The 144,179-nt window shown below is 38.7% G+C and overlaps 1 long non-coding RNA gene across 1 annotated transcript; it reads left to right on the top strand.

Annotated features, from left to right (window-relative positions):
• The first annotated feature begins 64,742 nt into the window (after positions 1–64,742).
• Positions 64,743–113,387, top strand: LOC133558821 (uncharacterized). Its single transcript, XR_009808018.1, has 2 exons — positions 64,743–65,014; positions 113,240–113,387. It is a non-coding gene; the product is annotated as an uncharacterized LOC133558821 (long non-coding RNA).
• Positions 113,388–144,179: the final 30,792 nt, after the last annotated feature.

Genomic DNA, 144,179 nt, shown 5'->3' with positions numbered 1-144,179 from the left:
TAACAGTGTGAAATTTGTTTGTACGGCCAGCGTCAGTGTGACCTGTGTGGCTGTTGGCTGTTGATCAAGTATGTCTTGCACTCACCAGCGTGTGCCATACTACAGAGAAAAATGTTAAATTGTTAGTAAAAGCATAAACCTTTATATACCAGGCTTCAAATATGTTTAGCCTGACGGTACCTGTCCGCTGCCTCCGGAGGATTGTCATACTAAATGTGGAAGGTTTATAATAATAACTCCAAAACCAAACATGAAATTTGTCTTAAAAAGCCTTAATGTTGAATGTATGTGAGTTTTACCTGAATCAGGTATTTTGGAAAGAATCACAAATAGAAAACTTAGGTTTTACTAGCCTCATATTGGTCACACTCAAAATGACAGTTTTTAAAACATAACTCCAAAAATACACATGCAAAATGTCTAATAATAACTGTAGAAATGCATCTTTGAGAGTTTTCCTGAAAAATAATAATTTGGTAAGGTTTGCAAAAACAAAATTTAATTTTTTACTCAATTTGACATTTGTATTGCGAAAAAAGCAATACAAATGTATTCCAACATAATCCCTAATCCAAACGTGCAAAATGTCTAAAAATGCCTGTGATATTGAATACATGTGAGTTTTACTAGATACAGTTGTTTTTCTATGGTTTGTAAATACAAAAATGAGGTTTTACTCAATATGACTGTATACTGTAACACTCAATATGACAGTTATTTAAACATAACTCCTACACCACACATGAAAAATGGCTAATAATGCCTGAAATAATGCATCTTTAGGAGTTTTACTCGAAACATATGCTTTTTTAAATCTTGCAAATGCAAAAAGTAGTTTTTTATTCAATATGACTATAATAGTCTTAGAATCCTGAGATAATGCAAAAAAAGCAAAAAAAATGTATTCAAACATAACTTCTAAACAACACATGAAAAATGGCTAATAATGCCTAGGGATGTGTATTTTTGTTAGTTGTACTAGAAAAATAATCTTTTGTAAGGTTTGCAAAGACACAAGTTAGTTTTTTTGTATTCAATATAACAGTGTAACTGTCATATTAAATATGAAAGGTTTATAATCATAACTCCAAAACCAAACTTGAAATGTGTCTAAAAAAGCCTGTAATGTTGGATTTATGTGGGTTTTAGCAGAATCAGGTATTTTGTAAATGTTCACAAATACAACAATTAGGTTTTGCTGGCCTCATATTGGTCACACTCAAAATGACAGTTTTTGAAACATAACTCAAAAAGTAGAAATGCAAAATGTCTAATAATGCCTGAAGAAATGTATCTTAGACAGTTTTACTGGAAAAAAAAACATTTGGTAAGGTTTGCGAAAACAAAAAGTATTTTTTTACTAAATTTGACAGTAATGTACTTAGAATCCTGAGATAATGCGAAAAAAGCAATAAAAATGTATTCCAACATAATTCCTAATCCAAACGTGCAAAATGTCTAAAAATGCCTGTGATATTAAATACATATGAGTTTTACTAGATACAGTTGTTTTTCTATTGTTTGCAAATACAAAAATGAGGTTTTACTCAATATAACTGTATACTAACACTCAATATGACAGTTATTTAAACATAACTCCTACACCACACATGAAAAATGGCTAATAATGCCTGACATAATGCATCTTTTGGATTTTCACTCGAAATATATGCTTTTTTAAATCTTGCAAATGCAAAAAGTTGTTTTTTTACTCAATATGACTATAATGTTCTTAGAATCCTGAGATAATAAGAAAAAAGCAATAAAAATGTATTCCAATATGACTCCTAATCCAAACGTGCAAAATGTCTAAAAATGCCTGTGATATTGAAATAATGTTAGTTTTACTAGATACAGTTGTTTTTCTATGGTTTGCAAATACAAAATTTAGGTTTTACTCAATATGTAACACTGTAACACTTAATATGACAGTTATTTAAACATAACTCCTACACCACACATGAAAAATGGCTAATAATGGCTGAAATAATGCATCTTTGGGAGTTTTACTCGAAACATATGCTTTTTTAAATCTTTCAAATGAGTAAAGGCGTTTTTAACTAAATATGACAATAATGTTCTTATAATCATGAGATAATGCGAAAAAAGGAATAAAAATGTATTCAAACATAACTTCTAAACAGCACATGAAAAATTGCTAATAATGCCTAGAGATATGTATTTTTGTTAGTTGTACCAGAAAAATGATATTGTGTAATGTTTGCAAAGACACAAGTTAGTTTTTTTTTTATTCAATATAACAGTGTAACTGTCATACTAAATATGAGAGGTTTATAATCATTACTCCAAAACCAAACTTGAAATTTGTCTAAAAAAAACCTGTAATATTGAATTTATGTGAGTTTTAGCAGAATCAGGTATTTTGGAAAGGTTCACAAATACAAAAATTAGGTTTTACTGGCCTCATATTGGTCACACTCAAAATGACAGTTTTTGAAATATAACTCCAAAAGTAGAAATGCTAAATGTCTAATAATGCCTGAAGAAATGTATCTTTGAGAGTTTTAATGGAAAAAAATAAACATTTGGTAATGTTTGCAAAAACAGAAAGTATTTTTTTTACTAAATTTGACTGTAATGTACTTATAATCCTGAGATAATGCGAAAAAAGCAATAAAAATGTATTCCAACATAATTCCTAATCCAAACGTGCAAAATGTCTAAAAATGCCTGTGATATTAAATACATATGAGTTTTACTAGATACAGTTGTTTTTCTATTGTTTGCAAATACAAAAATGAGGTTTTACTCAATATAACTGTATACTAACACTCAATATGACAGTTATTTAAACATAACTCCTACACCACACATGAAAAATGGCTAATAATGCCTGACATAATGCATCTTTTGGATTTATACTCGAAATATATGCTTTTTTAAATCTTGCAAATGCAAAAAGTATTTTTTTACTCAGTATGACTATAACGTTTTTGGAGTCCTGAGATAATGCGAAAAAAACAATAAAAATGTATTCAAACATAATTTCTAAACAACACATGAAAAATGGCTAATAATGCATAGAGATGTGTAATTTTGTTAGTTGTACTAGAAAAATGATCTTTTGTAATGTTAGCAAAGACAAAAGTTGCTTTTTTATGCAATATAACAGTGTAACTGTCATATTAAATATGAAAGGTTTATAATCATAACTCTAAAACCAAACTTGAAATTTGTCTAAAAAGCCTATAATATTGAATTTATGTGAGTTTTAACAGAATCAGGTATTTTGGAGAGGTTCACAAATACAAAAATTTGGTTTTCCTGGCCTCATATTGGTCACACTCAAAATGACAGTTTTTGAAACATAACTCCAAAAGTAGAAATGCAACGTGTCTAAAAATGCCTGAAGAAATGTATCTTTGACAGTATTTCTGGAAAAAATACATTTGGTAAGGTTGGCGAAAACAAAGAGTATTTTTCTACTGATTTGACAGTAATGTACTTAGAATCCTGAGATAATGCGACAAAAGCAATTAAAAGGTATTCCAACATAATTCCTAATTCAAACGTTCAAAATGTTTTACTAGATGCAGTATTTTTTTATGGTTTGCAAATACAAAAATGAGGTTTTACTCAATATGACTGTATAATGTAACACTCAATATGACAGTTATTTAAACATAATTCCTACACCACACATGAAAAATGGCCAATAATGCCTGAAATAATGCATCTTTGGGAGTTTTCCTGAAAAAAAAAAAAAAACATTTGGCAAGGTTTGCAAAAACTAAATAAAAAATTTTACTCAATTTGACAGTAATGTACTTAGAATCCGGAGATAAAGCGAAAAAAACTATAAAAATGTATTCAAACATAATTCCTAATCCAAACGTGCAAAATGTCTAAAAATGCCTATGACATTGAATACGTGTGAGTTTTACTAGATGCAGTTGTTTTTCTATGGTTTGCAAATAGAAAAATTAGGTTTTAGTCAATATGACTGTATACTGTAACACTCATTATGACAATTATTTAAACATAGTTCCTACACCACACATGAAAAATGGCTAATAATGCCTGATATAATGCATCTTTTGGAGTTTTACTCGAAGCTGAAGCTTTTTTAAATTTTGCAAATGCGAAAAGTAGTTTTTTACTCAACATGATTATAATGTTCTTAGATTCCTGAGATAATGCGAAAAAAGCAATAAAAACATAACTCCTAATCCAAACGTGCAAAATGTCTAAAAATGCCTATGATATTGAATACGTGTGAGTTTTACTAGATACAGTTGTTTTTCTATGGTTTGCAAATACAAAATTTAGGTTTTACTCAATTTGACTGTATATTGTAACACTCAATATGACAGTTATTTAAACATAACTCCAACACCACACATGCACAATGTCTAATAATGCCTGAAGAAATGCATCTTTGAGAGTTTTCCTGAAAAAAAAAAACATTTGGCAAGGTTTGCAAAAACTAGATATAATTTTTTACTTTGACAGTAATGTACTTAGAATCCTGAGATAATGCAAAAAAAGCAATAAAAATGTATTCAAAAATAAATTCCAAACGACGCAAGAAAAACGGCTGATAATGCGTAGGGATGTGTAATTTTGTTAGTTGTACTAGAAATTTGATCTTTTGTAAGGTTAGCAAAGACACAAGTTAGTTTTTTTATTCAATATAACAGTGTAACTGTCATATTAATTATGAAAGGTTTATAATCCATCCATCCATCCATTTTCTACCGCTTATTCCCTTTCGGGGTCGCGGGGGGCGCTGGCGCCTATCTCAGCTAAAACCAAACTTTAAATTTGTCTAAAAAATCCTGCAATATTGAATTCATGTGAGTTTTAACAGAATCAGGTATTTTGGAGAGGTTCACAAATACAAAAATTATGTTTTCCTGGCCTCATATTGGTCACACTCAAAATGACAGTTTTTGAAACATAACTCCAAAAGTAGAAATGCAACATGTCTAATAATGGCTGAAGAAATGTATCTTTGAGAGTTTTTCTGAAAAAAAAAAAAAAAACATTTGGTAAGGTTGGCGAAAACAAAAAGTATTTTTCTACTAATTTGACAGTAATGTACTTGGAATCCTGAGATAATGCGAGAAAAGCAATACAAATGTATTCCAACATAACTCCTAATCCAAACGTGCAAAATGTCTAAAAATGCCTGTGATATTGAATACATGTGAGTTTTCAAGACACAGTTGTTTTTTTTATAGTTTGCAAAAACAAAAATGAGGTTTTACTCAATATGACTTTACACTGTAACACTCAATATGACAGTTATTTAAACATAACTCCTACACCACACATGAAAAACGGCTAATAATGCCTGAAATAATGCATCTTTGGGAGTTTTACTCGAAACATATGCTTTTTTAAATATTGCAAATGCAAAAAGTCGTTTTTTACTCAATATGACTACAAATGCTTACAATCCTGACATAATGCAAAAAAAGTAAAAAAAAAATGTATTCAAACATAACTTCTAAAAAACACATGCAAAATGGCTAATAATGCCTAGAGATATGTATTTTTGTTAGTTGTACTAGAAAAATGATCTTTTGTAAGGTTTGCAAAGACACAAGTTAGTTTTTTTATTCAATATAACTGTGTAACAGTCATACTAAATATGAAAGGTTTATAATCATAACTCCAAAACCAAACGTGAAATTTGTCTAAAAAGCCTATAATATTGAATTTATGTGAGTTTTAACAGAATCAGGTATTTTGGAGAGGTTCACAAATACAAAAATTAGGTTTTCCTGGCCTCATATTGGTCACACTCAAAATGACAGTTTTTGAAACAAAACTCCAAAAGTAGAAATGCAACATGTCTAAAAATGCCTGAAGAAATGTATCTTTGAGAGTTTTTCTGGAAAAAAAAACATTTGGTAAGGTTGGCGAAAACAAAAAGTATTTTTCTACTAATTTGACAGTAATGTACTTAGAATCCTGAGGTAATGCAAAAAAAGCAATTAAAAGGAATTCCAACATAATTCCTAATTCAAACGTTCAAAATGTCTAAAAATGCCTGTGATATTGAATAAATGTGAGTTTTACTAGATATAGGTTTATTTTATGGTTTGCAAATACAAAAATGAGGTTTTACTCAATATGACTGTATAATGTAACACTCAATATGACAGTTGTTTAAACATAACTCCTACACCACACATGAAAAATGTCTAATAATGCCTGAAATAATGCATCTTTGGGAGTTTTACTCAAAGCATAAGCTTTTTTAAATTTTGAAAATGCAAAAAGTAGTTTTTTACTCAACATGACCATAAAGTTCTTTGATTCCTAAGATAATGCGAAAAAAGCAATAAAATAATAATTCCTAATCCAAACGTGCAAAATGTCTAAAAATGCCTTTGATATTGAATACGTTTGAGTTTTACTAGATACAGTTGTTTTTCTATGGTTTGCAAATACAACATTTAGATTTTACTCAATGTGACTGTATACTGTAACACTCAATATGACAGTTATTTAAACATAACTCCTACAACACACATGGAAAATGTCTAATAATGCCTGAAGAAATGCATCTTTGAGAGTTTTCCTGAAAAAAAAAACATTTGGCAAGGTTTGCAAAAACAAAATATATTTTTTTACTCAATTTGACAGTAATGTACTTAGAATCCTGAGATAATGCAAAAAAAAGCAATAAAAATGTATTCAAACATAACTTTAAAACAACGCATGAAAAATGGCTGATAATGCCTAGAGATTTGTATTTTTGTTAGTTGTACTAGAAAATTGATCTTTTGTAAGGTTAGCAAAGACACAAGTTAGATTTTTTATTCAATATAACAGTGTAACTATCATACTAAATATGAAAGGTTTATAATCATAACCCCAAAACCAAACTTGAAATTTGTCTAAAAAAGCCTGTAATATTGAATTTATGTGAGTTTTACCAGAAACTGGTATTTTGGAAAGAATCGCAAATACAAACATTGGGTTTTACTGGCCTCATATTGGTCACACTCAAAATGACAGTTTTTGAAACAAAAATCCAAAAATATGCATTCAAAATGTCTAATAATGCCTGACAAAAGGCATCTTTGAGAGTTTTCCTGAAAAAAAAAAACATTTGGCAAGGTTTGCAAAAACAAAATATAATTTTTTACTCAATTTGACAGTAATGTACTTAGAATCCTGAGATAAAACGAAAAAAACAATAAAAATGTATTCCAACATAATTCCTAATCCAAATGTGCAAAATGTCTAAAAATGCCTATGATATTGAATACATGTGAGTTTTACTAGATACAGTTGTTTTTCTATGGTTTGGGATATCCTGAGATAATGCGAAGAAAGCAATAAAAATGTATTCCAACATGACAGTTTTTGAAACAAAAATCTAAAAAACACATGCAAAATGGCTAATAATGCCTAGAGATATGTATTTTTGTTAGTTGTACTACAAAAATGATCTTTTGTAAGGTTTGCAAAGACACAAGTTAGTTTTTTTATTCTATATAACAGTGTAACTGTCATACTAAATATGAAAGGTTTATAATCATAACTCCAAAACCAAACGTGAAATTTGTCTAAAAAAGCCTGTATTATTGAATTTATGTGAGTTTTAACAGAATCAGGTATTTTGGAGAGGTTCACAAATACAACAATTATGTTTTCCTGGCCTCATATTAGTCACACTCAAAATGACAGTTTTTGAAACATAACTCCAAAAGTAGAAATGCAATATGTCTAATAATGCCTGAAGAAATGTATCTTTGAGAGTTTTTCTGGAAAAAAAAACATTTGGTAAGGTTGGCGAAAACAAAAAGTATTTTTCTACTAATTTGACAGTAATTTTCTTAGAATCCTGAGATAATGCGAAAAAAGCAATACAAACGTATTCAAACATAACTTCTAAACACTACATGAAAAATGGCTGATAATGCCTAGAGATGTGTATTTTTGTCAGTTGTACTAGAAAAATGATCTTTTGTAAGGTTAGCAAAGACACAATTTATTTTTTTCATTCAATATAACAGTGTAACAGTCATACTAAATATGAAAGGTTTATAATCATAACTCCAAAACCAAACTTGAAATTCGTCTAAAAATGCCTGTGATATTGAATACATGTGAGTTTTACTAGATACAGTTTTTTTTGATGGTTTGCAAATACAAAAACGAGGTTTTACTCAATATGACTGTATAATTTAACACTCAATATGACAGTTATTTAAACATAACTTCTATACCACACATGCAAAATGTCTAGTACTGCCTGAAGAAATGCATCTTTGAGTATTTTGCTGAAAAAAAAACATTTGGCAAGGTTTGCAAAAACAAAATATAATTTTTTACTCAATTTGAAGGTAATGTACTTAGAATCCTGAGATAATGCGAAAAAAGCAATAAAAATGTATTCAAACATAACTTTTAAACAACACATGAAAAATGGCTAATAATGCCTAGAGATGTGTATCTTTGTTAGTTGTACTAGAAAAATGATCTTTTGTAAGGTTTGCAAAGACACAAGTTAGTTTTTTTATTCAATATAACAGTGTAACTGTCATATTAAATATGAAAGGTTTATAATCATAACTCCAAAACTAAAGGTGAAATTTGTCTAAAAAAGCCTGTAATATTGAATTTATGTCAGTTTTACCAGAATCGGGTATTTTGGAAAGAATCACAAATACAAAAACTAGGTTTTACTCAATATGACTGTATACTGTAACACCCAATATGACAGTTATTTAAACATAACTCCTCCACCACACATGAAAAATGGCCAATAATGCCTGAAATAATGCATCTTTTGGAGTTTTACTCGAAACATATGCTTTTTAAAATCTTGCAAATGCAAAAAGTAGTTTTTTACTCAAGATGACTATAATGTCCTTAGAATCCTGAGATAATAAGAAAAAAGCAATAACAATGTATTCCAACATAACTTCTAAACAACACATGCAAATAGGCTAATAATGCCTAGAGATATGTACTTTTGTTAGTTGTACTAGAACAATGATCTTTTGTAAGGTTTGCAAATACACAAGTTAGTTTTTTTATTCCATATAACAGTGTAACTGTCATACTAAGTACGAAAGGTTTATAATCATAACTCCAAAACCAAACTTGAAATTTGTCTAAAAAAGCCTGTAATATTGAATTTACGTGAGTTTTACCAGAATCGGGTATTTTGGAAAGAATCACAAATACAAACATTGGGTTTTACTGCCCTCATATTGGTCACATTATTATGACAGTTTTTGAAACAAAAATCCAAAAATATGCATGCAAAATGTCTAATAATGCCTGAAGAAATGCATCTTTGAGAGTTTTCCTGAAAAAAAACAAACATTTGGCAATATTTGCAAAAACAAAATATAATTTTTTACTCAATTTGACAGTAATGTACTTAGAATCCTGAGATAAAACGAAAAAAACAATACAAATGTATTCCAACATAATTCCTAATCCAGACGTGCAAAATGTCTAAAAATGCCTATGATATTGAATACATGTGAGTTTTACTAGATACAGTTGTTTTTCTATGGTTTGCACATACAACAATGAAGTTTTAGTCAATATGACTGTAGACTGTAACACTCAATATAACAGTTATTTAAACATAAATCCTACACAAAACATGAAAAATGGCTAATAATGCCTGAAATAATGCATCTTTGGGAGTTTTACTGGAAGCATATGCTTTTTTAAATTTTGCAAATACAAAAAGTAGTGTTTTAATCAATATGACTATAATGTTTTTAGAATCGTGAGATAATGCGAAAAAAGCAATAAATATGTATTCCAACATAGTTCCTAATCCAATCGTGCAAAATGTCTAGAAATGCATGTGATATTGAATAAATGTTAGTTTTACTAGATACAGTTGTTTTTCTATGGTCTGCAAATACAAAATTTAGGTTTTACTCAATATGACTGTATACTGTAACACTCAAAATGACATTACTCCTACACCACACATGCAACATGGCTATTAATGCCTGAAATAATGCATCTTTGGGAGTTTTACTCGAAACATATGCTTATTTTAAATCTTGCAAATGCAAAAAGTTTTTTTTTATTCAATATGACTATAATAGTCTTAGAATCCTGAGATAATGCGAAAAAAGCAATACAAATGTATTCAAACATAACTTCTAAACAACACATGAAAAATGGCTAATAATGCCTAGAGATGTGTATCTTTGTTAGTTGTACTAGAAAAATTATCTTTTGTAAGGTTAGCAAGGACACAAGTTTTTTTTTTATTCAATATAACAGTGTAACTGTCATACTAAAAATGAAAGGTTTATAATCATAACTCCAAAACTACACGTGAACTTTGTCTAAAAAAGCCTGTAATATTGAATTTATGTGTGTTTTACCAGAATCGGGTATTTTGGAAAGAATCACAAATTAAAAAAAATAGGTTTTACTCAATATGACTGTATACTGTAACTCCCAATATGACAGTTATTTAAACATAACTCCTACAGCACACATGAAAAATGGCTAATAATGCCTGAAATAATGCATCTTTGGGAGTTTTACTCAAAGCATATGCTTTTTTAAATCTTGCAAATGCATAAAGTAGTTTTTTACTCAATATGACTATAATGTTATTGGAATCCTGAGATAATGCGAAAAAAGCAATACAAATGTATTCCAACATAACTCCAAAACCAAACGTGAAATTTGTCTAAAAAAGCCTGTATTATTGAATTTGTGTGAGTTTTAACAGAATCAGGTATTTTGGAGAGGTTCACAAATACAAAAATTTGGTTTTCCTGGCCTCATATTGGTCACACTCAAAATGACAGTTTTTGAAACATAACTCCAAAAGTAGAAATGTAATATGTCTAATAATGCCTGAAGAAATGTATCTTTGAGAGTTTTTCTGAAAAAAAAAACATTTGGTAAGGTTGGCGAAAACAATTTCTACTAATTTGACAGAAATGTACTTAGAATCCTGAGATAATGCGAAAAAAGTAATACAAATGTATTCCAACATAATTCCTAATTCAAACGTTCAAAATGTCTAAAAATGCCTGTGATATTGAATACATGTGAGTATTACTAGATACAGTTTTTTTTTTGATGGTTTGCATATACAAAAACGAGGTTTTACTCAATATGACTGTATAATTTAACACTCAATATGACAGTTATTTAAACACAACTCCCACACCACACATGCAAAATGTATAGTACTGCCTGAAAAAATTTATCTTTGAGTATTTTGCTGAAAAAAAAACATTTGGCAAGGTTTGCAAAAACAAAGTATAATTTTTTACTCAATTTGAAAGTAATGTACTTAGAATCCTGAGATAATGCGAAAAAAGCAATACAAACGTATTCAAACATAACTTCTAAACAACACAACAAAATGGCTGATAATGCCTAGAGATGTGTATTTTTGTCAGTTGTTCTAGAAAAATGATCTTTTGTAAGGTTAGCAAGGACACAAGTTATTTTTTTCATTCAATATAACAGTGTAACTGTCATACTAAATATGAAAGGTTTATAATTATAACTCCAAAACCAAACTTGAAAATTGTCTAAAAAAGCCTGTAATATTGAATTTATGTGAGTTTTACCAGAATTGGGTATTTTGGAAAGAATCACAAATACAAAAACTAAGTTTTACTCAATATGACTGTATACTGTAAAACTCAATATGAAAGTTATTTTTAAATAACTGAGATGTTTATGTTTACATAACTCCTAAACCACACATGAAAAATGGCTAATAATGCCTGAAATAATGCATCTTTGGGAGTTTTACTCGAAGCATATGCTTTTTTAAATCTTGTAAATGCAAAAAGTTGTTCTTTACTCATTATGACTATAATGTTCTTCAAATCCTGAGATAATAAGAAAAAAGCAATAAAAATGTATTCCAATATAACTCCTAATCCAAACGTGCAAAATGTCTAAAAATGCAGTGATATTAAATAAATGTTAGTTTTACTAGATACAGTTGTTTTTCTATGGTTTGCAAATACAAAATTTAGGTTTCACTCAATATGACTGTATATTGTAACACTCAATATTACAGCTATTTAAACATAACTCCTAAACCACACATGCAAAATGTCTAATAATGCCTAAAAAATAATGCATCTTTGGGAGTTTTACTCAAAACATATGCTTTTTAAAATTTGGCAAATGCAAAAAGTAGTTTTTTACTCAATATGACTATAATGTTCTTCAATTCCTGAGATAATAAGAAAAAAGCAATAAAAATGTATTCCAATATAACTCCTAATCCAAACGTGCAAAATGTCTAAAAATGCAGTGATATTAAATAAATGTTAGTTTTACTAGATACAGTTGTTTTTCTATGGTTTGCAAATACAAAATTTAGGTTTCACTCAATATGACTGTATATTGTAACACTCAATATTACAGCTATTTAAACATAACTCCTAAACCACACATGCAAAATGTCTAATAATGCCTAAAAAATAATGCATCTTTGGGAGTTTTACTCAAAACATATGCTTTTTAAAATTTGGCAAATGCAAAAAGTAGTTTTTTACTCAATATGACTATAATGTTCTTCAATTCCTGAGATAATAAGAAAAAAGCAATAAAAATGTATTCCAATATAACTCCTAATCCAAAAGTGCAAAATGTCTAAAAATGCAGTGATATTGAATAATTGTTAGTTTTACTAGATACAGTTGTTTTTCTATGGTTTGCAAATACAAAATTTAGGTTTTACTCAATATGACTGCATACTGTAACACTCAATATGACAGTTATTTAAACATAACTCCTAAACCACACATGCAAAATGTCTAATAATGCCTAAAAAATAATGCATCTTTGGGAGTTTTACTCGAAACATATGCTTTTTAAAATCTTGCAAATGCAAAAAGTAGTTTTTTACTCAATATGACTATAATGTTCTTAGAATCCTGAGATAATGCAAAAAAAGCAATACAAATGTATTCCAACCTAACTCCTAATGCAAACGTGCAAAATGTCTAAAAATGCCTGTGATAAGGAATACATGTTTGTTTTACTAGATACAGTGGTTTTTCTATGGTTTGCAAATACAAAATTTAGGTTTTACTCAATATGACTGTATACTGTAACACTCAATATGACAGTTATTTAAACATGAGTCCTACACCACACATGGAAAATGGCTAATAATGCCTGAAATAATGCATCTTTGGGGGTTTCACTCGAAGCATATGCTTTTTTAAATCTTGCAAATGCAAAAAGTAGTTTTTTTCTCAATATTACTATAATGTTCTTAAAATCCTGAGATAATGCGAAAAAAGCAATAAAAATGTATTCCAACATAATTCCTTATCCAAACGTGCAAAATTTCTAAAAATGCCTGTGATAAGGAATACATGTTAGTTTTACTAGATACAGTTGTTTTTCTATGGTTTGCAAATACAAAATTTAGGTTTTACTCAATATGACTGTATACTGTAACACTCAATATGACCGTTATTTAAACATAAGTCCTACACCACACATGAAAAATGGCTAATAATGCCTGAAATAATGCATCTTTGGGAGTTTTACTTGAAAAATATGCTTTTTTAAATCTTGCAAATGCAAAAAGTTGTTTTTTATTCAATACGACTATAATAGTCTTAGAATCCTGAGATAATGCGAAAGAAGCAATAAAAATGTATTCAAACATAACTTTTAAACAACACATGCAAAATGGCTAATAATGCCTAGAGATATGTATTTTTGTTCGTTGTACTAGAAAAATGATCTTTTGTAAGGTTTGCAAAGACATAAGTTAGTTTTTTTATTCAATATAACAGTCTAACTGTCATATTAAATATGAAAGGTTTGTAATCATAACTCCAAAACTAAACGTGAAATTTGTCTAAAAAAGCCTGTAATATTGAATTTATGTTAGTTTGACCAGAATCGGGTATTTTGGAAAGAATCACAAATACAAAAACTAGGTTTTACTCAATATGACTGTATACTGTAACACCCAATATGACAGTTATTTAAACATAACTCCTACACCACACATGAAAAATTGCTAATAATGCCTGAAATAATGCATCTTTTGGCGTTTTACTCGAAACATATGCTTTTTAAAATCTTGCAAATGCAAAAAGTAGTTTTTTACTCAATATGACTATAATGTCCTTAGAATCCTGAGATAATGCAAAAAAGCAATAAAAATGTATTCCAACATAATTCCTAATCCAAACGTGCAAAATGTCTAAAAATGCCTGTGATATTGAATAAATGTTAGTTTTACTAGATACAGTGGTTTTTCTATGGTTTGCAAATACAAAATTTAGGTTTTACTCAATATGAGTCTATACTGTAACACTCAATATGACAGTTATTTAAACATAACTCCTAAACCACACATGAAAAATGGCTAATAATGCCTGAAATAATGCATCTTTTGGCGTTTTACTCGAAACATATGCTTTTTAAAATCTTGAAAATGCAAAAAGTAGTTTTTTACTCAATATGACTATAATGTCCTTAGAATCCTGAGATAATGCGAAAAAAGCAATAAAAATATATTCCAACATAATTCCTAATCCAAACGTGCAAGATGTCTAAAAATGCCTGTGATATTGAATAAATGTTAGTTTTACTAGATACAGTGGTTTTTCTATGGTTTGCAAATACAAAATTTAGGTTTTACACAATATGACTGTATACTGTAACACTCAATATGAAAGTTATTTAAACATAACTCCTACACCACACATGAAAAATGGCTAATAATGCCTGAAATAATGCATCTTTTGGAGTTTTACTCGAAGCATATGCTTTTTTAAATCTTGCAAATGCAAAAAGTTGTTTTTTATTCAATATGACTATAATAGTCTTAGAATCCTGAGATAATGCGAAAAAAGCAATAAAAATGTATTCCAACATAACTTCTAAACAACACATGCAAATAGGCTGATAATGTCTAGAGATATGTATTTTTGTTAGTTGTACTAGAAAAATAATCTTTTGTAAGGTTTGCAAATACACAAGTTAGTTTTTTTATTCCATATAACAGTGTAACTGTCATACTAAATATGAAAGGTTTATAATCATAACTCCAAAACCAAACTTGAAATTTGTCTAAAAAAGCCTGTAATATTGAATTTACGTGAGTTTTACCAGAATCGGGTATTTTGGAAAGAATCACAAATACAAACATTGGGTTTTACTGGCCTCATATTGGTCACACTCAAAATGACAGTTTTTGAAACAAAAATCCAAAAATATGCATGCAAAATGTCTAATAATGCCTGAAAAAAGGCATCTTTGAGAGTTTTCCTGAAAAAAAAACAACATTTGGCAAGGTTTGCAAAAACAAAATATAATTTTTTAATCAATATGACTATAATGTTTTTAGAATCCTGAGATAATGCGAAAAAAGCATTAAATATGTATTCCAACATAGTTCCTAATCCAATCGTGCAAAATGTCTAGAAATGCCTGTGATATTGAATAAATGTTAGTTTTACTAGATACAGTTATTTTTCTATGGTTTGCAAATACAAAATTTAGGTTTTACTCAATATGACTGTATACTGTAACACTCAATATGACAGTTATTTAAACATTACTCCTACACCACACATGCAAAATGGCTAATAATGCCAGAAATAATGCATCTTTGGGAGATTTACTCGAAACATATGCTTTTTTTAAATCTTGCAAATTCAAAAAGTAGTTTTTTATTCAATATGACTATAATAGTCTTAGAATCCTGAGATAATGCGAAAAAAGCAATACAAATGTATTCAAACATAACTTCTAAACAACACGTGAAAATGGCTAATAATGCCTAGAGATGTGTATTTTTGTTAGTTGTGCTAAAAAAATAATCTTTTGTAAGGTTAGCAAAGACAAAAGTTGGTTTTTGTATTCAATATAACAGTGTAAGTGTCATACTAAATATGAAAGGTTTATAAACATAACTCAAAAACCAAACATGACATTTGTCTAAAAAAGCCTGCAATATTGAATTTATGTGAGTTTTACAAGAATCAGGTATTTTGGAAGGAATCACAAATACAAAAACTAGGTTTTACTCAATATGACTGTATACTGTAACACTCAATATGACAGTTATTTAAACATAACTCCTACACCACACATGAAAAATGGCTAATAATGCCTGAAATAATACACCTTTGGGAGTTTTACTCGAAATATATGCTTTTTTAAATCTTGCAAATGCAAAAAGTAGTTTTTTATTCAATAAGACTACAATAGTCTTAGAATCCTGAGATAATGCGAAAAAAGCAATAAAAATGTATTCCAACATAACTTCTAAACAACACATGCAAAATGGCTAGTAATGCCTAGAGATATGTATTTTTGTTAGTTGTACTAGAAAAACTATCTTTTGTAAGGTTTGCAAAGACACAAGTTAGTTTTTTTATTCCATATAACAGTGTAACTGTCATACTAAATATGAAAAGTTTATAATCATAACTCCAAAACCAAACATGAAATTTGTCCAAAATAGCCTGTAATATTGAATTTATGTGAGTTTTACCAGAATCGGGTATTTTGGAAAGAATCACAAATACAAACATTGGGTTTTACTGGCCTCATATTGGTCACACTCAAAATGACAGTTTTTGAAACAAAACTCTAAAAATATAATTGTAAAAGTCTAATAATGCCTGAAGAAATGTATCTTTGAGAGTTTTCCTGAAAAAAAACAAAACATTTGGCAATATTTGCAAAAACAAAATATAATTTTTTACTCAATTTGACAGTAATGTACTTAGAATCCTGAGATAAAGCGAAACAAACAATAAAAATGTATTCCAACATAATTCTTAATCCAATCGTGCAAAATGTCTAGATATGCCTGTGATATTGAATAAATGTTAGTTTTACTAGATACAGTTGTTTTTCTATGGTTTGCAAATACAAAAATGAGGGTTTAGTCAATATGACTGTATACTGTAACACTCAATATAACAGTTATTTAGACATAAATCCCACACAACACATGAAAAATGGCTAATAATGCCTGAAATAATGCATCTTTTGGAGTTTTACTGGAAGCATATGCTTTTTTAAATTTTGCAAATGCAAAAAGGAGTGTTTTACTCAAAATGACTATAATATTCTTTGAATCCTGAGATAATGCAAAAAAGCAATAAAAATGTATTCCAACATAATTCCTAATCCAATCGTGCAAAATGTCTAGAAATGCCTGTGATATTGAATAATTGTTAGTTTGACTAGATACAGTTGTTTTTCTATGGTTTGCAAATACAAAATGTAGATCTTACTCAATATGACTGTATACTGTAACACTGAATATGACAGTTATTTAAACATTACTCCTACATGAAAATGGCTAATAATGCCTGAAATAATGCATCTTTGGGAGTTTTACTCGAAACATATGCTTTTTCAAATCTTGCAAATGCAAAAAGTAGTTTTTTACTCAATATGACTATAATGTTCTTAGAATCCTTTGATAATGCAAAAAAAGCAATACAAATGTATTCCAACATAACTCCTAATCCAAACGTGCAAAATGTCTAAAAATGCCTGTGATTTTGAATTAATGTTAGTTTTACTAGCTACAGTTGTTTTTCTATGGTTTGCAAATACAAAATTTAGGTTTTACTCAACATGATTGTATACTGTAACACTCAATATGACAGTTATTTAAACATAACTCCTACACCACACATGAAAAATGGCTAATAATGCCTGAAATAATGCACCTTTGGGAGTTTTACTCGAAAAATATGCTTATTTAAATCTTGCAAATAATAAAAGTTGTTTTTTATTCAATATGACTACAATAGTCTTAGAATCCTGAGATAATGCAAAAAAAGCAATAAAAATGTATTCCAACATGACTTCTAAACAACAAATGCAAAATGGCTAATAATGCCTAGAGAAATGTATTTTTGTTAGCTGTACTAGAAAACTGATCTTTTGTAAGGTTTGCAAAGATACAAGTTAGTTTTTTTTATTCCATATAACAGTGTAACCGTCATACTAAATATGAAAGCTTTATAATCATAACTCCAAAACCAAACATGAAATTTGTCTAAAAAAGCCTGTAATATTGAATTTATGTGAGTTTTACCAGAATTGGGTATTTTGGAAAGAATCACAAATACAAACATTGGGTTTTACTGGCCTCATATTGGTCAAACTCAAAATGACAGTTTTTGAAACAAAACTCTAAAAATATGAATGCAAAATGTCTAATAATGCCTGAAGAAATGCATCTTTGTATTCAATATCACAGGCATTTTTAGACATTTTGCACGTTTGGATTAGGAATTATGATGGAATACATTTTCATTTCTTTTTTCGCTTTATCTCAGGATTCTAAGTACATTACTGTCAAATTGAGTAAAAAATTTCATTTTGTTTTTGCAAACCTTACCAAATGTTTTTTTTTTTTTCTGGAAAACTCTCAAAGATGCATTTTTTCAGGCATTATTAGAAATTTTGCATGCGTATTTTTGGAGTTCTGTTTCAAAAGTGGTCATTTTGAGTGTGACCAATATGAGGCCAGTACAACTCAATGTTTGTATTTGTGATTCTTTCCAAAATACCCGATTCTGGCAAAACTCACATAAATTCAATATTACAGGCTTTTTTAAACAAATTTCACGTTTAGTTTTGGAGTTATGATTATAAACCTTTCATATTTAATATGACAGTTACACTATTTTATTGAATAAAAAAAAACTAACTTGTGTCTTTGCAAACCTTACAAAAGATCATTTTTCTAGGACAACTAACAAAAATACATATCTCTAGGCATTATTAGCCATTTTGCATGTGTTGTTTAAACGTTATGTTTGAATACATTTTTATTGCTTTTTTCGCATTATCTCAGGATTATAAGACTATTATAGTCATATTGAATAAAAACTACTTTTTGCCTTTGCAAGATTTAAAAAAGCATATGTTTTGAGTAAAACTCCCAATGATGCATTATTTCAGGCATTATTAGCCATTTTTCATGTGTGGTGTAGGAGTTATGTTTAAATAACTGTCATATTGAGTGTTACAGTATACAGTCATATTGAGTAAAACCTACATTTTGTATTTGCAAACCATAGAAAAACAACTGTATCTAGTAAAACTAACATGTATTCCTTATCACAGGCATTTTTAGACATTTTGCACGTTTGGATTAGGAGTTATGTTGGAATACATTTTTATTGCTTTTTTCGCATTATCTCAGGATTCTAAGAACATTATAGTCATATTGAGTAAAAAACTGCTTTTTGCATTTGCAGAATTTAAAAAAAGCATATGCTTCCAGTAAAACTCCCAAAGATGCATTATTTCAGGCATTAATAGACATTTTCATGTGTGGTTTAGGAGTTATGTTTAAATAACTGTCATATTGAGTGTTACAGTATACAGTCATATTGAGTAAAACCTAAATTTTGTATTTGCAAACCATAGAAAAACAACTGTATCTAGTAAAACTAACATTTATTCAATATCACTGCATTTTTAGACATTTCGCACGTTTGGATTAGGAGTTATATTGAAATACATTTTTATTGCTTTTTTCTTATTATCTCAGGATTCGAAGAACATCATATTCATAATGAGTAAAAAATAACTTTTTGCATTTGCAAGATTTAAAAAAGCATATGCCTCGAGTAAAACTCCCAAAGTTGCATTATTTCAGGCATTATTAGCCATTTTTCATGTATGGTGTAGGAGTTATGTTTAAATAACTGTCATATTGAGTTTTACAGTATACAGTCATATTGAGTAAAACTTAGTTTTTGTATTTGTGATTCCTTCCAAAATACCCGATTCTGGTACAACTCACATAACTTCAATATTACAGGCTTTTTTAGACAAATTTCAAGTTTGGTTTTGGAGTTATTATTATAAACCTTTCATATTTCGTATGACAGTTACACTGTTATATTGAATGAAAAAAATAACTTGTGTCTTTGCTAACCTTACAAAAGATCATTTTTCTAGTACAACTGACAAAAATACACATCTCTAGGCATTATCAGCCATTTTTCTTGTGTTGTTTAGAAGTTAATTTTGAATACGTTTGTATTGCTTTTTTCGCATTATCTCAGGATTCTAAGTACATTACCTTCAAATTGAGTAAAAAATTATATTTTGTTTTTGCAAACCTTACCAAATGTTTTTTTTTACAGGAAAATACTCAAAGATGCATTTCTTCAGGCAGTACTAGACATTTTGCATGTGTGGTGTAGGAGTAATGTTTAAATAACTGTCATATTGAGTGTTAAATTATACAGTCATATTGAGTAAAACCTTGTTTTTGTATTTTCAAACCATCCAAAAAAAACAGTATCTAGTAAAACTCACATGTATTCAATATCACAGGCATTTTTAGACATTTTGAACGTTTGAATTAGGAATTATGTTGGAATACATTTGTATTGCTTTTTTCACATTATCTCAGGATTCTAAGTACATTTCTGTCAAATTAGTAGAAAAATACTTTTTGTTTTCGCCAACCTTACCAAATGTTTTTTTTTTCCAGAAAAACTCTCAAAGATACATTTGTTCAAGCATTTTTAGACACGTTGCATTTCTACTTTTGGAGTTATGTTTCAAAAACTGTCATTTTGAGTGTGACCAATATGAGGCCAGGAAAACATAATTGTTGTATTTGTGAACCTCTCCAAAATACCTGATTCTGTTAAAACTCACATAAATTCAATAATACAGGCTTTTTTAGACAAATTTCATGTTTGGTTTTGGAGTTATGATTATAAACCTTTCATATTTAGTATGGCAGTTACACTGTTATATTGAATACAAAAAACAACTTGTGTCTTTGCTAACCTTACAAAAGATCATTTTTCTAGTACAACTAACAAAAATACACATCTCTAGGCATTATTAGCCATTTTTCATGTGTGGTGTAGGAGTTATGTTTAAATAACTGTCATATTGAGTGTTACAGTATACAATCATATTGAGTAAAACCTAAATTTTGTATTTGCAAACCATAGAAAAACAACTGTATCTAGTAAAACTAACAATTATTCAATACCACAGGCATTTTTAGACATTTTGCACGTTTGGATTAGGAGTTATGTTGGAATACATTTTTATTGCTTTTTTCGCATTATCTCAGGATTCTAAGACTATTATAGTCATATTGAATAAAAAACAACTTTTTGCATTTGCAAGATTTAAAAAAGCATATGTTTCGAGTAAAACTCCCAAACTGCATTATTTCAGGCATTATTAGCCATTTTTCAAGTTTTGTGTAGGATTTATGTTTAAATAACTGTTATATTGAGTGTTACAGTATGGAGTCATAATGACTAAAACTTAATTTTTGTATCAGCAAACCATAGAAAAACAACTGTATCTAGTAAAACTCACATTTATTCAATATCACAGGCATTTTTAGACATTTTTCCCGTTTGGATTAGGAATTATGTTGGCATACATTTTTATTGTTTTTTTCGCTTTATCTCAGGATTCTAAGTACATTACTGTCAAATTGAGTAAAAAATTATATTTTGTTTTTGCAAACCTTGCCATATGTTTTTTTTTTTCAGGAAAACTCTCAAAGATGCCTTTTTTCAGGCATTATTAGTCATTTTGCATGCATATTTTTGGATTTTTGTTTCAAAAACTGTCATTTTGAGTGTGACCAATATGAGGCCAGTAAAACCCAATGTTTGTATTTGTGATTCTTTCCAAAATACCCGATTCTGGTAAAACTCACGTAAATTCAATATTACAGGCTTTTTTAGACAAATTTCAAGTTTGGTTTTGGAGTTATGATTATAAACCTTTCATATTTAGTATGACAGTTACACTGTTACATGGAATAAAAAAAACTAACTTGTGTATTTGCAAACCTTACAAAAGATCATTTTTCTAGTACAACTAACCAAAATACATATCTCTAGGCATTATTAGCCTATTTGCATGTGTTGTTTAGAAGTTATGTTGGAATACATTTTTATTGCTTTTTTCGCATTATCTCAGGATTCTAAGACTATTATAGTCATATTGAATAAAAAACAACTTTTTGCATTTGCAAGATTTAAAAAAGCATATGCTTCGAGTAAAACTCCAAAATATGCATTATTTCAGGCATTAATAGCCATTTTTCATGTGTGGCGTAGGAGTTATGTTTAAATAACTGTCATATTGAGTGTTACAGTGTCACAGTCCTTTTGAGTAAAACCTAAATTTTGTATTTGCAAACCATAGAAAAACAACTGTATCTGGTAAAACTAACATTAATTCAATATAACAGGCATTTTTAGACATTTTGCACGTTTGGATTAGGAGTTATGTTGAAATACATTTTTATTGCTTTTTTGCATCATCTCAGGATTCTAAGAACATTCAATCAATCAATCAATGTTTACTTATATAGCCCTAAATCACTACTGTCTCAAAGGGCTGCACAAACCACCACGACATCCTCGGTAGGCCCACATAAGGCAAGGAAAACTCACACCCAGTGGGACATCGGTGACAATAATGACCCAGTGGGACGTCGGTGACAATAATGACTATGAAACCTTAGAGAGGAGGAAAGCAATGGATGTCGAGCGGGTCTAACATGATACTGTGAAAGTTCAATCCACAATGGATCCAACACAGTCGCGAGAGTCCAGTCCAAAGCGGATCCAACACAGCAGCGAGAGTCCCGTTCACAGCGGAGCCAGCAGGAAACCATCCCAAGCGGAGGCGGATCAGCAGCGCAGAGATGTCCCCAGCCGATACACAGGCAAGCAGTACATGGCCACCGGATCGGACCGGACCCCCTCCACAAGGGAGAGTGGGACATAGAAGAAAAAGAAAAGAAACAGCAGATCAACTGGTCTAAAAAAGGAGTCTATTTAAAGGCTAGAGTATACAAATGAGTTTTAAGGTGAGACTTAAATGCTTCTACTGAGGTGGCATCTCGAACTGTAACCGGGAGGGCATTCCAGAGTACTGGAGCCCGAACGGAAAACGCTCTATAGCCCGCAGACTTTTTCTGGGCTTTGGGAATCACTAACAAGCCGGAGTCCTTTGAACGCGGATTTCTTGCCGGGACATATGGTACAATACAATCGGCAAGATAGGATGGAGCTAGACCGTGTAGTATTTTATACGTAAGTAGTAAAACCTTAAAGTCACATCTTAAGTGCACAGGAAGCCAGTGCAGGTGAGCCAGTACAGGCGTAATGTGATCAAACTTTCTTGTTCTTGTCAAAAGTCTAGCAGCCGCATTTTGTACCAACTGTAATCTTTTAATGCTAGACATGGGGAGACCCGAAAATAATACGTTACAGTAATCGAGACGAGACGTAACAAACGCATGGATAATGATCTCAGCGTCTTTAGTGGACAGAATGCAGCGAATTTTAGCAATATTACGGAGATGAAAGAAGGCCGTTTTAGTAACGCTTTTAATGTGTGCCTCAAAGGAGAGAGTTGGGTCGAAGATAATACCCAGATTCTTTACCGTGTCGCCTTGTTTAATTGTTTGGTTGTCAAATGTTAGAGTTGTATTATTAAATAGAGTTCGGTGTCTAGCAGGACCGATAATCAGCATTTCCGTTTTTTTGGCGTTGAGTTGCAAAAAGTTAGCGGACATCCATTGTTTAATTTCATTAAGACACGCCTCCAGCTGACTACAATCCGGCGTGTTGGTCAGCTTTAGGGGCATGTAGAGTTGGGTGTCATCAGCATAACAGTGAAAGCTAACACCGTATTTGCGTATGATGTCACCTAGCGGCAGCATGTAGATGCTGAAGAGTGCAGGGCCAAGGACCGAACCCTGGGGAACTCCACACGTTACCTTAACGTAGTCCGAGGTCACATTGTTATGGGAGACACACTGCATCCTATCAGTAAGATAAGAGTTAAACCAAGACAGGGCTAAGTCTGACATACCAATTCGTGTTTTGATACGTTCTAATAAAATATTATGATCGACGGTATCGAAAGCAGCGCTAAGATCGAGGAGCAGCAACATAGATGACGCATCAGAATCCATCGTTAGCAATAGATCATTAGTCATTTTTGCGAGGGCTGTCTCCGTGGAGTGATTTGCCCTGAAACCGGATTGAAAGGTTTCACATAGATTGTTAGACGCTAAGTGTTCATTTAACTGCTCCGCAACAATTTTTTCAAGGATTTTTGAAATAAAAGGAAGGTGAGACACCGGTCGGGAGTTTACCATGAGGTCAGGATCGAGGTTAGGTCTTTTAAGAAGAGGATGAATAACCGCTTTTTTGAATGCTAGGGGAACAGTGCCCGAGGAGAGTGATAAGTTTATAATATTTAGCACTGATGGACCTAATAATACAAAGAGCTCCTTGATCAGTTTCCCAGGAAGAGGGTCAAGTAAGCATGTTGTCTGTTTTATTCCATTTACACGTTGTAACAATTCCTCTAATGTTATTTCCTCAAAACGAGAGAAACTATTTTGGAGGGCAGTATCCGCCGTATATACAATCGTATCAGTGTTAATAGAACCCCGTTGTAGCTGGGACGCATTGTCTTTAATCTCCTTTCTAATGACTTCAATTTTCTTACTAAAAAATTGCATAAAGTCATCAGCTGAGTGGGTTGAGCTACTGGAAGGGGTTCCTTGTTGGGTTAGCGATGCTACCGTACTAAACAAAAATTTAGGATCGTTTTTATTGAATAAAAAACTATTTTTTGCATTTGCAAGATTTAAAAAAGCATATGCTTCGAGTAAAACTCCAAAAGATGCATTATTTCAAGCATTATTAGCCATTTTTCATGTGTGGTGTAGGATTTATGTTTATATAACTGTCATATTGAGTGTTACAGTATACAGTCGTATTGAGTAAAACCTAGTTTTTGTATTTGTGATTCTTTCCAAAATACCAGTTTCTGGTAAAACTCACATAAATTCAATATTACAGGCTTTTTAAGACGAATTTCAAGTTTGGTTTTGGGGTTATGATTATAAACCTTTCATATTTAGTATGATAGTTACACTGTTATATAGAATAAAAAAACTAACTTGTGTCTTTGCTAACCTTACAAAAGATCAATTTTCTAGTACAACTAACAAAAATACACATCTCTAGGCATTATCAGCCATTTTTCATGCGTTGTTTGGAAGTTATGTTTGAATACATTTTTATTGCTTTTTTTTGCATTATCTCAGGATTCTAAGTACATTACTGTCTAATTGAGTAAAAAATTATATTTTGTTTTTGCAAACCTTGCCAAATGTTTTTTTTTTCAGGAAAACTCTCAAAGATGCATTTCTTCAGGCATTATTAGACATTTTGCATCTGTGTTGTAGGAGTTATGTTTAAATAACTGTCATATTGAGTGTTACAGTATACAGTCACATTGAGTAAAATCTAAATTTTGTATTTGCAAACCATAGAAAAACAACTGTATCTAGTAAAACTCACACGTATTCAATATCAAAGGCATTTTTAGACATTTTGCACTTTTGGATTAGGAGTTATGATTTTATTGCTTTTTTCGCATTATCTTAGGAATCTAAGAACTTTATAGTCATGTTGAGTAAAAAACTACTTTTTGCATTTGCAAAATTTAAAAAAGCTTATGCTTCGAGTAAAACTCCAAAAGATGCATTATTTCAGGCATTATTAGCCATTTTTCATGTTTGGTGTAGGATTTATGTTTAAATAACTGTTATATTGAGTGTTACAGTATACAGTCATATTGACTAAAATCTCATTTTCGTATTTGCAAACCATAGAAAAACAACTGCATCTAGTAAAACTCACACGTATTCAATATAATAGGCATTTTTAGACATTTTGCACGTTTGGATTAGAAATTATGTTTGAATACATTTTTATTGTTTTTTTTGGCTTTATCTCCGGATTCTAAGTACATTACTGTCAAATTGAGTAAAAAAAAAATATTTTGTTTTTGCAAACCTTGCCAAATGTTTTTTTTTTCAGGAAAACTCTCAAAGATGCATTTCTTCAGGCATTATTAGACATTTTGCATGTGTGGTGTAGGAGTTATGTTTAAATAACTGTCAAATTGAGTGTTACATTATACAGTCATATTGAGTAAAACCTCATTTTTGTATTTGCAAACCATAAAAAAAAAACTGTATCTAGTAAAACGAACATTAATTCAATATCACAGGCATTTTTAGACATTTTGAACGTTTGAATTAGGAATTATGTTGGAATACCTTTTAATTGCTTTTTTCGCATTATCTCAGGATTCTAAGTACATTACTCTCAAATTAGTAGAAAAATGCTTTTTGTTTTCGCCAACCTTACCAAATGTTTTTTTTCCAGAAAAACTCTCAAAGATACATTTCTTCAAGCATTTTTAGACACGTTGCATTTCTACTTTTGGAGTTATGTTTCAAAAACTGTCGTTTTGAGTGAGACCAATATGAGGCCAGGAAAACAACATTTTTGTATTTGTGAACCTCTCCAAAATACCTGATTCTGTCAAAACTCACATAAATTCAATATTATAGGCTTTTTAGACAAATTTCAAGTTTGGTTTTGGAGTTATGATTATAAAACTTTTATATTTAGTATGACTTTTACACTGTTATATTGAATCAAAAAACTAACTTGTGTCTTTGCAAACCTTACAAACGATCATTTTTCCAGTACAACTAACAAAAATACATATCTCTAGGCATTATTATCCATTTTGCATGTGCTTTTTAGAAGTTATGTTTGAATACATTTTTTTTACTTATGTCAGGATTGTAAGCCTTTGTAGTCATATTGAGTAAAAAAATACTTTTTGCATTTGCAATATTTAAAAAAGCATATGTTTCGAGTAAAACTCCCAAAGATGCATTATTTCAGGCATTATTAGCCGTTTTTCATGTGTGGTGTTGGAGTTATGTTTAAATAACTGTCATATTGAGTGTTACAGTATACAGTCATATTGAGTAAAACCTCATTTTTGTTTTTGAAAACAATAAAAAACAACAACTGTGTCTAGTAAAACTCACATGTATTCAATATCACAGGCATTTGTAGACATTTTGCACGTTTGGATTAGGAGTTATGTTTTTATTGCTTTTTTCGCATTATCTCAGGAATCTAAGAACATTATAGTCATGTTGAGTAAAAAACTACTTTTTGCTTTTGCAAAATTTAAAAAAGCTAATGCTTCGAGTAAAACTCCAAAAAATGCATTATTTCAGGCATTATTAGCCATTTTTTATGTGTGGTGTAGGAACTATGTTTAAATAACTGTCATATTGAGTGTTACAGTATACAGTCATATTGACTAAAACCTCATTTTTGTATTTGCAAACCATAGAAAAACAACTGCATCTAGTAAAACTCACACGTATTCAATATCATAGGCATTTTTAGACATTTTGCACGTTTGGATTAGGAATTATGTTTGAATACATTTTTATTGTTTTTTTCCCTTTATCTCCGGATTCTAAGTACATTACTGTCAAATTGGGTAAAAAATCATATTTTGTTTTTGCAAACCTTGCCAAAGGTATTTTTTTTTCAGGAAAACTCTCAAAGATGCATTTCTTCAGGCATTATTAGACATTTTGCATGTGTGGTGTAGGAGTTATGTTTAAATAACTGTCAAATTGAGTGTTAAAGTATACAGTCATATTGAGTAAAACCTAAATTTTGTATTTGCAAGCCATAGAACTGTATCTAGTAAAACGAACATTAATTCAATATCACAGGCATTTTTAGACATTTTGCACGTTTGGATTAGGAATTATGATGGAATACATTTTCATTTTTTGTTTTCGCTTTATCTCAGGATTCTAAGTACATTACTGTCAAATTGAGTAAAAAACTACTTTTTGCATTTGCAATATTTAAATAAGCATATGTTTCGAGTAAAACTCCCAAAGATGCATTATTTCAGGCATTATTAGCCATTTTGCATGTGTGGTGTAGGAGTAAAGTTTAAATAACTGTCATATTTAGTGTTACAGTATACAGTCATATTGAGTAAAACCTAAATTTTGTATTTGCAAACCATAAAAAAACAACTGTATCTAGTAAAACTAACAATTATTCAATATCACAGGCATTTCTAGACATTTTGCACTATTGGATTAGGAATTATGTTGGAATACATTTTTATTGCTTTTTTCGCATTATCTCAGGATTCTAAGAACATTATAATCATGTTGAGTAAAAAACTACTTTTTGCATTTGCAAAATTTAAAAAGCATTTGCTTCCAGTAAAACTCCCAAAGATGCATTATTTCAGGCATTATTAGCCATTTTTCATGTGTTGTGTAGGATTTATTTTTAAATAACTGTTATATTGAGTGTTACAGTATACAGTCATATTGACTAAAACCTCATTTTTGTATTTGCAAACCATAGAAAAACAACTGTATCTAGTAAAACTCACATGTATTCAATATAACAGGCATTTTTAGACATTTTGCACGTTTGGATTAGGAATTATGTTGGAATACATTTTTTTTTTTTTTTTCGCTTTATCTCAGGATTTTAAGAACATTGTCAAATTGAGTAAAAAATTATATATTTTTTTTTCAGGAAAACTCTCAAAGATGCATTTCTTCAGGCATTATTAGACATTTTGCATGCATATTTTTGGAGTTTTGTTTCAAAAACCGTCATTTTGAGTGTGAACAATCTGAGGCCCGTACAATTGATCACTAAATGGTAACACCCCAATAAGTTTTTCAACTTGTTTAAGTCGGGGTCCACGCTAACAATTCATGGTTAAAAAAAAAGTTATTTCCTTGACCGAGCATCAAACCCGGATCGCGACGGTGAGTGCATTGAATCCTAACCACTAGACTGTACCATCAAGTACAGCCAGGAACAACACTTTACGTTACTAACCAATATAAATAAACCATTTATATATACACGTCAGTAGGCTAAATGAAACTCTTCAACATAACATTTCACTATGTATATATATTTCCCAATGGTTCAACCGCCACCTGCCCGAATCTATTTAAAATCTATTTTTTCGTCAAGTCACCCGCCCGACCTGCTGTTTATCCGCGGACTCCACGGTTGTGACCGTAAACCGCGCATCTCTACTAGATACAGTTGTTTTTTTATTGTTTGCAAATACAAAAATTTGGTTTTACTCAATATGACTGTATACAATATGACCGTTATTTTTACATAACTCCTATACCACACATGAAAAATGGCTAATAATGCCTGAAAAAATGCACCTTTGGGAGTTCTACTCGAAACATATGCTTTTTTAAATCTTGCAAATGCAAAAAGTAGTTTTTTACTCAATATGACAATAATGTTCTTAGAATCTTGAGATAATGTGACAAAAGCAATAAAAATGTTTTCAAACATCCCTTCTAAACAACAAATGCAAAATGACTAATAATGCCTGGAGATATGTATCTTTGTTAGCGGTACTAGAAAAATGATATTTTGTAAAAAGTATGTTTTTACTCAATTTGACAAGAATGTACATACAATTCTGAGATATTGCAAAAAAAAAGCAATACAAATGTATTCCATCATAATTCCTAATCCAAACGTGCAAAATGTCTAAAAATGCCTGTGATATTGAATGCATTTGAGTTTTACTAGACACAGTTGTTTTTTTATGATTCGCAAATACAAAAATTTGGTTTTACTCAATACACGGGCAAAATGTCTAATAATGCCTGAAGAAATGTATCATTTTGAGTTTTACTGGAAAAAAAAAACATATGGTAAGGTTTGCAAAAACAAAAAGTAATTTTTTACCCAATTTCACAGTAATGTACTGAGAATCCTGAGCTAATGCGAAAAAAGCAATGAAATGTCCTCCAACATAATTGCTAATCCGAACGTGCAAAATGTCTAAAAATGCCTGCGATATTGAATCCACGTGAGTTTTACTAGATGCAGTTGTTTTTTTTATGGTTTGCAAATACAAAAATTTGGTTTTACTCAATATGACTGTATACTGTAACACTCAATATGACAGTTATTTAAACATAATTCCTACACCACACATGAACAATGGCTAATAATGCCTGAAAGAATGCATCTTTGGGAGTTTTGCTGGAAACATATGCTTTTGTAAATCTTGCAAATGCAAAAACTAGTTTTTTACTCAATATGACAATCATTTTTTTAGAATCCTGAGATAAAGCTAAAAAAACAATACAAATGTATTCAAACATAACTTCTAAACAACACATGCAAAATGGCTAATAATGCCTACACTGTAAAAAAAAATTCATATTTTTATGGTTAATTAACTCTAAATTTTTACTGTAATTTTTCTTTTTTTTTTTAAATAGTTTATAAAACTGAAGAATTGAAGACATTATCTGTAAATAAACAAACTGTCTGTTATTTTAAGTAATATGCCAGTATTGACAAACTATGTATATCACTATTTTTTATTACAGAAAAATACCAAATCAATAATACATATCATTTTCTGTTTTCTCAAATTACTTTCAAATTCATGTAAAATTACAGTAATTAACTTCCATTTAACATGTACTTATTATATAAAAGTCCATGTCCATATTAACAATCTACCAGTTTTATATATAATTTAAAGGAAAATCTTTTTTTTTTTTAATATGTATGTGTATTTTTGTATTTACGTTGAAAAATATTTGTAGCCTGTTATATAAAGGTTTATACTTGTACAAACAATTTTAAGATTTTTCTCTGTAATATGACATACGTTGGTGATTGCAAGACATACTTGATCTACAGCCAACAGCCACACAGGTCACACTGACGGTGGCCATACAAATATATTTAACACTGTTACAAATATGCGCCACACTGTGAACCCACATCAAACAAGAATGACAAACACATTTCACGAGAACATCTTCACCGTAACACAAAATAAACACAAAAGAACAAATACCCAGAATGCCAAGCAGCGCTACTCTTCCGGGCTACACCCCCGCAACCACCAAACCCCGTCCACCTCAACCGACACATGGAAAGGGCGGTGATGTGGGGTGGTGGCGGGGGTGTAGCCCGGAAGAGTAGCGCTGCATGGAATTCTGGGTATTTGTTCTTTTGTGTTTATTTTGTGTTACGGTGAAGATGTTCTCCCAAAATGTGTTTGTCATTCATTGTGTGATGTGGGTTCACATTGTGTCGCATATTTGTAACAATGTTAAATTTTTTTGTACAGCCACCGTCAGTGTGATCTTTATGGCTGTTGATCAAGTATGTCTTGTGGTCAAAATTGTATGACCAGTGAACCCTTGTACAACATGTGTGCATCTACTTTAGGCAAGCTGTTAGTTTGCTGAATTAGTGAGCATAAAGCAAGATTGTCAAGGAAGTTGAAGGGAATGTTGTCACGGCATCACCTTAAAATGATTGTCACACTGATAAGTAAACAATACTTTGCGAGAGACACAAGAAGTCTCTTTATATTTTGGGAGGATTGGCAAGCATGTTGCTAAGTCTAGATTGCCATTCAAAGAAGGTGAATCCACTTTTCATGTAGTTTCAGCATCCGGTGGACCCTAGTTAAATTGAGTTAGAAACCCCTGATCTTAACAACTCAGAAAAAGTCTGTGAAATAATAGCCTTTTTCTGTGGTACTGCCAGCATTGTGACATCATTAAAGTTGGTTGATCGTATTAATTTGGAAAAACCCTGTGGAATAAAAGTATTTTTCTGCAAAACTATTTGCATCGTTAATTTATTAAAGGTGGTTGAATTTAATAATTTGGTAAAAGTCTGTAAAATTACGATATTTTTCCGCAAAACGTTTCATGAAAATTTCTGTAAGTATGTTTTTGATTATTATTGGGTTTACAATGTTTTACTTAAATGTTATAGTTTTCGTTTGGCAGCCGTATCTGCCAGTAGATGACAGTTTTTTTTACAGAATTTTTTTTACAGTGTAGAGACATTTATCTTTTTCAGTTTTACTAGAAAAAATATATTTTTTAAGGTTCTCAAACACACAAGGTACACTGTAAAAAAAAATTCTGTAAAAAAAACTGTAATCTACTGGCAGCTACGTCTACCAAATGAAAACCATAAAATTAAAGTAAAACACTGTATACCAAATAATGAACTAAAACATATTTACAGAAATGTTCATTAAACGTTTTGCGGAAAAGTATAAACAAATTTCAGATTTTTACTAAATTGTTAAGATCAACCACCTTTAATAAAGTGACGATGCAAACAGCTCTGCAGAAAAATACCTTTTTTCTACAGAGTTTTTCCAATTAGTTACGATCAACCAACTTTAATGGAGTGACAATGCTGGCAGTTCCACAGAAAAATACCATTGTTTTACAGATTTTTTCTGAATTATTAAGTTCAGGGGTCTCAACCTCAGTGTACAGGGGGGCTACAGTGTGTAGAAACTACGTGAAGAGTGGATTCACCTTCTTTGAATGGCTATACCGACCTGGCAACATACTTGCCAATCTTCACAGGAGACACCCTGTGTTTTTCTATGGTTTGCAAATACAAAATTTAGGTTTTACTCAATATGACTGTATACTGTAACACTCAATATGACAATTATTTAAACATAACTCTTACACCACAATGCAAAATGTTTAATAATGCCTGAAGAAATGCATCTTTGAGTTTTCCTGAAAAAAAAAAAACATTTGGCAAGGTTTGCAAAAACAAAATATAATTTTTTACTCAATTTGACAGTAATGTGCTTAGATTCCTGAGATAAAAGGAAAAAAAACAATAAAAATGTATTCCAACATAATTCCTAATCAAAACTTGCAAAATGTCTAAAAATGCCTATGATATTGAATACATGTGAGTTTTACTAGATACAGTTGTTTTTCTATGGTTTGCAAATACAAAATTGAGGTTTTACTCAATATGACTGTATACTGTAACACTCAATATGACAGTTATTTAAACATAACTCCTACACCACACATGAAAAATGGCTAATAATGCCTGAAATAATGGGAGTTTTACTCGAAACATATGCTTTTTTAAATCTTGCAAATGCGAAAAGTAGTTTTTTATTCAATATAACTATAATAGTCTTAGAATCCTGAGATAATGTGAAAAAAGCAATAAAAATGTATTCCAACATAACTTTAAACTTTAAACAACACATGCAAAATGGCTAATAATGCCTGGAGATATGTATTTTTGTTAGTTGTACTAGAAAAATGATCTTTTGTAAGGTTTGCAAAGACACAAGTTAGTTTTTTTATTCAATATAACAGTGTAACTGTCATACTAAATATGAAAGGTTTATAATCATAACTCCAAAACTAAACGTGAAATTTGTTTAAAAAAGCATGTAATATTGAATTTATGTGAGTTTTACCAGAATCGAGTATTTTGGAAAGAATCACAAATACAAAAACTACGTTTTACTCAATATGACTGTATACTGTAACGCCCAATATGACAGTATACAGTCATATTGAGTAAAACCTCATTTTTGTTTTTGCAAACTATAAAAAAAACAACTGTATTTAGTAGTAAAACTAATATTTATTCAATATTACAGGCATTTTCAGACATTCTACACGTTTGGATTAGGAGTTATGTTTGAATACCTTTTTTTTTCGCATTATCTCAGGATTCTAAGAACATTATAGTCATATTGAGTAAAAAACTACTTTTTGCATTTGCAAGATTTAAAAAAGCATATGCTTCGAGTAAAACTCCCAAAGATGCATTATTTCAGGCATTATTAGCCATTTTGCATGTGTGGTGTAGGAGTTATGTTTAAATAACTGTCATATTGAGTGTTACAGTATACAGTCATATTGAGTAAAACCTAGTTTTTGTATTTCTGATTCTTTCCAAATTACCCTATTCTGTTAAAACTCACATAAATTCAATATTACAGGCTTTTTTAGACACATTTCAAGTTTGGTTTTGGAGTTATGATTATAAACCTTTCATATTTAGTATGATAGTTACACTGTTATATTGAATAAAAAAACTAACTTGTGTCTTTGCTAACCTTACAAAAGATCAATTTTCTAGTACAACTAACAAAAATACACATCTCTAGGCATTATCAGCCATTTTTAATGCGTTGTTTGGAAGTTATGTTTGAATACATTTTTATTGCTTTTTTCGCATTATCTCAGGATTCTAAGTACATTACTGTCAAATTGAGTAAAACATTATATTTTGTTTTTGCAAACCTTGCCAAATGTTTTTTTTTTTTTCAGGGAAACTCTCAAAGATGCATTTCTTCAGGCATTATTTGACATTTTGCATGTGTGGTGTAGGAGTTATGTTTAAATAACTGTCATATTGAGTGTTACAGTATACAGTCACATTGAGTAAAACCTAAATTTTGTATTTGCAAACCATAGAAAAACAACTGTATCTAGTAAAACTAACATTAATTCAATATCACAGGCATTTTTAGACATTTTGCAAATTTGGATTAGGAGTTATGTTGGAATATATTTTTATTGCTTTTTTCGCATTATCTCAGGAATCTAAGAACATTAATGTCATGTTGAGCAAAAAACAACTTTTTGCATTTGCAAAATTTAAAAAAGCTTATGCTTTGAGTAAAACTCCCAAAGATGCATTATTTCAGGCATTATTAGACATTTTTCATGTGTTGTGTAGGAGTTATGTTTAAATAACTGTCATATTGAGTGTTACATTATACAGTCATATTGCGTAAAACCTCGTTTTTGTATTTGCAAACCATAAAAAAACCTGTATCTAGTAAAACTCACATTTATTCAATATCACAGGCATTTTTAGACATTTTGAACGTTTGAATTAGGAATTATGTTGGAATACCTTTTAATTGCTTTTTTCGCATTATCTCAGGATTGTAAGACTATTATAGTTATATTGAATAAAAAACTACTTTTCGCATTTGCAAGATTTAAAAAAGCATATGTTTCGAGTAAAACTCCCATTATTTCAGGCATTATTAGCCATTTTTCATGTGAGTTTTAACGGAATCAGGTATTTTGGAGAGGTTCACAAATACAAACATTTTGTTTTCCTGGCCTCATATTGGTCACACTCAAAATGACAGTTTTTGAAACATAACTTCAAAAGTAGAAATGCAACATGTCTAATAATGCCTGAAGAAATGTATCTTTGAGAGTTTTTCTGGAAAAAACATTTGGTAAGGTTGGCGAAAACAAAAAGTATTTTTCTACTAATTTGACAGTAATATATTTAGAATCCTGAGATGATGCGAAAAAAGCAATACAAATGTATTCCAAAATAATTCCTAAATCAAACGTTCAAAATGTCTAAAAATGCCTGTGATATTGAATACATGTGAGTTTTACTAGATACACTTTTTTTTGATGGTTTACAAATACAAAAACGAGGTTTTACTCAATATGACTGTATAATTTAACACTCAATATGACAGTTATTTAAACATAACTCCTACATCACACATGCCAAATGTCTAGTACTGCCTGAAGAAATGCATCTTTGAGTATTTACCTGAAAAAAAAAAACATTTGGCAAGGTTTGCAAAAACAAAATATAATTTTTTACTCAATTTGAAGGTAATGTACTTAGAATCCTGAGATAATGCGAAAGAAGCAATACAAATGTATTCAAACATAACTTCTAAACAACACATGAAAATGGCTGATAATGCCTAGAGATGTGTATTTTTGTTAGTTGTACTAGAAAAATGATCTTTTGTAAGGTTAGCAAAGACACAAGTTAAGTTTTTCATTCAATATAACAGTGTAACTGTCATACTAAATATGAAAGGTTTATAATCATAACTCCAAATCCAAACTTGAAATTTGTCTAAAAAAGCCTGTAATATTGAATTTATGTGAGTTTTAACAGAATCAGGTGTTTTGGAAAGAATCAGAAATACAAAAACTAGGTTTTACTCAAAATGACTGTATACTGTAACACTCAATATGACAGTTATTTAAACATAACTCCTACACCACACATGAAAAATGGCTAATAATGCCTGAAATAATGCATCTTTGGGAGTTTTACTCGAAGCATATGCTTTTTTAAATCTTGCAAATGCAAAAAGTAGTTTGTTTACTCAATATGACTATAATGTTCTTAGAATCCTGAGATAATGCGAAGAAAAAAAAAAGGTATTCAAACATAACTCCTAATCCAAACGTGTAAAATGTCTAAAAATGCCTGTAATATTGAATAAATGTTAGTTTTACTAGACACAGTTGTTTTTCTAATAGTTTGCAAAAACAAAAATGAGGTTTTACTCAATATGACTGTAGACTGTAAAACTCAATATGACAGTTATTTAAACATAACTCCAACACCACACATGAAAAACGGCTAATAATGCCTGAAATAATGCATCTTTGGGAGTTTTACTCGAAACATATGCTTTTTTAAATATTGCAAATGCCAAAAGTATTTTTTTACTCAATATGACTACAAAGTCTTACAATCCTGACATATTGCGAAAAAAGTAATAAAAATGTATTCAAACATAACTTCTAAAAAACACATGCAAAATGGCTGATAATGCCTAGAGATATGTATTTTTGTTAGTTGTACTAGAAAAATGGTCATTTGTAAGGTTTGCAAAGACACAAGTTTTTTTTTTTATTCAAGATAAAAGTGTAACTGTCATACTAAAAATGAAAGGTTTATAATCATAACTCCAAAACCAAACATGAAATTTGTCTAAAAAAGCCTGTAATATTGAATTTATGTGAGTTTTACCAGAATCGGGTACTTTGGAAAGAATCATAAATACAAACATTGGGTTTTACTGGCCTCATATTGGTCACACTCAAAATGACAGTTTTTTAAACAAAACTCCAAAAATATGCATGCAAATTGTCTAATAATACCTGAAGAAATGCATCTTTGAGAGTTTTCCTGAAAAAAAATAAAAAAATTCCAAGGTTTGCAAAAACAAAATATGATTTTTTACTCAATTTGACATTAATGTACTTAGAATCCTGAGATAAAGCGAAAGAAAAAAAACAATAAAAATGTATTCCAACATAATTTCTAATCCAAACGTGCAATATGTCTAAAAATGCCTATTATATTGAATACATGTGAGTTTTACTAGATACAGTTGTTTTTCTATGGTTTGCAAATACAAAAATGAGGTTTTAGTCAATATGACTGTATACTGTAACACTCAATATAACAGTTATTTAAACATAAATCCTACACAACACATGAAACATTGCTAATAATGCCTGAAATAATGCATCTTTGGGAGTTTTACTGGAAGCATATGCTTTTTTTAAATCTTGCAAATGCAAAAAGCAGTGTTTTACTCAATATGACTATAATGTTCTTAGAATCCTGGGATAATGCAAAAAAAGCAATAAAAATGTATTCAAACATAACTTCTAAACAACACATGAAAATGGCTAATAATGCCTAGAGATGTGTATTTTTGTTAGTTGTACTAGAAAAATGATCTTTTGTAAGGTTAGCAAAGACACAAGTTAGTTTCTTTATTCAATATAACAGTGTAACTGTCATACTAAATATGAAAGGTTTATAATCATAACTCCAAAAGCAAACTTGAAATTTGTCTAAAAAAGCCTGTAATATTGAATAAATGTGAGTTTTAACAGAATCGGGTATTTTGGAAAGAATCACAAATACAAAAACTCGGTTTTACTCAATATGACTGTATACTGTAACACCCAATATGACGTTTATTTAAACAAAACTCCAACACCACATATGAAAAACGGCTAATAATGCCTGAAATAATGCATCTTTGGGAGTTTTACTCGAAACATATGCTTTTTTAAATATTGCAAATGCAAAAAGTAGTTTTTTACTCAATATGACTACAAAGGCTTACAATCCTGACATAAGTAAAACAAATGTATTCAAACATAACTTCTAAAAAACACATGCAAAATGGCTAATAATGCCTAGAGATATGTATTTTTGTTAGTTGTACTGGAACAATGATCTTTTGTAAGGTTTGCAAAGACACAAGTTAGTTTTTTGATTTAATATAACAGTAGAGAGTATTAAGACCATACCTTCTGTCAAAAATGATTTATGGGGGGTCATAAATCAATGATTTATGAGGGGTCAAGGTCAAAGGTCAATGATTTATGAGGGGTCATAAATCAATGATTTATGAGGGGTCAAGGTCAAAGGTTAATGATTTATGAGGGGTCAAGGTCAAAGGTCAAAGTCAAAGGCCAGGGTCAAATGTCAAGGTCAAGTGGGTGTGGCTTACCCCGGAAGAGGGTGGAGTTAAGACCTGCGGTGGGAGTGGTTAAACCAGGAAGAGGGTGGAGTTTTAACCAGAAAGAGGGCAGAGTTAAGACCTGCGGTGGGAGTGGTTAAACCAGGAAGAGGGTGGAGTTAAGACCTGACGAGGGAACAAAGGAGGGTTCAGTTTTTTAAGAAAGCTTGAGAATGTCATCCGAGCAGCATGTGACCATCCATTTAACAGTTTAAATGTTTACGATCGTTTGAAACAACAGGTCAGTTTGGGGACAAAGGTTAAGGTTAACCATATGTTTGACCCTGCTTCGATGTATTGATGGCTGGGAATGTTACTTGTGGAGATGTGGACACGCACGCACACACACAAACACACACACACACACACACACACACACACACACACACACACACACACACACACACACACACACACACACGCAGAGGAGGGGTACAAAAGGGCGGTGTAAGGCTTAGTCATTATTTGGAGCTTTATACGTTAGCGTAAAGACTTTGTTCGATTCGGTCATGATTAGTGAAACGCCTGTGTCGATTTATAAAAATAATAAAACTTACATTGACGCTCCGCACAAAAGTCGAGTGTTTCTAAATCGTATTCAGATGCCACCGACCAAGTCTTTGCGTGAGAAATGGGACTTGGAAGCGTACGGGATGGAGGGATCTTTTGGATTTGTATTCAGATACGAAATGGGTGATATCTGCTTATTTCAGCTAAAAGAAAGAAGAGACGGAAGCCCTTTCTCGATATTTTCATCGTTATCTACCGTGGATTGGGAAGTTTTAAGACTGGCAATGCCCGATTTCCTGTGGCGTGATCCTTCACCGGTGGATAAACGCGTAAAAGGAAGCTTGTTTACTTACCCGACGATGGATGAGTTGAATGAGAGAAGAATTCTGTTCAGCGCTACCTGGGAGACGAAATCTTCAGCCTCGGGTCGTTGGTTTTTACGTGCCAGTCCCCGTGCTCCAAAAATCACCGGTACCTATCCGGCTCAGTGGACCGAGCCCGATGTCTTTTCCCTGGAGTCTTTCAACGATGAATGCGGGGTGTTTACACCGTTGGTGGTCGTACCCATCGTGGCATGGCGAGAGCGAATGGCGTCGATGAAGGAGAAAATAAACGACTTGTTCCGAAGCAGTCGACAATGGAAAAGCATGCTGACGACGAGAAGAAAGTTGTCCTTTGAGACCACACCCCGACGGAGGACGAAAGGACCTCCCCCGCTTCAGTTTCAACCAATACCCTTCAAGGAAACACCCCCTCCTCCGACTCGTCCAATACCCTTTGAAAATCATAGCGTTAGTTTGATTGGTCGAGACTTTTTTTTCGACCCTCCCTATAAAAACAACCCCACCCTGCAATTTTTTTTTTTTCGACCAGACCATATTGGCTCCCTTTTTTTGAACGCACGGATCTCAAACAAGAAAATGGCAAACAAGACCATCAGACGCGTAAAGACCCGTCTTATACCACAGGACGATTTCAAACCATCCGTAAACACGACTGATGAAGCAAACATGGCCGAGATCTTTAACCCTCCTGAAACCACGGCTGGATCGGAGGTGGTGAGCGACGATGAGACGTGTCGCTTCGGCAGATGTTTCTGCAGATGGGGGATGAAAACCGAAAACGCTACGCAGTCTTTGCCAGATGACGATAGGAAGGAGGAGGAAAAGGAGAATGACCTGATCATCATAACACCTCCGCCGTCCCCGCCACCACCCCCGTCACCATCCCCGTCACTCTTGGACCCCCCGTTGCACATCGATGATGAAACCGATGGGGGGAAGTGGTTGCTTTTCACCAGCACGGTGAAAACGGCCGTGTTTCATCTCCTCAACGAGGCCATCCGCCAGTTCAGGCAGAGCGAATGTTACGGTTGTCGGGTGAACCATCCGAGCCAGAGAAACCACCCGTGCCTGGAACCCTATGAAGAGGACTTTCTCCTGTACAACTACGACGGACTCATCAAGACTCTGCGTACGTCTAAATTCATTCAAGCCATTCAACGCTTGCTGATGCTTCGTCGCATCGAGGCTGAGGATTCAAGGGTCGAATCCTACGCCGACTCTCTGCTGTCTCAACTGAAATCTGAGAGAAATGTCTGGTGGGCCATAGATGACGTGTACAACGAGTTGGTACGGGGTGATGAAACGATTTTGAGACATCTGGATATGGTGACAGAGTTTTGGAATAATTACAAAAAGGATGGGTAATTATTGGAGAAAACTTGTAAACTCTATCGAGAACCACGCTGTTATTTACCCGTTGATTGACGCGATGGAAGCGTATGTTCTAAAACGAGACAAACCTCAAAAACTACAAATTATTCTTGATTATGCCCGCTCTAAGCCTACCTGGGAAGCTACCTGGAAATCCGTTGTCTCTCATGCTTTTGACTTTGACATTTTTGAAACAATTTTGAAGGAATGGTCTAAAGAAAAGTCTTTTCAACCTTCTCCTTATCACGTGTTCATTTTATATGCTCTGTTTGTTGATATGTCGATGTATCGTCTACGATGCGACATCCCCGTCAATGTTTTGTTTGAACTACAAAAACTGCACGAAGCGATTAAATTCACCTACGGTATACCTGTTTTACATCAAACCTTGATTATAGTTTATAGTTTATAGAAAAATTGTTTTAGATTCGCTGTGTGGTGTCCATGAATGAATAAAAACAAACTGTTTTAGATTCATTGTGTTGTTTCCATGAATGAATAAAAGAAATGTGTACCAAGCAACACGAGTTCATTTCTCTTTGTCTTTCCACAATGGAGAAAGCTATGGAAAAAGCATACTATACACCCGCACACCCGGGTAGTTTTGGAGGGGTAGATCGACTCCGTCGAGCTGTGCAGGATGAAACGGAGCAACGTGTCACAAAAGAAAAAGTTCAAGAATATTTAACAGGACAGGACGCCTATACACTCCATAAACCGGTTCGCATTCATTTTCCAAGAAACAGAGTCTTTGTCCCGCGACCTTTAACCCAGTTTCAAGCCGACCTCTGTGACATGCAAGCCTTGGCTGAATATAACGATGGTTATAATTATTTATTAACGGTCATAGATGTATTTTCCAAGAAGGCCTATGTGAGGGTTTTGAGGAGAAAGACGTCCGTGGAGGTGGTTGAATCGTTTCAATCGGTGTTGGGGGAAAGTCAGATTCCTCGCAAACTCCAAACCGACGCGGGAAAATAATTTTTTAACAAGCGTTTTCAAGCTCTGATGAAGAAACACAATATTGTACATTTTTCTACGGCCAGCGATCTCAAAGCTTCGGTGATTGAAAGATTTAATCGTACTCTGAAAGGGAGAATGTGGAGATATTTTACAGCCAACAACACCAGGCGCTACCTAGACGTCTTACAAGACTTGGTAAAAAGCTACAATCACGAATATCACAGCAGTATTAAAATGAAACCGGTGGATGTGACTTTGGAAAATACCCCTCAAGTGTTTGAGAATCTCTACGGCTCATTCACAGCATTCAAACGCAAATACAAATTTGCCACGGGAGATATGGTGAGAATATCCAAAGTGAGAGGAGTGTTTGATAAAAAATATGAACAGAGTTTTACGGACGAGGTGTTTACAATAACACGACGTCTCCCTCGATCTCCCCCGGCATACAGACTGAAAGATTTTGACGGTGAAATAATAGAGGGTTCTTTTTACGAAGCCGAGTTGCAAAAAAGTAAAAGAGAGCGAGGACAAGCGCTATCATGTGGAGGAAATTCTAAAACGACGTACGGTCGGTGGCAAAAAACAAGTTCTAGTGCACTGGAAAAACTGGCCCGAAAAATTCAACAGTTGGGTGGACGCTGACCTCCTTACAAATGTGTAAAACAATCTGATGCCTTTGATGAGCCTCACAGTCTAAAGATCATCGAGCATTATGGATCATTCCTGCAACGAGGGTTTTTACCTCACCTTACCCTCCAACGCCAGCCTCAACGTATTTAAAGAAAACAAAAGTTCCCATTACCAGATAGATTTAAGTCAACATATAGATTTAGCAGGCTCATGGGAGGTGGCCTTAACAGAGATTTCATACCCTCGCTCATGGTATAATGTTTGTAACGGAGCATTTTATGAATGGCTAAAGAGACCTCCACCTGTGGGATCTGAAAGCAATCCTGGAATGGGGATAGTTTACCGTCAAGAATTCAGAGGGGGATGTTATGAGAACGTTACACGATTCATAAATGAACTGAATGAATCTTTACAAAAAATTGACAACTATGTGAGAATAGCCTTTGACGATGTTAAAAAGCGAATCTCCTATCAATCAGGGGGTCAAACTCATTTTCGTTTTTCCCCTTCCCTGGCTTACATCATGGGAGTGAAACCTGGAAAGTGGATCAACTTTGACCGTGGGTCGGCCCCCTATCCCGCGGATATAAACGCCGGTTTCTACCATCTCTACTGTTACAGTGACGTGGTGCGACCTCAGATAGTAGGCGACGCTTATGCTCCTCTTTTGAGAGTCGTGAGTGTAGAGGGAGCTTACGGTGAGATTGTCACCAAGTGTTTTAACCCCGCCTACTATTTACCCGTCTCGAAAAATCACATTGAAAACATCAGGGTGGAGATTAAATCTGATCAGAACAAACACGTCGACTTCACCTTTGGAAAGACCATCGCGAAGCTCCACTTTAGACCCGTTAGAAAGTAAAACCAACAACAATGAGAATGAGTCAACCCATGCACGACCCTCTACGTTTAGTGGGTTATTACGAAAGCCAAGTGGGGGGTTCCCTCCCCGGTTTCACAGGTTCACCTGTGATGTACGGGCGTGGGATAGGCTCCGTGTTTTCCAGGTTGTTTCGTTTTGTATCACCTCTTGTGAAAAGAGGTTTTGCCCTGGTCAAACCTCATCTTAAAACAGCGGCCAAAAATATGGCTTCCGACGTATTCAGTCATGCCGTTGGAAAAATGGGTAGTGGGGTATAAGACGGATCAGGAGGAATAATGGTCCTGGCTAGACAACCCCGAAAGAGACCCCCGGGACGGCGTCTCTCAACGAGTGGTAAAAAACGCCGTCATCTGGGGAGAAGAAAATCAGTCGGTAAAAGGTTTTCAAAGAGAAAGACCGTCGTTCCCTCACACGATATATTTTTTGAAAAAAAAGAAAAAAGATGGCTCTTTTACATCAAAATTCGGCCGAATGCACGATGGCCGAGCTGGATTTATTTTCAGCTCCTATGACTCAGATGTCTATCGATGATAAATCCTACACAGAAGTCCTGCCGCTATCCGCCATCACTGACGGGGGTCCTATTGAATTTTTCATCCCGGGAGAAGGTGAAAAGTACTTGGATCTGAACGACACATTACTTTACCTGCGGGTTAAAATTACCCGCGCCGATGGATCAAATATCCCAAACGACGCCAATGTGGGTCTCATCAATTATCCTCTAAACACCATCTTCAGCCAATGCGACATTATGCTCGGGGAAAGACTGATTTCTCAATCCAGCGCCACACACCCATACAGGGCGATAATTGAAACGCTACTAAACTATTCTGAAGCCACACTCAGAAGTCAATTCTCAGCCGGGTTATTTCACAAAGACACCGGCGGCTCAATAGACTCTATAGAAACAGCGAACGGACCAAACAAAGGACTCAACATCAGAGCCGGTTACACGGCTGAATCTAAAGAGGTTCAGCTACTAGGACCCCTCCACGCAGACATTCTTTTCAGCGAGAGACTCCTTCTCAACTCGGTGGATCTGAGGATCAAACTCACGCGTGCCAGCGACGCCTTTTATCTCACAGGGGCTGCGGACGGTACTTTCCGTCTGAAAGTGCTGGGTGCCTCTCTCTTCACAAAAAAGGTCACCGTTTCGCCGGCCGTGCGATTGGGGCACGCCTCGGCCTTACTCAAAGGAAACGCACTCTACCCTTTGTCACGGGTCAGCGTGAAAACCTACTCTATCCCTGAAAATTCCAGAGTATGCACCCAAGAAAATTTGTTTTTGGGCACGATGCCTAAATACATTGTTTTGGGCATGGTAAATCACGAAGCTTTCACAGGAAGAAGAGATCTCTCACCCCTTAATTTCCAGCATTTTAACGCAGAATACATCACTCTCTGTCACGCGGGAAAACAAATTCCCTCCAAAGCTTTCCAACCACAATTTAACCAGGGGGCTTCGGTCAGAGAGTTTTACAACATGTTTACCGCTACAGGGAGGCATATGAAAGATTTACCTCTGTGCATCAACAGACAAGATTTTGAACGGGGTTATTCGCTGTTTGTGTTCAATCTCAATCCGGGAGAGGACAGCGACGCATTGTCTCGGGTTTCTAATGGCACTTTGAGGTTGGAAATGAGATTCAGAGTACCCTTACCCAACACGGTCACTCTTGTGGTTTACGCATGTTACGATTCTATTTTGGAAATTGATTCCAAACGACAAGTGCTGGTGGATTATTATTGACGACGGAGATGAATAACCATCAACTGGAGAAGCTTCTGCGACGAGTGTTGGGGAATGTTTTCTGTGGTGTATGGGCCTCCGACCAACTCCCCTCACTGACTCGCTCCTTTACCCCACCCTCCTACTTTATCGTCAACACCCACGAAGGACATCGACCGGGGGAGCACTGGTTATCGATGACTCTGGAGGAAGATGGGACCGCCACTTTTTTTGATTCTTATGGATTTTCTCCCGATTTTGATTACTACCCTCGGAGCATCTTGAACTTTTTGGAAAATCGTTCTGACCGTATATTGTACCACAACCTACAGCTTCAACACCCTTTGTCCACAGTGTGCGGTCAACACTGCGTTTATTATCTGCACCATCGATTTTGCGGACTGTCTTTTGAACAAGTTTTGTCTTTATACACAGATGATGTAGTAAAAAATTATCTTGAAGCATATACCCTGGTTAAAAAAATTCAACGTTGTACTAGCACGAATAAGAATAATAGTAGTCGTTGTGGCGTACAAGACGTCTGTTGTTTAGAAACTTTTTTGAACCGTTGAAATGAAAATGCTGTACACACTGCGTTTGATGAATAAAAAAACATTTTATTGAAACAAGAGTTTTGTCATCATTCATTCAAGGTTTAACCAATGTGGGGACAATGTCACTTTTCTACCTCTTCTTTTCCTCTCGTGGGATAGAAATGTTTCTTTTTCCACCCATTCTGATTCAAACCCTCCATCCGCTTTCAGACGTCTGTATTGATCTCGTGCTCTGGGGTTATGAATGGTCGATGTGGGGACATTTAGCTCCGTCAACGCTGTTAAAAATTTTCTCCAACCCTCAGGCGTGCGGGTCTGTGGATTTTTGGACCGTTGCATCAGGTGTTTCAGTAAATCGATCATATGAGATCCCTGCACCGGTGTACCGTTTTGAACAAACTCTCCTTTAGAGGTCCACCCCTTATCATTCTCGGATAATTTTTTCATAATGTACTCGGCGTTGTTACGGTCGCGTCGGGGGAGGATTTTCAGAACTTCGAACATCGTGACATCCTTTGACCCCCCGCCAGTATTCCGAGGTTTATCCTCCGGTTTATCCATCAGTTTATCCTCTGGTTTATCCTCCGGTTTATCCTCAGAGTCATTCCATGGTTCACCCCGCAAATCCTTGTGTAAAGTCAGAGTCATCCTTTTCTCCTCCCGTTGCCCCTGCTTCAACAGGCCGAGATATCTCTGCAGCAGGGTATCGTATATTTTTATTCTTTCATGAGGATTCATTCCGGGTTCGTTTAAGACGGCTCTTATTTTAACATCTAGATCATCCTCCGCCGAGTCTCTGATGGTCGGCTCCGGGCGAGTCAGACGATTTAATTGTTGGGGGGACAGGAGAAACATTTTTTGAGCCTTTTTCATCTTCAACCTTTTCCGGTCAATCCACCGATAAGATTCCCTATAAACGGTACGACGGTGGCCAGTAAGGGTAGAAGAAAACCGCCCGACTGTTTCATCAGAGTCTGGCGTTTGCGTTTCAGTCCAGTCCTTTTATCAGCCAGCAGTCGGATGATTTTCTTTTGTTTTTTAAGCTGAGCAAATTGAGACGGTGATAAGGGCACATTACCCTTCAGAATGTTTAAAACAATTTCACACAGCGTCTGGATAAAGTCTGGTGAGCCGTGACTCAGAATATCTCGACGTTTTTGTGGTGTGGCATGGTAAAGAGCTTTTAACATGGGACCGTTCCTCTTTACACGCTTTGACATTATGTTTTTGGCACGTAGACAACGGGCCACTGGTGCGGAAGCACGCCCGACCTCAGTCTGTATTGTTCTGGACAGAAAGGTGTCAGGTCGACCAATAAATAGCCATGAGCATCCAAAGTAGCATCCGCAAAACTTTCCAAGAAAAAACTTTTTTGTGCGGGGAACATTTGCTGTGCCAACACGTTAATCTGCAATCTGTCCCGCGGGTTCTTAAACAGTATCATATAATTACAGTTTAAGCTAATGGTGCGTGAAAATTTTCCCTGATGAAAAACATTCTGGGTAGGCATCATAACGCTCATATTTCTATGATGTCAATACTGCGTGAAAATTTTAACCACTTCGGGGTGATTTGAGGCTTGAAAAATAACATCGTCCAAAATCACCAAATGGGTCTGATCGTCCGGAAACAAGTTTTCATCTTCAAAGGAATCAGGCAGTCCTTCAACAAATTTTATTTTTTTATTCATCTTTTTTAATTCAGCATACATGAGTTGGAAAGATGTATAAATCCACACAATGTTGTCGGGTACAGAATTCATGACGTGTTCACAATTTTCCAATACACATTTTACAAAAAAAGTCTTTCCGCAACCACTAGGTCCTACAACCAGGCATGAAAAAGGTGTATGAAATCTGGGATCAAAGTCTACTCGTTCCATTTTTTCCATTTCCTCTCTAATACCCGAAAGGTAAAGTTTTCCCGTCGGGAAAGAGACGTCTTTTGTCATACACCACTCGAAACTTTTTTTCGAAAGACGAGTTATTTAAAAGGAACCCCCTTTTATCACGAACAATTTGGTGATGAGGGGTGTAGATCGCACCTGTTTTGTCTTCCTCCAGATAGCCCTCCACCAAATCTTTAACGCTGTCAAAGTTGACCCTCTCACAACACTCGCAGGTTTGAGTGATTCCTTTGGCACGCAGCACAGTTTTTTTACCCTGCAGGGTTTGGTAGGCATAACTCTTTGGACCGGCGGAGGCGAATTTGTGAATGCTGTCTCCTCCCAACTCATCCGTCAAATCGCCTAGATAGGACCCCGTCTCCAGAGAAACTTCCCCCTCGTTTACCGTGTAGATTAAACTATTGGTGTCTGTGTAAAGAACTCTCTCTTGCAACCCCTCTAGGTAACCGTACATTTTCAAACGTGCGTAAGCGGTGGTAAAAGCAGCAACAAATACATTATTTGTGTTACCGGGAAGCACCACGCTGTTTTTACTGTATTGCCATTGCACTATAGCAATTTGCTCGTTGAGAAAGGAAAAATATTCAACCTGATATTTTCCTGAAAATACAAAGTCGAAAAATACTTCACTTTTTCTCACCAAGGTGGTCTGAGTTCTATTGCGCCTCTCCGCAAACTTTCCCCAAAGGCTGTTTAAACAGAGTTTTGACATTTGTCTCTTGGCAGGGTTGGGTTCGATTTTTTTAGCATCCAGCTGTATTCCCTGATTTTCACGATATTCACGAAGGTACTTTTCCCTGCTTTCTGCATCGACGGCTTCTTTGGGATACCCTGAAGCTTCTTGCTTACCCTTTAGGAAAGTTTGAACATAACCCGTAAAAACGGTTTCGCTCCGTTCTTCAAAGTGCCACACCTCCGTAATCTTACCGACTCTGTATCCCAACTGTAAAGCTTTGTTGAATTCGAGCGTGACCCAGACTCCCGTCAATGCCCTTACTTCCTCATCATGTTCGCAGGGTTCCTGCTGGTTATTGTTTTCTGCGCATGTGCGGCAAAGTGTAAACACTAGTTTACCCTTGACCGTTCTGTAGGGTAGCACAGGGAAATAGAGACCTCGAGGAGGGTGAACAACGGCTCTGACCAGACCGAAATAGTTTCCAAAATCGTCAAAATCCGTGTGGATGATGACAGGATGACCCAGGGGGTAAGGAAATGCGCTGTTGACGTACGGGAAGAGAGAGGTGACATCCTCATACAATACACGCTGGTTCTCACCCCCCGTGTGCCTCAAGCAAAAGGCGCTTGTCCTACCTCCATAAAGAGCGTCTCGAGGCATGAGAGGTGCGGGTTAATTGCGTGTTTTGAGAAAGTCTATTACCCTAGGGTTTGATTTTTTCATTTCATTCCACTCGTGCTCTCTGATGACGATGATGTTGACCTTGTGGTCACGCTTTAACGCTTTCATTTTTTTCTCGGTAGCCTTGTGCAACTCCTCGAACGGTGTGTTTGTCAAAGGGCATACAGCACCGGGTTCGAAACACGTCGGGCATCCGTGATAAAAACACCCCTGAAATTCCCAGACGAATGGTTTGCCACCGATTATAGCAAACCCATCCACAAAGTATGCCCCCATCTGTTTTTCGCCTTTGTTTAAAGCATGCTGAATGAAAATACCACGACGATGCGACTCCCATTCTAACCATTGGATGCTGGTGTGTGAGTATTTTTTACACAACCCTCGGTAGTTATCCGGGGAAGGTATGGCTAGAGAACGCGGCTCGAGGAAATTAGTCACAAACACCTTCATGCAGGCCGAGGCTATGGTGATACGGGAGAAGGGGTCAACACCCGTCTCGCTCGTAAACTCGGCTCTAAATTTGATGCATGAGCCTGCTAAATCTATATGTTGACTTAAATCTATCTGGTAATGGGAACTTTTGTTTTCTTTAAATACGTTGAGGCTGGCGTTGGAGGGTAAGGTGAGGTAAAAACCCTCGTTGCAGGAATGATCCATAATGCTCGATGATCTTTAGACTGTGAGGCTCATCAAAGGCATCAGATTGTTTTATACATTTGTAAGGAGGTCAGCGTCCACCCAACTGTTGAATTTTTCGGGCCAGTTTTTCCAGTGCACTAGAACTTGTTTTTTGCCACCGACCGTACGTCGTTTTAGAATTTCCTCCACATGATAGCGCTTGTCCTCGCTCTCTTTTACTTTCTGCAACTCGGCTTCGTAAAAAGAACCCTCTATTATTTCACCGTCAAAATCTTTCAGTCTGTATGCCGGGGGAGATCGAGGGAGACGTCGTGTTATTGTAAACACCTCGTCTGTAAAACTCTGTTCATATTTTTTATCAAACACTCCTCTCACTTTGGATATTCTCACCATATCTCCCGTGGCAAATTTGTATTTGCGTTTGAATGCTGTGAATGAGCCGTAGAGATTCTCAAACACTTGAGGGGTATTTTCCAAAGTCACATCCACCGGTTTCATTTTAATACTGCTGTGATATCCGTGATTGTAGCTTTTTACCAAGTCTTGTAAGACGTCTAGGTAGCGCCTGGTGTTGTTGGCTGTAAAATATCTCCATATTCTCCCTTTCAGAGTACGATTAAATCTTTCAATCACCGAAGCTTTGAGATCGCTGGCCGTAGAAAAATGTACAATATTGTCTTTCTTCATCAGAGCTTGAAAACTCTTGTTAAAAAATTCTTTTCCCGCGTCGGTTTGGAGTTTGCGAGGAATCTGACTTTCCCCCAACACCGATTGAAACGATTCAACCACCTCCACGGACGTCTTTCTCCTCAAAACCCTCACATAGGCCTTCTTGGAAAATACATCTATGACCGTTAATAAATAATTATAACCGTCGTTATATTCAGCCAAGGCTTGCATGTCACAGAGGTCGGCTTGAAACTGGGTTAAAGGTCGCGGGACAAAGACTCTGTTTCTTGGAAAATGAATGCGAACCGGTTTATGGAGTGTATAGGCATCCTGTCCCGTTAAATATTCTTGAACTTTTTCTTTTGTGACACGTTGCCCCGTTTCATCCTGCACAGCTCGACGGAGTCGATCTACCCCTCCAAAACTACCCGGGTGTGCGGGTGTATAGTATGCTTTTTCCATAGCTTTCTCCATTGTGGAAAGACAAAGAGAAATGAACTCGTGTTGCTTGGTACACATTTCTTTTATTCATTCATGGAAATAACACAATGAATCTAAAACAGTTTGTTTTTATTCATTCATGGACACCACACAGCGAATCTAAAACAATTTTTCTATAAACTATAAACTATAATCAAGGTTTGATGTAAAACAGGTATACCGTAGGTGAATTTAATCGCTTCGTGCAGTTTTTGTAGTTCAAACAAAACGTTGACGGGGATGTCGCATCGTAGACGATACATCGACATATCAACAAACAGAGCATATAAAATGAACACGTGATAAGGAGAAGGTTGAAAAGACTTTTCTTTAGACCATTCCTTCAAAATTCTTTAAAAAATGTCAAAGTCAAAAGCATGAGAGACAACGGATTTCCAGGTATCTTCCCAGGTAGGCTTAGAGCGGGCATAATCAAGAATAATTTGTAGTTTTTGAGGTTTGTCTCGTTTTAGAACATACGCTTCCATCGCGTCAATCAACGGGTAAATAACAGCGTGGTTCTCGATAGAGTTTACAAGTTTTCTCCAATAATTACCCATCTTTTTTGTAATTATTCCAACACTCTGTCACCATATCCAGATGTCTCAAAATCGTTTCATCACCCCGTACCAACTCGTTGTACACGTCATCTATGGCCCACCAGACATTTCTCTCAGATTTCAGTTGAGACAGCAGAGAGTCGGCGTAGGATTCGACCCTTGAATCCTCAGCCTCGATGCGACAAAGCATCAGCAAGCGTTGAATGGCTTGAATGAATTTAGACGTACGCAGAGTCTTGATGAGTCCGTCGTAGTTGTACAGGAGAAAGTCCTCTTCATAGGGTTCCAGGTACGGGTGGTTTCTCTGGCTCGGATGGTTCACCCGACAACCGTAACATTCGCTCTGCCTGAACTGGCGGATGGCCTCGTTGGGGAGATGAAACACGGCCGTTTTCACCGTGCTGGTGAAAAGCAACCACTTCCCCCCATCGGTTTCATCATCGATGTGCAACGGGGGGTCCAAGAGTGACGGGAATGGTGACGGGAATGGTGACGGGGGTGGTGGCGGGGACGGCGGAGGTGTTATGATGATCAGGTCATTCTCCTTTTCCTCCTCCTTCCTATCGTCATCTGGCAAAGACTGCGTAGCGTTGTCGGTTTTCATCCCCCATCTGCAGAAACATCTGCCGAAGCGACACGTCTCATCATCGCTCACCACCTCCGATCCAGCCGTCGTTTCAGGAGGGTAAAAGATCTCGGCCATGTTTGCTTCATCAGTCGTGTTTACGGATGGTTTGAAATCGTCCTGTGGTATAAGACGGGTCTTTACGCGTCTGATGGTCTTGTTTGCCATTTTCTTGTTTGAGATCCGTGCGTTCAAAAAAGGGAGCCAATATGGTCTGGTCGAAAAAAAAATTGCAGGGTGGGGTTGTTTTTATAGGGAGGGTCGAAAAAAAAAGTCTCGACCAATCAAACTAACGCTATGATTTTCAAAGGGTATTGGACGAGTCGGAGGAGGGGGTGTTTCCTTGAAGGTTATTGGTTGAAACTGAAGCGGGGGAGGTCCTTTCGTCCTCCGTCGGGGGTGTGGTCTCAAAGGACAACTTTCTTCTCGTCGTCAGCATGCTTTTCCATTGTCGACTGCTTCGGAACAAGTCGTTTATTTTCTCCTTCATCGACGCCATTCGCTCTCGCCATGCCACGATGGGTACGACCACCAACGGTGTAAACACCCCGCATTCATCGTTGAAATACTCCAGGGAAAAGACATCGGGCTCGGTCCACTGAGCCGGATAGGTACCGGTGATTTTTGGAGCACGGAGACTGGCACGTAAAAACCAACGACCCGAGGCTGAAGATTTCGTCTCCCAGGTAGCGCTGAACAGAATTCTTCTCTCATTCAACTCATCCATCGTCGGGTAAGTAAACAAGCTTCCTTTTACGCGTTTATCCACCGGTGAAGGATCACGCCACAGGAAATCGGGCATTGCCAGTCTTAAAACTTCCCAATCCACGGTAGATAACGATGAAAATATCGAGAAAGGGCTTCCGTCTCTTCTTTCTTTTAGCTGAAATAAGCAGATATCCCCCATTTCGTATCTGAATACAAATCCAAAAGATCTCTCCATCCCGTACGCTTCCAAGTCCCATTTCTCACGCAAAGACTCGGTCGGTGGCATCTGAATACGATTTAGAAACACTTGACTTTTTTGCGGAGCGTCAATGTAAGTTTTATTATTTTTATAAATCGACACAGGCGTTTCACTAATCATGACCGAATCGAACAAAGTCTTTACGCTAACGTATAAAGCTCCAAATAACGACTAAGCCTTACACCGCCCTTTTGTACCCCCTCTCTGCGTGTGTGTGTGTGTGTGTGTGTGTGTGTGTGTGTGTGTGTGTGTGTGTGTGTGTGTGTGTGTGTGTGTGAAGTGTGTGTGTGTGTGTGCGTGCGTGCGTGCGTGCGTGTCCACATCTCCCCACGTAACATTCCCAGCCATCAATACATCGAAATCTGGAAGTTGTTTCAAACGATCGTAAACATTTAAACTGTCAAATGGCTGGTCAGTAAAAACTGAACCCTCCTTTGTCCCCTCTTCTGGTCTTAACGATGTGTGCGTACGAATGTGTGTGTGTGTGTGTGTGTGTGTGTGTGTGTGTGTGTGTGTGTGTGTCTGCGTGTGTGTGTGTGTGTGTGTGTGTGTGTGCGTGTGTGCGTGTCCACATCTCCCCACGTAACATTCCCAGCCATCAATACATCGAAATCTGGAAGTTGTTTCAAACGATCGTAAACATTTAAACTGTCAAATGGATGGTCACATGCTGCTCAGATGACATTCTCAAGCTTTCTTAAAAAACTGAACCCTCCTTTGTTCCCTCGTCAGGTCTTGAATCCACCCCTCTTCCTGGTTTAACCACTCCCACCGCAGGTCTTAACTCTGCCCTCTTTCTGGTTAAAACTCCACCCTCTTCCTGGTTTAACCACTCCCACCGCAGGTCTTAACTCCACCCTCTTCCAGGGTAAGCCACAGCCACTTGACCTTGACATTTGACCCTGACCTTTGACTTTGAACTTTGACTTTGACCCTTGACCTTGACCCGTCATAAATCATTAACCTTTGACCTTGACCCCTCATAAATCATTGATTTATGACCCCTCATAAATCATTGACCTTTGACCTTGACCCCTCATAAATTATTGATGTATGACCCCCCATAAATAATTTTTGACAGAAGGTATGGTCTTAATACTCTCTAACAGTGTAACAGTCATACTAAATATAAAAGGTTTATAATCATAACTCCAAAACCAAACTTGAAATTTGTCTAAAAAGCCTATAATATTGAATTTTTGTGAGTTTTAACGGAATCAGGTATTTTGGAGAGGTTCACAAATACAAAAATTTGGTTTTCCTGGCCTCATATTGGTCACACTCAAAATGACAGTTTTTGAAACATAACTCCAAAAGTAGAAATGCAACATGTCTAGTAATGCCTGAAGAAATGTATCTTTGAGAGTTTTTCTGGAAAAAAACATCTGGTAAGGTTGGCGAAAACAAAAAGTATTTGTCTACTAATTTGACAGTAATGTACTTAGAATCCTGAGATGATGCGAAAAAAGCAACACAAATGTATTCCAAAATAATTCCTAAATCAAACATTCAAAATGTCTAAAAATGCCTGTGATATTGAATACATGTGAGTTTTACTAGATACAGTTTTTTTTTGATGGTTTGCAAATACAAAAACGAGGTTTTACTCAATATGACTGTAAAATTTAACAATCAATATGACAGTTATTTAAACATAACTCCTACATCACACATGCCAAATGTCTAGTACTGCCTGAAGAAATGCATCTTTGAGTATTTACCTGAAAAAAAAAACATTTGGCAAGGTTTGCAAAAACAAAATATAATTTTTTACTCAATTTGAAGGTAATGTACTTAGAATCCTGAGATAATGCGAAAGAAGCAATACAAATGTATTCAAACATAACTTCTAAACAACACATGAAAAATGGCTGATAATGCCTAGAGATGTGTATTTTTGTTAGTTGTACTAGAACAATGATCTTTTGTAAGGTTAGTAAAGACACAAGTTATTTTTTACATTCAATATAACAGTGTAACTGTCATACTAAAGATGAAAGGTTTATAATCATAACTCCAAAACCAAACTAGAAGTTTTTCTAAAAAAGCCTGTAATATTGAATGTATGTGAGTTTTACCAGAATCAGGTATTTTGGAAAGAATCACAAATACAAAAACTAGGTTTTACTCAATATGACTGTATACTGTAACACTCAATATGACAGTTATTTAAACATAACTCCTACACCACACATAAAAAATGGCTGATAATGCCTGAAATAATGCATCTTTGGGAGTTTTACTCGAAGCATATGCTTTTTTTAAATCTCGCAAATGCAAAAAGTAGTTTTTTATTCAATATGACTACAATAGTCTTAGAATCCTGAGATAATGCGAAAAAAGCAATAAATATGTATTCCAACATAACTCCTAATCCAAACGTGCAAAATGTCTAAAAATGCCTGTTATATTGAATTAATGTTAGTTTTACTAGATACAGTTGTTTTTCTATGGTTTGCAAATACAAAATTTAGGTTTTACTCAAAAGGACTGTATACTGTAACACTCAATATGACAGTTATTTAAACATAACTCCGACACCACACATGAAAAATGGCTAATAATGCCTGAGATAATGCATCTTTTGGAGTTTTACTCAAAACATATGCTTTTTTAAATCTTGCAAATGCAAAAAGTAGTTTTTTATTCAATATGACTATAATAGTCTTAGAATCCTGAGATAATGCGAAAAAAGCAATAAAAATGTATTCCAACATAACTTCTAAACAAACATGCAAAATGGTTAAGATATGTATTTTTGTTAGTTGTACTAGAAAAAATATCTTTTGTAAGGTTTACAAAGACACAAGTTAGTTTTTTGATTCAATATAACAGTGTAACTGTTAAATATGAAAGGTTTATAATCATAACTCCAAAACCAAACTTGAAATGTGTCTAAAAAGCCTATAATATTGAATTTATGTGAGTTTTAGCAGAATCAGGTATGTTGGAGAGGTTCACAAATACAAAAACTAGGTTTTACTCAATATGACTGTATACTGTAACACTCAATATGACAGTTATTTAAACATAACTCCTGCACCACACATGAAAAATGGCTAATAATGCCTGAAATAATGCATCGTTGGGAGTTTTACTCGAAACATATGCTTTTTTAAATATTGCAAATGCAAAAAGTAGTTTTTTACTCAATATGACTACAAAGTCTTACAATCCTGACATAATGCGAAAAAAGTATTAAAAATGTATTCAAACATAACTTCTAAAAAACACATGCAAAATGGCTGATAATGCCTAGAGATATGTATTTTTGTTAGTTGTACTAGAAAAATGGTCATTTGTAAGGTTTGCAAGGACACAAGTTTTTTTTTTTTTATTCAAGATAAAAGTGTAACGGTCATACTAAGAATGAAAGGTTTATAATCATAACTCCAAAACCAAACATCAAATTTGTCTAAAAAAGCCTGTAATATTGAATTGATGTGAGTTTTACCAGAATCGGATACTTTGGAAAGAATCACAAATACAAACATTGGGTTTTACTGGTCTCATATTGGTCACACTCAAAATGACAGTTTTTGAAACAGAACTCCAAAAATATGCATGAAAAATGTCTAATAATGCCTGAAGAAATGCATCTTTGAGAGTTTTCCTGAAAAAAAAAACATTTGGCAAAGTTTGCAAAAAAAAATATGTTTTCCTGGCCTCATATTGGTCACACTCAAAATGACAGTTTTTGAAACATAACTCCAAAAGTAGAAATGCAACATGTCTAATAATGCCTGAAGAAATGTATCTTTGAGAGTTTTTCTGGAAAAAAAACTTTTGGTAAGGTTGGCGAAAACAAAAAGTATTTTTCTACTAATTTGACAGTAATGTACTTAGAATCCTGAGATAAAGCGAAAAAAAAAACAATAAAAATGTATTCCAACATAATTCCTAATCCAAACGTGCAAAGTGTCTAAAAATGCCTATGATATTGAATACATGTGAGTTTTACTAGATACAGTTGTTTTTCTATGGTTTGCAAATACAAAAATGAGGTTTTAGTCAATATGACTGTATACTGTAACACTCAATATAACAGTTATTTAAACATAAATCCTACACAACACATGAAACATTGCTAATAATGCCTGAAATAATGCATCTTTGGGAGTTTTACTGGAAGCATATACTTTTTTAAATCTTGCAAATGCAAAAAGCAGTTTTTTACTCAATATGACTATAATATTCTTAGAATCCTGGGATAATGCGAAAAAAGCAATAAAAATGTATTCAAACATAACTTTAAAACAACACATGAAAAATGGCTAATAATGCCTAGAGATGTGTATTTTTGTTAGTTGTACTAGAAAAATGATCTTTTGTAAGGTTAGCAAAGACACAAGTTAGTTTCTTTATTCAATATAACAGTGTAACTGTCATACTAAATATGAAAGGTTTATAATCATAACTCCAAAACCAAACTTGAAATTTGTCTAAAAAAGCCTGTAATATTGAATAAATGTGACTTTTAATAGAATCGGGTATTTTGGAAAGAATCACAAATACAAAAACTAGGTTTTACTCAATATAACTGTGTACTGTAACACCCAATATGACAGTCTTTTAAACAAAACTCCAACACCACACATGAAAAACAGCTAATAATGCCTGAAATAATGCATCTTTGGGAGTTTTACTCGAAACATATGCTTTTTTAAATATTGCAAATGCAAAAAGTATTTTTTTACTCAATATGACTACAAAGGCTTACAATCCTGACATAAGTAAAAAAAATGTATTCAAACATAAAATCTAAAAAACACATGCAAAATGGCTAATAATGCCTAGAGATATGTATTTTTGTTAGTTGTACTAGAAAAATGATATTTTGTAAGGTTTGCAAAGACACAAGTTCGTTTTTTGATTCAATTTAACAGTGTAACAGTCATACTAAATATAAAAGGTTTATAATCATAACCCCAAAACCAAACTTGAAATTTGTCTAAAAATCCTATAATATTGAATTTATGTGAGTTTTAACGGAAGCAGGTATTTTGGAGAGGTTCACAAATACAAAAATTGGGTTTTCCTGGCCTCATATTGGTCACACTCAAAATGACAGTTTTTGAAACATAACTCCAAAAGTTGAAATGCAACATGTCTAATAATGCATGAAGAAATGTATCTTTGAGAGTTTTTCTGGAAAAAAACATTTGGTAAGGTTGGCGAAAACAAAAAGTATTTTTCTACTAATTTGACAGTAATGTACTTAGAATCCTGGAATGATGCGAAAAAAGCAATACAAATGTATTCCAAAATAATTCTCAATTCAAACGTTCAAAATGTGTAAAAATGCCTGTGATATTGAATACATGTGATTTTTACTAGATACAGTTTTTTTTGATGGTTTGCAAATACAAAAACGAGGTTTTACTCAATATGACCGTATAATTTAACACTCAATATGACAGTTATTTAAACATAACTCCTACATCACACATGCAAAATGTCTAGTACTGCCTGAAGAAATGCATCTTTGAGTATTTACCTGAAAAAAAAAATATTTGGCAAGGTTTGCAAAAACAAAATATAATGTTTTACTCAATTTGAAGGTAATGTACTTAGAATCCTGAGATAATGCGAAAGAAGCAATACAAATGTATTCAAACATAACTTCTAAACAACACATGAAAAATGGCTGATAATGCCTAGAGATGTGTATTTTTGTTAGTTGTACTAGAAAAATGATCTTTTGTAAGGTTAGCAAAGACACAAGTTATTTTTTTCATTCAATATAACAGTGTAACTGTCATACTAAATATGAAAGGTTTATAATCATAACTCCAAAACCAAACTTGAAATTTGTCTAAAAAAGCCTGTAATATTGAATTTATGTGAGTTTTACCAGAATCGGGTATTTTGGAAAGAATCACACATACAAAAACCAAGTTTTACTCAATATGACTGTATACTGTAAAACTCAATATGACAGTTATTTAAACGTAAATCCTACACCACACATGAAAAATGGCTAATAATGCCTGAAATAATGCATCTTTTGGAGTTTTACTCGAAGCATATGCTTTTTTAAATCTTGCAAATGCAAAAAGTTGTTTTTTATTCAATATGACTATAATAGTCTTAGAATCCTGAGATAATGCGAAAAAAGCAATAAAAATGTATTCCAACATAACTTCTAAACGACACATGCAAATAGGCTAATAATGCCTAGAGATATGTATTGTTGTTAGTTGTACTAGAAAAATGATCTTTTGTAAGGTTTGCAAAGACACAAGTTAGTTTTTTTATTCAATATAACAGTGTAACTGTCATACTAAATATGAAAGGTTTATAATCATAACTCCAAAACCAAACTTGAAATTTGTCTAAAAAAGCCTGTAATATTGAATTTACGTGAGTTTTACCAGAATCGGGTATTTTGGAAAGAATCACAAATACAAACATTAGGTTTTACTGGCCTCATATTGGTCACACTCAAAATGACAGTTTTTGAAACATAAATCCAAAAATATGCATGCAAAATGTCTAATATTGCCTGAAAAAAGGCATCTTTGAGAGTTTTCCTGAAAAAAAAATACCTTTGGCAAGGTTTGCAAAAACAAAATATAATTTTTTACTCAATTTGACAGTAATGTACTTAGAATCCTGAGATAAAGCGAAAAAAACAATAAAAATGTATTCCAACATAATTCCTAATCCAAACGTGAAAAATGACTAAAAATGCCTATGATATTGATTACATGTGAGTTTTACTAGATACAGTTGTTTTTCTATGGTTTGCAGATACAAAAATGAAGTTTTAGTCAATATGACTGTTTACTGTAACACTCAATATAACAGTTATTTAAACATAAATCCTACACAAAACATGAAAAATGGCTAATAATGCCTGAAATAATGCATCTTTGGGAGTTTTACTGGAAGCATATGCTTTTTTAAATTTTGCAAATGCAAAAAGTAGTTTTTTAATCAATATGACTATAATGTTCTTAGAATCCTGAGATAATGCGAAAAAAGCAATAAAAATGTATTCCAACATAACTCCTAATCCAAACGTGCAAAATGTCTAAAAATGCCTGTGATTTTGAATTAATGTTAGTTTTACTAGATACAGTTGTATTTCTATGGTTTGCAAATACAACATTTAAGTTTTACTCAATATGATTGTATACTGTAAAACTCAATATGACAGTTATTTAAACATAACTCCTACACCACACATGAAAAATGGCTAATAATGCCTGAAATAATGCACCTTTGGGAGTTTTACTCGAAACATATGCTTTTTTAAATCTTGCAAATGCAAAAAGTGTTTTTTTATTCAATATGACTACAATAGTCTTAGAATCCTGAGATAATGCGAAAAAAGCAATAAAAATGTATTCCAACATAACTTCTAAACAACACATGCAAAATGGCTGATAATGCCTAGAGATATGTATTTTTGTTAGTTGTACTAGAAAAATTATCTTTTGTAAGGTTTGCAAAGTCACAAGTTAGTTTTTTTATTCCATATAACAGTGTAACTGTCATACTAAATATGAAAGGTTTATAATCATAACTCCAAAACCAAACGTGAAATTTGTCTAAAAAAGCCTATAGTTTTGAATTTATGTGAGTTTTAACAGAATCAGGTATTTTGGAGAGGTTCACAAATAGAAAAATTAGATTTTCCTGGCCTCATATTGGTCACACTCAAAATGACAGTTTTTGAAACATAACTCCAAAAGTAGAAATGCAATATGTCTAATAATGCCTGAAGAAATGTATCTTTGAGAGTTCTTTTGGAAAAAAAAAACATTTGGTAAGGTTTGCAAAAACAAAAAGTATTTTTCTACTAATTTGACAGTAATTTACTTAGAATCCTGAGATAATGTGAAAAAAGCAATACAAATGTATTCCAACATAATTCCTAATTCAAACGTTCAAAATGTCTAAAAATGCCTGTGATATTGAATACATGTGAGTTTTACTAGATACAGTTTTTTTTGGATGGTTTGCAAATACAAAAACAAAGTTTTACTCAATATGACTGTATACTGTAAAACTCAATATGACAGTTATTTAAACATAACTCCTACACCACACATGAAAAATGGCTAATAATGCCTGAAATAATGCAACTTTGGGAGTTTTACTCGAGGCATATGCTTTTTTAAATCTTGCAAATGCAAAAAGTTGTTTTTTACTCATTATGACTATAATGTTCTTCGAATCCTGAGATAATAAGAAAAAAGCAATAAAAATGTATTCCAATATAACTCCTAATCCAAACGTGCGAAATGTCTAAAAATGCAGTGATATTGAGTAAATGTTAGTTTTACTAGATACAGTTGTTTTTCTATGGTTTGCAAATACAAAATTTAGGTTTTACTCAATATGACTGTATACTGTAACACTCAATATGACAGTTATTTAAACATAACTCCTAAACCACACATGAAAATGGCTAATAATGCCTGAAATAATGCATCTTTCGGAGTTTTACTCGAAACATATGCTTTTTAAAATCTTGCAAATGCAAAAAGAAATGTTTTACTCAATATGACTATAATGTTCTTAGAATCCTGAGATAATGCGAAAAAAGCAATAAAAATGTATTCCAACATGACTCCTAATCCAAACGTGCAAAATGTCTAAAAATACCTGTGATATTGAATAATAGTTAGTTTTACTAGATATAGTTTTTTTTCTATGGTTTGCAAATACAAAATTTAGGTTTTACTCAATATGACTGTATACTGTAACACTCAATATGACAGTTATTTAAACATAACTCCTACACCACACATGAAAAATGGCTATTAATGCCTGAAATAATGCATCTTTGGGAGTTTTACTCGAATCATATGCTTTTTTAAATCTTGCAAATGCAAAAAGTATTTTTTTATTCAATATGACTATAATAGTCTTAGAATCCTGAGATAATGCGAAAAAAGCAATAAAAATGTATTCCAACATAATTCCTAATCCAATCGTGCAAAATGTCCAGAAATGCCTGTGATATTGAATAATTGTTAGTTTTACTAGATACAGTTGTTTTCCTATGGTTTGCAAATACAAAATTTAGGTTTTACTCAATATGAATGTATACTGTAACACTCAATATGACAGTTATTTAAACATTACTCCTACACCACACATGCAAAATGGATAATAATGCCTGAAATAATGCATCTTTTGGAGTTTTACTCGAAGCATATGCTTTTTGAAATCTTGCAAATGCAAAAAGTAGTTTTTTACTCAATATGACTATAATGTTCTTAGAATCCTGAGATAATGCGAAAAAAGCAATACAAATGTATTCCAACATAACTCCTAATCCAAACGTGCAAAATGTCTAAAAATGCCTGTGATATTGAATACATGTGAGTTTTACTAGATACAATTGTTTTTCTATGGTTTGCATTTACAAAAATGAGGTTTTAGTCAATATGACTGTTTACTGTAACACTCAATATGACAGTTATTTAAACATAACTCCTACACCACACATGAAAAATGGCTAATAATGCCTGAAATAATGCATCTTTTGGAGTTTTACTCGAAGCATATGCTTTTTGAAATCTTGCAAATGCAAAAAGTAGTTTTTTACTCAATATGACTATAATGTTCTTAGAATCCTGAGATAATGCGAAAAAAGCAATAAAAATGGATTCCAACATAATTTGTAATCCAAACGTGCAAAATGTCTAAAAATGCCTGTGATATTGAATAAATGTTAGTTTTACTAGATACAGTTCTTTTTCTAAGGTTTGCAAATACAAAATTTAGGTTTTACTCAATATGACTGTATACTGTAACACTCAATATGACACTTATTTAAACATAACTCCTACACCACACATGAAAAATGGCTAATAATGCCTGAAATAATGCATCTTTGGGAGTTTTACTCGAAACATATGCTTTTTTAAATCTTGCAAATGCAAAAGGTAGTTTTTTACTCAATATGACAATAGTCCTACAATCCTGAGATAACGCGAAAAAAGCAATAAAAATGTATTCCAACATAATTCCTAATCCAAACGTGCAAGATGTCTAAAAATGCCTGTGATATTGAATACATGTGAGTTTTACTAGATACAGTTGTTTTTCTATGGTTTGCAAATACAACAATGAGGTTTTACTCAATATGACAGTTATTTAAACATAACTCCTACACCACACATGAAAAATGGCTAATAATGCCTGAAATAATGCATCTTTTGTCACGTTCGGCGCGCATCGTGTGCGCGTGTTGCGTCACCCCCGGGATGCAAGAGGACCAGAAAGGCAGGAGTAGCAGGTAATACTTGATTTAATGTATAAAATGATAAAAGAACACTGATACAAATGCAAAAGAAAGCGTGTGCAACGCACCGGGAGCTAGGCTAAACACTAGCACTCAATAAAAAGTCCACAGAATCGCGTGTCGAGCGCACAAAAGCTAAGGAGGAACATAGCAAGCCAGAACAGGACAAACTTAACCAAACATGCGTCTTGCATAGAGCAAGTGACGAACCCAGGCAGAACAAAGGGAGGAAGCAGCTTTAAATACCGAAACAATAATCAAAAACAGGTGTGCGTCAAATGGCCAGTGCAGGTGGATAAATTAAGATGCCATGGTGACAGAAACAAGGAAGTGCACCAACTAAGAATCGGACGTGTCCATGAACCAACAAGATAAACACAAAAGACTCAAAACCAAATAATGTAAGATCCGAGCAGCGGATCTTAACATAACCCCCCCCCCCCCCCCCCCCACCCCTTAAGGGACAGATCCCAGATGTCCCAAAAATCTTGAACCCCGCCACAACAACAAAGTTCAAACGTGAAGGGAGGGCAGAGGGAGGACAAGGTGGCGGGTCGCCCAGTCTTGTGTCCTCGATGGATTCGGGGACACATCAGGTGTCGGCGGCGGACGGAACGTCACAGCCAAAGAAGTCTCGGCGGGCGACCTTGCAGAGGGCATTTCTGCGGCCGACGTGGAGGTAGGTGCACCTGACGAGGAGGACGCCCCGGGTACGGCCACACCCGTGACCTACGTGGAGAATTAGGCTTGGCAGCAGCAGACGAAGGTGCGGGGGCTGCAGATGGCGTGGATGCCGGCAGAGGAGCAGGTGCCGGCAGAGGAGCAGAAGCCGGCACAGGAGCAGGAGCCAAAGCCGGCAGATGAGCAGGAGCCGAAGCCGGCAGATGAGCAGGAGCCGAAGTCGGCAGATGAGCGGAGCCGAAGCCGGCAGATTAGCAGGAGCCGAAGCCGGCAGATGAGCAGGTGCAGACGCCGGCAGATGAGCAGGTGCAGACGCCGGCAGATGAGCAGGAGCTGGTCTCCGCCGCGGAGCAGATACTGGTGGAGCCGGAGCTGGTATCCGCCGCGGAGTAGGTACTGGTCTCCTCCGCGGAGCTAGAATGGGTATCAGCCGTGGAGCAGGCACAGGGACACACCGAGGAGAACTAGGGGACTGGCTGAGAGAAGGACTAGGACTACGATTAGGGATAAGACTAACACTAGGGCTTGGGCAAGGACTTGAGTGAGGACCAGGAATAAAAATCATACTAGTGCTTTCACAAGGACTTGGGCAAGGACCAGGACTTTCAGTCATACCGGTGCTCGGGCAAGGACTTGGACAAAGACTAGGACTTACAGTAACACTGGGGTTCAGACAAGAACTTGGGCAAGGACTAGGGTTACGAAGAGGACCAAAACCACAAGGGGAACTAGGACAAGAAAAACACAGACCAGGACTATGATGTCTACCAGAGGAATCAGAACAGAGACTCGGACCAGGACTGGGACTACGACTCAGTCTACCAGTCGGTCTATGAGTGGGACTAGAGCGATGGCTACGAAATAGGCTAGGACTAGAACTCTGATAACGACCGGGACTAAAACTCTAACTAGGGCACAGACGGAACACAGGAGAAGGAGGTCTAGGAGGAACTAATCGGACTACTGGTGGAGGAGGACGCGCAGGAGGTTGCGGTTTAATGGGTCGAAAAAACGGTAATGGGGGCCTACTAGGAGGTGACGGCTTAGCAGGACGCAGCTGTGCAACCTCCGTTGCACAGCTACGAGTACTAGCCCCCCCTCAGGAAGCGAATTCCAGGCGCGTTCCCTGTGGTTTGCGATAGTATCTTGGGAATTAGTGTGCTCTGAAATAGCGACAGAGTGGTCTGGGCCGCTAAGAATTGCTCCTCTAGTCTTAGCTCAATTTGGACCCTACGGTACCACTCATCCACCCAAGCAGGACTGTACTTCTCTAAATTGGTCTTAAAGTCTGGTGAAGTAGGGGCAGGACGTGAAATGGGTAGCGGAGTGGGTGGAGCTAGAGCCATAGGGGGTGGGGTCAAAGTCACTGGGAGGGGAACTTGACAAGCATAAGGTTGGAGGTGTTTGAATTTAGAAAAAAAATAACAGTAATAACTACAGAATTAATTGTTCTTGTGGGTGGCTTGCATGGGGTATTTACCACATCTTTAAAAAAAAAAATCCTTGGAGTGTGACGTCATCTCGAGTGGGCGGGGCGATGTCAACACCGGGAAGTGGAGGAATGTCAATGGAGGTTTGCTCTGCCCTCACAGTCCAGTCAGAAGAATGTTTGGCAACAGGGGAGTACTGGGCTGAAGAAGGCGAGCAGCTGCCCGCGGGAGGAGTCCACGGACGCGGCGCAGCTTGGCGAGGAGAGGACAACAGGTGCTCCCCTGCGAGGTGACGTCTCTTTTCTGGGTTCGTCCTGTCACGTTCGGCGCGCATCGTGTGCGCGTGTTGCGTCACCCCCGGGATGCAAGAGGACCAGACAGGCAGGAGTAACAGGTAATACTTGATTTAATGTATAAAATGATAAAAGAACACTGATACAAATGCAAAATAAAGCGCGTGCAACGCACGGGGAGCTAGGCTAAACACTAGCACTCAATAAAAAGTCCACAGAAGCGCGTGTCGAGCGCACAAAAGCTAAGGAGGAACATAGCAAGCCAGAACAGGACAAACTTAACCAAACGTGCGTGTTGCATAGAGCAAGTGACGAACCCAGGCAGAACAAAGGGAGGAGGCAGCTTTAAATACCGAAACAATAATCAAAAACAGGTGTGCGTCAAACGGCCAGTGCAGGTGGATAAATCAAGTTGCCATGGTGACAAAAACAAACAAGGAAGTGCACCAACTAAGAATCGGAAATGTCCATGGACCAACAAGATAAACACAAAAGACTCAAAACCAAATAATGTAAGATCCGAGCAGCAGCTCTTAACATCTTTGGGAGTTTTACTCGAAACGTATGCTTTTTTAAATCTTGCAAATGCAAAAAAAAAGTTTTTTACTCGAGATGACTATAAAAGTCTTACAATCCTGAGATAATGCGAAAAAAGCAATAAAAAAGCTGCCAGTAGACTACAGTTTTTTTACAGATTTTTTTTACAGTGTAGCTTATGTGTTTGAGAGCCTTAAAAAATATATTTTTTCTAGTAAAACATGACAAAGAAATATCTCTACACTGTAAAAAAAAAATTCTGTAAAAAAACGGTCATCTACTGGCAGATACGGCTGCCAAACGAAAACTATAAAATTTAAGTAAAACACTGTAAACCAAATAATGATCTAAGACATTTAATTTTCATTAAATGTTTTGCGGAAAAATATCAAAATTTTTCAGATTTTTACTAAATTGTTAAGATCAACCACCTTTAATAAAGTGACGATGCAAATGAGTTCTGCAGAAAAATGCCTTTTTTCTACGGAGTTTTTTCAATTAGTTACGATTAACCAAACACCACTCAGGTTCAGATGCGGGCGGCCATTCTTCACAATCACGCCTCTCAAAGTTTCACTGTTGTTGCCAACATGAGCGTTGAAGTCCCTCAGTTGGACAAGGGAATCACCCGGGGGACCACTCTCCAGTACTCCCTCGAGTGTACCCAAAAAGGGTGGGTACTCTTAACTGCTGTTTGGTGCGTAAGTACAAACAACAGTCAGGACCCGTCCCCCCACCCGAAAGCGGAGGCTACCCTTTCGTCCACTGGGTTAAACTCCAACGTGCAGGGTTTGAGCCGGTGGGAAACAAGAATTGCCACCCCAGCCCGTCGCCTCTCAATGCCGGCAACGCCAGAGTGGAAGAGAGTCGAGCCCCACTCGAGAAAAGTGGTTTCAGAGCCCTTGCTGTGCGTCGAAGTGAGTCAGACTATATCCAGTCGGAACTTCTCCACTTCGCACACTAGCTCAGGCTCCTTCCCCCCCAGTGAGGTGACGTTCCACGTTCCAAGAGCTAGCTTCTGTAGCCGAGCATCGGACCACCAAGGGCCCTGCCTTCGCTTTCCGCACAGCTCACATCGCATCCGACCTCTCTGGCCCCCTGCTATGGGTGGTGAGCCCATTGGAGGGGTGACCCACGTTGCCTCTTCGGTGACCCACGTTGCCTCTTCGGGCCCCATGGGAACAGGCTCGGCCACCTGGCGCTCGCCATCGTGCCCCACCTCCGGGCCTAGCTCCAGAGGTGGGCCCCGGTGACCCACGTCCGGGCGAGGGAAATCTGGGTTCATGCGTTGTATTATTAATATTGGTCTTCGAGCTGCTCTTTGTCTGATACCTCACCTAGGACCTGTTTGTCTTAAGAGACCCTACCAGGGGGCATAAAACGCCCGGACAACATAGCTCCTAGGATCATTGGGACACGCAAACTCTTCTACCAAGATAAGGTGGCAGCTCAGAGAGGAGCTGACTAGAACCTTAAAAAATATAATTTTTCTAGTAAAACTGTCAAAGATAAATATCTCTACACTGTAAAAAAAAAAATCTGTTAAAAAAACTTTCATCTACTGGCAGCCACGGCTGCCAAACGAAAACTATAAAATTTAAGTAAAACATTGTAAACCAAATAATAATCAACAACATTATATTTACAGAAATTTTCATGAAACGTTATGCGGAAAAACATCGTAATTTTACAGATTTTCACTAAATTATTAAGATCAACCACCTTTAATAAAGTAACGATCTAAACAGTTTTGCAGAAAAATAATTTTATTCTACAGAGTTTTTTCCAAATTAATACGATCAACCAACTTTAATGAAGTGACAATGCTGGCAGTTCCACAGAAAAATACCATTATTTTACATATTTTTTCTGAATTGTTGAGATCAGGGGTTTCAAACTCAATTTAACTGGAGGCCACTGGATGCTGAAACTACGTGAAAAGTGGATTTACTTTCTTTGAATGACTATCCCAACCTAGCAACATAATTGTCCATCCTCCCGACTTCAACGAGAGACTTCCTTTGACCCTCGCGAATGATTGTCCCGTTATGGACCAGTCAAGCATTTTATGGCGGTTGCCGTTATAGCACTGCCTTCAACTTACTCATGTTTACTCAGTCAGTAAACCAACAGCATGTCAACTGGGACCCATGCAAGTTGTTCAAGGATTTGTTGAACATACAATGTTGACTACAAGAATTACTTGATCAACAGCCATACAGATCACACTGACGGTGGCTGTACAAAAAAATGTAACACTGTTACAAATATGCGCCACATATTGTGAACCATCAAAAAAGAATGACAAACACATTTCGGGAGAACATCTTCACCGTAACACAAAATAAAAACAAAAGAACAAATACCCAGAATGACATGCAGCGCTACTCTTCCGGCCTACACCCCCGCCACCACTCCACATCACCGCACCCCTCCATGCGTCGGTTGAGGTGGGTGGTATTTGGTGGTTGTGGGGTTGTAGCCCAGAAGAGTAGCGCTGCATGGCATTATGGGTATTTGTTCTTTTTTGTTTATTTTGTGTTACGGTGAAGATGTTCTCCCGAAATGTGTTCGTCATTCTTGTTTGATGTGGGTTCACAGTGTGGCGCATATTTCTAACAGTGTTAAATTTGTTTGTGTGGCCACCGTCAGTTTGACCTGTGTGGCTGTTGGCTGTTGATCAAGTATGTTTTGCACTCACCAACGTGTGTCATATTACAGAGAAAAATGTTAAATTGTTACTAAGAGCATACACTTTTATACAACAGGCTACTACTATTTTTCAACTTGAATATAAAAATACACATACATATTAAAAAATAAGATTTTCCTTATAATTACATATAAAACTGTTAGATTGTTAATATGGACATGGAGTTTTATATAACAAGCTACATATAAATGAAAGTTAATTACTGTAATTTTACATGTAATTGAAAGTCATTTGAGAAAACAGAAAATGATATGTATTATTAATTTGGTATTTTACGATAAAAAAAAAATAGAAATATACATAGTTTGTCACCACTGGCATATTACTTAAAATAACAGGCGGTTTGTTTGATTACAAATAATGTCTTCAATTCTACAGTTTTATTACCTATTTTAAAACATAGAAAAATTACAGAAGACATTTAGAGTAAATTTACGATAAAAAGAGGATTTTTTTTTTTTTACAGTGTAGGCATCATTAGCAATTTTGCATGTGTTGTTTAGAAGTTATGTTTGAATACATTTGTATTGCTTTTTTCAAATCATCTCAGGATTCTAAGAAAATTATTGTTATAATGAAAAAAAAACAACTTTTTGCATTTGCAAGATTTACAAAAGCATATTTTTCCAGCAAAACTCCCAAAGAGGCATTATTTCAGGCATTGGTAGCCATTTTTCATGTGTGGTTTAGAAGTTATGTTCAAATATCCGTCATATTGAGTTTTATAGTTTACAGTCATATTGAGTAAAACCTAATTTTTGTATTTGCAAACCATAAAAAAACAACTGTATCTCATAATACCCACATGGATTCAATATCACAGGCATTTTTGGACATTTTGCACTTTTGGATTAGAAATTATGTCGGAATACATTTTGGCAATATCTCAGAATTGTATGTACATTCTTGTCAAATTGAGTAAAAAATTACTTTTTACAAAATATAATTTTCTAGTACCACTAAAAAAGATACATATCTCTAGGCATTATTAGCCATTTTGCATTTAATGTTTAGAAGGTATGTTTGAATACATTTTTAATGCTTTTTTCGGATTATCTCAGGATTCTAAGTACATTCCTGTCAAATTGGGTAAAAAAATCACTTTTTTGTTTTTAAAAACCTTACCAAATGTTATTTTTTCCCAGTAAAACGCACAGAGATACATTTCTTCAGGCATTATTGGACATTTTGCATGTGTATTTTTGGAGTTATGTTTTAAAAACTGTCATTATGAGTGTGACCAATATGAGCCCAGTAAAACCTATTTTTTGTATTTGTGAACCTTTCCAAACTACCTGATTCTGGTAAAACTCACATAAATTCAAAATTACGGGCTTTTTTTGGACAGATTTCATGTTTGGTTTAGGAGTTATGTTTATAACCCTTTCATATTTAGTTTTACTGTTATATTGAAGAAAAAAACTAACTTGTGTCTTTCCAAACCCTACAAAAGATACATTTTCTACTACAACTAACAAAAATACATATCTCTTTGCATTATTAGCCATTTTGCATGTGTTGTTTAGAAGTTATGTTTGAATACATTTTTAATGCTTTTTTGGCAATTTCTCAGGATTCTAAGACGGTATTGTAATATTAAGTAAAAAAACTACTTTTTGCATTTTCAAGATTTAAAAAAGCATATTTTTTGAGGAAATATCCCGAAGATGCATTATTTCAGGCATTTTTAGCCATTTTTCACGTGTGGTGTAGGAGTTATGTTTAAATAACTGTCATGTTGAGTGTTACAGTAAACAGTCATACTGAGTAAAACCTAATTTGAAAACCATAGAAAAACAACTGTATATAGTACAACCCAAATGGATTCAATATCACAGGCATTTTTAGACAGTTTGCACGTTTGGATTAGTATATATGTTGGAATACATTTTTATTGCTTTTTTTTCGCATCATCTCAGGATTCTAAGTACATTACTGTCAAATTGGGTAAAAAATTACTTTTCGTTTTTGCAAACCTTATCAAATATTTTTTTCCAGTAAAACTCACAAAGATACATTTCTTTAGGCATTATTAGACATTTTGCATGTGTTTTTTTGGATTTATGTTTCAAAAACAGTCATATTGAGTGTGACCAATATGAGGCCACTAAAACCTAATTTTTGTATTTGTGAACCTTTCCAAAATACCTAATTCTGTTAAAACTCACATAAATTCAGTATAGCAGGCTTTTTTTTAAGGCAGATTTCATGTTTGGTTTTGGAGTTATGTTTATAAACCTTTCATATTTAGTATGATAGTTACTCTGTTATATTGAATGGAAAAAATCTAACTTGTGTCTTTGCAAACCTTACAAAATATATTTTTTCTAGTACAACTATTAAAGATACATATCTCTAGGCATTATTAGCCATTTCGCATGTGTTGTTTAGAAATTATGTTTGAATACATTCTTATTGCTTTTTCCGCATTATCTCAGGATTCTAAGAACATTATTGTCATGTTGAGCAAAAACAACTTTTTACATTTGCATGATTAAAAAAAGCATATGTTTCGAGTAAAACTCCCAAAGATGTATTATTTCAGGCATTATTAGCTATTTTTCATGTGTGGTGTAGGATTGATGTTTAAATAACTGTCATATTGAATTTTACAGTATACAGTCATATTGAGTAAAACCTAATTTTTGTATTTGCAAACCATAGAAAAACAACCTTAATCTATTAAAACTCATATGGATTCAATATCACAGGCTCTTTTAGACAGTTTGCACGTTTGGATTAGAATATATGTTGGAATAAATTTGTATTGCTTTTTTCGCATAATCTCAGGATTCTAAGAACATTATTGTCATATTGAGTAAAAAAAAACTACTTTTTGTATTTGCAAGATTCAAAAAAAGCATATGTTTCGAGTAAAACTCCCAAATATGCAATATTTCAGGCATTATTAGCCATTTTTCATTTGTGGTGTAGGAGTAATGTTTAAATAACTGTCATATTGAGTGTTACAGTATACAGTCATAATGAGTAAAACCTAATGTTTGTATTTGCAAACCATAGAAAAACAACTGTATCTAGTAAAACTCACATGGATTCAATATCACAGGCATTTTTAGACAATTTGCACGTTTGGATTAGGGATAATGTTGGAATACATTTTTACTGCTTTTTTCGCAATATCTCAGAAATATATGTACATTCCTGTCAAATTGAGTAAAAAACTGTTTTATGTTTTGGAAAAACTTACCAAATGTTTTTTTTTTTCAGTAAAACTCACCAAAATACTTTTCTTCAGGCATTATTAGAAATTTTGCTTGTGTATTTTTGGACTAATGTTTCAAAAATTGTCATATTGAGTATGAGCAATATGAGGCCAGTAAAACTTATTTTTTGTATTTGTGAACCTTGGAAAAACAACTGTTTTTAGTAAAACTCACATGGATTCAATATCACGGGCATTTGTAGATATTTTGCACATTTGGATTAGGAATTATGTTGGAATACATTTTATTGCTTTTTTCGCAATATCTCAGAATTGTATGTACATTCCTGTCAAATTGAGTTAAAATTAGTTTTTGTCTTTGCAAACCTTACAAAAGATCATTTTTCTAGTACCACTAACAACGTGACACATCTCTATGCATTATTAACCCTTTTGCATGTGTTGTTCAGAAGTAATGTTTGAATACATTTTTATTGCTTTTTTCGCATTATCTCAGGATTCTAAGAACATTAATATCATATTGAGTAAAAACTACCCATTGCATTTGCAAGATTTAAAAAAGCATATGTTTCGAGTAAAACTCCCAAAGATGCATTATTTCAAGCATTATTAGCCATTTTTCATGTGTGATGTAGGAGTTATGTTTCAATAACTGTCATATTGAGTGTGACATTAAACAGTCATAATGAGTAAAACCTAATTTTTTATTTGCAAACCGTAGAAAAACAACTGTATCTAGTAAAACTCACATGGATTCAATATCACAGGCATTTTTAGACATTTTGCACGTTTGGATTAGGAATTATGTTGGAATACATTTTTGTTGCTTTTTTCGCATTATCTCAGGATTCTAAGTACATTACTGTCAAATTGGGTAAAAATTAGTTTTTTTCTTTGCAAACCTTACAACCCTTTTTTTTTTTTTTTTTCAAGATGGCGCTGCTGTAGTGGCTGCTGTAGGCAGGAGCTCTGTGCTCTTGTATTGATTCTTGTACCATGAATTGATTAACGTGGACCCCGACTTAAACAAGTTGAAAAACTTATTCGGGTGTTACCATTTAGTGGTCAATTGTACGGAATATGTACCGTACTGTGCAATCTACTAATAAAAGTATCAATCAATCAATCAATTGTATCATCCTTTTGTGTTTCCCTCTTGTTTTCATGTGTTATTATACTTTTTTGACTTTTGGTCCGGGACCCTTTGGGACTGTGTGACAAGGGGTGGCACTTTCGTGACCTCTGTGTTGCTTTTTTTGTGGACTTTTCGATCTGCCTCCCGGGAGCCTTTTGGCTATGGAGACCAGCTGCTGGGTCTCTGCTACACCAGAGTCTGTTTGGAGGGACTGGAGGAGATGCGGATGAGGGGACAGGGCTGCGAAGTTAGCACTGAGCTACTGGGACGGAGCGGCTCCGCGGTGTCTTGACTGGGTGAGCAGGTGTCGGACACCTCAGTCACCTTGGACGTATCCTCGCTCATCCATGCGGACTGGACACAGGCCGAAAATGGAGTCGGCTGTCTTGGTTGCTTTGTTGGATCTGCTTCTGTCTCTGGCCATGCTCCCTCCTCCCCAGCGGACGATGGCGTGGAACACCGCAGAGGCCACCACAGTGGATATGTTTCTTTTACTTTTTATTCATAGCTGTATGTAGAAGTGTCTGGTTGTATCTGCTGCTTTAATGTCTTTAATGTCTGTCCTTTGTGTTCTTTGATGTTTGATGTTTCCCTCTTACACATATGTAAGAGGGATGTGTACTATGACTATGAGTTGTTCTTTTCCCTTGGCCTCAGTCTGCACCCCCACTCCAGGGCCTAGGCTAAGACCGATTTTTAATTTTTTTATTTTATTTTAATATTCTATTCCCCCCCCCTTGTTTACCTGTATGTCATCTTTTTTGTAAGGGGCGCTGGAAGCCGGCAGACCCGTCAGCGATCCTGTTCTGTCTCCCTGTAATGTTTGTCTGATCTTGAATGGGATTGTGCTGAAAATTGTAATTTTCCTGAAGGAACTCTCCTGACGGAATAAATAAAGTACTATCTAATCTAATCTAAAAGATAATTTTTCTAGTACCACTAACAAAAATACATATCTTTAGGCATTATTAGCCATTTTGCATGAGTTGTTTAGAAGTTATGTTTGAATACATGTTTTATTACTTTTTTCGCATTATCTCAGGATTCTAAGAACATTATTGTCATATTGAGTAAAAAACTATTTTTTGCATTTGCAAGATTTAAAAAAGCATATGTTTCAAGTAAAACTCCCAAAGATGCATTATTTCAGGATTCTAAGAACATTATTGTCATATAGAGTAAAAAAACCTACTTTTTGCATTTGCAAAATTTAAAAAAGCTTATGTTTCGAGTAAAACTCCCAAAGATGCATTATTGCAGGCATTATTAGCCATTTTTCATGTGTGGTGTAGGAGTTAAGTTTAAATAACTGTCATATTAAGTGTTACAGTATACAGTCATATTGACTAAATCTAATTTTTGTATGGGCAAACCATAAAAAAAAACACTTCATCTAGTAAAACTTACATGGATTCATTGTTACATGCATTTTTAGACATTTTGCACGTTTGGATTAGGAATTATGTTGGAATACATTTTCATGCTTTTTCCGCATTATCTCAGGATTCTAAGTACATTACTGTCTAATTGAGTAAAAAAAAAGACTTTTAAAAAAAGAAAATTTTTCTAGTACCACTAACAAAGATACATATCTCTAGGCATTGATAGCCATTTTGCATGTGTTGTTTAGAAGTTATGTTTGAATACATTTTTTATTTTACGCTGTGAGGCGATTGAAGTGGGGTGTAGAGGACTTGCTGGTCGCTCACTGTGTAAGGTGTTTACACTACTTGGCATCACAGGTGATTGTAAAAGGAAGGCCATCAAGGCCACCATGGAGGCAGCAGAGAGAGCCGCTAGATGGCTTTAGATCAGGAGGAGCGAACTGTTGGCCAATGCCACTGGGACACAAGCTGGGGTCTTATCAACCCTGGCTTGGTCACCTGAAGGAGGGGGTATGATGTTTAAAGACCCGAAACCCCCAGTGATCTCAGGCACATCACTGGGAATGTGTCCCAGTGTATTTTACAATTATTTCGGACTGGCTTAGCCAGTGACACCAAGGACAGGCTGGTAGGCAACCAGGAGTAGACTGGTGACGATTGGAGAAACAATTGACAGCTCGGAAAGACGGCGTCTGGGGCAGCAAGGGTAGCATCCCAACATGCATCTTCTGTGAGGGAGAAACCCAACTAGGCTACAGAACGACCTACTGAGAAATACCCCCAGGGGAACCCGAGAGGCGGGGAGGATGAGTTCCCCAACAGGACGGACCCAACGTTGACGACTTTAGCAAACGGCTTAACGACAATGACACCCGTAAGATGCATCCGTGGCAAGAGCCTCAAGAAAGAGCGTGGCCTAAAACGCTATCAGGGTCAAATTAAATGCTTGGTGCAGGAGAGTGACACAAAGCGCACAGGACCGAGTCCTGGTGAGATGACGGTGGAGCCCGGCCGGGAGACAACCAACAGAGCCCAGAACCTCCATGTGATAAACCCTCCAGCTCCTGGCAAAGTAATTAAGCAGCCTCGTATCAAGTGGCCTCCTGCAAGCCAACACAAAGTGTGGCACCAATTCGACGAGCACACAGCTAGAATCATCGAATTAATAGCCAAAGGGGATGTCGACAGACGGCTTCAGACCATGACCACCATCATTGTTTCTTATGGAGCAGAGAGGTTCGTGTGGAAGAGGACAAGCCCATCAGTTCCAACTACACCATGAGCCGAAGGGCAGAAAAGATACATCAACTGCGGCAGGAGCTCCAGTCCCTGGCAACGCAGTACAAGGCAGCATCTGAGGAGGAGAAGGCGCCATTGGCGGAACTCCGGAACGTCAGCAGGAAGAAACTGACGACACTACGTAGAGCTGAATGGCACAGGAGGTGCAGGAGAGAGAGAGCCAGGAAGCAAACTGCATTCATAGCTAATCCATTTGGATTTATCAAACAGCTGTTGGGGCAGAAGCGCAGCGTGCATCTAGTTTGCTCCAAAGAAGAAGTTAACAACTTCTTGAAAAATAACCTGAGAGAACCTGATAAAGAGAAAGAGCTAGAGCCCCTCAGTGCCTTATTGGACAAACGATTTCCAACTGTCAATTTCATCACCAGCAAACCCACCTGGAAGGAAAACCAGGAGGTTGTTACTGCAGCCAGAGCAAGTTCAGCTCCAGGACCCAGTGGAGTACAAGGTGTACAAGCGATGCCCAGAACTCCTTAAAATCCTTTGGAGGATCCTGCAAGTGATTTGGGGCAGGGGAACTGTTGCAGACCAGTGGAGGCAGGCAGAGGGTGTTTGGATACCTAAAGAAGAAAAGCAGTTCAGGACCATCTCGCTCCTTAGCGTTGAGGGAAAAATCTTCTTCAGCATCATTTCCAGAAATTTGATTGATTTCTTCCTCAAGAATGCCTATATTGACACCTCAGTCCAGAAAGGTGGAATCACAGGTGTGTCAGGATGCCTGGAACACACCGGTGTAGTTTCCCTGCTGATCAGGGAGGCGAGGGAGGCAAAGGAAGTTCTTGCTGTGCTTTGGCTTGACCTTGCCAATGCGTACGGCTCATACCACACAAGCTCGTGGAGACTACCCTGGACCAACACCATCTACCCAAAAAGATCAAGGACCTCATCCTGAATTACTACGGGAACTTCAGGCTCAGGGTCACTTCCGGAAGCATAACATCAGATTGGCAGAGGCTTGAAAAGGACATTATAACTGGATGTACTATCTCAGTTTGCCTCTTTGCTCTAGCCATGAACATGGTAGTCAAGGCAGCTGAAATGGAATGCAGAGACCCTCCGTCAAAGTGTGGAACTCGACAGCCCCCCATCAGAGCCTTTATGGACGATCTCACTGTAACAACTACATCAGTGCCCGGCGTAAAATGGATACTCCAGGGCCTGGAAAAGCTCATCTCCTGGGCAAGAATGAGCTTTAAGACAAACTAAATCTAGATCGATGGTTCTGAAGAGAGGAAAACTGGCAGACAATTTCCGCTTCTTCATGGGTGGCACAGCAATCCCATCTATCACAGAGAAACCGGTCAAGAGCCTGGGCAAGGTCTTTGACGGTAGTCTCAAGGATACTGCAGCAATTCAAACAACCATCAAGGAACTGGAGACGTGGTTATCAGCTGTAGACACTTCTGGCTTACCTGGCTTGTTTAAGGCGTGGATTTACCAGCATGGCATCTTACCCCGGATACTCTGGCCTCTGTTCTTGTATGAGGTTTCTCTCTCAACAGTGGAGACTCTGGAGAGGAAGATCAGCAGCTACCTCTGTTGATGGATGCGCTTTCCACGCAGCCTGTGCAGTACAGCACTATATGGGAAGACCAACAAGCTCCAGCTCCTTTTTAGTAGCCTGGACGAGGCGTTCAGAGTCTCTCGCACTCAAGAGGCTTTGCTCTATCGTGACTCCAAGGACTCCAAAGTGGCATCAGCAGGCATCGTGGTGCGAACTGGCAGGAAGTGAAGGTTGCTGAGTCTCGGCTGAGATATAGGGCCCTGGTGGGCACGGTGAATACAGGCCGTGCTGGGCTGGGACCCTTCCCCAAACCTCACTATAAGAAGGCATGGGGTAAAGACAAACGTCAGCTAGTCCTAAAGGAGGTGTGTGCAGAGGTTGAGGAGGAGCGAACCAGCAGGATGGTGGGTATGCGGCAGCAAGGAGCGAGGACAAGGTGGGATGGTTCACTGGAGAAGAGGGTGACCTGGTCTGAGATCAGGTTGGCTGAACCCCAGCACATTAAGTTCCTGCTTCAAGCTGTCTACAACGTCCTACCCAGCCCAGCCAATCTCCATCTCTGGGGCATGAATGACTCTCCAGCCTGTGTGCTGTGCTCCAGGAAATGCTCGTTGGAGCACATTCTAAGTAGCTGCTCTGAAGCTCTGGGTGAAGGCCGCTACCGCTGGCGGACGACCAAGAACGGAAGACTGTTGCTGAAAACAACAACTTGGCAAGAGGAGAATTGCCTTTGTCAGAGCTCGAGAGCATCCTCAGTCACAGCCTATACCAGCAGCCGGTCTCCTTACCTCAGCATTGGACTGGGATCTTCGTATGGACTTGAGCAAGCAGCTCAAGTTTCCAGAATACGTCACAAAAACTTCGTTGAGGCCAGACATCTTGCTGACATCAGTATCTTCCCGGCAGATGCTACTGACAGTTCCTGGGAAGATTGCATAGAGGAGGCAAAATAGCGGAAGCTGTCAAAGTACCAGGAGCTAGTCGAGCAATGCCGCAGAGGAGGCTGGAAGGCACGCTGTGAAACCCATTGAAGTGGGGTATAGAGTTTTTGCTGGCCGCTTACTGTGTAAGGTGTTTACACTACTTGGCATCTTAGGTGATGGGAAAAGGAAGGCCATCAAGGCCACCATGGAGGCAGCAGAGAGAGCCTCTAGATGGCTTTGGATCAGGAGGAGCGAACTGTGGGCCAATGCTACTGGGACACAAGCTGAGGTCTGATCAACCCTGGCTGGGTCATCTGAAGGAGGGGGTATGATGTTAAAAGACCGGAAACCCCCCAGTGATCTCAGGCACATCACTGAGGATGTGTCCCAGCGCATCTGAGGATGTATCTTACAATAAAAAAAAAATATATATATATATTGCTTTTTTCGCATTATTACAGGATTCAAAGTGAAACCGCTGCTCCTCCATATCGAAAGCTCTCAATTTAACGGTCAATCTACGTTACCATTCTCACCTATGGTCAAGAATAAAATCACGGGTACAAGCGGCCGAATTTAGTTTCCTCGGCCGTGTGGCGGGGCTCTCCCTTAGAGATAGGGTGAGAAGCTCTGCCATCTGGGAGGAACTCAAAGTAAAGCCACTGCTCCTCCACATCGAGAGGAGCCAGATGAGGTGGTTCGGGCATCTGGTCAGGATGCCACCCAAACGCCTCCCTAGGGAGGTGTTTAGGGCATGTCCAACCGGTAGGAGGCTACGGGGAAGACCCAGAACACGTTGGGAAGACTATGTCTCCCGGCTGGCCTGGGAACGCCTCAGGACCCCCCGGGAAGAGCGAGATGAAGTGGCTGAGGAGAGGGAAGTCTGGGCTTCCCTGCTTAGGCTGCTGCCCCTGCGACCCGACCTCGGATAAGCGGAAGATGATGGATGGATGGATGGATAGAAAAAAGCATATGTTTAATGTAAAACTCACAAATATGCATTATTTCAGGCATTATTAGCCATTTTTCATGTGTGGTATTGGAGTTATGTTTAAATAACTGTCATATTGAGTGTTACAGTATACAGTCATATTGAGAAAAACCTCATTTTTGTATTAGCAGACCATTGAAAAACAACTGTATCCAGAAAAACTCAAATGGATTCAATATCACAGGCATTTTTAGACATTTTGCACTTTTGGATTAGGAATTATGTTAGAATACATTTTCAATGCTTTTTTCGCATTATCTCAGGATTCTAATACTGTACTTAGAAAAATTATGTTTTGTAAAAAGTAATTTTGTAATTCAAATTGGGTGAAAAATTACTTTTTGTTTTTGCAAACCTCATATATTTTTTTCTAGTAAAACTCACAATGATGCATTTTTTCAGGCATAATTAGACATTTTGCATGTGTATTTTTGGAGTTATGTTTCAAAAACTGTCATATTGAGTGTGACCAATATGAAGCCAGTAAAACTTAATTTTTGTATTTGTGAACCTTTCCAAAATACCTGATTCTGGTAAAACTCACATCAATTTAATATTACAGGCTGTTTTAGACATATTTCATGTTTGGTTTTGGAGTTATGTTTATAAATCTTTCATATTCCATCCATCCATCTTCTTCCACTTATCCGAGGTCGAGTGGTGGGGCTAGCAGCCTAAGCAGGAAAGCCCAGACTTCCCTCTCCCCAGCCACTTCGTCTAGCTCCTCCAGATGGATCCCGAGGCGTTCCCAGGCCATCCGGGAGACATAGTCTTCCCAATGTCTTCCCCGTGGCCTCCTACCAGTTAGGGTGCCCTAAACAACTCCCTAGGGAGGCGTTTGGGTGGCCTCCTGACCAGATGCCCGGACCACCTCATCTGGCTCCTCTCGATGTGGAGGAGCAGCAGCTTTACTTTGAGTCCCTCCCGGATGACAGAGCTTCTCACCCTATCTCTAAGGGAGAGCCCCGCCACACGGCGGAGGAAACTCATTTCGGCCACTTGTACCCGTGATCTTATCCTTTCGGTCATGACCCAAAGCTCATGACCATAGGTGAGGATGGGAACGTAGATTGACCGGTAAATTGAGAGCTTTACCTTCCGGCTCAGCTCCTTCTTCACCATAACGGATCGGTACAACGTCCGCATTACTGAAGACGCCGCACTAATCCGCCTGTCGATCTCACGATTCACTCTTCCCCCACTCGTGAACAAGACTCCTAGGTACTTGAACTCCTCCACTTGGGGCAGGGTCCCCTCCCCAACCCGGAAATGGCACTCCACCCTTTTCCGGGAGAGAACCATGGACTCGGACTTGGAGGTGCTGATTCTCATTCCAGGCGCTTCACACGAACTGATCCAGTGGGAGCTGAAGATCCCGGCCAGATGAAGCCATCAGGACAACCTCATCTGCAAAAAAAGAGACTTAATCCCATGGCCACCATACCGGAACCCCTCAATGCCTTGACTGCGCCTAGAAATTCTGTCCATAAAAGTTATGAACAGAATCTGTGACAAAGGGCAGCCTTGGCGGAGTCCAACCCTCACTGGAAACGTATCCGACTTACTGCCGGCAATGCGGACCAAGCACTGACACTGATCGTAGAGGGAGCAGACCACCACAATAAGACAGTCCGATACCCTTTACTCTCTGAGCACTCCCCACAGGACTTCCCGAGGGACACGGTCGAATGCCTTGTCCAAGTCCACAAACTCCCATGCAACCTCAAGAACCCTGCCGAGAGTACAGAGCTGGTCCACAGTTCCACGACCAGGACGAAAACCACACTGTTCCTCCTGAATCCGAGGTTCGACTATCCGGCGTAGCCTAATCTCCAGTACACCTGAATAAATTCCTCTCCAGTACACCTGAATAAAGGCTGAGGAGTGTGATCCCACGATAGTTGGAACACACTGTCCGGTCCCCCTTCTTAAAGAGAGGAACCACCACCCCGGTCCGGCAATCCAGAGGTACCTCCCCCCATTTCCAAGCGATGCTGCAGAGTCTTGTCAACCAAGACAGCCCCACAGCATCCAGAGCCTTAAGGAACTCTGGGCGGGTCTCATCAACACTTGGGGTCTTTCCACCAAGGAGCTTTTTAACTACCTCACCAACCTCAGCCCCAGAAAAAGAAGAGCCTACCACAGAGTGCCAGGCACTGCGTCCTCATAGGGATACGTGTTGGTGGGATTGAGGAGGTCTTCGAAGTATTCCTTCCAACTATCCACAACATCCGCAGTTGAGGTCAGCAGAACACCATCCGCACAATACACAGTGTTGACAGTGTACTGCCTCTCTTTCCAGAGGCGGCAGGTAGTAGTCCAGAATCGCTTCGAAGCCGTCCGAAAGTCGTTTTCCATGACTTCCCCGAACTACTCCCATGTCTGAGTTTTTGCCTCCGCAATTTCTTCAATCGCAGACCGTTTGGCCTGTTGGTACCTGTTCGCTGCCTCCGTAGTCCTATGAGCCAAAAGAACCCGATAGGACTCTTTTTACAGCTTGACTGCATCCCTCACCGCCGGTGTCCACCAACGGGTTCTCGGATTACCGCCACGACAGGCACCAACTACCTTGCGGCCACAGTTTCAATCAGCTGCCTCAACAATAGAGGTGTGGAACATGGTCCACTCAGACTCAATGTCCCGAACCTCCCTCTTTACATGTTCAAAGTTCTTCCGGAGGTGGGAATGGAAACTCTCTCTTACAGGAGACTCTGCCAGACGTTCCCAGCAGACCCTCACAATACATTTGGGCCTGCCACGTCCGTCCGGCATTCTCCCCCACCATCGCAGCCAACACACCATCAGGTGGTGATCGGTGGAAAGCTCCGCCCCTCTCTTCACCCGAGTGTCCAAAACATGAGGCCGCAAATCCGATGACACAACTACAAAGTCGATCATGGATCTGCGCCCCAGGTGGTCCTGGTTCCAAGTGCACATATGGACACCCTTATGTTTGAACATGGTGTTTGTTATGGATAATCTGTGATGAGCACAAAAGTCCAATAACAAAACACCACTCGGGTTCAGATGCGGGCGGCCATTCTTCCAGGTTTCACTGTCATTTCCAACATGAGCGTTAAAGCCCCCCCGTAGTACAAGGAAATCACCCCGGGGAGCACTCTCCAGTACTGACCTCGAGTGTACCCAAAAAGGGTGGGTACTCTGAACTGCTGTTTGGTGCGTAAGTACAAACAACAGTAAGGACCCGTCCCCCCCACCCGAAGGCGGGGGCTACCCTTTCGTCCACTGGGTTGAACTCCAACGTGCAGGGTTTGAGCCGGGGGGAAACAAGAATTGCCACCCCAGCCCGTCGCCTCTCACTGCCGGCAACCCCAGAGTGGAAGAGAGTCGACCCCCTCTCGAGAAAAGTTGTTCCAGAGCCCTTGCTGTGCATCGAAGTGAGTCCGACTATATCCAGCCGGAACTTCTCCACTTCACGCACTTGCTCAGGCTCCTTCACCCCCAGTGAGGTGACGTTCCACGTCCCAAGAGCTAGCTTCTGTAGCCGAAGATCGGACCGCCAAGTGCCCTGCCTTCGGCTTCCGCCCAGCTCACATCGCACCCGACCTCTCTGGCCCTTGCTATGGGTGGTGAGCCCATTGGAGGGGTGACCCACGTTGCCTCTTCGGCGCTCGCCATCGTGCCCCACCTCCGGGCCTGACCCAGTGGGGGGCTCCGGTGACCCGCGACCGGGCGAGGGAAATCTGGGTCTATGCTTAGTCTTCTTCATAATGGTCTTCAAGCTGCTCTTTGTCTGATCCCTCACCTAGGACCTGTGTGTCATGGGAGACCCTACCAGGGGGCATAAAGCCCTCGGACAACATAGCTCCTAGGATCATTGGGACACGCAAACTCCTCTACCACGATAAGGTGGCAGCTCAGAGAGTATGACAATTATACTGTTATATTGAATAAAAAAAAACTACCTTGTGTCTTTGAGAACCTTAAAAAAGGTATTATTTTCTAGTACAACTGACAAAGATTAATATCTCTAGGCATTATTAGCCATTTTGCACATGTTTAGAAATTATGTCTGAAAACATTTTTATTGCTTTTTTCACATTATTTTAGGATTCTAAGAACATTATTGTCATATTGAGTAAAAAAAACTATGTTTTGCATTTGCAAGATTCAAAAAAGCATATGTTTCGAGTAAAACTCCCAAAGATGCATTATTTCCGGCATTATAGCCATTTTTCATGTGTGGTTTACGAGTTATGTTTAAATATAAAATAACTGTCATATTGATTGTTACAGTATACAATCATATTGAGAAAAAACACATTTTTGTGTTTGCAAATCATGGAAAAACAACAGATTGTAGTAAAACTCACATGGAGGGGAGGATGCCGGACGGACTTGGCAGGCCCAATGCATTGTGAGTCTGCTGGGAACGCCTAGCAGAGTCTCCTGTCAGAGAGTTTCAATTAACACCCCCGGAAAATCTTGGAACATGTCACGAGGGAGGCGGTGGACATTGAGTTTGAGTGGACCATGTTCCGTGCCCCTATAGTCGAGGCGGCTGATTGGAGCTGTGGCCGCAGCGGTAATCCTAGAACCCGCTGGTGGACACCAGCAGTGAGGGATGCCGTCAAGCTGAAAAAAGAGCCCTAACGGGTCCTTTTGGCTCATGGGACTCCAGAGGCAGCGGACAGGTACAGACAGGCCAAGCGAAGTGCGGTTTCAGCGGTCGTGGAGTTAAATTCTGGACCACCATGTGCCGCCTAAGGGGGTGGAAGCAGTTTTTGACCTCTACTGCGGCTGTTGTTGATCAGTGGATGGAATACTTCAAAGACTTGCTCAATCCCACCAATGCGTCTTATGAGGAAGCAGTGCCTGGGAATCCGTCGTGGGCTCTCCTTTTTCTGGGGACGGGGTTGCCAAGGTAGTTAAAAAGCTCCCCGGCAGCAATGCCCCAGGGTGGAAGAGATCTGCCCGGAGTTCCTTAAGGCTCTGGAGGCTGTGAGGCTGTCTTGGTTGACCAGACTCTGCAACATCGTGTGGACCTCGGGGGTGGTACCTCTGGATTGGCAGATCGGGGTGGTGGTTCCTCTCTTTAAGAAGGGAAACCGGAGGGTGTGTTCCAACTACTGTGGGATCACACTCCTCAGCCTTCCCGGTAAGGTCTATTCATGTGGACTGGAGAAGAGGCTATCGAATCTCAGGTCCAGGAAGAACAGTGTGGTTTTCATTCTGGTCACAGAAGGGTAGACCAGTTCTATTCTCTCGGCAGGGTCCTTGAGTGTGCATGGGAGTTTGCCCAACCAGTCTACATGTGCTTTGTGGACTTGGAGAAGGCCTTCAACTGTGTCCCCTGGAAGTCCTGTGGCGAGAGCTCAGAGACTATGGGGTATCGGACTGTCTGATTGTGGCGGTCAAGGCGTTGTGTGAAATTGATCAATTGAAACAGGCATGTAAAAGGTTTTTTCAAGGTAATAATATTTTTTACTGGGTAAATGGTTACTTTAGAAGCATTGTGACCAGAGCAAGGTCAAGACATTTCTGTGAAAGGCTATCTCGCAGTCTGCATTCAATTTCCAAGGTATAATGTTTCAGGCTGTCTGCGCAAAGGGCTATCAAACACTTTAACCTGCCATGAATTGAGCGTTGTCTTCACTTGTTTATCATTATTTAGACAGACATGTGTAAGACTCTTTAAACATACGACTATTTTTACTGTTTCTTTGGTTTCTTCTCAACCCTGTGACCACAGAAAAGACTGAAAGTCAGACCAGCACATCCTTTTGCAGTGATCACATGTACGACTTGCGTAGTACTTCAAACACAGATGTGTCACCAACCGGATTTGAACCTGCGCGGGGGGAACCCCAAGGGATTTGTAGTCTGTAGAAGTCTCCGTCCCGGCTTCTCGCTGCTTCACGGGAAACACCACACTTTGGCGCAATAGTTTACAACTCTTTTAATATTTCTTCACACTTCCAATGTTCATCAGTCTTTTCGGTTTTTCATCAGATCACAAATACATCACAATATTCGCCTTTCGGCTTCAATCACCAACAGGTGCAGAGCATTTCCCTCCTGCTCTCTCGTTGCTGGCATTCACACTCTCTGTGCCAGCCCCGCTCATGGTCTCCAACGCTGGTGATAAAGGGAAGAGGTGATTAGATAACTCATCCCAGCTGACGTATCTGCTCACCTGATTGCTGCTTCATGACCGGCTGCTGCACATGCCCCGTCCGCAGGGGACACGCAGGACAAGTCCCTCTCCACATGCCTCCACCCCCCAATTCAGGCCGGGCAGCTGTCCGGCCGCGCCCCCCCCTCCATAGAGGGCCGAGAGAGAAAGTCAGCCATGGCTATCTGAATACCCGGCCTGTGGACAACCCGGAAGTTGTAGAGCTGTAGGGAAAGATACCACCGGGTGATCCTCGCGTTGATGTTCCTCATGCAGTGGAGCCACTGAAACGGTTTGTGGTCCGAAGCGAGGCTGAAGGCACGACCCAACAGGTAGTAGCGGAGGGTCCCGACCGCCCACCGGATGGCGAGGCACTCCCTCTCCACCGTGCTGTACCTCGCCTCCCGGTCCGACAATTTATGGCTGAGATATAACACGGGGCGGGCGACCCCCTCCACCTGCTGGGACAGTACTGCCCCAAGCCCCCGACCCGACGCATCCGCCTACAAACAAAAAGGGATCTTAAAGTTAGGCATGTGCAGCACCGGCTCCTCACAGAGTGCTTCTTTTACCTTCTCGAATCCCTGCTGGCACTGCTCCGTCCACTGGACCAGTTCTAGAGCACCCTTTTGGGTGAGGTCCGTCAAGGGGCCAGTCCATCCGCGAACCGCGGAATGAATCGCAGGTAGTATCCCGGCTGCGATCGCCGCTGTTTTGTCCACCTGCGGCTGCACCCGACCCCCCACCCAAGTGGTACCCCAGATACTGTACCTTCTTCCGGCCAACTGCGCACTTCGCCGGGTTGGCAGTGAGCCCCGCCTGCCTCAGGGACTCGAGCACCGCCCCCACCCGCCGCATGTGCTGTTCCCAGCTGCTACTCTGGATGATTACGTCATCCAAGTAGGCAGCCGCGTATGCCGCATGGGGCCGCAGCACCCGGTCCATGTGACGCAGGAACGTGGCAAGCGCACCGAACATGCCGAACGGAAGTGTCAAAAACTGGTACAAACCGTCCGGAGTGGAGAATGCCGTTTTTTCCCAGGACCCTGGTGACAAGGGAATCTGCCAGTAGCCCTTGGTTAAATCCAGTGTGGTGAAAAGATTAGCAGTGCCCAGCCGATCTAGGAGCTTGTCGACCCGAGGCATTGGGTATGCGTCAAAACGTGACTGATCGTTCACCCTGCGGTAATCTACACTGAAACGCATGCTCCCGTCCTTCTTCCCCACCGAAACAATGGGACTGCACCATGCGCTGTGAGATTCTTCTATCACCCCCATTTCAAGCATTTTTTTTTAATTCCTCTCGCACAACTTTACGCTTGTGTTCGGGGAGCCTATATGGCCAAGACCGCACCGTAATCCCCGGGCTGGTCTCTGTGTGAAGGCGGTTGAGATTCATGCGGCTGGGCCGTGATGAGAACACGTCAGCAAAGCGCCGCTGTAACTCAACTACCTCCGCTCGCTGGGCCAATGTGAGCTGGTTGTCACAGGAATGCGGAGGGGTTGGTCCAGAGTGCGGGACCTCTGGTCCCAACTCCTCTTCCTCCTTCACCACCGTCGCCATGGAAACAGGCTCCGCCTGTCTCCATGCCTTCAGTAGATTGCTATGGTAAAGCTGTGTGTCCCCCCGACGGTCTGAGCGCCGAACCTCATAATCCACATCACTCACTTGCCGCGTGACCTCAAAGGGTCCTTGCCACTTTGCAAGTAATTTAGAGCTTAAAGTTGGAAGTAATACAAACACTTTATCTCCCGGTGTAAATTTACGCAGTTGAGTTCCCCGGTTATACGTGCGCTGTTGACGCTCTTGAGCACGGAGCAAATTCTCGCGTGACAAGTGCCCCACCTGGTGGAGTTTTGCTCGCATGTCAAGGACATATTGTATTTAATTTTTGCTGGAGCTTGGACCCGCCTCCCAGCTTTCTTTAATGACGTCCAAGACTCTACGAGGCCTCCGGCCATACAATAACTCGAACGGTGCAAAACCAAGCGAGGCCTGGGGTGCCTCCCGCATCGCAAACATGAGGGTATCCAACCATTTATCCCAATTTTGTTTTTCCTCGTGCATAAACTTACAGATCATTGTTTTCAGCGTTTTATTCAACCGCTCCACCAGCCCATCAGTTTGCGGATGATACACGCTGGTGCGGATAGCTTTTATCCCCAATAATCCGTACAGTTCCTTTATTGTGCGTGACATAAAGGATGTGCGAAGGTCAGTTAAAATCTCTTTCGGGATTCAACTCGGGGGATAACTTGAAACAGTGCTTGCGCAACACTTTTGGTGGAGATGGAGCGCAAAGGCATTGCTTCGGGATACTGCGTTGCGTGATCCACTAGGACTAGCACAAAGCGGCATCCCTGTGTATTCGGGTGAAATGGTCCGATGAGGTCCATGCCAATTCTTTCGAATGGAACCTCTATGAGCGGCAATGGGCGTAACGGTGCCCGTGGGGTGGCCGCTGGTTTCACCAGCTGGCAGTCCAGGCAAGCGGCGCACCACCGGCGCACATCGGCCCGGAGGCCTGCCCAATAGAATCGTACCATGACCCGATTAAGTGTTTTGTCATATCCTAAATGTCCAGCCATTGGGTTAACGTGCGCCGCCTGGAAAATCATTTCCCGGTGGCGTTTTGGCACCAACAACTGAGTGCATTCTTCCCCTGTTTGTGTGTCACGGCACACTCGGTAAAGTCTATCCCTAATTATTTAAAAATGTGGAAATATCCGTGTTTTCCCCGGGCGCACCAACTGACCGTCAATAAAATCGACCTGGTCCAAGGCCTCGTGCAAGGTTTCATCACGGGACTGCTCGAGGGGAAAGTCCTCTGTAGGTGACCATCAAGGAGCCGGGGGGGCATCTTGGGGCAAGTCGAATAAAAAAACTAACTTGTATCTTTGCAAACCTTACAAAAGATAATTTTTCTAGTACAACTAAGGAATATTTATATCCGTAGGCGTTCTTAGCCATTTTGCATGTGTTGTTTAGAGGTTATGTTTGAATACATTTTTTATTTGCTTTTTTCGCATTATCTCAGGATTCTAAGAACATTATTGCCATATTGAGTAAAAAACTACTTTTTGCATTTGCAAGATTTAAAAAAGCATATGTTTCAAGTAAAACTCACAAAAATTTATTATTTCAGGCATTATTAGCCATTTTTCATGTGTGGTGTAGGAGATATGTTTAAATAACTGTCATATTGAGTGTAACGGTATAGAGTCATATTGAGTAAAACCTAATGTTTGTATTTGCAATCCATAGAAAAACAACTGCAACTGATAAAACTTAATAAATATGTAAAAACAAAAAGTTTTTTTTACCCAATTTGACAGTGATGTATTAAGAATTCTGAGATAATGCGAAAAAAGGAATAAAAAATTATTCCAACATAATTCCTAATCCAAACGTGCAAACTGTCTAGACATGCCTGTAATATTGAATCCATGTGAACACTTCTAGATACAGATGTTTCTCTATGGTTTAGAAATACAATAATTTGGTTTTACTCAATATGACTGTATACTGTAAAACTCAATATGACCGTTATTTAAACACAACTCATACACCACAAATGAAAAATGGCTAATAATGCCTGAAATAATGCATCTTTGGGAGTTTTACTGGAAACATATGCTTTTTTAAATTTTGCAAATGCTACAAGTAATTTTTTACTCAATATGACAAAAATATTCTTAGAATACTGAGATAATCCAAAAAGCAACAAAAATGTATTCCAACATAACTTCTAAACAACACATGCAAAATGGCTAATAATTTCCAGAGAAATTTATATTTGTTAGTTGTACTAGAAAAAAATATTTTTTGTAAGGTTTGCAAAGACACAAGTTAGTTTTTTTTATTGAATTTAACAGTATAACTGTGATACTAAATATGAAAGGTTTATAAACATAACTCCAAAACCAAAATTGAAATCTGTCTAAAAAAGCCTTTAATATTGAATTTATGTGAGTTTTAACAGAACCAGGTATTTTGTAAAAGTTCACAAATACAAAATTTAGGTTTTACTGGCCTACTATGAGTGATGGTCTATAAAACAGTTTTTGAAACATAACTCCAAAAATACACATGCAAAATGTTTTAATAATGCCTGAAAAAGTATATCTTTGTGAATTTTAATAGAAAAAACATTTCGTAAGGTTTGCAAAAACATAAAACAGTTTTTTACTCAATTTGACAGGAATGTACATACATTTCTGAGATATTGCGAACAAAGCAATAAAAAGGTATTCCAACATAATTCCTAATCCAAACGTGCAACATGTCTAAAAATGCCTGTGATATTGAATCCATGTGAGTTTTACTAGATACAGTTGTTTTTCTATGGTTTGCAAATACAAACATTAGGTTTTACTCCATATGACTGTATACTGTAACACTCAATATGACAGTTATTTAAACATAACTCCTACACCACACATTAAAAATGGGTAATAATGCCTAAAATAATGCATCTTTTGGAGTTTTACTCGAAACAAATGCATTTTTTATATCTTACAAATGCAAAAAGTAGTTTTTTTTACTCTCATATTACAATAATGTTCTTAGAATTCTGAGATAATCCGAAAAAGCAATAAAAAAAAATGTCAAACATGACTTCTAAAAACAGACGCAAAATGACTAATAATGCCTAGAGATATGTATCGTTATAGTTGTACTAGAAAAGTTATCTTTTTTAAGGTTTGCAAAGACACAAGTTAGTTTATTTTATTCAATATAACAGTATAACCGTTATACTAAATATGAAAAGTTTATAAACATAACCCCAAAACCAAACATAAAATCTGTCTAAAAAAAAAAAAAGCCTGTTATACTGAATTTATGTAAGTTTTAACAGAATCAGGTATTTTGGAAAGGTTCACGAATACAAACATTTGGTTTTGCAGGCCTCATATTGGTCAGACTCGACATGACAGTTTTTGAAACATTACTCCAAAAATCCACGTGCAAAATGTCTAATAATGCCTGAAGAAATGTATCTTTGTGAGATTTTCTGGAAGAAAACATTTGGTAGGGTTTGCAGAAAGAAAGATTATTTTTTTACCCAACTTGACAGTAATGTATTTATAATCATGAGATAATGCGAAAAGAGCAATAAAAATGTATTCCAACATATATCCTAATCCAAACGTGAAAAGTGTCTAAAAATTCCTGAGATATTAAATCAATCTGAGTTTTACTAGATATAGTTGTTTTTCTATGGTTTACAAATACTAAAATTAGATTTTACTCATTTTGACTGTATACTGTAACACTCAATATGACAGTTATTTAATCAGAACTCCTACACCACACTTGAAAAATGGAAGATAATGCCTGAAATAATGTATGTTTGAGATATCTACTTGAAACATATGCTTTTTTAAATTTTGGAAATGCAAAAAGGAGTTTTTTTTTTACTCAATATGACAATAATGTTCTTAGAATCTTGAGATAATGCTAAAAGAGAAATAAAAATGTATTCAAAAATAACTTCTAAACAACACATGCAAAATTGCTAATAAGGCCTAGATAATGTATCTTTGTTAGTTGTAATAGAAAAAGGATATTTTGTAAGGTTTGCAAAGACACAAGTTTGTTTTTTTTAATTCAATTTAACAGTATAACTGTCATACTAAATATGAAAGTGTTATAAACATAACTCCTAAACCAAACATGAAATCTATCCAAAAAAAAGCCTGTAATATTGAATTTATGTAAGTTTTTCAGAATCAGGTTTTTTGGAAAGGTTCACAAATACAAAAAATAATTTTTGCTGGCCTCATATTGGTCACACTCTATATGATAGTTTTTGAAATATAAGTCCAAAATTACACGTGCAAAATGTCTAATAATGCCTGAAGAAATGTATGTTTGTGAGATTTTCTGGAAAAAAAAACATTTGGTAAGGTTTGCAAAAACAAAAAGTTATGTTTTACCCAATTTGACAATAATGTTCTTAGAATCCTGAGATAATGCGAAAAAAGCAATACAAATGTATTCCAACATATATTTTAATCTAAACGTGTAAACTGTCTAAAATGCCTGCCATGTGATATTGAATCCATGTTAGTTTTACTAGATACAGTTGTTTTTCTATGGTTTGCAAATACAAAAATTAGGTTTTACTCAATATGACTGTATACTGTAACACTCAATATGACAGTTATTTAAACATAACACATGCAAAATGTCTAATAATGTCTGAAAAAATATATCTTTGTGAGTTTTTCTGGAAAAAAGACATTTGGTAAGGTTTGCAAAAACAAAAAGTTATTTTTCACCCAATTTGACAGTAATGTACTTAGATTCCTGAGATAATGGGAAAAAAGCAATAAAAATGTATTTCAACATAATTCCTAATCCAAACATCAAAAATGTCTAAAAATGCATGTGATGTTAAATCCATGTTATTTTTGCTATGGCAACAATGGTCTGCAAATAAAAAAAATAGGTTTTACTCAATATGATTGTATACTGTACCACTCTATATGACAGTTATTTAAACATAAGTCCTACACCTGAAAAATGGGTAATAATGCCTGAAATAATGCATCTTTGGGAGTTTTACTCGAAATATATGCTTTTTAAATCTTGCAAATGCAAAAAGTAGTTTTTACTCAATATGACAATAATGTTCTTAGAATCCTGAAATAATGCGAAAAAAGCAATACAAATATATTCAAACATAACTTCTAAAACACATGCAAAATGGTTAATAATGCCTAGAGAAATGTATCTTTAATAGTTTTACAAGAAAAAAGTATCTTTTGTAAGGTTTGCAAAGACAAAAGTTAGTTTTTTTTATTTAATATAACAGTGTAACTGTCTTACTAAATATGAAAGGTTTATAAACATAACTCCAAAACCAAAAATGAAATCTGTCTAAAAAAAGCCTGTAATACTGAATGTATGTGAGTTTTAACAGAATCAGGTATTTTGGAATGGTTCACAAATACAAAAATAGGTTTTACTGTCCTCAAATCGGTCACACTCAATATGATAGTTTCTGAAACATAAATCCAAAAAAACACATGCAAAATGTCTAATAATTCCTGAAGAAATGTATCTCTGTGAGTTTTACTGGAAAAAAAAACATTTGATAAAGTTTGCAAAAACAAAAAGTAATTTTTCGCCCAATTTGACAGGAATGTACATACATTTCTGAGGAATTTATGGTTTGCAAATACAAACATTAGGTTTTACTTAATATGACTGTATACTGTAACACTCAATATTACAGTTATTTGAACATAACAACTACACCACACATTAAAAATTGCTAATAATGCCTGAAATAATGCATCTTTGGGAGTTTTACTCGAAACAAATGCTTTTTTTATATCTTGCAAATGCAAAAAGTAGTTTTTTTACTCAAAATGACAATAATGTTTTTATAATCCTATGACAATGCAAAAAAGCAATAAAAATGTATTCAAACATAACTCCTAAACAACACATGCAAAATGGCTAATAATGCCTAGAAATTTGTATATTTTTTAGTTCTACTAGAAAAATTATCTTTTGTAAGGTTTGCAAAGACACAAGTTAGTTTTTTTTATTCATTATAACAGTATAACTGTAATACTAAATATGAAAGGTTTATAAACATAAGCCCAAAACCAAACATGAAATCAGTCAAAAAAAAAAAAAGCCTGTAATATAGAATTTATGTGAGTTTTAACAGAATCAGGTATTTTTAAAAAAGGTTCACTATTACAAAAGTTAGGTTTTACTGGCCTCATAATGGTCACACTCAATTTGACAGTTTTTGAAACATAATTCCAAAAAAACACATGCAAAATGTCTAATAATGTCTGAAGAAATGTATCTTTGTGAGTTTTACTGGAAAAAAGACATTTGGTAAGGTTCGCAAAAAAAAAAGGTATTTTTTACCCAATTTGACAGTAATGTACTTAGAATCCTTAGATAATGCGAAAAAAGCAATAAAAATGTATTCCAACATAATTCCTAATCCAAACGTGCAAAATGTCTAAAAATGCCTGTAATGTTAAATCGATGTGATTTTTACTAGCTACAGTTGTTTTTCAATGGTCTGCAAATGAAAAAATTAGGTTTTACTCAATATGATTGTATACTGTAACACTCAATATGACAGTTATTTAAACATAACTCCTACACCTCACATGACAAATGGCTAATAATGCCTGAAATAATGCATCTTTGGAAGTTTTACTTGAAACATGCTTTTTTAAATCTTGCAAATGCAAAAAGTTGTTTTTTTTACTCAATATGACAATAATGTTCTTAGATCCTGAGATAATGCGAAAAAAGCAATACAAAATGTATTCAAACATAACTTCTAAACAACACATGCAAAATGGTTAATAATGCCTGGAGATATGTATCTTTAATAGTTTTACAAGAAAAAATATATTTTGTAAGGTTTGCAAAGACACAAGTTAGTTTTTTATTCAATATAACAGTGTAACTGTCGTACTAAATATGAAAGGTTTATAAACATAACTATATAACCAAAAATGAAATCTGTCTAAAAAAAAAAGCCTGTTATACTGAATTTATGTGAGTTTTAACAGAATTAGGTATTTTGGAAAGGTTCACAAATACAAAAATTAGTTTTACTGGCCTCATATTGGTCACACTCAATATGACTGTTTTTGAAACATAAATCCAAAAAAACTCATGCAAAATGTCTAATAATGCCTGAAGAAATGTATCTTTGTGAGTTTTACTGGAAAAAAACATTTGGTAAGGTTTGCAAAAACAAAAAGTATTGTTTTTACTACTTAGAATCCTGAGATAATGCGAAAAAAGCAATACAAATGTATTCCAACATACTTCCTAATCCAAACGTGCAAAATGTCTAAAAATGCCTGTGATATTGAATACATGTAGACATGTAAACTCCTCTCCAGTACACCTGAATAAAGGCTGAGGAGTGTGATCCCACGATAGTTGGAACAAACCCTCCGGTCACCCTTCTTAAAGAGAGGAACCACCACCCCACTCCGCCAATCCAGAGGTACCACCCCCGATGTCCAAGTGATGCTGCAGAGTCTTGTCAACCAAGACAGCCCCACAGCATCCGGAGCCTTAAGGAACTCCGGGCGGATCTCTTCCACCCCTGGGGCCTTTCCACCGAGGAGCTTTTTAACTACCTCACCAACCTCAGCCCCAGAAATAGGAGAGCCCACCACAGAGTGCCAGGCACTGCTTCCTCATAGGAAGACGTGTTGGTGGTATTGAGGATGTCTTCGAAGTATTCCTTCCAACTATCCACAACATCCGCAGTTGAGGTCAGCAGAACACCATCCGCACTGCTTCCCCTTCCTGAGGCGGCGGACGGTGGTCCAGAATTGCTTCGAAGCCGTCCGGAAGTCGTTTTCCATGGCTTCCCCGTACTCCTCCCATGTCCGAGTTCTTGCCTCCGCAACTGCTTAAGTCACACATCGTTTGGCCTGTCGGTACCTGTCCACTGCCTCCGGAGTCCTATGAGCCAAAAGACCCCGATAGAACTCTTTCTGCAGCTTGACAGCATCCCGCATCGGATTACCGCCACGACAGGCACCAACTACCTTGCGGCCACAGCTCCAATCAGCTGCCTCAACAATAGAGGTGCGGAACATGGTCCACTCGGACTCAATGTCCCGCATTTTCCTCGTGTCATGTTCAAAGTTCTTCCGGAGGTGGGAATTGAAACTCTCTCTGACAGGAGACTCTGCCAGACGTTCCCATCAGACCCTCACAATGCATTTGGGCCTGCCACGTCCGTCCGGCAGATAGGGTGAGAAGCTCTGTCGTCCGAGAGGAACTCAAAAAAAAATCCGCTGCCCCTCCACATCGAGAGGAGCCAGATGAGGTGGTTCGGGCATCTGGTCAGGATGCCACCCGAACGCCTCCCTAGGGAGGTGTTTAGGGCATGTCCAACCGGTAGGAGGCCACGGGGAAGACCCAGGACACAATGGGAAGACTATGTCTCCCGGCTGGCCTGGGAACGCCTCGGGATCCCCCGGGAGGAGCTAGACGAAGTGGCTGGGGAGAGGAAAGTCTGGGCTTTCCTGCTTCGGCTGCTGCCCCCGCGACCCGACCTCGGATAAGCGTAAGAAGATGGATGGATGGACTATGAAAGATGTATAAAAATGACTCCAGAACCAAACATGAAATCTGTCTAAAAAAGCCTGTAATATTGAATTTATGTGAGTTTTACCAGAATCAGGTATTTTGGAAAGGTTCACAAATACAAAAATTAGGTTTTACCGGCCTCACATTGGTCACATTCAATATGACAATTTTTGAAACATAACTAAAAATAAACATGCAAAATGTCTAATAATGCCTGAACAAATGTATAATTTTGAGTTTTACTGGAAAAAAAACATATTGTACGAATTGCAAAAAGAAAAAGTAATTTTTCACCCAATTTGACGATAATGTACTTAGAATCCTGAGATAATGCAGAAAAAGAAATAAAATGTATTCCAACATAATTTAATCCAAATATTCAAAATGTCTAAAAATGCCTGTATTATTGAATCAATTTGAGTTTGACTAGATACAGTTGTTTTTCTATGGTTTGCAAATACAAACATTTGGTTTTACTCAATATGCTGTAACACTCAATATGAAAGTTATTTAAACATAACTCCTACACCACACATGAAAATGGCTAATAATGCCTGAAATAATGCATCTTTGCGAGTTTTACTCAAAACATATGCTTTTTTAAATTTTGCAAATGCAAAAAGTATTTTTTACTCAATATGACAATAATGTTTTCAGAATCCTGAGGAAATGCGAAAAAAGGAATAAAAATGTATTCAAACATAACTTCTAAACAACACATGCAAAATGGCCGATAATACGTAGAGATATGTATCTTTGTTAGTGGTACTTGAAAAATTATCTTTTGTAAATAGTAATTTTTTACTCAATTTAACAAGATCATACATGTAATTCTGAGATATTGCGAAAAAAGCAATGAAAATGTATTCCAACATAATTCCTAATCCAAACGTGCAAAATATCCAAAAACGGCCGTTATATTAAATTCATATGCGTTTTACTAAAAACTGTTGTTTTTCTAAGGTTCACAAATACAAAAATTAGGTTTTTCTGGCCTCGTATTGGTCACACTCAATATCAATCATCAATCAATCAATGTTTACTTATATAGCCCTAAATCACTAGTGTCTCAAAGGGCTGCACAAACCACCACGACATCCTCGGTAGGCCCACATAAGGGCAAGGAAAACTCACACCCACAGACATATGACAGTTTTTGAAACATAACTCAAAATATACACATGCATATTGTCTAATAATGCCTGAAGAAATGTGCCTTTGTGAGTTTTACTGGAAAAAAACATTTGGTAAGGTTTGCAAAAACAAAAAATATTTTTTTACTCAATTTGACAGGAATGTACATACAATTCTGAGATATTGCGAAAATAGCAATAAAAATTTATTCCATTATAATTCCTAATCCAAACGTGCAAAATGTCTAAAAATGCCTGTGATATTGAATCCATGTGAGTTTTACTAGATACAGTTATTTTTCTATGGTTTACATATTCAAAAATTAGGTTTTACTCAATATGACTGTATACTCTAACACTCAATATGACAGTTATTTAAACATAACTCCTAAACCCCACATGAAAAATGGCTAATAATGCCTTCAATAATGCATCTTTGGGAGATCTACTCGAAACATATGCTTTCTTAAATCTTGCAAATGCAAAAAGTAGTTTTTTACTCAATATGACATTAATGTTCTTAGATTCTTGAGATAATGCGAAAAAAGAAATAAAAATGAAAACAAACATAACTTTTAAACAACCCATGCAAAATGGATAATAATACCTAGAGATATGTATTTTTGTTAGTTGTACTAGAAAAAATATATTAAGTAAGGTCTGTAAAGACGCAAGTTAGTGTTTTTATTCAATATAACAGTATAACAGTCATACTAAATATGAAAGGTTTATAAACATAACTCCAAAACCAAACATGAAATCTGTCTGAAAAAGCTTGTAATATAGAATTTATGTGGGTTTTACCACAATCAGGTATTTTGGAAAGGTTCACAAATACAAGAATTAGGTTTTAATGGCCTCATTGGTCACAATCAATATGACAGTTTTTAAAACATAACTCCAACAATACACAAGCAAAATGTCTAATAATGCTTGAAGGAATGTATATTTGTGAGTTTACTGGTAAAAAAAACATTTGGGAAGGTTTGCAAAAACAAAAAGTGATTTTTTCACCCAGTTTGACAGTAATGTACTTAGAATCCTGAGATAATTTGAAAAAAAATGTGCATCACATTATTGCTTGAAGTGGAACATTATCACAATTTCAAAAGGGTTAAAAACAATAAAAATCAGTTCCCAGTGGCTTTTTGTATTTTTTTGAAGTTTTTTTCAAACTTTTACCGGTCCCCGGATATCCCTAAAAAAAAGCTTTAAGGTGCTTGATTTTCTCTATTTGCGATGCGACTATCCATTTCCCTGTGACATCATACAGTGCTGCCAATGTAAACAAACAATTGCGAATACCACAGCAAGATATAGCGACATTAGCTCGTTTTCAGACTCGGATATCAGTGGCTTAAGCGATTCAACAGATTACGCATGTATTGAAACGGATGATTGGAGTATGAAAGTATCGAAGAAGAAACTGAAGCTATTGAGCGAATAGCTATTGACGCTTTTCATAGCCAGACCATGGCCGAATAGCTGCGTTAGCATCGCCGGTAAAATGTGCGGAACAAACGATCAGGACTTTCGCATCTTGTGACACTGGAGCAACTTAAATCCGTCGATTGGTAAGTGTTTTTTTCGCATTAAATGTGGGTGGAAGGAAACTTAATATAGTTGCAAACGCATCTGTAGGTTATCCATATATCTCTGTGCCATGTCTGTTTTAGCACCGCCGGTAAATAGTATGTTAGCATCGATTAGCGTAGCATGTTAGCATCGATTAGCTGGAAGTCAACATCAACAAAACTCACCTTTGTGATTTCGTTGACTTTATCGTTGAAAATGCATCTGCAGGTTATCCAGACATCTCTGTGCCATGTCTGCTTTAGCACCGCCGCTAAATAGCATGTTAGCGTCGATTAGCATAGCATGTTAGCATAGATTAGCTGGCAGTCACGCCGCGACCAAATATGTCTGATTAGCACATAAGTCAACATCAACAAAACTTACGATTGTGATTTCGTTGACTTTATCGTTGCAAATGCATCTGCAGGTTATCCATACATCTCTGTGCCATGTCTGTCGTCGCCGGTAAAATGTGGAGACACTCCCGCACATTCAATAGGGGTCTGGCGGCAGACACTTTCGCATCTTCAGGCCAGTGGTGCAACTTGAATCCCTCCTTGTTAGTGTTGTTACACCCTGCGACAACACACCGACGAGGCATGATGTCTCCAAGGTTCCAAAAAATTGTTGAAAAAACGGAAAATAACAGAGCTGAGACCCAATGTTTACAATGTGTTGAAAATGAAAATGGCGGCTGTATGTATGACGTCATCGCCTCCAGAGCAGTAAACAGAAAGGCGCTTAATTCGCCAAAATTCACCCATTTAGAGTTCGGAAATCGGTTAAAAAAATATATGGTCTTTTTTCTGCACCATAAAGCTATATATATTGACGCTTACATATGTCTGGTGATAATGTTCCCCTTTGAGGACTGCCTGGTTGGCGACATTGACCTTGCTGTGGTCACAATGTTTCTAAAAATACCATTCACCCAGGTTTTACTGGCCTCATTGGTCACACTTCATATGACAGTTTTTGAAACATAACTCCAAAAATACACATACAAAATGTCTAATAATGCCTGACGAAATTTATCTTTGTGAGTTTTACTGAAAAAAAAAAAATGGTAAGGTTTGCAAAAACAAAAAGTGATTTTTTTACCCAATTTGACAGCAATGTACTTAGAACCCTGAGATAATCCGCAAAAATTGTACATCACATTATTGCTTGAGGACTGCCTGGTCGGCGAAATTGACCTTGCTGTGGTCACAATGTTTCTAAAAAAAACATTCACCCAGTAAAAAATATCTTTACTTTGAAGAGCCTTGTATATGTCTGTCTCAATTGTTCAATTTCACACAAAAAAATAAAGGCAATTGAATCCAACGTTTAGTCCATTGCAGTCCAGAATGCAAGAATGCCTTTCACAAAATTGTCAGTGTGTGTGTTAGCATGGAGGAGTGGTTAAGGCCATGGACTAGAAATCCATTGGGTTCTCCCCGCGGAGGCTCAAAGCCTGCTGGTAATACATCTGCTTTTAAAGGACTACACAACTCGTACATGAAATCACCGTGAGGAGATAGGCAGGTCTGAGCTGTAGTCTTTCCTGTGGTCACAGGTTTGAGAAGAAACCGATGAATCACAAAAAAATAGTAGTATGTTTGAAGAGTTTTACACGTCTGTCTATATAATGAAAAAAAAGTGCTGACAACATTAAATCCATGGCAGGCCAAAGTGTTTGATAGCCCTTAGCGCACAGAACCTGAAACCTTTCATCATGGCCGAAAGGATAATTTGATGGACTACAAATCCCTTGGGGTTCTCCCCGCGCAGGTTAAAATCCTGTTGGTAACGCATCTTTTTTTCCAAGATGGCGCTGCTGTAGTGACTGCTGTAGGCAGGAGCTCTGTGCTCTTGTGTCATCCTTTTGTGTTTCCCTCTTGTTTTCATGTCTTATTATATTTTTTTGCCTTTTGGTCCGGGACCCTTTGGGACTGTGTGACAAGGGGTGGCACTTTCGTGACCTCTGTGGTGCTTTTTTTGTGGACTTCTGGATCTGCCTCCCGGGAGCCTTTTGGCTATGGAGACCAGCTGCTGGGTGTCTGCTACACCAGAGTATGTTTGGATGTACTGGAGGAGATGCGGATGAAGGGACAGGGCTGCGGAGCTAGCACTGAGCGCTGGGACGGAGAGGCTTTGCGGTGTCTTGGCTGGGTGAGCAGGTGTCGGACACCTCAGTCACCTTGGACGTATCCTCGCTCATCCATTCGGACTGGACACTGGCCGAGAGTGGAGTCGGCTGTCTTGGTTGCTTTGTTGGGTCTGCTTCTGTCTCTGACCATGCTCCCTCCTCCCCAGCAGACGATGGCGTGGAACACCGCAGAGGCCACCACAGTGGATATGTTTCTTTTACTTTTTATTCATAGCTGTATGTAGAAGTGTCTGGTTGTATCTGCTGCTTTAATGTCTTTAATGTCCTATGTGTTCTTTGATGTTTCCCTCTTACACACATGGAAGAGGGATGTGTACCATGGTTATGAGTTGTTTTTTTATTTTTTTAATTTATTTGTTTTTTTCCCTTGGCCTCAGTCTGCACCTCCTCTCCAGGGCCCAGGCAAAGACCGATTTTTAAAATTTTATTTTAATCTTCTATTTTTTTCTCCCCCCCCTCCCCCCCTTTGTTTACCTTTATCTCATCTTTTTTGTAAGGGGCGCTGGAAGCCGGCAGACCCGTCAGCGATCTTGTTCTGTCTCCCTGTAATGTTTGTCTAATCTTGAATGGGATTGTGCTGAAAATTTTAATTTTCCTGAAGGAACTCTCCTGACGGAATAGATAAAGTACTATCTAATCTAATCTAATCTAAGTGTCTGGTTGTATCTGCTGCTTTAATGTCTTTAATGTCCTATGTGTTCTTTCATGTTTGATGTTTCCCTCTTACACACATGTAAGAGGGGTGTGTACTATGGCTATGAGTTGTTGTTTTTTCCCCTTGGCCTCAGTCTGCACCCCCTCTCAAGGGCCCAGGCTTAGACTGATTTTTTTTAAATCTTCTATTTTTTTCTCCCCCCTTGTTTACCTGCATCTCATCTTTTTTTGTAAGGGGCGCTGGAAGCCGGCAGACCCGTCAGCAATCCTGTTCTGTCTCCCTTTAATGTTCGTCTGATCTTGAATGGGATTGTGCTGAAAATTGTAATTTTCCTGAAGGAACTCTCCTGACGGAGTAAATAAAGTACTATCTAATCTAATCTAATCTGTGTTTTAAGTACTACGCAAGTCGTACATGTGATCACTGCAAAAGGATGTGCTGGTCATTGAGTTTAAGTGGACCATGTTCCGTGCCCCTATAGCAGGGGCGCTCACACTTTTTCTGCAGGCGAGCTACTTTTCAATTGACCAAGTCGAGGAGATCTACCTCATTCCTATTTATAATTTATATTTATTTATTTATGAAAGAGACATTTTTGTTAACAAGTTAATGGTGTTTAATGATAATACAAGCATGTTTAACACACATAGATTCCTTTATTTCATGAAGACAAGAATATAAGTTGGTGTATCTGATTCTGATGACTTGCATTCATTGGAATTAGACAGTGGAGTTGATAACGTCCGCATTTTCAAATGGAGGAAAAAAAAAGTTCTCCTTTCTGTCCAATACCACATGAAAATGGTTGGATTTGGCATCTCATTTGTCCAACTTGCATACTCGTTTTTAAACACTTTGTTACGAGAGTAGCATATGTGTGTGGCCCTTTAATGTCTGGCAGCAGGTGAGTGACGTCAGTGAGTGTGCGGGTGGGCAAGCAAGTGAGAAAGCAGTCGTTGAGGGCGGGGGAGAAATACATTGGCATCAAACTCCGTAGCTTGCTAGCTTGTGCACGCTAGCTTTCTGAGACTCTTATTTTGTTAGCACAGGCAGGATGAAACAGGTATTTTATGGTGAAGACAGGAACTGTGCTGTCGGTCTTTAGAATTTTGACAGTAGGTACGGAGTCTCTAGAAATAAAATGTGTTTCTCTGCGTCCGCCCTGTTAGTGATTTTTTTCTTAAATATGAGCTCGCAGCAGCCAGCGTCATCTCACAAGATCCTCGGGTGCCGAGAATGTCAAACAACTGACGAAAGTGAAGTCTTGGTATGATTGATGATTGCTAATTTTTATGTCTATTTTTTAATGCCTGGCTTGAGATCGACTGACACACCCTCCGAGATCGACCAGTCGATCGCGATCGACGTAATGCCCACCCCTGCCCTATAGTGTTTGATAGCCCTTTGCGCAGACAGCCTGAAACATTATACCATATAAATTGAATGCAGACTGCGCGATAGCCTTTCACAGAAATGTCTTGACCTTGACGGAGACTTCTACAGACTACAAATCCCTTGGGGTTCCCCCCGCGCAGGTTCAAATCCGTCATCTGTGTTTGAAGTACTACGCAAGTCGTACATGTGATCACTGCAAAAGGATGTGCTGGTCTGACTTTCAGTCTTTTCTGTGGTCACAGGGTTGAGAAGAAACCAAAGAAACAGTAAAAATAGACGTATGTTTAAAGAGTCTTACACATGTCTGTCTAAATAATGATAAACAAGTGAAGACAACGCTCAATTCATGGCAGGTTAAAGTGTTTGATAGCCCTTTGCGCAGACAGCCTGAAACATTATACCTTGGAAATTGAATGCAGACTGCGAGATAGCCTTTCACAGAAATGTCTTGACCTTGCTCTGGTCACAATGCTTCTAAAGTAACCATGTACCTGTTAAAAAATAGTATTACTTTGAAAAAACCTTCTACATGCCTGTTTCAATTGATCAATTTCACACAACGCCATGACCGCCACAATCAGACAGTCCGATACCCCATAGTCTCTGAGCACTACCCACAGGACTTCCAGGGGACACGGTTGAATGCCTTCTCCAAGTCCACAAAGCACATGTAGACTGGTTGGGCAAACTCCTATGCACACTCAAGGACCCTGCCGAGAGTGAAAAACTGGTCTACTCTTCTATGACCAGAATGAAAACCACACTGTTCTTCCTGGACCTGAGATTCGATTTCCCGGCATAGCTTTTTCTCCAGTCCTAATGAATAGACATTACCGGGAAGGCTGAGGGGTGTGATCCCACAGTAGTTGGAACACACCCTCCGGTTCCCCTTCATAGAGAGAGGAACAACCACCTCAGTCTGCCAATCCAGAGGTACCGCCCCCGATGTCCACGCGATGTTGCAGAGTATGGTCAACCAAGACAGCCCCACAGCCTCCAGAGCCTTAAGGAACTCCGGGCAGATCTTTTCCAACCCTGGGCCTTGCTGCCGTGGAGCGTTTTAACTACCTTGGCAACCTCATCCCCAGAAAAAGGAGAGCCCACCACAGATTCCCAGGCACTGCTTCCTCATAGGAGGACGCGTTGGTGGGATTGAGCAAGTCTTTGAAGTATTCCCTCCACTGATCCACAACAGCCGCAGTAGAGGTCAAAAGCACACCATCCTCACCATACACGACATTGACAGTGCACTGCTTCTCCCCCCTCAGGCGGCGGATGGTGGACCAGAATTTTCCTCCATGACCGCTGAAGCCGCACTTCGCTTGGCCTGTCGGTACCTGGCCGCTGCCTCTGGAGTCCCATGAGCCAAAAGGACCCGATAGGGCTCTTTTTTCAGCTTGACGGCATCCCTCACTGCTGGTGTCCACCAGCGGGTTCTAGGATTACCGCCGCAGCCACAGCTCCAAATAGCCTCCTCGACTATAGGGTTACGGAACATGGTCCACTCAAACTCAATGACCAGCACATCCTTTTGCAATGATCGCTTGGACGACCTGCGTAGTACTTAAAACACAGATGCGTCACCAACAGGATTTGAACCTGCGCGGGGAGATCCCCAAGGGATTTGTAGTCCATCGAATTATCCTTTGGGCCATGATAAAATGTTTCAGGTTGTGTGCGCTAAGGGCTATTAAACACTTTGGCCTGCCATGGATTTAATGTTGTCTTCACATTTTTTTCATTATATAAACAGACATGTGTAAAACTCTTCAAACATACTACTATTTTTAGTGATTCATTGGTTTCTTCTCAAACCTGTGACCACAGGAAAGACTACAGCTCAGACCTGCCCATCTCCTCGCGGTGATCTCATGTAAGAGCTGTGTAATCCTTCAAAAACAGATGTATTACCAGCAGGCCTTGAACCTCCGCGGGGAGAACCCAATGGATTTCTAGTCCATGGCCTTAACGACTCCGCCATGATAACACACACACTGACAATTTTGTGAAAGGCACTCTTGCATTCTGGACTGCAATGGACTAAACGTTGGATTCAATTGCCTTTATTTTTTTTGTGTGAAATTGAAAAATTGAGACGGACATACAGTATGTAAGGCTCTTTAAAGTAGAAATATTTTTTACTGGGTAAATGGTATTTTTAGAAACATTGTGACCACAGCAAGGTCAATGTCGCCAGCCAGGCAGTCCTCAAGCAATAATGTGATGTACAATTTTTTCGCATTATCTCAGGATTCTAAGTACATTACTGTCAAATTGGGTAAAACATTACTTTTTGTTTTTGCAAACCTTACCAAATGTTTTTTTTCCAATAAAACTCACAAATATACATTTCTTCAGGCATTATTAGAGATTTTACATGTGTATTTTTGGAGATATGTTTCAAAAACTATCATATTGAGTGTAACCAATATGAGGCCAGTAAAACCTAATTATTGTATTTGTGAACCTTTCCAAAATACCCGATTCTGGTAAAACTCACATAAATTCAACAGGCTTTTTTAGACGGATTTAATTTTTGGTTTTGCAGTTATGTTTATAAACCTTTCATATTTAGTATGACAGTTATACTGTTATATTGAATACAAAAACTAACTTATGTCTTTGCAAACCTTACAAAAGATCATTTTTCTAGTACAACTATTAAAGATACATATCTCTAGGCAATGTGAGTGTGAATGTTGTCTGTCTATCTGTGTTGGCCCTGCGATGAGGTGGCGACTTGTCCAGGGTGTACCCCGCCTTCCGCCCGATTGTAGCTGAGATAGGCGCCAGCGCCCCCCGCGACTCCGAAAGGGAATAAGCGGTAGAAAATGGATGGATGGATGGATCTCTAGGCATTATTATAGGATTATGGATTATAGCTCGGCATTTAACACCATTATTCCTGATAGACTGGTGTCCAAACTGTCAGACCTGGGTCTCTCGAACTCCATCTGCATGTGGATTAAGGACTTCTTATCCAACCGCCCCCAGAGGGTGCAGTTGGGTCGCCACATGTCATCAAGCCTGCACCTCAGTACCGGCTCTCCACAAGGCTGCGTGCTGAGCCCCCTTCTCTACTCCATCTACACATACGACTGCACACCTGCCCACTCCAGCAACTCCATCATCAAATTTGCGGATGACACCACCGTAGTGGGGCTCATCTCGGAGGGAGACGAGGCTGCATATCGGGATGAGGTGGAGAAGCTGTCGGATTGGTGCAAAGTCAACAACCTGGCCCTGAACACCTCCAAGACCAAGGAGCTGGTCATAGACTTCAGGAGGAAAAAAACGGACATCCTGTCCCTGATCATCAGTGGTGACTGTGTGGAGAGGGTCTCCGACTTCCGCTCCCTGGGAGTCCACCTGGCCAACGACCTATCCTGGAGCACCAACACCACGGCTACCATCAAGAAGGCACACCAGAGACTGCACTTCCTGAGAATACTCAGGAACAACCACCTCTCACAGGAACTGCTGGTGTCCTTCTACCGGTGCTCCATTGAGAGCATCCTGACCTACTGCATCTGCGTGTGGTTCAGCAGCTGCACGGCCGCAGAGAGAACGGCGCTCCAGAGAGTCATAAAGACCGCCCAGAAGTTAATCGGATGCCCCCTCCCCCCCCTGGCTGACCTGTACAGCTCCCGCTGTCTCAGGAAAGCACAGAGCATCCTGAAAGACCCATTCCACCCCGGGCACATCCACCTGGAACTGCTACCCTCAGGCAGACGCTACAGGGTGCTAAAAGCGAGCACCGATAGACTAAAAAATAGCTTTTACCCAAGAGCCATAGTAGCACTAAACAGGCACTGAGTGTCCATATGTCCATCATGTCCTCATGTGTAATGTTTAAATGTTTTTCTATTTTTTTGGACTACAATGTGAAATAATGTTTTATGTATGTATACATAGATACATCTGTCATCTCTATCTTTTTTTTTTTTATTTTTTATTTTTATTTTTTTTTTAATTTATACTACCATATTGTATATGCACCTCAGGAGGAGCTGCTCCAATTTCGTTGTTCTTTGAACCTGTTCATTGCAATAATGACAATAAAACTCTATTCTATTCTATTCTATTCTATTAGCCATTTTGCCTGTGTTGTTTGGACGTAATGTTTAAATACATTTGTATTGCTTTTTTCGCATTATCTCAGGTTTCTAAGAACAATATTGTCATATTGAGTAAAAAACTACTTTTTGCATTTGCAAAATTTTAAAAAGCATATGTTTCTAGTAAATCTCCCACTGATGCTGGAATATATTTTATTGCTTTTTATGCATTATCTCAGGATTCTTTTTTTATTTTTATTTTTTTATTTATTTTTTTTTTTTTTTTTTGTCCTGTCCAGTTTCTCGGGCAAATCATATAGTTGATGTAGATGCCCATATCGGCTGTTCAGATTTACTTTACAAAAGAGAAGTGTAGGATACTTCTCTTGTTGTCTTATTTGAATGTGACTTCATCAAATGTATTTATATCATCATTTGATGCAGCCGGGCCGGAGCAAGAGAAAAAAAGGAAGACAGAGGGGGAAATTGTGGGGATAACAAGGGGATTAGACAGAGAGACAAAAACAACAACAGCAAATACAACAATAACAACAACAACAATAGAACAACACCAGCACATACAGTATGTACAAATATGATCGTAAAAGTGATAGCAAATAAGCAGTTAGTGAAATAAATAATATAGTAATGACAATGACCAGTTTTACACTACAACTGGAGCAATACAAATACCAATAGAAAAAGCGCTATTGATCATGAACAAAACCAATAGTTTACCTCTATTATCAACAATAAAGTTGTTCAAATGCAACGATATGTATACATAATGATAGCTAGAAAGATAATTAAAAATAAATAAATAAATAAATGAAAAAAAAGAAAAATTGAAAAAAAAAGAAGAAGGAATACCGAAAGATGAAAGGGAAGAGAGAGAGGCAACCTATATTAATCTTGTAGATAGTTATAGTAAGATGGACGGACTTGGAGTATGTAGGTATGTAATGTATTTGTGTATGTATATATATATATATATATATATATATATATATATATATATATGTATATATATATATATACACACTACATACATACATACACACATACATATATACATGCATATACACATACATATACACACATGTACATACATACACATACATATACACACATATACATACATACACATACACATAACCATACATACACATACACATAAACATATATACATACACATATACACATATATACACATACACATATACATACATACACACACACACATACATATGCATACATACATACATACATATACATACCTACACACATACATACATACATACATACACACATACATACATATTCATACACATATATGTATATATACATTTACATAAGTACACGCATACATAAACATCTATACACATTCACATGTATAGACATACCTACACACACACACATATATATATACACACATACACATATATATATATACATACATACACATATATATACATAGACATACACACATACATATATATACATACATACATACATACACACATACATACATAAACATATACATATACATACACACATACATACACATGTATACCTACACACATACATACACATCTACTGTATATACATACATACATATCTACATATACACATACATACCTACTCATATACACATGTATACCCATATATGCATACACACATATACACATGCATGCATATACACACACATACATGTACATATATACACATCTATATATACATACACACGCCCACACATGTATACAAATATATATACATACATACACACCAATACACATACATATGTACATACATACATACACCCACATACACATGCATGCATGTACACATATATACATGCATGCATGTACACACATATATACACACACACACATATGCATACACATACATACATATACCGTACATACATACAAACAAAGGGCCTGGTCACCAACAGTATCCAGCGCCACCACACCCCGCAACCCATCATGCACGTCCAGGCCCCCCCGCCCACCACCCACCAGGCACCCCAACCGGCAAAAGGTCCCAGGGCCCAGCCCTGCGCCCAAAGCTGGCATGGAATCTCAGGACGTTATTGTCAAATTGGGTAAAAAATTACTTTTGGTTTTTATAAACCGTACCATATGTTTTTTCCAGTAAAACTAAAAATGATACATTTCTTCAGGCATTATTAGACATTTTGCATGTTTATTTTTGGAGTTATGTTTCAAAAACTGTCATATTGAGTGTGACCAGTGAGGCCAGCAAAATCTAATTTTTGTATTTGTGAACCTTTCCAAAATACCCAAAATACTCACATAAATTCAGTATACCAGACTTTTTTTTAGACAGATTTAATGTTTGGTTTTGGAGTTATGTTTATAAACCTTTCATATATGGTATGACAGTTGCACTGTTATATTGAATAAAAAAAACTAACTTGTGTCTTTGCAAACCTTACAAAAGATAATTGTTCTAGTACAATTCTCCCTGCCCACTGGGTGTGATTTTTCTTTGCCCTTATGTGGGTTCTTCCGAGCATGTCGTAGTCGTAATGGTTTGTACAGTCCTATGAGACATTTGTGATTTAGAGCTATATAAATAAACATTGATTGATTGATTGATTGATACAACTATTAAGGATACATATCTTTAGGCATTATTAGCCATTTTGCATGTGTTGTTTAGAAGTTACGTTTGAATAAATTTGTATTGCTTTTTTGTTTCGAGTAAAACTCCCAAAGATGCATTAATTCAGGCATTATTAGCCATTTTTCATGTGTGGTGTAGGAGTTTTGTTTAAATAACTGTCATATTGAGTGTTACAGTACACAATCATATTGAGTAAAACCTAATTTTTGTATTTGCAGAACTTTGAAAAACAACTGTATCTGGTAAAACTCACATGGATTCAACATCACAGGCATTTTTAGACATTTTGTACGTTTGGATCAGGAATTATGTTGGAATACAATTTTATTGCTTTTTTTTGCATTATCTAAGGATTATAAGTACATTACTGTCAAAATGGGTAAAAAATAACTTTTTGTTTTTGCAAACCTTACCAAATTTTTTTTTTCCGGAAAATCTCACAAAAATAAATTTCTTCAGGCATTATTAGACATTTTGCATGTGTATTTTTGGAGTTATGTTTCAAAAACTGTCATTTTGAGTGTGACCAATATGAGGCCAGTAAAACCTAATTTTTGTATTTGTGAACCTTTCCAAAATACCTGATTCTTTTAAAACTCACATAAATTCAATATGACAGGCTTTTTTTTTTAGACAGATTTCATGTTTGGTTTTGGGGTGAAGTTTATAAACCTTTCATTTTTAGTGTCAGAATCAGAATCAGATTCAGAATCAGAAAAGTTTTCAGTTGCCATTGTTTGAGAATGGGTTCACAAACTAGGAATTTTACTTGGCGCAATCGTGCAACATAAAAGACATATAACACAGAATAGAATAACATGAGCTGTAACTGAGCTATGAGAACCTGTTATTGTTCACGTGTCTCATGGCCGAGGGGAAACAACTTTTTAGATGGCAGGAGGCGTGGGTCTGGCTGGACCGTGGTTTCCTCCCTGAGGGAAGAGGGGAGAATATTTTTTGTCCAGGGTGAGAAGAGTCAGCTGTTATCCGACCCACACGCCTCCTGGTCCTGGAGGAGAACAGGTCCTGGAGGGGTGGAAGTTTGCAGCCAATCACCTTCTCAGCAGCACGTACCATGCGCTGCAATCAATGCTTGTCCCGGACTGTGGCGCCAGTGAACCACATGGTGATGGAGGAGGTGAGTAGAACTGCACCAGCATCTCAGTCGGCACTTTAAATTTTTTCGGTTGCCGCAGGAAGTACATCCTCTGCTGGGCCTTCTTGATGAGGGAGCTGATGGTCGGCTCCCACTTGAGGTCCTGGGTGGTGCCCAGGAAACGGATGGAATCTACAATGGAGACGGGGGTGGGAGAGTCAATGAGGTTGAGGGGGGATGGTGGGGCTGTGACTTTCCTGAAGTCCATGATCATCTCCACTGTTTTCTGGGCGTTCAGCTCCAGGTTGTTGAGGCTGCACAAGATTGGCAGCCGGTCCACCTCTTTCCTGTAGGCGGACTCATCGCCATCCGAGATGAGCCCGATGAGAGTAGTGTCATCGCAAACTTGAGCAGCTTCACCGACTGGTGACTGGAGGTGCAGCAAATTGTGTACAGGGAGAAGAGCCAGGGGGAAAGTACACAGCCCTGAGGGGTACCAGTGTTCGTGGTTCGACTATCCGAGACAATCTCCCCCAGCCGCACGTGCTGTCTTCTGTCCGTCAGGAAGTCATTGATCCACCTGCAGAGGGAGTCGGGTACGCTGAGCTGGTAGTGCTTGTCTCGTAGCAGTCCAGGGAGGATGGTGTTGAAGGCAGAGCTGAAGTCCACAAACAGGATCCTCGCGTAGGTTCCTGGGGAGTCCAGATAATCCAGGATGAAGTGGAGGGCCAGATTCACTGCATCATCCACAGACCTGTTGGTTCTGTAGGTGAACTGCAGTGGGTCCAGGAGGGGGGCGGTGATGTCTTCGAGGTGGGGCAGGACCAAGCGCTCAAAGGACTTCATGACCACAGACGTCAGCGCCACTGGCCTGTTGTCATTAAGTCCTGTGATCAGAGCTTTCTTGGGGACAGGGACGATGGTGGAGGTATTGAAACAGGACGGCACGCTGCATAGCTCCAGAGAGGTGTTAAAAATGTCAGTGAAGACAGGAGCCAGCTGATCCGCACAATGTCTCAAGGTGGAGGGGGAGACACCATCAGGCCCGGGGGCCTTCCGCGTGTTCAGCTTCAAGAACTGCCGGCGTACATCCTCCTCTCAGAGATGGAGAGGGCCTTTTGTGAGGTCCTGTGATGTTCTTGGAGTCCTTATAGACCTTGGAGTCCTTTAAGTCCTTTAATGTAGTGCTGGAGTGGGGGGGTGTTATGGTGGGGGTAGTAGAGCTTTTATGAGCTGAAGGCCGTTCGTGACAACACTAATGTGTGTTGAGGTTCTGAGCGAGAGTTCGGTCATTCAGGGCCTGGGGGGCTTTGGGTTTATAGTTTGTAAGGGCCCTTAATCCTCTCCGCACGGCTGCAGAGTCATTGGAGCGAAACTGTTCCTTAGGACGGTTAGAGTACACAGATTTAGCTTTCCGCATTTTCCTGTTGAAGTGGTACTTCGCTTCTCTGTAGGTATTCCGGTCCCCGCTCCTCCACGCAGTGTCTTTTTTCTTGCGCAGTCGTCGGAGCTTGGGTGTGAACCATGGCTTGTCGTTGTTATAACAAGCCCGGTGCACGTTGGAATGATGCGCGCCTCATTGAACTGTATGTATGAGGTCACAGTGTCCGTATACTCGTCCAGATTGCCTCCCAGTCTGTCATCTCCAAACATGCACGTAGCTCATTCACAGCTTCAGCATTGAAACAGTTAATGGTCCTCATAACAGGTTTAGCCAGTTTCAGTCTATGCCTGTATGAAGGGATTAATTGCACCATCACGTGATCTGATAGTCCAAGGGAAGCACGTGGGACTGCATGATATGCCTTGCTTACTGTGGTGTAACAGTGATCCAAAATGTTCTCCTCTCTGGTCGGGCATTTAATAAACTGCCTATACTTGGGTAATTCCTGGCTCAGATTTCCCTTGTTGAAGTCACCAAGCACGATAACAATAGAGTTCAGAAAAGACCGTTCCACGTGTAAGATCTGGTCTGCAAGCGTGCGCTGAGCCTCACGCACGTCCGCGCTGGGCGGTATGTAGGCAGCCACGAGAATGAATGAAACAATCTTACGCGGTGAGCAGTGTTGGGATATCACCGTCACGTCTGTACACCAGTTGCTGTTGATAAAGAAGCAGACTCCACCGCCTCTTTTTTTTTTGCCGCAGAGCCGCTCATTTCGGTCCGCGCGGAGAAGATGAAAGCCCTCCAGTTGAACCGCGCTGTCCAAGACACTCGCGCTCAGCCATTTCTCCGTGAAGCATAAAGCACAAAATGAGGAAAAGTCCTTGTTTCTTCTCATCAGCAACGCTAGCTCATCCATCTTGTTGGCAAGTGAGCGTACGTTGGAGAGGAAGGGCGTGCGTGATCCTCGTCTGCGGAGACGGACGAGGGAACCCGCTCTCTTTCCTCTTCGGTATGGTTTCCCTCTTTTGATGAAACAGTGGACCAAATCTGCAGCTGTAGCTAAAATGACTGGTAATAAGTCCGTAGAGGTGGTAGATCTGATGTTCAGTAGCTCTTCACGTGTGTAAAAGCAAACGAACACACTATTTACGCACAAAAACAAACAAAACAGCGCGCACGAGAGCACCGAGAGAGCCTTGATCTGCGCCAGTATGACAGTTATACTGTTATGTTATTTTTTCGCATTATCTCAGGATTCTAAGAACATTACTGTCATATTGAGCAAAAAACTATTTTATGCATTTGCAAGATTTAAAAAAGCATATGTTTCAAGTAAAACTCCCAAAGATGCATTATTTCAGGCATTATTAGCCATTTCTCATGTGTGGTGTAGGAGTTATGGTTAAATAACTGTCATATTGAGTGTTACAGTATACAGTCATATTGAGTAAAACCTAATTTTTGTATTTGCAAAACATAAAAAAACAACTGTATCTAGTAAAACTCACATGGATTCAATATCACGGGCATCTTTAGACAGTTTGCACGTTTGGATTAGAATATATGTTGGAATAAATTGTTTTTGTTTTGTTCGCATTATCCCAGGATTCTAAGACCAGTATTGTCAAATTAGGTAAAAAATAACTGTGTTTTTGCAAACCTTACCAAATGTTGTTGTTTTTTTCAGAAAATCTCACGAACATACATTTCTTCAGGCATTATTAGACATTTTGCATGTGTATTCTTGGAGTTATTTTTCAAAAACTGTAAAGTTGAGTGTGACCAATATGAGGCCAGTAAAACAACATTTTTGTATTTGTGAACCTTTCCAAAATACCTGATTCTGGTAAAACTCACATAAATTGAATATTGCAGGCTTTTTTTTAGACAGATTTCATGTTTGGTTTTGGGGTTATGTTTATAAACCTTTCATATTTAGTATGACAGTTATACTGTAATATTGAATAAAAAAAACTAACTTGTGTCTTTGCAAACCTTACAAAAGATCATTTTAATAGTACAACTAACAAAGATAAATATCTCCAGGCATTATTAGTCATTTTGCATGCGTATTTTAGAAGTTATGTTTGAATACATTTTTATTGCTTTTTTAGCATTATCTCAGGATTCAAAGTACATTCCAGTCAAATTGAGTAAAACACTACTTTTGGCATTTGCAAGATTTTAAAAAGCATATATTTTGAGTAAAACTCCCAACGATGCATTATTTCAGGCATTATTAGCTGACACAGCTGTCAGATGATGAGTCGCACAGGTGGTACATGTTAAACTAATCATCTGTTGTCCTTAACAGTGAGCGGCCGGGTGCAAGGAGAGTTATTGAGACCGGAGAGACGGAAGCAGAGACACACTTGGTGATGAGAAACCAGAGCGACTGAAAAGCTGAGACATTTTTGCTGTGTGACAAATGAAAGATTAAATCTCCTGTCAAACCCGAACAACTGGCTTCCAGTGTGACTGTGTTAGTAGAAAAGCTCCACACTTTTATATTTAGTATGACAATTATACTGTTATATTGAATACAAAAAACTAACTTGTGTATTTGCAAACCTTACAAAAGATCATTTGACTAGTACAACTAACAAAGATGAATATCTATAGGCCATCCATCCATCCATCTTCTTCTGCTTCTCCGGGGTCGGGTCGTGGGGGCAGCAGCCTAAGCAGGGAAACCCAGACTTCCCTCTCCCAAGCCACTTCCTCCAGCTCTTCCCGGGTGATCCTAAGGCGTTCCCAGGCCAGCCAACGTGTCCTGGGTCTTCCCCGTGGCCTCCTACCGGTTGGACATGCCCTAAACATCTCCCTAGGGAGAAGTTCGGGTGGCATCCTGACCAGATGCCAGAAACACCTCATTTGGCTCCTCTCTACATGGAGGAGCAGCGACTTTACTTTGAGTTCCTCCACGATGACAGAGCTTCTCACCCTATTCCTAAGGGAGAGCCCCGCCACCCGGCGGAGGAAACTTATTTCGGCCGCTTGTAGCCGTGATCTTGTCCTTTCAGTCATGACCCAAAACTCATGACCAATGGTACGAATATCAACGTAGATTGAGCGGTAAATTGAGAACTTGGCCTTCCGGCTTAGCTCCTTCTTCAATCAATCAATCAATCAATGTTTACTTATATAGCCCTAAATCACTAGTGTCTCAAAGGGCTGCACAAACCACCACGACATCCTCGGTAGGCCCACAAAAGGGCAAGGAAAACTCACACCCAGTGGGACATCGGTGACAATAATGACCTTCAACACAACGGATCGTTACAACGTCCGCATTACTGAAGACGCCAAAGTAATCCGCCTGTCGATCTCACAATTCACTCTTTCCTCACTCGTGAACAAGACACAGAGGTACTTGAACTCCTCCACTTGGGGCAGGGTCCCCTCCCCAACCTGAAGATGGCACTCCACCCTTTTCCGGGCGATAACCATGGACTCGGAATTGGAGGTGCTGATTCTCATCCCAGTCGCTTCACACTCGGCTGCGAAACCGATCCTGCGACAGCTGAAGAACCCGGCCAGATGAAGTCATCAGGACCACATCATCTGCAAAAAGCAGAAACGTGATCCCACGGCCAACGAACCAGAACCCCTCAACGCCTTGACTGTGGCTAGAAAATCTGTCCATAAATGTTATGAACAGAATCGGTGACAAAGGGGAGCCTTGGCGGAGTCCAACTCTCACTGGAAACGTGTCCGACTTACTACCAGCTCTTTGGACCAAGCTCTGACACTGATCGTACATGGAGCGAACAGCCCAAATCGGACAGTCCGATTCCCCTTACTCTCTGAGCACTCCCGACAGGACTTCCCGAGGGACACGGTCGAATGCCTTCTCCAAGTCCACAAAGCACATGTAGACTGACTGGGCAAACTCCCATGCACCTTCAAGGACCCTGACGAGAGCATTGAGCTGGTCCACAGTTCCAAGATAAGGACGAAAACCACACTGTTCCTCCTGAATCCAAGGTTGTACTATCCGGCGTAGCCTCCTCTCCAGTACACCTGAATAAACCTTTCCGGGAAGGCTGAGAAGTGTGATCCCAGGATAGTTGGAACACACCCTCCGGTCCCCTTTCTTAAATAGAGGGACCACCACCCTGGTCTGCCAATCCAGAGGAACCGCCCCCGATGTCCACGCGGTGCTGCAGAGTCTTGTTAACCAAGACAGCCCCACAGCATCCAGAGCCTTAAGGAACTCCGGGCGGCTCTCATCCACCCCCGGCCTGGGCCTTGCCACCGAGGAGCTTTTTAACTACCTCGGCAACCTCAGGTTAGCAAAGACACAAATTAGTTTGTTGTATTCAATATAACAGTATAATTGGCATACTAAATATAAAAAGTTTATAGACATAACTCCAAAACCAAACATAAAATCTGTCTAAAAAAGCCTGTAATATTGAATTTATGTGAATTTTAATAGAATTAGGTATTTTCGAAAGGATCACAAAAACAAAAATTATATTTTAATCACTTTGACAGTATACAGTCACATTCAATATGACAGTTTTTGAAACATAACTCCAAAAATACACATGCAAAATGTCTACTAATACCTGAAGAAATGTATCTTTGTGAGTTTTACCGAAAAAAAAAAAAAATGGTAAGGTTTGCAAGAACCAAAAGTATTTTTTTACTCAATTTGACAAGAATGTACATACTATCCTGAGATATTGCAAAAAAAGCAATACAAATGTATTTCAACATAATTTCTAATCCAAACGTGCATAATGTCAAAAAATGCCTGTGATATTGAACCCATGGGAGTTTAACTAGAACGATGTTTGCAAATACAAAAAATAGGTTTTACTCAATATAACTGTATACTGTAACACTCAATATTATTTAAGCATAACTCCTAAACCACACATGAAAAATGGCTAATAATGCCTGAAATAATGTATCTTTGGGAGTTTTACTCAAAATATATGCTATTTAAAATCTTGCAAATGCAAAAAGTAGTTTTTACTCATTATGACAGTAATGTTCATAGGATCCAGAGATAATGCGAAAAAAGCAAAAAAATGTATTCAAACATAATTTGTACTAGAAAAATGATCTTTTGTAAGGTTTGCAAAGACACAGTGTAGTTTTTTTTAATTCAATATAACAGTATTATTGTCATACTAAATATGAAAGGTTCCATCCATCCATCTTCTTCCGCTTATCCGAGGCGTTCCCAGGCCAGCCGGGAGACATAGTCATCCCAACGTGTCCTGGGTCTTCCCCGTGGCCTCCTACCGGTTGGACGTGTCCTAAACACCTCCTTAGGGAGGCGTTTGGGTGGCATCCTGACCAGATGCCCGAACCACCTCATCTGGCTCCTCTCGATGTGGAGGAGCAGCGGCTTTACTTTGAGTTCCTACCGGATGGCAGAGCTTCTCACCCTAATTCTAAGGGAGAGCCCCGCCACACGGCGGAGGAAACTCATTTTGGCCGCTTGTACTCGTGATATTATCCTTTCGGTCATGACCCAAAGCTCATGACCATAGGTGAGGATGGGAACGTAGATCGACCGGTAAATTGAGAGCTTTGCCTTCCGGCTCAGCTCCTTCTTCACCACAACGGATCGGTACAACGTCCGCATTACTGAAGACGCCGCACCGATCCGCCTGTCGATCTCACGATCCACTCTTCCCTCACTCGTGAACAAGACTCCTAGGTACTTGAACTCCTCCACTGGGGCAGGGTCTCCTCCCCAACCCGGAGATGGCATTCCACCTTTTTCCGGGCGAGAACCATGGACTCGGACTTGGAGGTGCTGATTCTCATTCCGGTCGCTTCACACTCGGCTGCAAACCGATCCACTGAGAGCTGAAGATCCCGGTCAGATGAAGCCATCAGGACCACATCATCTGCAAAAAGCAGAGACCTAATCCTGCGGTCACCAAACCGGAACCCCTCAATGCCTTGACTGCGCCTAGAAATTATGTCCATAAAAGTTATGAACAGAATCGGTGACAAAGGACAGCCTTGGCGGAGTCCAACCCTCACTGGAAATGTGTTCGACTTACTGCCGGCAATGCGGACCAAGCTCTGGCACTGATCGTACAGGGAGCGGACCACCACAATCAGAAAGGCCGATACCTCATATTCTCTGGGCACTCCTCACAGGACTTCGAAAGGGACACGGTCGAATGCCTTCTCTAAGTCCACAAAGCAAATGTAGACTGGTTAGGCAAACTCCCATTCACCCTCAAAAACCCTGACGAGAGTATAGAGCTGGTTCACAGTTCCACGACCAGGACGAAAACCACACTGTTTCTCCTGAATCCGAGGTTTGACTATCCGGCGTAGCCTCCTCTCCAGTACACCTGAATAAACCTTACCGGGAAGGCTGAGGAGTGTGATCCCACGATAGTTGGAACACACCCTCTGGTCCCCCTTCTCAAAAAGAGGGACCACTACCCCGGTCTGCCAATCCAGAGGTACCACCCCGATATCCATGCGATGCTGCAGTCTTGTCAACCAAGACAGCCCCACAGCATCCAGAGCCTTAAGTAATTCCGGGCGGGACTCATCCACACCCGGGGCCTTGACATTGAGGTGATTTTTAACTTCCTCGGCAACATAAGCCTCAGAAATAAGACAGCCCACCACAAAGTCCCCAGGCACTGCTTCCTCATAGGAAGATGTGTAAGTGGGTTTGAGGAGGTCTTTGAAGTATTCCTTCCACCAATCCACAACATCCGCAGTTGAGGTCAGCAGAACCCCATCCCCACCATACACGGTGTTGACAGTGCACTGCTTTCCCTTCTTGAGGCGGCGGATAGTGGTCCAGGATCACTTCGAAGCCGTGTCTGACTTTTTGCCTCCGAAAACCTAAAGCTGCACACCACTTGGCCTGTCGGTACCTGTCCACTGCTTCCGGAGTCCTATGAGCCAAAAGAACCCCATAGGACTCCTTCTTCAGCTTGACGGCATCCCTCACCGCCAGAGTCCAACAACGGGTTCTAGGATTACCGCCACGACAGGCACCAACTACCTTGCGGCCACAGCTCCAATCAGCCGCCTGGACAATAGAAGTGCGGATCATGGTCCACTCGGACTCAATGTCCAGCACCTCCCTCGTGACATGTTCAAAGTTCTTCCGGAGGTGGGAATTGAAACTCTCTCTGACAGGAGACTCTGCCAGACTTTCCCTGCAGACCTTCACAATTCCTTTGGGCCTGCCAGGTCTGACCGGCAACCTCCACCACCATCGCAGCCAACTCATTACGAGGTGATGATCGGTAGAAAGCTCCGCCCCTCTCTTCACCCGAGTGTCCAAAACATGAGGCCGCAAATCCGATGACACAACTACAAAGTCGATCATGGAACTACGGCCTAGGGTGTCCTGGTGACAAGTGCTCATATGGACACCCTTATGTTTGAACATGTTGTTTGTTATGGAAAATCTGTGATGAGCACAAAAGTCCAATAACAAAGCACCACTCGGGTTCAGATCCGGGCGGCCATTCTTCCCAATCACGCCTCTCCAGGTTTCACTGTCGTTGCCAACATGAGCGTTGAAGTTCCCCAGTAGGACAAGGGAATCACCCGGGGTAGCACTCTCCAGTACTCCCTCGAGTGAACCTAGAAAGGGTGGGTACTCTGAACTGCTGTTTGGTGCGTAGCCTCCCCCCAACCGAAGGCGGAGGGAGGCTACCCTCTTGTCCACTGGGTTGAACTCCAACGTGCAGGCTTTGAGCCGGGGGTTAACGAGAATTTCCACCCAAGCCCGTTGCCTCTCACTGCCGGCAATGCCAGAGTGGAAGAGAGTCCAGGCCCTCTCGGGAGAAGTGGTTCCATAGCCTTTGCAGCCGGAAATTCTTCACTTTGCGCAATAGCTCCAGCTCCTTCCCCCCCGGTGAGGTGACGTTCCACGTCCCAAAAGCTAGCTTATGTAGCCTAGGATCGGACCGCCAAGTGCCCTGCCTTCGGCTCCCAACCAGCTCACATCGCACCCGACCTCTATGGCCCCTGCTATTGGTGGTGAGCCCGTTGGAGGGGCGACCCACGTTGCCTCTTCGGGCTGCCCCATGAGAAGAGCCCCTGCCACCAGGCGCTTGCCATCGTGCCCCACCTCTGGGCCTGGCTCCAGCGGGGCGCCCCGGTGACCCGCGTCCGGGCGAGGGAAATTTGGGTCCTCGATACGTCTTCTTTATAAAGGTCATCGAGCTGCTCTTTGTCTGATCCCTCACCTAGGACCTGTTTGCCTTGAGACCCTACCAGGGGGGCTTTCACCCCCGGACAACATAGTTCCTGGGATCATTGGGACATGCAAACTCCTCTACCACGATAAGGTGGCAGCTCAGAGAGGGGGGGAAAAAAGGCAATAAAAATGTATACAAACAAAACTTCTAAACAACACATGCAAAATGGCTAATAATGCCTATATATATATATATATATATATATATATATATATATATATATGTATATATATATATATATATATATATATATATATATATATATATATATATATATATATATATATTTTTTTTTTTTTTTTTTTTTTTTTTTTTTTTTATTTTAATTTTTTTTTAATTGCATCTAATAATGCCTGAAGAAATTTATTTTTAAGAGTTTTACTGTAAAAAAAAACATTTGGTAAGGTTTGCAAAAACAAAAATAAATTTTTTACTCTGTTTGTCAGGAATGTACTTACAATCCTGAGATAATGCGAAAAAAGCAATAAAAATGTATTTCAACATATTTCTTAATGTAAACGTGCAAAATGTCTGAAAATGCCTGTGATATTGAATCCATGTGAGTTTCACTAGAAACTAGTGAAACTAGTTTTGGTGACAAACCCCAATATGCAGAAAAGGAGGCAGGCATGGAGTGAAAAAAACATGGGTTTAATATGAACAACTAGAACAAAACCAAACAAAAAGCTCAAACCAAAAGCGCGCACATGGGTGGAGAACAAAAAAAAGGCCTAGCGTGGATGCTAACAGGTGTCCTGCACGAAACAGAAACACTGGAAACAGCTAATGGCTAACATGAAAACACAAAACCAAAAAACTAGGAGAAAACTAACTACAAATAGCTAACAGGAACAGCTTACCGCTACGACGACAAGGACAAATAGTAGCATGACAGGTAGTAGGTGTAATGATGACATCAACAAATCAAGACAGGTAGCAACGACACAAGAGCGACATGCAATAAAATAGTCCAGCACTGACTGGAGGAACAAAGGAGGTAAAATAGGACCTGGCTGAGTGACAATGGTCATTTCATGGGCGACCGCCTCGCATTTTGCAGCGGCGTTCTATTCACCCTTGCCACTTGACTCGTCCCCGCTGGGTGCGGGGACACTTGCCCTGGCAACCCACCACCTTGTCCTCCCTCCACCTTCCCTTGACTTTGGACTGTTTTTTTTTTCTAAGGGGGGGTTCGTGAAACGTCTGGTATCCATTATGGGAGGGGGGGCTACTGTCAGGTTTGCTACTGACAGTTTGTGTTTTAGTTTCTCCTCTGTGTGTTTAGTATTTCCTCTCCTTAGTTCCTGTCAGCACTCTTATTTGGGTTAGCTTCCTGTTTGTCTCCCTGAGTGTTTTGTTTCCCCTCAACTGTGGCAGATTGGCACCTAGCCACACCTGACCTCTGTGGCCGTCAAGAGTATGGTAGACGTCATCATTACTGAAGACACCGCACTGATCCACCTCTCGATCTCACGATCCACTCTTCCCTCACTTGTGAACAAGACTCCTAGGCACCTGATTTCCTCCACTTGGGGCAGGGTCTCCTCCCAAACCCGGAGATGGCACTCCATCCTTTTCCGGCCAGGAACCATGGACTCGGACTTGGAGGTGCTGATTCTCATTCCGGTCGTTTCACACTCGACTGACAACCGATCCAGTGAGAGCTGAAGAGCCCTGCCAAATGAAACCATTAGGACCACATCATCTGCAAAAAGCAGAGACCTAATCCTGCATCCACCAAACCGGAACCCCTCAACGCCTTAACTGTGCCTACAAATTCTATCCATAAAAGTTATGAACAGAATCTGTGAAAAAGGACAGCCATGGCGGAGTCCAACCCTCACTGGATACATTTCTGACTTACTGACGGCAATGCGGACCAAGCTCTGACACTGATCGTACAGGGAGCAAAGCGCAACAGTCAGACTGTCCGATACCCCATACTCTCTGAGCACCCCCCACAGGACTTCCCGAAAGACACGGTCGAATGACTTCTCCAAGTCCACAAAGCACATTTGGACTGGTTGGGCAAACTCCTATGCACCCTCAAGAACCCTGCCGAGAGTATAGAGCTGGTCCACAGTGCCACGACCAGGACAAAAACCACACTGTTCCTCCTGAATCCAAGTTTCGACTATCCAGCGTAACCTCCTCTTCAGTACACCTGAATAAACCTTACCTGGAAGACTGAGGCGTGTGATCCCACAATAGTTGGAACACACCCTCCGGTCTCCCTTCTTAAAAAGAGGGACCCCAACCCCGGTCTGCCAATGCAGAGGTACCGCCCCCGATATCCACGCGATGCTGCAGAGTCTTGTCAACCAAGACAGGTCCACAGCATCCAGAGCCTTAAGGAACTCCGGGCAGATCTCTTCCACCCCCGGGGCCTTGTCACCGAGGAGCTTTTTAACCACCTCGGCAACCTCAGCCCCAGAAATATGAGAGCCCGCCACAGAGACCCCAGGCACTGCTTCCTCATAGGAAGACGTATTGGTGGGATTGAGGAGGTCTTCGAAAAATTCCTTCCACCGATCCACAACATCCGCAGTCGAGGTCAGCAGAACCCCATCCCCACCATACACGGTGTTGACAGTGCATTGCTTCCCCTCCCAGAGGAGGCGGGTAGCGGTCCAGAATCGCTTCGAAACCATCCGGAAATCGTATTCCATGGCTCCCTCGAACTCCTCCCATGTACAAGTTTTTGCCTCAGCAACCGCTAAAGCTGCACACCGCTTGGCCTGTCGGTACCTGTCCAATGCCTCCGGAGTCCTATGAGCCAAAAATTAAAGTTAAAGTAAATTACCAATAATTGTCTCACACACACACTAAGTGTGGCAAAATTATTCATTTGACCCATCACCCTTGTTGTTCCTGGGAGGTGAGGGGAGCAGTGGGCAGCAGCGGTGTCGCGCCAAGGAAACTTTTTTCTTGATTTAACACCCAATTCCAACCCTTGATGCTGAGTGCCAAGCAGGGAGGTAATGGATCCCATTTTTATAGTCTTTGGTATGAATCGGCCGGGATTTGAACTCACAACATACCGATCTCGGGGCGGGCACTCCAACCACTAGGTCACTGAGTAGAACCAGATAGGACTCCTTCTTTAGCTTGACGGCATCCCTCACCTCCAGAGTCCACCAACAGGTTCTAGGATTACCGCCACGACAGTCACCAACTACCTTGCGGCCACAGCTCCAATCAGCCACCTCGACAATAGAAGTGCGGAACATGGCCCGCTCGGACTCAATGTCCAGCACCGCCCTCGTGACATGTTCAAAGTTGTTCCGGCGGTGGGCATTGAAACTCTCTCTGACAGGACACTCTGCCAGACGTTCTGGCGGTATAGCTTGGTTGGTAGAGTGGCCGTGCCACCAACTTGGGGGTTGCAGGTTCGATTCCCACTTCCGCCATCCTAGTCACTGCTGTTATGTCCTTGGGCAAGACACTTTACCAACCATCTACCCAGTGCCACCCACACTAGTTTAAATGTAACATAAATATTGGATTTCACTATGTAAAGCACTTTGAGTCACTAGAGAAAAGCACTATATAAATATAATTCACTTCACGTTCCCAGCAGACCCTCAAAATGCGTTTGGGCCTGCCAGGTCTGTCCGGCATCCTCCCCCACCATTGCACCCAGCTCACCAACAGGTGATGATCGGTAGAAAACTCTGCCCCTCTCTTCACCCGAGTGTCCAAAACATGAGGCCGTAAATCCGATGACACAATTACAAAGTCGATCATGGAACTGCGGCCTAGGGTGTCCTGGTGCCAAGTGCACATAAGGACACCCATTTTTTTTAACTTGGTGTTTGTTATGGACAATCTGTGACGAGCACCAAAGTCCAATAACAAAACATCACTCGGGTTCAGATCCGGGCGGCCATTCTTCCCAATCACGCCTCTCCAGGTTCCACTGTCATCGACCAAAATGAGCATTAAAATCCCACATTAGGACTAGGGAATCGCCCGGGTAGCACTCTCCAGTACTCCCTCGAGTGTACCCAGAAAGGGTGGATATTCTGAACTGCTGTTTGGTGCGTAAGCACAAACAACAGTCAGGACCCGTCCCCCCACCCGAAGGCGGATGGAGGCTACCCTTTCGTCCACTGGGTTGAACTCCAACGTGCAAGCTTTTTAGCCAGGAGCCAACGAGAATTGCTACCCCAGCCCGTCTTCTCTCACTGCTGGCAACGCCAGAGTGGAAGACAGTCAAGTCCCTCTCGGGAAAAGTGGTTCCAGAGCCCTTGCTGTGCGTCGAAGTGAGTCCAACTACATCCAGCCGGAAGTTCTCTACTTTGCGCACTAGCTTTAGGCTCCTTCCCCCCCCAGTGAGATGACGTTCCACGTCCCAAGAGCAAGCTTATGTAGCCGAGGATCGGACCGCCAAGATCCCTGCCGCCCAGCTCAAATTCAAATCATACCCTACCCCTATGGCCCCTGCTATGGGTGGTTAGCCCATTGGAGTGGGGGACCCAGGTTGCCTCTTCAGGCTGTGCCCAGTCGGGCCCCATGGGAACAGGCCCGGCCACCAGGCGCTCGCCATCGTGCCCCACCTCAGAGCCCGGCTCCAGAAGGGGGCCCCGGTGACCCACGTCTGGGTGAGGGAAATCTGGGGCCTCGATATGTTTTCTTTGTAAAGGTCTTTGAGCTGCTCTTTGTCTGATCCATCACCTATGAATTAATTGCCTTGGGAGGCTCTACCAGGGGGCATAAATTCCCCGGACAACATAGCTCCTAGGATCACTGGGACAAGCAAACTCCTCGACCATGATAAGGTGGCAGCTCAGAGAGGAGACAAAAAAGTATAGAGCTGGTCCACAGTTCCAAGACCAGGACAAAAACCACACTGTTCCTCCTGAATCCGAGGTTTGAGTATCCGGCGTAGGCTCCTCTCCAGTACACCTGAATAAACCTTACCGGTAAGGCTGAGGAGTGTGATCCCACGAGAGTTGGAACACACCCTCTGGTCTCCTTTCTTACAGAGAGGGACCACAACCCTGGTCTGCCAATCCAGATGCACCGCCCCCGATATCCACGCGATGCTGCAGAGTGTTGTCAACCAAGACAGCCCCACAGCATCCAGAGCCTTAAGGAACTCCGGGCGGGTTTCGTCCACCGAGGAGCTTTTTAACTACCTCAGTGACCTCAGCCCCAGAAATAGCAGAGTCCACCACAGATTCCCCAGGTACTGCTTCCTCATAGGAAGACATGTTGGTGGGATTGAGGAGGTCTTCGAAGTATTCCTTTCACCTATCCACAACATCCGCAGTTGAGGTCAGCAGAACACCATCCGCACCATACACGGTGTTGATAGTGCACTGCTTCCCCTTCCTGAGGCGGCGGACGGTGGTCCAGAATCGCTTCGAAGCCATCAGGAAGTCGTTTTCCACGACTTCCCTGAACTCCTCCCATGTCCGGGTTTTTGCCTCCTCAACCGCTGAAGCCGCACACCGCTTGGCCTGTCGGTATCTGTCCACTGCCTCCGGAGTCCTATGAGCCAAAAGGACCCGATAGGACTCTTTCTTCAGCTTGACGGCATCCCTCAACGCTGGTGTCCACCAAGGGGTTTTAGGATTGCCGCCCCGACAGGCACCAACTACCTTGCGGCCACAGCTCCGATCTTCCGCCTCGACAATAGAGGCGTGGAACATGTTCCACTCGAACTCAATGTCCCGCACCTCCCTCGTGACATGTTCGAAGTTCTTCCGGAGGTGGGAATTGAAACTTTCTTTGACAGGCGACTCTGCCAGACGTTCCCAGCAGACCCTCACAATGCGTTTGGGCCTGCCAGGTCTGTCTGCATCCTCCCACCATTGCAGCCAACTCACCACCAGGTGGTGATCGGTAGAAAGCTCCGCCCCTCTCTTCACCTGAGTGTCCAAAACATAAGGCGGCAAATCCGATGACACAACTACAAAGTCGATCATGGAACTGCGGCCTAGGGTGTCCTGGTGCCAAGTGCACATATGGACACCCTTATGTTTAAACATGGTGTTTGTAATGGACAAACTATGACGAGCACAAAAGTCCAATAACAAAACACCACTCGGGTTCAGATCCGGGCGGCCAATCACGCCTCTCCAGGTTTCACTGTCGTTGCCAACATGAGCGTTGAAGTCCCCCAATAGGACAAGGGAATCACCCAGGGGAGCACTTTCCAGTACTCCCTCGAGTGTACCCAAAAAGGGTGGGTACTCTTAACTGCTGTTTGGTGCATAAGCACAAACAACAGTCAGTACCCGTCCCCCCACCCGAAGGCAGAGGGAGGTTACCCTTTCTTCCACCGGGTTGAACTCCAACGTGCATGCTTTAAGCCGGGGGGAAACCAGAATTGCCACCCCAGCCCGTCTCCTCTCACTGTCGGCAACGCCAGAGCTGAAGAGGGTCCAGTCCCTCTCGAGAGAAGTGGTTCCAGAGCCCTTGCTGTGCGTCGAAGTGAGTCCGACTATATCCAGCCGGAACTTCTCCACTTCGCGCACTAGCTCAGGCTCTTTTCACCCCAGTGAGGTGACGTTCCACGTCCCAAGAACTAGCTTCTGTAGCCGAAGATCGGACCTCCAAGTGCCGTGCCTTACGCTCCCGCCCAGTTTACATTGCACCCGACCTCTATGGCCCCTGCTATGGGTTGTGAGCCCATTGGCGGGGTGACCCATGTTGCCTCTTCGGGCTGTGCCCGGCCGGGCCCCATGGGAACAGGCCCGGCCACCAGGCGCTCGTCATCGTGCCCAACCTCTGGGCCAGGCTCCAGAGGGGGGCCCCGGTGACCCGCGTCCGGGCTAGGGAAATCTGGGTCCATGTTTTGTCTTCTTCATAGAGGTATTCGAGCTGCTCTTTGTCTGATCCCTCACCTAGAACCTGTTTGCCTTGGGAGACCCTACCAGGGGGCATAAAGCCCTCGGACAACATAGCTCCTAGGATCATTGGGACACGCAAACTCCTCTACCATGATAAGGTGACAGCTCAGAGAGGAGCATTATTGTCATATTGAGTAAAAAACGACTTTTTGCATTTGCAAGATTTAAAAAAGCATATGTATCGAGTAAAATTCCCAAAGATGCATTATTTCAGGCATTATTGGCCATTTTTCATTAATGGTTTAGAAGTAATTTTTAAATAACTGTCATATTGAGTGTTAAAGTATAGAGTCATTTTGAGTAAAACCTAATTTTTGTATTTGCCAACCAAAGAAAAACTACTGTTTCTAATAAAGCTCACATGGATTCAATATCACAGGCATTTTTAGACATTTTGCACTCTTGGATTACGAATTATGTTGAAATACATTTTTATTGATTTTTTTCGCAGTATCGCAGGATTGTAAGTACATTCCTGTCAAATTGAGTAAAAAAATACTTTTTTTTTTTTCAGTAAAACTCTCGAAGATACATTTATTCATTCATTATTAGACATTTTGCCTGTGTATTTTTGGAGTTATGATTAAATTAATTTTATTGATTTTTTCGCATTATCTCAGGAATCTAAGTTCATTGCTGTAAAGTTGGGTAAAAATTACTTTTTAATTTTGCAGACCTTACCAAATGTTCTTTTTTTTCCAGTAAAACTCAGAACAATATATTATTTCAGGCAGCATTAGCCATTTTTCATGTGTGGTTTAGAAGTTATGCTTAAATAACTGTCATATTTAGTGTTACAGTGTACAGTCATATTGAGTAAAACCTATGTTTTGTATTTGAAAACCATAGAAAAAACACTGTTTCTAGTAAAACTCCCATGGATTCAATATCACAGGCATTTTTAGACATTTTGCACATTTGGATTAGGAATTATGTTGAAATCCATTTGTATTGCTTTTTTTTTCGAAACATCTCAGGATTGTAAGTATATTCTTGTCAAATAAGTAAATAATTGCTTTTTTTTTTGCAAACCTTACCAAATGTTTCTTTCCCAGTAAAACTCACAAAGATGCATTATTTCAGGCATTATTAGCCATTTTTCACATGTGGTTTAGAAGTCATGTTTAAATAACTGTCATATTGAGTGTTAAAGTATAGAGTCATATTGAGTATAATACAATTTTTGTATTTGCAAATGTTGCACGTTTGGAATAGAAATAATGTTGGAATACATTTGAATTGCTTTTTTTTTTTTTTTTTTGCAATATCTCAGGATTGTAAGTACATTCCTTTAAAGTTAAGTAAAAATTTACTTTTTGTTTTTGCAAACCTTACCAAATGTTTTTTTTTTTCCAGTAAAACTCTCAAAGATACATTTCTTCAGTCATTTTTAGACATTTTGCATACGTATTTTTGGAGTTATGCTTCAAAAACGGTCATATTGAGAGTGACCATATACCATATAGTGTGTAAAACTTAGTTTTTGTATTTGTGAAACATTCTAAAATACCTGATACAGGTAAAACTCACATAAAATCAATATTACAGGATTTTTTTTAGACAGATTGTATGTTTGGTTTTGGAGTTGTGTTTATAAACCTTTCATATTTAGAATAACAATTATCCTGTTATATTGAATAAAAAAACTAACTTTTGTCATTGCAAACCTTACAAAATGTCATTTTACTAGTACAACTAACAAAGATTAATATCTCTAGGCAAATATATGTTTTTTTTTTCCAGTAAAACTCTCAAATATACATTTCTCCAGGCAATATTAGACATTTTGCATGGGTATTTTTGGAGTTATGCTTCTAAATATGTCATAATGAGTGTGACTCTATACTGTCATAGTGAGTAAAACACATTGTACTAGTACAACTAACAAAGATAAGTATCTCTAGGCATTATAAGCCATTTTGCATGTGTAGTTTAGAAGTTATGTTTGAGTACATTTATATTGCTTTTTCGCATTATCTCAGGATCCTAAGAACATTTTTGGCATATTGAGTAAAAAAATTACTTTTTGCATTTTCAAGATTTGAAAAAAGCATATGTTTCGAGTAAAACTCCCAAAAATGCATTATTTCAGGCATTATTAGCCATTTTTCATGTGTGGTTTAGAAGTAATGTTTAAATAACTGTAATATTGAGTTTTACAGTATAGAGTCATATTGAGTAAAACATAATTTTTGTATTTGCAAACCATAGAAAAACAACTGTTTCTAGTAAAACTCACATGGATTCAATATCACAGGCATTTTTAGACATTTTGCACGTTTGGATTAGGAATTATGTTGGAATAAATTGTATTGCTTTTTTGCATTATCTCAGGAATCAAAGCTCATTGAGTAAAAAAATACTTTTTGTTTTTGCAAAACTTACCAAATGTTTTTTTTTCAGTAAAACTCTCAAAGATACATTTCTTCAGTCATTATTAGACATTTTGCCTGTGTTTTTTGGAGTTTTGTTTCAAAAATTGTCATAATGAGTGTGACCATTGTTTGTCATAGTGAGTAAAACTTAGTTTTTGTATTTCTGAAACTTTCAAAATACCTGATTCTGGTAAAACTCACATAAATTCAAATATTAAAATGTTTTTTTAGACAGATATTATGTTTGGTTTTGGAGTTATGTTTATAAACCTTTCATATTTAGTATGACATTTATACTGTTAAATTGAATAAAAAAACTAACTTTTGTCTTTGCAAACCTTAAAATATTTCATTTTACTAGTACAACTAACAACAAAAAATACCTCTAGGTATTATAAGCCATTTTGCTTGTGTATTTTAAAAGTTATGTTTGAATACATTTTTATTGTGTTTTTTTTATTATTATCTCAGGATTCTACGAACATTATTGTCATATTGAATAAAAAACTACTTTTTGCATTTGCAAGATTTTAAAAAGCATATGTTTCGAGTAAAACTCCCAAAGATGCATTATTTCAAGCATTATTAGCCATTTTTCATTTGTGGTTTAGAAGTATCCATCCATTTTCTACCGCTTATTAAATAACTCTCATATTAAGTGTTACAGTGTAGAGTCATATTGAGAAAAAAAAAAAAAAATTGTATTTGCAAACCATAGAAAAACAACTAGAGGGGGGGGGGAGTAAAACTCTCAAATATACATTTCTCCAGGCAATATTAGACATTTTGCATGGGTATTTTTGGAGTTATGCTTCTAAATATGTCATAATGAGTGTGACTCTATACTGTCATAGTGAGTAAAACACATTGTACTAGTACAACTAACAAAGATAAATATCTCTAGGCATTATAAGCCATTTTGCATGTGTAGTTTAGAAGTTATGTTTGAATACATTTGTATTGCTTTTTCGCATTATCTCAGGATCCTAAGAACATTTTTGTCATATTGAGTAAAAAAACTACTTTTTGCATTTGCAAGATTTAAAAAAGCATATGTTTCGAGTAAATCTCCTATTAGTGGTTTAGAAGTAATGTTTAAATAACTGTAATATTAAGTGTTACAGTATATAGAGTCATATTGAGTAAAACATAATTTTTGTATTTGCAAACCATAGAAAAACAACTGTTTCTAGTAAAACTTACATGGATTCAATATCACAGTAATTTTTAGACATTTTTCACGTTTGGATTAGGAATTATGTTGAAATACATTTTTATTGCATTTTGCGCATTATCTCAGGATTCTAAGTACATTCCTGTCAAATTGAGTAAAAAATTAATTTTTGCATTTGCAAACTTTAGCAAATGTTTTTTTTCCAGTAAAACTCTCAAAAATACATTTCGTCAGGCATTATGAGACATTTTGCATGTGTATTTTTGGAGTTATGCTTAAATAACTGTCATATTGAGTGTGAATGTATCCAGTCATATTGAGTCAAACCTATTTTTTTTGTATTTACAAACCATTGAAAAACAATTTTTTCTAGTAAAACTCCCATTGATTCAATATCACAGGCATTTTTAGACATTTTGTACGTTTGGATTAGGAATTAGGTTTGACATACATTTCAATCAATCAATCAATCAATGTTAACTTATACAGCCCTAAATCACTAGTGTCTCATGTGTATTGATTTTATCATAATATCTCAGGAATGTAAGTACATTCCTTGTCAAATTGAGTAAAAATATACTTTTTGTCTTTGCAAACCTTACCAAATGTTATTTTTCCAGTAAAAGTGAAGTGAATTATATTTATAAAGCGCTTTTTCTCTAGTGACTCAAAGCGCTTCACATATTGAAACCCAATATCTAAGTTACATTCAAACCAGTGTGGGTGGGACTGGTATCAGGTGGGTAAAGTGTCTAGCCCAAGGACACAACGGCAGTGACTAGGATGGCAGAATCGGGAATCGAACCTGCAACCCTCAATTTACTGACACGGCCACTTTACCAACCGAGCTAAACCGCTAAAACTATCCCAGATACTTTTCTTCAGGCACTATTAGACATGTTGCATGTGTATTTTTGAAGTTATGTCTTAAAAACTGTCTATATGAGTTTGCCCTAATACTGTCATAGTGAATAAAACTGAATTTTTGTATTTGTGAACCTTTCCAAAATACCAGATACTGGTAAAACTCACATTAATTCAATATTACAGGATTTTTTAGACGGATGGTATGTTTAGTTTTGGAGTTATGTTTATAAACCGTTCATAATAAGTATGACAATCATACTGTTATATTGAATAAAAAAACTAACTTTTGTCTTTGCAAACCTTTCTAGTACAACTAATCTCAAGGCATTATCAGCCATTTTGCATGTGTTGTTTAGAAGTTATGTTTGAATACATTTTTTATTGCTTTTTTAGCATTATTTCTGGATTCTATGAACATTACTGTCATATTGAGTAAAAAACTACTTTTTACATTTGCAAGATTTTAAAAAGCATATGTTTCGAGTAAAACTCCCAAAGATGCATTATTTCAGGCATTATTAGCCATTTTTCATTTGTGGTTTAGAAGTAATGTTTAAATAACTGTCATATTTAGTGTTACAGTATAGAGTCATATTGAGTAAAACCTAATTTTTGTTTTTGCAAACCATAGAAAAACATGATTCTAGTAAAACTCACATGGATTCAATATCACAGGCATTTTTAGACATTTTGCACGTTTTGATTGGGAACTATGTTGGATTACATTTGTATAGCTTTTTTCGCAATATCTCAGGATTAAAAGTATATTTCTGTCAAATTGAGTGAAACATTATTTTTTAATTTTGCAAACTTTACCAAATGTTCTTTTTTTTCCAGTAAAACTCACAACAATACATTATTTCAGGCATTATTAGCCATTTTTCATGTGTGGTTAAGAAGTTATGCTTAAATAACTGTCATATTGAGTGTTACAGTATACAGTTATATTGATAAAAACCTATTTTTGTATTTGCAAACAATAGAAAAACAACTGTTTCTAGTAAAACTCACATGGATTCAATACAACAGGCATTTTTAGATATTTCGCACTTTTGGATTAAAAATTATGTTGGAATACATTGTTATTGCTTTTTTCGCAATATCTCAGGATTGTAAGTAAATTCCTGTCAAATATAAACAAAAATATTTTTTGTTTAAAACTCACAAAGATACATTTCTTCAAGCATTATGAGACATTTTGCAAGTGTGTTTTTGGAGTTGTTTCAAAAACTGTCATTTTCAGTGTGAACGTATACAGACATATTGAGTAAAACTTATTATTTTGTATTTGCAAACCATTGAAAAACAACTGTTTCTAGTAAAACTCCCATTGATTCAATATCACAAGCATTTTTAGACATGTTGCACGTTTGGATTAGGAAATAGCTTGAAATACATTCGTATTGCTTTTTTCGCAATATCTCAGGATTGTAAGTACATTCCTGTCAAATTGAGTAAAGAAATACTTTTTGTCTTTGCAAACCTTACCCAAAAATGTTTTTCCCGTAAAACTCTCCCAAATACATTTCTTTAGGCACTATTCGACATTTTGGATGTGTATTTTTGGAGTTATGTTTCAAAAACTGTCCTATTGAGTTTGCCCGTATACTGTCATACTGAGTAAAACCTAATTTTTGTATTTGTGAACCTTTCCAAATTACCAAATACTGATAAAACTAACATTAATTCAATAATACAGGATTTTTTTAGACGGATGTTATGTTTAGTTTTGGAGTTATGTTTATAAACCTTTCATATTAATTATGACAATCATACTGTTATATCGAATAAAAAAAAAAAAAAAACTTTTGTCTTTGCATACCTTACAAAATATATTATTTCTAGTACAACTTATCTCAAATCATTAGCCATTTTGCATGTATTGTTTTGAAGTTATATTTGAATAAATTTTGTATTGCTTTTTTAGCATTATCTCTGGATTCTATGAACATTACTGTCATATTGAGTAAAAAACTACTTTTTGCATTTGCAAGATTTTAAAAAGCATACGTTTCGAGTAAAACTCGCAAAGATACATTATTTCAGGCTTTATTAGCCATTTATCATTTGTGGTTTAGGAGTTGTGTTTAAATAACTGTCATATTGAGTGTTACAGCATAGAGTCATATTGAGTAAAACCTAATTTTTGTATTGGCAAACCATACAAAAACAACTGTATCTAGTAAAACTAAAATGGATTCAATATCACAGGCCTTTTTAGACATTTTGCACGTTTGGGGTAGGAAATTTGTTGAAATATATTGGTATTGCATTTTTTTTTTTTGCAATATCTGAGGATTGTGAGTTCATTACTGTAAAATTGAGTAAAAAATTACTTTTTATTTTTGCAAACCTTACCAAAAAGTTTTTTTTCCAGTGAAACTCTCAAAGATACATTTCTTCAGGCATTGTTAGACATTTTGCATGTGTATTTTTGGAGTTATGTTTCAAAAACTGTCATATTGAGTTTGACCGTATACTGTCATAGTAAGTAAAACTTAATTTTTGTATTTGTGAACTTTTCCAAAATACATGATACTGGTAAAGCTCATTATTTTAATATTACAGGCTTTTTTTTAGACAGATTTTATGTTTGGTTTTGGAGTTATGTTTATAAACCATTCATAATTAATCAATTATACTGTTATACTGAATAAAAAAAATAACTTTTGTCTTTGCAAACCTTACAAAAGATAATTTTTCTAGTACAACTAACAAAGATAAATATCGCAAGGCATTATTAGCCATTTTGCATGTGTTGTTTAGAAGTTATGTTTGAAAACATTTGTATTGCTTTTTTTCGCATTATCTCTGGATCCTATGAACATTACTGTCATATTGAGTAAAAACTACTTTTTGCATTTGCAAGATGTTAAAAAGCATATGTTTCGAGTAAAACTCCCAAAGATACATTATTTTGGGCCATTTTTCATGTGTGGTTTAGGAGTTATGTGTAAATAACTGTCATATTGAGTGTTACGGTAAAACCAATTTTCTGTATTTGCAAACCATAGAAAAACAACTATTTCTAGTAAAACTCCCATGGATTCCTTATCACAGGCATTTTTAGACATTTTGCACGTTTTGATTAGATATTATGTTGGAATACATTTTTATTGTTTTTTTCGCATTATCTCAGGATTCTAGGAGTAGCTGTGCAACTGGGGAGCCACAGTTACTTCTCATCCCATTCGGTCTGCAACAGACGGCGCCATCATCTCGACTGGGTCTGCGACAGACGCCACCATCATCTCCGGTTGGTCTGCAACCTACGGCGCGATCACGCATTCCGGTGGGCCAACAGACTCCACCACGCACGCCGGTGAGCCATCCGACTCCACCACGCAAGCCGGTGAGACAGCAGACTCCACCACGCACTCCGGTGGGCCAGCAGCAGGGGGCGCCACCGCCATCCTGTCCGGTGGGCCAGCAGCAGGGGGCATCACCACCATCCTCTCTGGTGGGCCAGTAGCAGGGGGCGCCACCACCATCCTCTCTGGTGGGTAAGAAGCAGGGGATCGCCACCACCACCTCTTGTCGGCCACAGAGGTGGTCGTTTAATGGGCGACTGCCTCGCATATTGCAGCGGCGTTTTATTCGCTGTCGCCACTTGACTCTTCCCCGCTGGGTGCGGGGACACTTGGCCAGGTGGGGGGGGGGGGGGGGGGGGGGTCCGTGAAACGTCTGGTATCCGTTATGGGAGGGGGGGGGCTACTGTCAGGCTTGCCACTGACAGTTTGTGTTTTAGTTTCTCCTCTGTGTTTAGTATTTCCTGTCCTTAGTTCCTGTCAGCACTCTTATTTTGGTTCAGCTTCCTGTTTGTCTCCCTGAGTGCTTTGTTTCCCCTCAGCTGTGGCTTATTGGCACCTGGCCACACCTGAAGTCAATCAGCCAGCACCTATTTTACCTCCTTTGTTCCTCCAGTCAGTGCTGGATTATTTTATTGCATGTCGCTTTTGTGTCGTCACTACCTGTCTTGATTTGTTGATGTCATCGTTACACCTACTACCTGTCATGCTACTATTTGTCCTTGTCGTCGTAGCGGTAAGCTGTTCCTGTTAGCTATTTGTAGTTTGTTTTCTCCTAGCTTTTTGGTTTCGTGTTTTCTTGTTAGCCATTAGCTGTTTCCAGTTTTTCTGTTTCCTGCTGGCTTGTTAGCCTGTTAGCTTCCACGCTAGGCCTTTTGTTTGTTATCCGCCCACGTGCGCGCTTTTGGTTTGAACCCTTTTTTAGGTTTTGTTTTAGTTGTTTGTATTAAAACCCATGTTTTCAAACTCAATGCCTGCCTCCTTCTCTGCATCTTGGGGTTCGTCATTAACACACTATGACACTGTTGCCAATAAAACTCAAATGGATTCAATATCCAAGCATTTTTAGACATTTTGAACGTTTGGATTAAGATTTATGTTTGTATTGCTTTTTTTGCAATATTTCAGGATTCTAAGTACATTCCTGTCAGATTGAGTAACACATTAATTTTAGTTTTTGCAAACCTTACCAAATGTTTTTTTTTCAGTTAAACTACATTTCTTCAGGCATTATTAGCTACAAATAACAAAGATAAATATCTCCAGGCATTATTAGCCATTTTGCATGTGTTGTTTAGAACTTATGTTTGAATACATTTGTATTGCTTTTTTCGTCTCCTCTCTGAGCTGCCACCTTATCGTGGTAGAGGAGTTTGCATGTCCCAATGATCCCAGGAGCTATGTTGTCCGGGGGATTTATGCCCCCTGGTAGGGTCTCCCAAGGCAAACAGGTCCTAGGTGAGGGATCAGACAAAGAGCAGCTCGAAGACCTTTATGAAGAAGACGTATCGAGGACCCAGATTTCCCTCGCCCGGATGCGAGTCACCAGGGCCCCCCTCTGGAGCCAGGTCTGGAGCTGGGGCACAGCCCGAAGAGGCAACGTTGGTCATCCCTCCAATGGGCTCACCACTCATAGGAGGGCAACCGAAGTCAGGGCACTTGGCGGTCCGATCCTCAGCTACATAAGCCAGCTCTTGGGACGTGTAATGTCACCTCACTGAGGGAGAAGGAGCCTGAGCTTTTGCGCGAGGTATAGAAGTTCCGGGTGAAATATAGTCGGAATCACCTCGACGCACAGCAAGGGCTCTGGAACCAATTTTCTCAAGAGAGACTGGACTCTCTTTCACTCTGGCGTTGCCGGCATTGAGAGGAGACGGGCTGGGGTGGCAATTCTTGTTGCCCCCCGGCTCAAAGCCTGCACGTTGGAGTTCAACCCAGTGGACGAGAGGGTAGCTTCCCTCCGCCTTTGGGTGGGTGGACGGGTTCTGACTGTTGTTTGTGCTTACGCACCAAACAGCAATTCAGAGTCCCCAAGCTTTTTGGATACACTCGAGGGAGTACTGGAAAGTGCTCCCCCGGGTGATTTCCTTGTCCAACTGGGGGACTTCAATGCTCATGTTAGCAATGACAGTGAAACCTGGAGAGGCGAGAATGGGAAATATGGCCACCCGGATCTGAACCTGAGTGGTGTTTTGTTATTGGAATTTTGTGCTCGTCACAGATTGTCCATAAAAAACACCATGTTCAAACATAAGGGTGTAAATATGTGAACTTGGCACCAGGACACCCTAGGTCGCAGTTCCATGATCAATTTTGTAGTCTGTTATTGGATTTACGGCCTCATGTTTTGGACACTCGGGTGAAGAGAGGGGCGGAGCTTTCTACCGATCACCACCTGGTGGTGAATTGGCTGCAATGGTGCAGGGAGGATGCCGGACAAACCTGGCAGGCCCAAATACATTGTCAGGGTATGCTGGGAACATCTGGAAGAGTCTCCTGTCAGAGAAAGTTTAAATTCCCACCTCCGGAAGAACTTAGAACATGTCACGAGGAAGGTGCTGGACATTGAATCCGAGTGGACCATGTTACGCACCACTATTGTCGAGGCGGCTGATTGGAGCTGTGGCCGCAAAAGTTGGTGCCTGTCGTGGCGGTAACCCTGTTGGGGGACATTTGCAGTGAGGGATGCCGTCAAGCTAAAGAAGGAGTCCTATGGGGTTCTTTTGGCTCTTATGACTCCAGAGGTAGTGGATGGGTACCGACAGTGCAAGTGGTGTGCAGCTTCAGCGGTCGCGGAGGCAAAAACTCGGACGTGGGAGGAGTTACGGAAGCCATGCAAAATGACTTCCGGACGGCTTCGAAGCGATTCTGGACTACCATCCGCCGCCTCAGGAAGGGGAAGCAGTGCACTGTCAACTCCGTATATGGTGCGGATGGTGTTCTGCTGACTTCGACTCCGGATGTTGTGGATTGGTGGAAGGAATACTTCGAAGACCTCCTCAATCCCACCAACACGTGTTCCTATTAAGAAGCAGTGCCTGGGGTCTCTGTGGTGGGCTCTTCTATTTCTGGGGCTGAGGTTGCCAGGGTAGTTAAAAAGCTCCTCGGTGGCAAGGCCCCGGGGGTGGATAAGTCCCGCCCGGAGTTGCTTAAGGCTCTGGATAATATGGGGCTGTCATGGTTGACAAGAATCTGCAGCACCGCGTGGACATCGGGGGCGGTACCTCTGGATTGGCAGACCAGAATGGTGGTCCCTGTATTTAAGAATAGGGTGTGTTCCAAATATCGTGGTATCACACTTCTCAGCCTTCCCGGTAAGGTTTAATCAGGTGTACTGGAGAGGAGGCTACGCTGGATAGTCAAACCTCAGATTCAGGAGGAACAGTGTGGTTTTAGTCCTGGTCGTGGAACTGTGGACCAGCTCTATGCTCTCGGCAGGATGCTTGAAGGTGCATGGGAGTTTGCCCAGCCAATCTACATGTGCTTTGTGGACTTGGAGAAGGCATTCGACCGTGTCTCTCGGGAAGTCCTGTGGGGAGTGCTCAGAGAGTATGGTGTAACGGACTGTCTGATTTGGGCGGTTCGCTCCAGTACGATCAGTGTCAAAGCTTGGTCCGCATGGCCGGTAGTAAGTCGGACACGTTTCCAGTGAGGGTTGGACTCCGCCAAGGCTGCGCTTTGTAACCGATTCTGTTCATAACTTTTATGGACTGAATTTATAGGCACAGTCAAGGCGTTAAGGGGTTCCGGTTTGGTGGATGCGGGATCACGTCTCTGCTTTTTGCAGATGATGTGGTCCTGATGGCTTCATCTGGCCGAGATCTTCAGCTCTCACAGGACCGGTTCGCAGCCGAGTGTGAAGCGACTGGGATGAAAATCAGCACATCCAAGTCGGAGTCCAAGGTTATGGCCCGGAAAAGGGTAGACTGCCACCTCCGGGTTGGGGAGGAGACCGTGCCCCAAGTGGTAGGGTTTAAGTTCCTCGGAGTTTTGTTCACGAGTGAGGGAAGAGTGGATCATGAGATCGACAGGCGGATTGGTGCGGCGTTTTAAGTAATGCGGACGTTGTATCGATCCGTTGTGGTGAAGAATAAGTTGTGCCGGAAGGCAAAGCTCTCAATTTACCTGTCGATCTACGTTCCCATCCTCAACTATGGTCACGAGCTTTGGGTCATGACCGAAAGGACAAGATCACGCGTGCAAGCGGCCGAAATGAATCCGCCGGGTGGCGGGGCTCTCCCTAAGAGATAGGGTGAGAAGCTCTGTCATCCAAGAGGAACTCAAAGTAAAGCCGCTGCTCCTCCACGTAGAGAGGAACCAGATGAGGTGTTTCGGGCATCTGGTCAGGATGCCACCTGAACGCATCCCTAGGGAGGTGTTTAGGGCACGATATTGTGGATCGGTAGAAGGAATACGTCGAAGACTATGTCTCCCGGCTGGCCTGGGAACGCCTTGGGATCCCCAGGGAAGAGCTGGAGGAAGTGGCTGGGGAGAGGGAAATCTGGGCTTTCCTGCGTAGGCTGCTGCCACCGCGACCCGACCTCGGATAAGCGGAAGAAGATGGATTGATGGATGACCTATTAATATTTATCTCTGTTAGTTGTACTAGTAAAATGATCTTCTGTAAGGTTTGCAAGGACACAAGTTAGTTTTTTGTATTAAATATAACTTTATAATAGTCATACTAAATATGAAAGGTGTAATAACATGACTCCAAAACCTAACATAACATTTGTCTAAAAAAGCCTGTAATATTGAATTTATGTGAATTTTAATAGATTCAGGTATTTTGGAAAGGTTCACAAATACAAAAATTAGGTTTTACTCACAATGACAGTATACGGTCACACTCAATATGGCAGTTTTTAAAAAATACATATGCAAAATGTCCAATAATGCCTAAAAAATGTATCTTTGTGAGTTTTACTGGAAAAAAAAACATTTGGTAAAGTTTGCAAAAACAAAAAGTAATTTTTTACTTAATTTGACAGGAATGTATTTACAATCCAGAGATATTGCGAAAAAAGCAATACAAATGTATTTCAACATAATTTCTAATCCAAATGTGCAACATGTCTAAAAATGCCTGTGACATTGAATCCATGGGAGTTTTACTAGGAACAGGTTTGCAAATACAAAAAACAGGTTTTACTCAATATGACTGTATAAAGTAACACTCAATATGACAGTTATTTAAGCATAACTCCTAAACCACACATGAAAAATGGTTAATAATGCCTGAAATAATGTATCTTTGGGAGTTTTACTCGAAACATATGCTTTTTAAAATCTTGCAAATGCAAAAACGAGTTTTTTACTCAATATGACAATAATGTTCTTTGAATCTGAGATAATGCGAAAAAAAGAATCCATCCATCCATATCCTTATCCGAGGTCGGGTCGCGGGGGCAGCAGCCTAAGCAGGGAAGCCCAGACTTCCCTCTGCAAAGCCACTTCCTCCAGCTCTTCCCGGTGGATACCGAGGCGTTCCCAGGCTAGCCGGGAGACATAGTCTTCCAAACGTGTCCTGGGTCTTCCCCGTGGCCTCTGTGGACGTGCCCTAAACACCTCACTAGGGAGGCGTTCGGGTGCCTTCCTGACCAGATGCTCTAACCACCTCATCTGGCTCCTCTCGATGTGGAGGAGCAGCGGCTTTACTTTGAGTTCCCCCCGGATGACAGAGCTTCTCACCCTATCTCTAAGGGAGAGCACCGCCACCCTGCAGAGGTATCACATTTCGGCCGTTTGTACCCGTGATCTTGTCCTTTCGGTCATGACCCAAAGCTCATGACCATAGGTGTGGATGGGAACGTAGATCGACCGGTAAATTGAGAGCTTTGCCTTCCGGTTCAGCTCCTTCTTCACCACCACAACGGATCGATACAACGTCCGCATTACTGAAGACGCCGCACCAATTCGCTTGTCGATCTCACGATCCACTCTTCCCTCACTCGTGAACAAGACTCCTAGGTATTTGAACTCCTCCACTTGGGGCAGGGTCTCCTCCCCAAACCGGGGATGGCATTCCACCCTTTTGCGGCCGAGAACCATGGATTCGGACTTGGAGGTGCTGATTCTCATTCCGGTCGCTTCACACTCGGCTGCAAACCGATCCAGTGAGAGCTGAAAATCCCGACCAGATGAATCCATCAGGACCACATCATCTGCAAAAAGCAGAGACAAAGTCCTGCAGCCACCAAACCAGAACCCTTCAACGCCTTGATTGTGCCTAGAAATTCGATCCATAAAAGTTATGAACAGAATCGGGGACAAAGAACAGCCTTGGCGGAGTCCAACCCTCACTGAAGACGTGTCCGACTTACTGCCGGCAATGCGGACCACGCTCTGACACTGATCGTACAGGGAGCAAACCGCCACAATCCGACAGTCCGATACCCCATACTCTCTTAGCACTCCCCACAAGACTTCCCGAGGGACACGGTCGAATGCCTTCTCCAAGTCCACAAAGCACATGTAGACTGGTTGGGCAAACTACCATGCACCCTCAAGAACCCTGCCGAGAGTATAGAGCTGGTCCACAGTTCCACGACCAGGACGAAAACCGCACTGTTCGACTATCCGGCGTAGCCTCCTCTCCAGGACACCTGAATAAACCTTACCGAGAAGGCTGAGGAGTGTGATCCCACGATAGTTGGAACACACCCTGCGGTCCCCCTTCTTAAAGAGAAGAACCACCACCCCGGTCTGCCAATCCAGACCCAAGACAGCCCCACAGCATCCAGAGCCTTAAGGAACTCCGGCCGGATCTCGTCCACCCCCGGGGCCTTGCCACCGAGGAGCTTTTTAACTACCTCAGCGACCTCAGCCCCAGAAATAGGAGAGTCCACCACAAATTCCCCAGGCACTGCTTCCTCATAGGAAGACGTGTTGGTGGGATTGAGGAGGTCTTCGAAGTATTCCTTCCACCGATCCACAACATCCGAAGTTGAGGTCAGCAGAACACCATCCGCACCATACACCTTGTTGATAGTGCACTGCTTCCCTTTCCTGAGGCGGCGGACGGTGGTCCAGAATCGCTTCGAAGCCGTCCGGAAGTCGTTTTCCATGGCTTCCCCGAACTCCTCCCATGTCCGAGTTTTTGCCTCCGCGACCGCCGAAGCCGCACACTGCTTGGCCTGTCGGTACCTGTCCACTGCCTCCGGAGTCCTATGAGCCAAAAGGACCCGATAGGACTCCTTCTTCAGCTTGACGGTATCCCTCACCGCTGGTGTCCACCAGGGGGTTTTAGGATTGCCGCCCCGACAGGCACCAACTACCTTGCGGCCACAGCTTCGATCAGCCGCCTCGACAATAGAGGTGCGGAACATGGTCCACTCGGACTCAATGTCCCGCACCTCCCTCGTGACATGTTCGAAGTTCTTCTGGAGGTGGGAATTGAAACTCTCTCTGACAGGAGACTCTGCCAGACGTTCGCAGCAGACCTTCACAATGCGTTTGGGCCTCCCAGGTCTCTCCGGCATCCTCCCCCACCATCGCAGCCAACTCACCACCGGTGGTGATCGGTAGAAAGCTCCGCCCCTCTCCTTACCCGATTGTCCAAAACATAATGCCGCAAATCCGATGACACAACTATAAAGTCGATCATGGAACTGCGGCCTAGGGTGTCCTGGTGCCAAGTGCACATATGGACAGCCTTATGTTTATACATGGTGTTTGTAATGGACAAACTGTGACGAGCACAAAAGTCCAATAACAAAACTCCACTAAGGTTCAGATCCGGGAGGCCATTCTTCCCAATCACGCCTCTCCAGGTTTCACTGTCGTTGCCAACCTGAGCGTTGAAGTCCCCCAGTAGGACAAGGGAATCACCCGGGGGAGCACATTCCACTACTCCCTCGAGTGTACCCAAAAAGGGTGGGTACTCTGAACTGCTGTTTGGTGCGTAAGACGGTAGGGAAAGTGTTTTCTGTTATTGATTTATTTATCAATGTTGTTATGGGAGCAGTAAGACTATCTTTATACGTTTTTAGGAAGAAAGCGTCCCGACCGTACATATCTCGAGATTGTGACTGTCTGTGATAGTACCGCCATTGATATTTAATGTTATAGTGTTGTTTCTTGTTTGCTCTCTTCCAGTGAGTTTGTCAATTGGTTTCCATAACTGACTAATGTTCCCTTTTGCAGCTAAGTGAAAGTCAGCCCTAGACTTCCGCATAAGCATTGTAACTTTTTCCTCAAAACTTTTTAAAAAAATCATACGATCCGTATTTAAACCTGTTTTAATTGCTCTTTTGAGAGCTGAGTCCCGATTTTTCATTAGAATCTAAATTGTTTCATTAATCTGAGGTATTTTTTATTTTACCACTTTTCTTTCTGGGTTTTGTTTTAGTGTATTTTATAATATCTTTAAGTTTCTTTCTATGCGATTTATAACCAGTCCAGATTAACGTCCCCCATAAAGTTAAATTCTTTCATACTGTGAATCACGGAGGGAAACACAACGGTGAGCGAACATCAGGCTTACGGTACACAGAGAGGTAAATAAGTTCCCGCGCCGATCCTTGGGTCCACTGGACCTTTATCCAGCCCGCCCTCATCAATTCCAGGTGAGGAGATAGGCGATTGGGTGCAGGCTTGTCGCTGCGTGGGTGTGCTGCGCTCAGCGTGAGCGGGGGTGTGTCCGAGCGAGCAGCCAGAGGAGGACCTGTGACAATGAGAGGCAGGAGGAAAGCGGGTTCGAATCTGCTACCTGACAGCATCTAAAGTGTGAGCTATAGGCCCCAATACAAGCAACCCGACACCGTGTTTACTTGTGAAAAGCTAGAGAGCCAGTTAACATCAAAGTCTCCTCCAATAAAAGGTATACATTGTATGCTATAGGGCAGGGGTAGGGAACTTATGGCGCTAGAGCCAGATGTGGCTCTTTTGATGACTGCATCTGGCTCTCAGATAAATCTAAGCTGAGATTGCTTAAGACGATAAGGAATTAATAATTCCGCTGGTAATCACGATGTTAAAAATAACGTTCAAAATATAAAACATTCTCATGCATTTTAATCCATCCATCCGTTTTCTACCGCACCTGTTCAAGATATAACAATGTTATTAAAAAGAATTAGAGACTTATTATACTCTAAAAATGTTGGTCTTACTTAAAAAATGCACTCATTTGGTTGTATTCAGTGTTAAAAAATATTATATGCTTCTCAGGGAAAAACATTTTAAAATATTTGGCTTTCACGGCTCTCTCAGCCAAAAAGGTTCCCAACCCCTGCTATAGGGGACTAAGAGCTAAGCAGCTACACGATAGCTCAGCAAACAACATTTTGTGATTGATATATATTTTTTTATTTCACAGCCAAATTTTCCACGAGTCTCTTCACATTGTGTAACCATCTGCATAAAAGGTAAAGGGGCTGTTAAAATACATTTTGGGATTAAGCTTCTTTTATGCAAAATTAATGCAATATTATTTTGGATTAAAACATGTTTTAACACAAAACCTAACTTACTTTCTAGGTTACAAAGTGTATCATTACATAAGTGTATCACATTTTCAGATTATTCTCATCAAATCACATGTTTTTACTCTTTTTGTTTATATCTTTATTGTGTTTTCGTTTTGATTTTATTTTAACAATATGATGTGGGTCACACTTTGGATAAACTCTAAAATACGTTCCCCTCTCCATCTCTCCAGCTTGAAGACCCTACTTTAACGCTATGCAATGCAGTGCAGTAAAATACCACAAGAGGGGAGCAAAGGCTTGATTTGATAATTGTCTGCAGTATCTCCTTCATTTGAATATTTGAATGTTATCTGCAATGCAAATATGTATGGAACATTGAAATCCTTCATGGTAAATATTGTAGTATTAATACAAGTATACAAAATGATTCAATTTATTTGTAATAATAATTGATTTGTATGTTGCATGAGAATACAAAACCATGTTCACACAAATCCAACAAGACATCTGCTAAAGTCTCATTTTCATAATTAAAACATTACATTTATCTGATCTTAGATGCTGTGCTCGCTGTATTAAATGAATAGAAAAGCAAGACAAATGTTCTTTGAAACATCAACATATTATCTGTATGATAGATCACGCCTAATGAAATTACAGTCGTGTTCTTTAGCTGCATCTCTAAAAGCAGGACTTTTCATTTGCACTCTGATGTTGAGAAGACTATGTTTGCTTTTATCACATCTAAAACAGATTATTGCAACACGCTGGATTCATAAAGCTATATAAGAGCATAAGAATACAATGTATTTTTATTATCAATATTATTATATATCCTTTTTAGCCATTACTCACTGCTCACAGCGAGTTTCTATGTGGATTGGATGTTTCTTGCTGCATTTCTTCACAATGTTTTTGACTTCATATTCAGACCTTAAATAATATATTTATAGAAAAAAAAGATGCATGTGTAAAAATAAAACATCAATTATCTGGTTTAAAAGAATTTGTCTTATTTTTATTTAT

This window comes from Nerophis ophidion, linkage group LG09, assembly GCF_033978795.1.
Source record: "Nerophis ophidion isolate RoL-2023_Sa linkage group LG09, RoL_Noph_v1.0, whole genome shotgun sequence".
Classification (NCBI taxonomy): Eukaryota; Metazoa; Chordata; class Actinopteri; order Syngnathiformes; family Syngnathidae; genus Nerophis; species Nerophis ophidion.
The sequence above is the reverse complement of the archived record's forward strand: the minus strand, read 5'-3'. Positions and strand labels throughout refer to the sequence as shown.